At 35.8% G+C, this 144,179-nt stretch overlaps 1 protein-coding gene across 2 annotated transcripts; it reads right to left on the reverse strand.

Moving 5' to 3' along the window:
• Positions 1-20,085: 20,085 nt before the first annotated feature.
• Positions 20,086-105,930, reverse strand: GLRA3 (glycine receptor alpha 3). Of its 2 annotated transcripts, XM_059470959.1 has the most exons (10): positions 105,812-105,930; positions 84,601-84,728; positions 79,322-79,389; positions 61,081-61,304; positions 58,250-58,332; positions 48,089-48,226; positions 35,711-35,925; positions 34,014-34,160; positions 28,911-29,030; positions 20,086-25,341 (listed from the first exon to the last, which is right to left on the reverse strand). In XM_059470959.1, exons 1-10 carry the CDS (start codon positions 105,928-105,930, stop codon positions 25,072-25,074), a joined length of 1,512 nt encoding a protein of 503 aa, XP_059326942.1. In that variant the 3' UTR covers positions 20,086-25,071. The 2 variants fall into 2 exon arrangements, with proteins under 2 accessions (XP_059326942.1, XP_059326943.1); XM_059470960.1 differs by lacking the exon at positions 28,911-29,030 and having other exon boundaries at positions 105,812-105,871.
• Positions 105,931-144,179: the final 38,249 nt, after the last annotated feature.

Raw genomic sequence — 144,179 nt, forward strand, 5'->3', positions numbered from 1 at the left:
AATTGAGAGTAGAAACATGGGTAACTGCAATCCTTTGGGAGGATTTGGTATAGCTTTATTAAAGGGAAGTCCTGCATTGTAAACCTTTTGAAGATTTTCAAAGGGACCAACAGACATGTGGCTAAAGGTAGTCTGACTGCTAGTTTACCTTTCCAAAGACTTGTTGGGTATTTGTTCAAAGACTTTTAAGGAGACTAAATTATCATGAAATTAGAGAGAAGGTCCCATTGATAAAACTCTGGTTAACAAAGATAACCAAAACAGAATTTATACGATTTCATTACAAGAGAGAGAGAGAGAGAGATTACCACTGTAGTTCCATTGCATTCCCCAGCATCTTGGATAAGAATCTTGGCTTATCAACATATTTATAAATTATTGGAAAATTATATTCTCAGTGGGTGAAACAGTTTTCACATAATATTATTCATTAGAGCACTTAAAGACAGCTAAAGGATCTTAGAAATTGATGTGACTATGTAATGAAGAGGAAGCTAATATTTATTTTAGATATATATAACAAGACGCACATGAGGAAAGAAAATCCTAGCTTTACATGAGACCTGGCAATCTGCAACTTTGCTCCTCATAAGTGAACCGGTGCTATGATAAATAGCTCTGTCAAAACACTGACTTAACATTCAGCAGTGGACAAAAAGGAATGTTAAGAATTGTTACAAAAGGAAGCAAGAGCACATGCCAAATAAATGTTTATGCCACTTTGTAAATATATGCTTCATGTTCTCCTAGAATTCTGTGAGTTTTTCCTTATCTCAGTTCAGCAGAATATAGGCCTACAGCAGAAATCAAAAAAGTTCAAGGAGTAACAAGGATGATCAAAGACATAAAACAGCTTCAGAATGAATAATGACTAAACTGAATGATGCTCAGCTGAGAGATTACTGGATAGGTATATGGTAAAGCTCTTCAGAATTATAAGTATCTGGAGGTAGTTGTGTAGAAGCCAGAGAGATCTCTTCACTGTCTTTTACAGGACAGGAGCTGGGAGCTAATGAATAAAGCTGTGGTTTAAAACAGAAAGAGGTGGTTGATCATACAGTGGTATTGTATATATTTTGAACTTTTTGCTAAATAACATTTTTATTAGAAAATAAACACATGCTCAAGCAAACAACTGGAAAGACACTTGGAAATGTGATGCAAGTACTTGAGAGGGGTTATTAAATAGATGAACTACATGAAGTTCAAGAAATTTGATAAACTGAAAACAACTGAGACTGGGAAACTATTAGAGAAAATAATAATAGAAAAATATAATAATTAAAAAAATAATCTGTGCTTGCCCTGCACTAACTTTTTCTTTGTTACTTCCTTTGTCTTTTAGAATCAGGGTACTGGGATACTAATTCTTCTCAGAGCCCATGGTCTCATAGCTTTCTGTACTTCAGTTATGGTTCATTATTTATTTACATTTTCTATTTATTACTTTTTAATATTTATTCTTGTCTATTAAATCAGTCTCTGCATTAGTGAATTTCAGAAATCACTTCATCAAAACAGATTCATTTGCCCTGGTATTCTTAACAAATTTGTCCATATTTGGTTCTCTGTTAAATACAAGCAGGCTGCCAGCCTCTGCAATAAACACATTCAAAAAATAAAACCATCAAAGAAAGATATTAATGTGATTAATGAGGAGTATAAATAAGAAAATATATGAATTTACTGGAAATTACTGGATGAACTTTGTCATTTAGCTAAGTTAATTAAATTAGTATTAACTCAATTTAATAATTATTGCATATGAGTTTTTATGTGTAGTTGTTTCTTCTAGGTTTATACTAACTTTGCTTGCTTGTTCAGGAGCCATGGTACAGGATAAAGTGCAGAATTGCTTTAAACTTTTCCTCAGAATGTATCTAGAGACATTATTTCAGAAAAAAAAATCTGAAAGCAAGACAGGAATAAGCTTGGTTCCATGTAGATTCTCTTCGAAGGGAAAAGTGAACTTCCTAATATTTAATAAACAGTAATAATTTCAGAGTACTACCAAGCAGGCACCAGGCTTCACACTCTTACCAACTGCATGCAACCAACCTTCCAAACCCACAATTATAAAAACCTCACTTTGCCTTTGATTATTAAGTAAGCCTTTACCTCAGGGTAATTACTACAAGCAAAATGCATGCAGTGACAAGGAACCTCAGCTTTTCTACCAGGTAAATAAATATGAAACAAAAAGAGACACCTGAAGGCATACTGCTAACCCAATCTATTTTACCTAAAAGCAAAACTGAAGAATCTTGCCTCTACTAAACTGTGAATTCAGCATAGGTCTGCAACTGGATGTAAAAATGAAACAAAGCAAAACAACAATAAAAAACAACTCCTCTCAAATTACCATTTTCTAAAGCAATAAAGCAGGTAATTATCTCCACTGAAAAACCCCAAAGCATAATAAACAGGATTCTAGGAACATTACATGTGTATGTTTCATTTGGAAAATCAAGCAAATCACCAGAACCCTGGCTAGGATTTTTAAAAGAATGTTAACCTTATGATTGCTTGCCAAGAAAAAAAATATTTTGTTTAAAACCTTCTACATGGTTCAGTCTAATTAGCAAATTTTGCCAAGAAGGCCCTTAACAAGGGACCAATATCTGTCCCAACACATAGTCAACTCCCCTCCTCCCTGTGGTTCTTATGAGTTATTTTGCATCCTAATAGCTCAGGAAACTTCCTTCTTTTGTAACACCAAGATGATAAAGATCACCAGACTATTCTCAGTGTATTCATTAGACTTTGTTTTCAGATGAGTCGTAATTTAGATGTCAAGTAAACAGATGAATTCTCACACATCTTGTTTTCTCAAAAAAAAAAATCATTAGTCAGTTTAGCTAGCACATGATAAATAAGATTACTACTATGAGGTAAAGTCCTTATGAAGACAAATCTGTTCAGAATTTCAACATGAATTTAGAGACCAAGCTGGACCTTTGCTGCAGCACAGTCTGCTGTGGTGAATTGCTACTCTATGAAAGCCACACATCGCCTGTCTTTATTAGAAATTTATTAGGCATTTGTTACCTTATGTGATAGCACACCTGCTTTCCCACTGAAGACACATCTCCATGAGAATGGCTTCCATGCTTGGAAAAGATTTTGCTAGCTGCAGGCAGGTAAGTAAGTAAGTAAACAGGCAGACACAGGCACACAGAGCTTACAGTCATTTGGACTACTTGTCTGCTTCAAATTAAACAGCAGTTAAATGTTTTGTGGCTCATAGCCTAAATTTTGGAATTTGAGGCCCTTCCCATTCCCCCATCGGTTTGAGAGAGCCTGCTGTCAAGACCTTTGAAGATGGTCTTATGCAGGCTTTAAAAGATTTGCTTAGAGAACTCTATAGGGTAAGGTTTTGATAAATGTTCTTTTCAGCAAGAAGTTCCTCATTTTTGTTTGTTTCAGTGTTTTCTTCCCTTTTTTTGTGTATGTTTGTTTACTTGAGAATACATTCATGTTGAGGTAGGAAGGTTGTGGATCCTAAAGAGCAAATACTGATGATGCTATATGGATAAATAACAGCTAAGATTGATAAGAAAACTGATAGTAAAAAGTATCTAAACAAAATGAGTGGACTTCTACTTGTTTTCAAGAAAGTTAAAAGAAAATAAATTTGGCAAATGGCAAGATTCCAAAAGCTGTAGCTAGAGCATGCCATAATTAATTTCATATTTTTTCTGATGTATGTCAGATAATGATTCATTTTGCAATAACTGTTTAATACAATTCATGACTTCTTCGTCTTTGTTTTTGTTATGGGAGACTGAAAACAAAACAAAGTAGGAAAACATTGTCTCTCTATGCCAGTTATGGCTACAAAAAGGCAGGGGATGCAGGAATGGACTGATGATGCAGAAAGGTTCTTTTGCAGTTAGGGCAGAGAATCTTACAGAAATTCTTCTTTCAAGTGAACCTTTTGTATGTCAGTCATATACTGGTAATCTACCTTTAGCACCACATATGTTTCCAGTCTCCTAATAATACAGAGTAAAATTCTTGCCTTCTTGCTAAGTAATTATTGTCTTCTGCAGGCTTGTTGGAGTACCAAATATTTCAGGTAGCTAATATACAAGGTACTCTTTACATGCATTATATAAGCACACATATATAAACATATATGTACACAGGTGTATGTAAACAATACAATTCAAAATAATCAGGTGATATTCAGCCATAACACATGGTCCTACCTGTTTTCACCTAAGTGATCTACTTACTGTGCCTAGTGGACAGCAAATGACACACTTGGGAGTGAAAGCTCCAACAGTAATTGTCAGAGACAGAGTTTTGCTGTGATACCTGAACACCTGGTGACACTGGACTTTTGCAGGAAAATGATGAGTACATCCAAGATCAGAGGCCTGTAAATTGATATGATACTGTATCTGGCTCAAAGATTTTATTGTCCTACATACCTCTCTTTAAGCAAGACACAGTTAGTTATGCATATCGGTAATTCATCAATTTCAGGTGCATTTTAACCAGAACACACTGTGAATTGAAACACATGGTCACTATCACCATGTGACTGTTCAAGGAAGGCTTCTCTCCTCAATTTTTTTTCCAGAGGAAACAAAATTATCAACAAGCATTTTAATATCCTCTTTTCCACAGCAATAGCTTGACATTTTTATAAGTCAACTGGAAGCACTCTTGGCCGGTTTGCTGAGTGCAAATTTAACATGTAACAGTGAACTTCTTGTTTTCATAACATCCCCAAGAATATGTACACAACTGAGAGTTCTAAATTTAGGAGATTGCTTTAGGCTTAAAAGATGTTTATTTTAACTGAGCAGAAGACCACAAGAAACAAGTCTGTTTTGGAGAATAGATTGTACAACATTTTCCTCCTTGATCACATCATCAGGTGAATTTTCAGGGTGAAAGAATTCTCAATCTTCTTTTTCCTAGACTATGTGAAATGAGCTATTGACAGGTACAAAAACCCTTCAGTGGTACCAAAACCTGCCTTTTATGTATTTTTGAGTTAACAAGATCAAGCGAGAGACAGTAGTGCATCAACATTCTCATAACGAGCTGACATTCAAAGGAGTGGATGAAACTGGTGAGATAATGATAAAACAGAAGGAAACCATTCAGGATAAGTGATCTCACTCTGGTTTGTATTTTATTAGTCTTAAACAGACAACAACCATCCCCCACCCTCCTATGAAGACATAAAGTAAAATTCTTTTACACTAGCTTCCTGGACTATGTATTGCCTTAAAAAAATGCTCCTTGAGGCAACTCATTCAGACTTTTCAGGGAAAAATGAGAAGCAAGCAACACAAAATAGGGAAACAACTAATGAATGAAATCTTTCTCCATCTTCAAGAAAAAATTCTGAATTACTCAACAACAATAGCTTATTTCAGGTTTTAAAAACGTCCACATTGAGAGGGCATTTAGCCATACATTGGGTGTCCAATTTTTCTCACCTTTCACAGCAGTCCCCTTTCCAATATTGTTTTTTTCTGCAGAGCAATTGCCATGACTGTGCGAAAGCAAAGTTTAGAGTTCTGTGTCGTACAAAAATCTGGCTTTCTAAAACTGTGCAGGTACTTTCATTCAGGCTTTTTTTGGAAAGTGAATTTCATCCTTCTCTTTTTGTCATAAAACATTCCAAAACATCTCCTATCATGCAGATATGAAAAGGGATGGTATTCGGGGGACAAATTCACATTTTAATGTTACAGTTTGAGGAAGCTGCATCAAATGGAGGGTGTAACTAAAGATGCCAGAAGAGAAAGAAGAGCGCATGTCAGTGGCTTTAATTACAGTGACAGAGAAGCTCATGTCTGTAACTTGATTTTTAGACTTTGTGTAGTGTGGGATAAAGCTTTCAGAAGTTGCATGAAGACATGAAACTTACCACTGATGCCGTGGGAAAGAGGAACCAAAAGAAAGTATTCTGACTAGGCATCATAATTTCTACACTGATATTAATTTCCAGATTTTTCTATAAAACCTCAGGGTTAAAAAATCATATATTTGTAGTTTAGAGTAGATCCAACAAAGAAAAGAAAAGAGAAGAATATTTATCACTTTCAATTGGACGATGGAAGAATTTCAGTCCAGATGTGATATATTCTGTAAAAGCAGATGTATATCTGTGATTTTGATTATTTTTCAGCCAGTGTTTCTTAAGACCAACTAATATGTTTTGACTCCATCCAGTCTGACTCATAACAAAGCACAACAATATTTCCTCAGAACAACTGCAGCACTTGTGCTTTTCGCGCAATTCCCTTCACAATGGGGAACCTTTCAAATAACTAAGGAATTGAAAGAGAGTTTAAGGGAAATGGGAAGGTATGATACTCATAAAAATTTGATTGCAATTTGTTTTCTGCTGAGGCACAAACCCAGAGCTTAATCTGTAATCTGTGGGTCTGATGATAACTAGTTATTGTAGCATTTCAGAAAACGAAAGCATTTTTTTTCTTTGACAAAGAACTCTTATGAAAGATACTAAAAAGGAAAGCAGAAGAAAGAAACCATTGGAATTGCTTTTGCATAAAGTCATTCAGAGCTATATATGCATAATATGTTGTAGGATTTGTTCTATCAGTTAGGTAGAAAAAAAATGCAAATAAATCAGCACAACCTTACAATGTTCTGTTGAAAAACTATGTTATTCAAATGCACAGGAACTGGATGCTGATTCTTTAGGAAGAGAAAGAAAGGTTGTCCCAACTTGGTTGTTCCTGGGTTTTTCTGTTGGGAGTGGCTGAGAGCAGGCTGCACTGCTCCTGCTAATACCACTGAGCATAAAGAAGATGGATGAAGGCAGTAAAATAAAAACATTAAGTGTATCCCACTTTTTTTTGTTAATGTTACATCACTAAAGAACTTAAGGATGGGACATGATGCTGCTATTGGCTTAGTATTAAGTAATTTGTGAATTGTGTTTTTGCAATTAAAATTTTAAAATAATTTCTTGTGGTACTTATTCATAATTTCTGTATTCATATATAGAAAAAAAAATCCTTTTTTTTCCACCCAAAGTGGTAGTGTAAAATAAAAATGGAGCTGTTAGATAACATGGTGATCAGTATTATGGAAAATACACTGTATCTGTAAAAAAAATAAGATACAATTAAAAATGGCAGAATTTAGTGCAGAAGAACTTCAGCATTTTAGTGATGATTTCCAGATTCTGCCTTGCAGTAGTAGTGATTGAGTGGCTCAGGTTTAACTAGCTGGATGTGCTGGAGATAGCAGGCCAGGAGTCTTTTTTTCCTGTGTCTCATGAGGGACTTAAGGCATAGATCCACATCACAAAAGAAGTAAGCTGGCTGGAATTGTCCAAACCTGGAAGCACATTATGAAATTTCCACAGAGACCACACTTCCATCAGCTCTGTTAGCTGAACTACTCATGTTTTATTTCCTGGGATCATTTCAGTCACAGTGCACAGGTCAATGTCCGGTTGCTCAAACTAATCCAGCTCCATTTGAGGACTGCTTAGGACTTCAGCAGCTGAACCTAACAGATTGCAACCTGAGAAGAGCCTTGGGCAGGGCCTTTGCCAGCTCCTTCAAGAAACACTACAATTTCTTTTGCTCCTTTAGAAATATCCAAGAAATCCTTCAGTACTGTGGAGCAAATAATGTTGCCTCTTTAGATAGTTTGGGTTGCTATTGGTATTCTAATCACCAATACCAGAGGTGTTTTTGACTACAAATTTTAATAATGAGTTTTTAAACATGAAATGGGTAACTGGGTTATTCTTTATTTATATACCTACAGTACACTCACAAATACATGCAAATTTTTACCCATCCAGAAGTAATTTAGAGTTAAAGATTAGTGCTAGATGTAAATGAGGATATTTTTTGGTAAAATCATTGAAAAATTAGGCCTCCTTCCTGTTCCTCAATGTTTTGCTAGAATGATTGCCTAGAAGACATTTGTGGAAAAGGCATTATTGCTCTTCAAAAATAGGGTTTTGTCATCCCTTTTGTGAATGCAGTTTCACATGACTCAATCAACTGAAGAATATTTTATACTAAAAAGCACAGCCTTGTCTCCCGTGGTCCTGACTTAGACCACCTAGAATTGACTCTTCCTTCCCTGTTTTTATTGATAAAAGAGAAATAGTGAGCTTAAAGACGTGAACTGTATTTCTGAGGGGCAGCCACAGAGCTGGTACGAGGGAGAGGGCAGGGCTGTGTATCTGGCTATCAGGGAGGAGGCTGGAGGGGATGACATCACCTCTCTCACTGTCAGTAGGTTGCTGGACTGCCTTAATTTTTATCACACCTTCTTGAAGACCGTGCTGCACTCAATACAGTGAGCGACTTAGTCCCAGTTTCAGTAATTCCATCAACACTGTGGTTGAACTAACAATAGTAAAAATAGGCCCCACTTGGCTTTCTTCTGACTAATTGTAAGTCTATGATAGAGCAGGAATTGAACAATCCTCCAAAGCTGGTGCCCAAATGAGTCACTCTTAAATTATACACTGTTTTTTCAGGGCATACTAAGGTACACTCGATCCTAAATAGTTCCTGGAAAAATATGTTTGTTCTTACTTTGTCATTGTGTTTATCTAAAATAAAAATGTTGTATAACAATTTAATGTCAATAAAAACACTGACTCAGGGCTATACACCCAAAGTACATAGTTTGCTTTTCAGTGGCAAAAGGTTATGACATTTAATTCCAAGCCAACCTTCCACATATCTCTATTTACTCTTCACATGCATGCAGTCAGATAAAATACTGCCATGGGTAAAAACATACTGCCGTGGGTAAAAACATCCTGCCATGAGTAAAATGCATTGTACAATAACATGTATTTTCTACACATTGCAAATTTTGTCTGCATGCAAATGTATGTGTATGTATGTGCACAAGTACATATTCACACAGTAATGGAAACAGTGATCTAGAAGGAAATAAGTCACTGAGAGAAATCCCACTCTGTTGTAGGAAAGCACATTATATTCCTTCAAAGTTCTCTGTTTGAAGGCTTGTGCTTCTACTGATTTCATTAGAAGTGTATTCCAAATACTGAAAGGTCTACAGGTTAGGACTCTTTCTTCTATAAGAAGAAAGTCTAAAATACTAATGACCTCTTTATTTCCTGCTGACATCCTTTCTTAGCTTAAAAGAGTTCTTTTTTTTTTCTTCTTGATGTTTTTCTCTCATCAGGATCACAAGGATATGTTCACTTTCTTCAAATCAGTCATATATGCTTGCTATTTCTATTACCAGATTAAGAAAATTAAGTTTATCTGAAAGACAAATGTAGTAATTTTTTTGTAATCTAAGTAGTACTCTTCTGGATCTGCCTTAGGTGTTTGAATATATTCATTCAGAACAGTCCCAGGATTGTTGAAAGGGATATTTTTGCAACAAAAATGTATCTGATTATGCTTCTTATGATTCCTTTTGCCTTTTTCTCTCCTGCAACGCATGACAGTTTAGTGCCATTCTGTAGTCATCTCTAAATCCCTTTTTCTTGTTTACTGAATAATTTGAAGACTTTCTCTTTTATGCTATTGAATGAGAGTTGGCTCCTCCTTTCTTCTCGGGCATTGAGGTCATTGAGAAGTTTATGGAAACTGTTTTACACATTTCCAAACAGCTGCGTTTGGAAGTTGTGAAACTGAATTTCAAGTCACACGTTGTTGGGGAGCTACAGAGCTTGCTGTGATGGATCACGTGCGCTGCTCGTGTTGATGTGGCATTGTACCATGTGCTTCTAAGCAGTCACAGGATTGACCGAGCAGCAGCTAGTAAATGTAACTTAATCTACTGCAGCTAGCTCTTGGAAGAAGGTTTTGTGACCAGGAAAAATATATGCCTATGACTTCATAATGGCCCTGGTGTGGCAGGAGTGCAGAACCACCCAGAGAATTTCTATGTTCAGTGTCATGTGTTTTACTGAATCTCCATAATAACATGTAAATTTTATCCAGTTATCCCTTTTTCTCTTTTCATGGTCTCCTTTCATTTATGGCTAAAAAAAAAAAAAAAAAAAAGTGAAGGGAGTCACTGTAAAGTTACAATTAATTTTTAGATAACTATTTTTTTCCTTAACTGTGGTCACAACCAGCCCTTCTTCTCTATCAGCCTGTATTTTTTGTAGAAATTTACGCCATTGCAAGCATGGAAAAGAGCAAAGTCAAGGTGTCATGGATGAGCTGTAAGTAAAAACAATAATGCCAGGATCCTAGGGAAAACAAGCAAACAAATAAACAAACCAAGGAGAAAAAAGGGGTGGGAATTCTTCCTACTATGCTACGTAATGAATTCTGACTTCATTCCTGTTTCGATAGAACCCATTTCTCTCCATTACAGATATAGCACCCCTGAAATAGCATTCTGTCACTTTTTAAAATATATTTAGTAAACCATGACAGCCATTAAGTATGAAGCACAAGATAAGAACCTTATCAGAAAAATAAATTAAGGTGAAGAAAAAGACTCTTTTTGAAACATTGAAATTCTCAGTGTCTTACTACACATTACTACTTACTTTGTTTCCCAGGGGGCACATAACCTTATGTTCCCTTTCTCACAAAGAAATCAGAGATGCAACTGATATGGAAGAGGGAAGCAAAAGGACAGTTCACCATTCCAAATTAATGGTTATTGTCTTTTCTTTAGATTGTGCTTAAGAGGACAAATATTTGACAGTGGATCTGAGACACCTGATATAAAATCAGTTTACAGTTTATATCAAAAAGCTTACTTTTGATAGAGTAAATACTTCACCATCTTCCCTCTAAATTTTAAAATTAGTGTCTTCTTCCGTACATGTTTTGCACAGATAATAACTATATGAGACAAAATGTACTAAGAATTAGATCTCTTTTCTTATTTCTTTAATAACTCAGGACAAATCCTTAGCATTGGATTACTAATGTTTTTTCAGATGTTTGAAATTACATCAAGGGAAGCATTTGGATTTGCTGACATTTCTGGATTTTGGAAGGGTATCTAGGTCTTTTTTCCCCATGTTCTCTCTGAAATAACTGGCAGTCCCATTTAATAATTCTTGACATGCAGAACAGTTTGGCAGATTCAGAGAAAAATAAAAATAAGTATTGATTCTGAACACATTTCCCTTAGCAACGGGAAGGAGGAAATAGAGGTGTGGGTGTATTCTTTGAAATATTGGAAACCCAAATGTAAGAATATTAAATTGTTTTGCTGCATTTTATTGCACTTTGGATCATTGCAATTATAAAACTCTAAATATTGAATTACATACCTCTAGGTGGAAAAGACAACTTTAAAAACAGTTTTCCACAGAGGTACTACAAATTTCTGAATTCACCTTCTTCAAAGGCTTTTCTTCTCACTGCATCCAGATGTCTTTCTGTAAATAACACTGTGATGACCTAAATGGGTCAGTGTTTTAATCAGCAATTTCAGATTTTTGTTTTCTCTCTCTAAAAATGTATTATCATGCAGCCAACACACTTTGAGGAATTGCACCTAAGATGTTCTAACATTTATCACAAAAATTTTCCATTCAATAACAGAAACTCCCCCTCTTTAGGTGCCAACTGTAAGCTGAGAACATTTAATAGCTCTCTAACACTGACAGAATCCTCCATAAAAAATTGGTTTGTGCCTGTGAGCATATATGTATGAAAAGGGAAGGATGGAAAATCTGGTTTTTATTTTCTGAAAGCAAGAAATGGCCTGAGATGAATATTTGCTCAAAATTTCATGCTTTCTTCCTTAGAAACACTCTTATTACAGCATGTGAATAATATGTATCTTGGCTATGATAGGGAAATTTTGTTATAATTGAGTGGTGAGGGCAGCTCTACTGACAAAGTCTTAAAACCTTTGAAGAGTTTTGAAGCTGGGGAAGGAATTTTAAAAGGAAGGTTCGCAAGAAGTGAGAAAAATATTTTGCTCAAATAAGCGAAGTAGGAGGTTTACTAGTATTTCTGCACAAAAGAAAATCTATGGATTAGTATGGCTCAGCATGAATTAGCAGAGGCATGCGGCTGTGAAAAGGAAAACATATAAACAGAACTGTGTAACCAAAACATGCAAAGTAATCCCTCTCCTCTGCACCTCACTAGAATAATTTGTTCAGTTCTTTTTTTCCTCTCCAAAACATGCTGAGGGTTGGCTGAAATGCCCATGGAAGAGAGAAGCAGCAATGATTTCAACTCTGGAAACCATGGTCTACGAGGAAAGAATAAGTGATTTTGATTGGTTTTTTTTCTTCAGCAGCAAAAGAGAAAAAGAAAGGAATATGGTGTGGAGAAGGAATGTAATAAATAAGCCATTAGTAAAGAGGAAGAGAGTAATGCTTTCCCTGTTTGTTGTAGATAAAATGAGAAATAATAACCTAAGTTGCAAAAAGAAGGAGTTATATAAGATATTTAGAAAAAACTTCTAAGAGTAAGAATAATGAGCTGCTGAGAAGCTGGGAGGTTCTTTTAAAATAGATTTAACAAGTGTCTGTCCACACACACATATCTGATTCTACATTAACTCAGAAATTCTTTTACTTCTATGATTTTATGTTCACTTAAAATGCACATTTTAGCTACACTGAACACACAAACTTGCATCACATAACTGGTACTAGACCTTTTTTCCTTAACCAAAACATTTCGTGATGGAATATTTCAAGTGCACCCCTCAGCCTGGGGCATGGATTCATGCTGGAGAAGCTGATGGAGAACTTGCTCCCGTGGGAGGGACCCCACATGGGAGAAGATGAAGAGTTTGAGGAGTCTTCCTCCTGAGGAGGAAGGAGTGGCAGAGATGATGTGAGATGAGCTGATTGCAGGCCCCCATTCCCCTCGTTTTTCACCGAGAGGGCGGAGGCAGAGAAAATCAGAGTGAAGTTGAGCTTGGGAAGAAGGGAGGAGTAGTGGGGAGGTGTTTTCAAGATCTGGGTTTATTTCTCACTACCCTACTTTGGTTTGATTGATAATAAGTTCAGTTTATTTCTCCAAGTTAACTCTGAGATTTGCCTGTTGCAGTAACAGCTGAGTGACCTCTCTGTCCTTATATGAAACCGTGAACCTTTCCTTACATTTTCTCTCCCCAGTCTATCTGAGGAGAAGAGTGCCAGAGTAGCATTGGTGGGCATCTGACATTCACAATGGGTCAGCCCACTGCAAAATATCTGAAAATATTATGTTATAATTTTGAATTTTACTCAATATATTTTATCACCTACTTATGTTTCCAATAAAATTGTTGATTTCACATAAAAATGAATTTTATTTTGATTAAAAATAAACATTGGACTGAATTTTTTTTTCAAATTTTTCTTTGTGCAGTTATAGGAAAACTAATTATTTAGACAGATCTGTTTCATAAGTAATCTACAATATCTAGGGATGATTCCTCTGCAGGTAAAACAGTAGTAAAATCTGTTTCATCAACTGTGCATCACCCTGCTTCTGATGACCAAAGGGAAGTTCTTGCCAGCACAGAAACTCCAAGGAGGCAGTTTATATGTTGGGACTTCAAGCAGTGTCAGAAATATCTCTGTTCAGTGGTATCTCTGTTTGGAGGGTACATGCAGAATCTGAACTCCACTTCCTTGCACTAAAGATTTGCTCTGTTTTAATAAGATTACTGTCTGGGGAAAGACAAGAGTTATTGTTTAAGGTATTTAAAATGTTGATACAGAAAATTTCAATTTGGTTTTTCAAGTGGGAAAGGAATAAAAGCATGACCCATTTGGGATAGGTATGAATATTCTTTAAAATTTGAAATAAAAAGAAAAAAACAATCTTTTTCTAAATCTGAACTCAAATATGTTGTTTAGAGATAGGGGATTTAAGTGTTTCTTTCATTGTTCTGACCTCTGCTGACTATTTACTGTCTAGATAAAAATAGCACAAACAAAAATATTTACTTTGTTTCCATAGGTTTTTATTCCTAGAATTAAAAAAAAATAAACAAACAACAAAACTAACAACAACAACAAAAAATACATGGGAGGATAAAAGAAGTGTCAAAAAGTGGTATGATGAAAATAATTTTTTGGGATGTTGGGATGTTGGGATGAAAATAATGTTTCTGGATGTTGCATGATTATTATGTTACCATCTCTGACAATATTTTCCATGTTTATTTTACTAGTTAAAATATTATAGTATAATTGAAACCAGCCACGCTTGAGGTCTGTAGAAATATTTTTGCTTAAGGCAGAGCTAGATTTGATGGCAGTAGAATTAAGAAAGGCATGATGGCAAGTATATTTTACAGATGTTCAAGTTTGGTTCAGATGCTTGAGTTTCAATTTAGATTCTGCTGCACTTTATTTTTATGGAGAGAATAAATAGCTCATTAACTTGCAGCGCACAACAATTAAGCACTGGAAAGGACTCGCAGTTTGCCCAACTCCCTGAGTTCAGAACATCTGTTTAGGGTCTGAAGTAAGCTGAAGTGTTTCAGAAAGACTATGTCAAAGATGGTGATTCAATTTCCTTTGAAAAAACAATGATTAAAATTCCAGCTACAATGAAATATATTACCACTGCCTTTTTGTAAGCAGGTAGACCATCCTGATCAAATTTCTCAGACATTTTTGCATTTGCTTCAGAGCCACAAAACAGAGCTATTGGTAACTTCCCAAACAGGCTTGACTACAAATTCTAGTTCAAAACACATTCACAGAAATTCCAGCCACTAAAATTCTGTCAAGGATATTAAGCTCAGAAAATTGCAACCGCAGAATTAACTGACTCAGCCACTGATTTAAAGTATTAACTATGCAATTTGAATTACCTTTTCATTGAGTTTTGTATCAGGCAATACGGATGAGCTTGCATAATTTGTAACATTCCCATGGAGGTGATATTGTTTCTTCCCAGGAAGCTCAGAGTGGTCTGGTAGCCTGGTTAGTCACGATGTAAAAAATTTGTTTTGGGTGGTTTTGCACATGCCCCAAGAGGCATGCAGGTTATTTTGCACTGGTGGTTACAAGTAAAGTATTATGCTTTAATTTAAAAAAGGTTAAGCAACCCTACAAAAGTCACAGATCCGCTAACGCTGGTTGTACCCTGAAATGACCCTGTGGATATCTCCTAAGTATTAGGGAGTGGGATATGGTTGGATGAGAGCTAGTACAGCCTCAGGAGAGATTATGAGGGTAGACAGGAAAAGAGAATGTGTAGGATTTTCTGTGTATTTACAGTAATTGTCCCGCAGCCCCTTTGGACATCCCAAAAGATTTGTGCCCCCCAGGCGAATACAAGGAAGGAAAAAAAAAAAAAAAAGGTATGATTTAGATCTAGGTTTGACACTTTGAAAATGAGTAGTGAAAAAGATACTTATAGAAGACTTAAGACAACTTGGACTTGCTAATACTGAAAAACTTTTCCTGGATCAGGTAGTAAATGAAGGAAAGCGATGAGGAAGGGATCTAAGTACCTAAATTTTCTAGTAACACTTATGCCAAGAGAATGCTTGGGATTTTCATGTTAGTCTGAGTCCATACCTTCCCTTGCAGGGGAAGCCAGAGTAGGAACATAAGCATGAGTACTGTCAAGTGAGAATAAAGCATTAGAGGTTTAATAATCTGAAAGACAATGTAACTGTTCTGCAAGTGGAGTAGCTGTGTGTAATGTTGATGCCAGTCACAGGGCAGAGATCATTAGAAGGTGAGCAGGGATAACAAACCAGTTTAATGCACTTGCCCTGTGTCACAGGGTGGTGTTGGAATGTACTGCCTTTTAAATGACAACAGTGTTCTGGAGGTGTCATTAAGAAATGAAGGAATTACCTCGGGGTGAAATCAGAATGTAAGAACCTCTCAGAAAGGGGCCTTCGTATACCAAGATTTTGCCTGAACACAGAATTGTCACCACAACCTCCCTGTTTCACCTCCTCCCTGTTCCCTCATCTAGCAGCTGCTGGATACTGCTTCAGAGCTCTTCAGGAATTTACTTGGTCTCATATATTTGCAATAACAAAATTCAAGGGGTTTTTTGTACTTATAAACCTTAATTAAATCTGAGGCTATTGGAAAGGGGACAGATTATTTTTGAAAGTGCTTTTACATTTTTTTTTCCTCAAAATTGTGTGTAGCATAAAATTGTTTCTGTATTATGTCTGACCACAGTCATATACAATTCAAAAGTTTCCTATTGAGGTGTGATATTCCTTTCTTGACTTATTTTTACTGACCTTCTTTTATTATCAATGAAGTTAAATGCAAAGTGTAAAGTATTTCATTGAATAATCATTGGGGAGAGCCTGCAAAGCCTATGGGGAAAAGAAACAACTTCAATATTCATTGATTTTAAGTAATAAATAATTATGTGAACCTTAAACATACAATTCATCAATTATTGACTAGTACTAAATTAAAAATTAGTAATCTTCATAATGGTCCTATTTAATTACCATCTAAATCATGAAAGAAACTGTATGCTGTACTTCCTTGAGAAGGACAAACAACAAAAGTATGTTAGTATCTATTCTAGTCTGCAACTATTCTGTAGTTCCTATCTATAATAACATTCTCAGTATCATTTCAGATCAAAGTTCAGGGTTCTTACTGCTGTTTCCATATTTGTTCAGTGAATGTGTGAAGAGGTGAAGTCTGCTAGGAAAGCAAGAGGGTGATGATACAGCAAGCTATTACAAGACAAAATGAATTACAGATTTGCATCATTAATGTTGCTGAAGTGTATGGGCTCACCTCATCTTAGTTATGAGATAATATGAAGTTATCTATTCCTCGATGAAACATGTATGTTATATAATCATAGAATAGCTTAGGTTGGAAGGGACTTTAAAGATCATCTCGTTCCAACCCCTCTGTTGTGGACAGGGACAATTTCCAGCAGACCAGATTGCCCAGAGCTCCGTCCAACTGCCCTTGGGCACTTCCATGGGTGGGGCATCCACAGCTTCTTTGTGAAACCCGTTCCAGTGCCTCATCACCCTCACAGGGAAGAATTTCTTCCTAATATCTCATCTAGACCTGATGTCTTTTAGTTTCTAGTTCCTATCCACTTCCCCTTGACCTACGTAAAAAGTTTTCATGCTCTTGCAAAAAGTCTTTATCTTTCTGGAATGTTCCCTTCAGCTACTGGAAAGCCTCAATTAAGTCACCCTGAAACTTTCTTATACTTCCTTCTTTGTGTTTATGACAGCATGACAACACGTGTTGGAATAAGTGGAGTGGCTGTTTTGCATATCTAATAAGTGAGGCATTTGTACTTGTAGCTGCAGCTGTACTCTGAAGGCATCCTTACCATGAGGAACCTACTCCAAAGACCTTCAATGTTTAATTTTGTTTCTGGGGCATCATCACCTCAAAATGTTTCCATCACTTTCAAAATGAATTGTGATCTGTAGCATGAATAGCAATTATATTTTATAAATTTCTTTCTTGATAATGACTGTCAGTGGGTGAAATATCTTCAGGAAGAATGCATTTTGCTAAGTATTTGTCCTTGAACAAAACGCGCGTTCCCAAAACGCGCCGCAATCCGTATGAGGGGGCGCCATCTTGTGGTGTGATTTATGCTGTCCTGAGAAACCGCGGTTCACTCCTCATCCAGAATCGCAGCGGCCCATTTGGTCTAATCCCTCTGCTTAAACAGGGTCATCCTAAAGCAAATAGCACAGGATTGTGTCCAGACAGCTCTCGAATATGTCTGGGAGGGAGATTCCATAATCTCTCTGGAAAATCTGTTACCCTGCACACTCACCCACACAGTAAAATTCTTCCTCATATTCAGGTGGAAAATCAGCTCTATCATGCACTTTTAAAAACAACTGTTTAATGTCTTCTAAACATGCCTAATGAGAATAACCAAAAACATCTAAAGTAACACTGAGAAGTTTTCAAGGCAGGTCAGTGTGTTATTTGGCTTGTTACGAGAGGAAATAAAACATAAGTGGGTTTGAGGCTGAACTCAATACCTCAGTAGAAATTTTAAATGCAGATTCTTTCAATGGGAACTAATACTACAAGTGTTTTCAGCCTTGTGAGGCGAAGTGCAAAGCTCTGACCCAGGGCAGTGACAGCCCCCAGGCCCCAGTGCATGCTGAGGGTGAGCAGCTGCACAGGGGGTGCTCAGAGCGGGACCATGAGCCAGAAATGTGCCCTTGTGACAAGGACCCCTAATGCCAGCTTGGATGCCCTAACAGTGTTGCCAGCAGCTTCAGGAAGGTGATTGCTCCCTTCTGCTCAGCTCTGGTGGAGCCACACCTGCACTACAGCGTCGAGTTTTGGGGGCTTCATCAACTCGTGTAAGAATTTGTGTGCAGTATGTAAAGATGATGGAGTCAGGCTCTTTTAAACAGTGCTCGGTGGCAAGATCAGAAGCAGTGAGCACATACCAAAACACAGGATGCTCCCTTTGAATATCAGGAAACTTTTTACTCTGAGGGGGCTGAGCACTGGCACAGGCTGCCTGCAGAGGCTGTGGAGTCCTCATTGTTGGAGATATTCAAAAGCTCTCCAAACACGGGCAACGGGCTGTAAGTGGCCCTTCTTGAGCAGGGGTTTGAGCAAGAGGACTTCCAGAGGCCCCTCACAACCTCAGCCTGTCTGTGACTTCATAACTCTGTGAAATAAATGTTTAAATATTTCATTTTTGGAACTATTAATAAATTTTTGAGAAAGTGTGATTCATTTCCAAAAGGAAAATTGCTCTGTAACTCTAGGTCTGTGACTTTTGAGGATTGTTGTCCTGGGTTTTAAATTCATGAGCTTGTGTCTTATTCAGAAAAAAAAGTATGTTCTCAGATCTGATAATGTATAGATAATACAGAATAAAATCCACTGTATGGATCATGGGAAAATAAATATTTTAAAATTTTTTAAATATCTAGGTATTTCTAAAATTAATAGGTCACTATATATGCAATAGTGAAAAGAAGATATTTGATATGTTTTTCCAGAACGTTGTCTTGAAAGAGCCATATAATTTATGCCATAAATCACATATTGATCTCTTTAAGATCTGTTACTTCTTTTTCCTATGATTCTTAGGTCACATTGCCTGGCTGTAACTTTCCTTTTTAATTGCTTCTTTCACACCTGGTATGGTGCATTTGCAGTTTTCATGCTCTGGGAACTGCGTACCTCATCATGGAAGCATTTGCTACTGCAGTAGTTTCATGACATTGTTGCTTGTGAATATATCTGAACAAGGGCAGAGGTACCAGCTGTGCTGCGCTTCAGGGAAGACAAGATGCTACAGATCTGCTGGAGCAACAGCTGTCACAAACAGCAAAGATCTGACAGTTCTGCAGGTTCTGTGAAGGCTCACTCAAGATTTCTGCTAAGGCTTCTCTGGTGCTCTTGTTTCATTTGACTGTTCCTTTGAGACATTTCCATTCTATAAAGCTCCAAGCTACAGGTTTACTGTACTGAATTACTTGCAACTGATAATGGGAACACTTCATTTGTATGTCAAAGTTGTTGTTTGGCGTCCCATGGACACGATAAGCAAATTGAGAGGCATGAACTGATGCCACCTTTTGTGGGCAGGGAGTGACAAACATCTGAGCTGTCTCCTAAAGACAGGGCTGTTACTGACTGTGCTCTTTATAAGAGCATTAACACTGCTCTAATCAGATTAGAAGAACTCAGAGTGTTCTCAAATGACTTCTTATCTGCTAACTTCAAGTTTTCTATCAAGGAGTACATAGGAGGTGATCAGAGACCTATAAAATTTTCATAAGGCTATTTTGCTGCAAGTGAAACTCTTTGCCTTTTTGATAATAAGTTCAGCAGGACTATTTTGGAGTGGCTGTACTTATTTCAATAGGCATTTATCAAGATAACATTCCCTGAGTTTCAGAACAAGGGGTTTTTTTCAGAGCTAGAGCCCATATAACAATCAAAGGCACTCTGCTCAAAGGCACTCTACTCCTTTTCTCTCTTGCTTTCACTCCTGAAATACTCAATGGTAGTGCATGGTAACTACTGCTTCGGGTTTAATCCTTTTTCCCAACGGTGTTGTCTGTTCCTCTTTTGACTTTGAATTAATTTAAATTCAAAAATATAATAAAAATTACTTCACAGTTTCTGAAAAAAGATAAGTTTATTTTCTTTTTTGAACAAAATATCTACAATGACATGGGTGACACCATAAATTTCACATTTTAAACACTTCTGACTGCAGAGAATGTCAGTTTAAGTGCAATATGATACTGTAATACAATAAAAAGGAATCTAATAAAATCCATGCACAACACATTTATAGATTTTTACAAAAAAGGAAGTACTTTGAGATGAAATTGCTGTCAGAGAGAACTCACAGGAGAATATTTTGAAAACTCACAGACAAGTTATTAATACACTATCATATAAATTTTTATTTTTTTCTCACTGTAGCCTTTAAAAAGCCAGGATCACTAACACACAAAATACCATATATTATGTTAAACCTTTATGTCAAAAGCTTATGGCACAATTTCTTTTTATACAGCTCACAATTCCACATTCATGGAACATCAGTAGCTACTTGAGTCCATTTCATCTGTTAATATCACTCTGACGTACATTAAAATACAAACATGAGAAATGTTTCTTGCATATTTCACAAGGATGAAAGTGAAGAAGTGCAGTCATATTCAAGAATGTCAAGAAGACAGGATGAGCCAACACTTTTTCTGGCATTAATCTACTGCTTCTAGCCATCTAACCTGCTTCCACAAGCCTTCTAAACTGATAGTACTTCAGTAATTACTGGAGGTTATTGTTGCCTGAAGACACCTTTTCTGTAACCACTCCAAAACAGAACACCCCTTCGATTACTAACAAGTAGTCTGCTTTGAGATTTATGTTTTTCTTCTTAGAAAAGGAAAAGGTAAAAAGCTTTGAAATCTGATATTGTACTCATCTAAATAACCACATGATTGTGCAGTAAGATGTGGATAAATTGATTTTACTACCTCACAGGGGTACTGTATGTATTATTAGCTCATTCAGCAGTTTCACATTTTAAGACCAAATTCTATTCTGTTGGATTAGATTAATTTCTATGGTAGTTCAAATGAGAGTAGAAGCTGGAAGAAAAGTGGATCTTTTGCAACCAATCACGTCAGCTTGGGCTGGGAATGGTATAAATATATTCATTTCCTTCTACTATAAAATTATTGCTGAAAATAGTACTTTTTCTTTTTCTAAGGTTAAGGAAGACTTTTTATCTTTCCCTACTGTTAAAAAATATAAGGTTTTGTACAGTTTATTATATTCTCTCTTTATCTACATTATCAGTCTACAGTTCTGTAAGGGGTTATACACAAAGTTGAAGAAATATCTCACTCCTTAAATATAAAGTGCACATTTAATCACCTAAATATTTCTGTCTAGTGATTAAACAGAATCATCTCTCACACATCACAAATGATTCTTTATAAAGCAGATTTTGGAATGAACGATAAGAAAAGGAATCCGAAGAAACCTAATGTATGAAAAATAATTAAAACTTAAGTAAATGCTCTATTCGTCCTGAATTACACTAACCTGTTTAAACAATATTGCTTGCTGTCTAAAGTCCTCGAAAGTATAATGTACTTTATTTTGGTGTTAAAATAGCTGAGTTCTAAGTAGTACAATATTAATATTCCTAATTCCCTTACATCTTCACATAGTTTATCAGCATTACAGAGAAAAAAACATCCCTCTAACCATGCAAGCCTATTGTGTTGATATTTGAATCTAGTTTTAAAAATAAAATGCATTTTGCTGTTTGCAATTTAAGTAGGGGTTTGGCACAGTGATAGTGGAATATTTCTACTGCACCTCTAAGGGGCTTCTCCTCTCTCAAGGTACTGAAGTTTTTTGCCTTCTGATGACACGGTGACATGGATTTGGCCATATCTCTTTTTAGTGCAGAATGAAAAGACAGTCATGTCAGAGGTTCCAGGCTCTGCTTTGGGCTTTCTCACTCCCTGTGGCTCCTGTTCTGCTATGCACAGCCCAGACTTTTCATTCTGTACATTCCTGTTTTGCTTTTCCTTCTATCAAGAAAGAGGGTGGTGTGGAAGTCAATCTGCACAGGTAGAAATCACTATCACAAAACAACATAAACTTTGCAGCAGATGATACAAATTCTTTCTCCCTGCAGTTACGGCTTCCACCTAAGCAAGTGTTCGTATGGAGACGTGGCATGGAAAAATCCTAAGAGTGCTTGATCCCTTTTTTCCCCTCATGGTAACTGTGTCAGCTCCTCAGTAGCTCTGTTACTGGCCTATTCTTCCAGGTCCTACAGTGTCTCTGTTCTCACTGTCTTACAATGTCCTTCTAGTGCCAGTATTTAATTTTCAAAGAATAGGGCTGGTCCACAAAAACATGACCTGAGAAGTACAGGGTCTGCACCTATGTTGAATGATGACTTGGGACAAAGCTGCATTATCCTGTCTCACAGGGACTGTGCTTATGAGAAGCTTTCTTGTGTGACTTGCCAAGGACTTGTTCTCAGCAGAGCCCAGGTCCAGTGATAGTTAAGCGAGGTAGCTATTACTTCTGCCTAATGAATGGGGTCTTTTTTATGTGTAGGAGGAAGCCTGCTAAGTACCATTTACCTCAAGCATTATCTCTGTGATGAGTGTTTTTCTGCATTTCCCATCTCTTTGATGGGAGGGCAACAAAAATGCTGCAGTCTGGTAAGTACCGCAGAGTACCTTTCAATTCTTGCACCTTAACATCATTTCCTGCTGCTTCATTATACAGTTGCAAAAATATCATCCCACAGTAATCTTAGCTGATGCCAGTAGCTGCTGATTCCAGCTTTGCACAGAGGGCTGGCATGCCTGCTGGCAGTTTTGGACTATTCCTGTTGTCAGTGGTGAATAGCAGGCATTTGTGCCTTGAAGTTTCTTATCATCTCAGATGACATTTCTCTCTTTCTGTACCATGTGACTTTATACTAAGTAATTTAGGAAAAATCTAAATGAAGCTTAAATTTAAAGTTATTATTTCTTTTGAAAAACATGTTAGTGGACTACAGAGGCTTATGTTACCTTGGTAAATGTTATTATTCCATTAAAAAAGTCTACAAAACTATCAGCTCCAGAGAGATCAGATCTTGGTTCCATTGCATTAAAATAGAATCACATGCCAAATGTTATGTGGATTTGAAAACAGCCCTTAAACAACATACAGTCGATTTTGCTGTTAACAGAAACATGATTACAAACCTTTCCATACAATATAACTAACCCTGACTTTAAGAGAGGTGAATATCAGTCATAAATTTGTGATACCCCCTCACACCTTCATAAGCGAACGAGATTTTTGGGACATGCACATAAAGAAACCAATAAAAAAGCAGACACAATATCAGAAAAAAAGAAAGCAAAAAGTGAACTGAAATAATTTTAGATTATTAAATGAAGCAAAATATAAAACCATAATAGTTTTTAAAAAAAGGTGGAATATATATATATATATATATATATATATATATATATATATATATATATATACACGTTCTTTCTGACACAATTTAACAAAATATGAGAGCTACTATTATAGAATCTCTCCTGGGAGGAAAACAACAACAAACCAAACCAAACCCAAGGTTGCCATGTCACAACCCCAGAACAGAGTTACATTGCTTCTGTTACTTCATATGCACCATGCCTTTGGCAGTGCACCAGATGTTTGCCTCCAGCCCATTCTGCTTTTGTATACACATTCTGATCATCAAAGAAGCACAAATTTTAAACATGTCCAAAATAAAAATATTTTGCAATGAGAAGCAGCCTCACTGACTGGACTTAGAGTATCTAATAACTAAATGTTATATTTCCACATCATAACATGGTTTTGTTTTGCCAATAGATTGACAAAAGTAAATAATCTTGCCTGGACACTATGCCATATGTGTTCTATGGTGTTACAATTCAAAGAAGCAACTAACATGGCTTATTTAAACCCAAACAGGGAAGATCTAAGAGTTTTAATAGTTGTTCTCCTATTTATTAATGTGAAATCCAGTAAAGGAGAAGACCATCCAGGTCTTTTTTTTGTTTGTTTTAGAAGAGCTGCGTGTTTTTCCAAAGCTGTGAAGTGCTTCTTAACCAGTATCTAAGTCACATTAACAATCTTCAAGGAATGAGTCAGAAAATTTGACACATTCATAAATCAAACTTCCTGGAATTATGTAATATGTAGGAGATGAATGTGCATAAACATAACTGCATTCATCCTCCAAATGCTTCAGTGAAATGGTTGACTCTTTGCTTTCAATTTCGGTCCAAGATCTCTTTGCATTGAATCAAAATGAAACATTGCAAAATTTTGATGTAATTTGTCTATTTCACAAGCTGTATGAGTTTTATGAATTGAGGAAAGAAAAACTCCTTAAAATATAAAAAAAAGATTAAAGACTATGCTTCAATTATCAAAGTATAGGAAATCAAAAGAAAAAATCCTTTGCAGGAATTAATACTTTAGAAATTTTAGTATATTTCTCATATGAAATGTAGACTTTTTAGCTGTATACCTTGTGCTGAGATCATTTCAATGTACGCCTTCCAGGGGAACAGTAATATGAACTACATTGAATGAATTAAATGACTTAAAACTGTTAAATATGTTCACTGTAAAACCACCAGTACTGTCCTTAAGACTACATCAAGTCCTTTAAGCTGTTTTCTCCAATCCGTAATTTGTCATTATATTGTAAAATTAAAAGAAAACCTACAAATGCTAGTCTATTCTATAATACTGTGGGATTTACCTAGGGTATTTGGGAAACATTTTTAAAATTAAAAATACACCAGAATTAAAAAAATTTAAGGACCATTCAAAGAGTACTGTACAATTATACCACTATGTAACAATATGTATAAATACTTGGCAGTAAAGCTTCAGTAGAGAGTGATTTTCAATGAAAAAGTTGTTAATATTTAGTTTGACAAGGAAAGTTTGCAATAGCAGATGTATCTTCTCTGGGTTTCATTCTTCCATCCCACTGTAGCTGATCATTGCAGGCCATGCAGGATCCTCTTTCTTCCCCTCATTGTTTTTAACTCTTCCAAACACTCGTCTGATGTGCATTTCTAACAAAAACCTCCTGCTGAGTGTGACAGCCAGATCTTTATGTACTGCAAGCCTCAATCTTGTTACTGGTGAATGTCCTCATGCCGGATGATTTTGTAGATTACCCAATAAAAAATGTTGAAAATCAGAAAGGCTAATGGGAAACAAGCTCTGGATATTGTGTCTATCTTCTTGGCCCGGTCAATGAATACCTTTCTCATCTCATCAGGGCTTTTTGGTACAGGTTGAACAGGATTATTTGGCCCCTTTTGTGTTATTCCGTCTTTTGCTGGCACACACGGGCCCACTCCGTATGCTGTAATGCTGAACTGACTGTCACGTGTATCATCATCCTGTTGGAAAAAAAAGAAGAGAAGAAAGAAAAAGAACAAGAAGTGGGTTTTTTTCAACTATTGTTTACAGAAATCTCACCTGCTGCTAAATACCAGTTGCACCATTACCTCATTGACTTCTTGAATCCACGCCTTATCTTAACTTGTTGAAATTTCATCCCTATCAGTCTGCCAAAAATATTGTTGGATTGTTAACAAGCACTGAATTTTTCTGCTTGTTTAGATTCTGTAATCTATTTAGAGAAATGAGAAAGCCTAGTAAACTAGTGGCAATTGGGCACACAACTTCTGATTTGGTTTAAGTTTCCCTATTTACAGTAAATATGTGCAGTCTTCAAAAGGACAAATTTCACACTGCTCTTTTAGAAAACATCTATTAAGTCTGTACATTGCCTTATAACCCAGGATCCTGGCCTCTAGGGATGCTCATCATAAAATCACTAATGATATGCACGTTCATTATATTTGTGAGAATTCTGCCTATTTGGCCACTGTATATTCAATTAATCTTATCTATATGCCTAATTTCTGCTGTTCCCTGTGAATGCATCAATTAAAAAGAACAGTAGGCAAAGTGTCTTCGTTTAAAATAAAGGAAATGGAAGCTAAAGGCCAGATTTTTCTTCTGACTCATTCTTTTGTCAATTCAGGGGAAAACTGGCAAAGACATTCAGGGTTAGGGAACTGTAAAAGAAAGTGATTCTTAATCACATGGCACAGAAATGGTAGATGTTTTGAAGGTACACATATTTTCATAGCATACAATTTAAAAATGTATCTTGTGCCTGAAGACATCTTTTTTTACTTCTCCTTATCTAGGTGTCCTCAAGTAATAAAAAGGCACATATGCAGACAAATAAAGGATACATAATCTGTGAAGTCAGGGCTAGATTTGCTTCTGAAATTTATTCCAGTGTACTCCTTCTTTATGTATGCTATTCAAGAATAATTATGTGATTTTGATGGCATTTACCATTTTTCAATATTAATTTTACATTCAGGAATCTCTATTTTTCATGTCTAATTTCGCCTCTTTGCTTTAGGATTTTACACTTTTATGAAATACAGAAATTATTACATTAATTCTTAAATAAGTATTTTGAAAATGGTTTTTATAACTATTATAAAAACAGTTGAGCAGCTGTCAATTTTTCTTTTGTAGGAGAATTTTTCATATTTTAAAGCTTTTCCTAGCTGAAATTAAAATAAGTCTAAAAAATATTTACTTGCCCAAGCAAGTCAAATAATTACTATCTCAATTCAATAGTTAGAACGTTTTTGTTTTACTTTAATCTCTTACTTTATAAAAATGCAATTTCTCAGTGAGCGCAAATTAAATCCAAAGTTGCAAATTTTTTATTTTGAAATGTCTGACATTTTGAAAATCTGAAAAAACTTTTCAATGAAGAGTTAATTTTAAAAATTTAAAAGTTCCATTAAATATTTGCTAATTACTTTGTTTAAAAAAATCCGAGTTTTATTATCAATATTAACTGAATATGTTAGCTACAAAAGAATGCAAATAAATTACCACATTTAAAGTAAAATACTTGGCCATCAGCATGACCATCCAGCAGAGCTGTAGATACCAACCTACTGAAATATTTCATATATGTAAATTGAATAAATAGTGAGAGTGATAAAGGTCACTGAAATTGCTATATCTAAAATCTATATTAGAATTTGCCTTTAAAAAAGAAAAAAAAGAAAAATTAACATGAAAGAAAAGGAGGAGAAAAAAATCACTGACTGACTTTACTATGAAAATGAAAAACAGAAATACAAAATGATAGGATCATTATTTGATGACGTGATAAAACAGAGATTTAATTACTGCAATAGTGTTCCCCTCCTGTCAGCTAAGAATGGAAAAGAACATCTTTAATATAGCTGTGTTTTATAATTGTTGTAGTTGTGTGTTGCGGTTAAGAGAAATATTAAGTTAGAAATGCATGTACTGTGAGAATTTACTGTCAACTTGCCATTTAAATATCTTCACATGTACTGCTCAGGCTGAGTAAGACAAAATAATGATGCTTTTGAGTAGCAGATTTCAGCTGTGCATATTTTCAGGATCAGGCACTATATATTAAGACTTTCCTGTCTTTGTTTCAGGTTTACCTGAATGGAATGATCCCCTAGAATGTTTTAAAGGCCAGGTCTCTCCTTACTTTTGTGCTTGCAGACCTCCTGTAATTCATCTGTAAGCAGTCTGGCTGGAAATGCTCTTTGTGCTTGAACTGGTGTGAAGCTCCTTATAGGAGTCCAGGACAGGCAGGATGGCTGGAGCCATCCAAATCATGCCCAAGTGCTGGGGCTGGTGGATGTGCAGGAAAGGACCTTCTGGAGCATACCAAGAGCCACCAGAATTCCTTTTAGGGCCGGCAGCTTGAATATTCAAAGTAGGGTTCTGCAAGTTTTCCAGCAGATCCATAATGCAAAAAGATCTCTAGGTTGGCTTCGGATTCGTATCTGAGGGTACTTGTGCGCAGCAGGAAAGATGCAGTGGCTGTTGTTATCAATACTAGCTTTTTATGTCAGTGACACCCCTGCTTTTTACTATTGATTGACTTGGCTAAAATCCCTCTTTTTGACCAGAAATATGTCTCAGAATGCATGTGTCTGAGTCTACAGATGTAGAAATCATCTGAAGGACAATACCCTGTATGACCCAGTTGAGAGCCTTTACAGTGAATCTTCCTGAAAAAGTCCTGCATATTGGCTGAAGAGAATTATTTTTTAAGTGATAAGGAAGCTTTTGTTTCTTTTGTGACATTTTTAGTGCCTTATCACTAAGAAAGCTATTTATTATAGATTTTTGATAAAACTTTAAAAATCTTATTATGAATGAACTTTGATTTGAATACATTTTTCACTGATTCAGCTATAGAATTAGCAACTTGAAAGTTGTTCTGCATGCAGTTACATTTAAATATTTTATAATTTCTATTAAAATTAATGTAATTAAGGAATGGAAAAAAATTAGATAAGTTTTATTTGGAAAGCTGGAATTCTTTGGTGGTCTGACAAAAATAATTTCAATCCATTTACTTCAGTATCAGTGTTGTTGTAAAAAATACTTAGCTATAAATTAAAAGAAAACTGTGAGTCTTGTGGTCTTTTGACTATGGTGTTTTCAGTTAGTGTGCTTAGTAATACATTTATCTTGAGAAATAATATGTGTATAAGGGCTGAAAATAACTCCATAGCTGTTTGATTGGAAGGTGTCATAACAACTCAAAAACTTAACTTGAAGCCTTGACTTTGGTATTTGAACACTCTCTTTTTTATTGCTCGGTTTTGCGAAGACAAGTGGTATTAAGTTGTTTTGCACTACAAAGAGTGCAGAATTTTAGCACTATGTTTTGATCCAGATTTAAACAGATCAAAATGGATTATGACATTAACAAGACAGTACCTTTACTAACATTTCACGTCATCACATACAGGTAGCAATGAAGGCATATGACGTTCACATGGGAAGATGTTATTGTAGACAAAAGGACAGGGCCTCTGTTAATGGTTGGATAGCACATTGTGACAAATGGGACATCTTCTCAATAGTTTACCCTTAAATTTGTACTGTAGATTTGAGGCAAAGTCCCGTCTATACGTCCTGCACATCTCAAGCCATTGCTATGCTGTAATGATTCACTGATTTCATTTCCATCAAGAACTCCCTCAAAATACTTTCATCAAAATGGATGGTTGACCAAAAAGAAAACAAAAGAAAAAAGGTGTGATTACCATTAAAGACAATTTAGTTTGCATGTCTATTTTCCTCTCTAAAGATATAGTGATCTTTAGATTTTGAAAATAGAACTAATAGACTGAATATTCCCAAAAGCTAAATAAATTAACAGCTAACCTAAAATCAAATTATTATTCAGTATATGTACACAGTTAATATTTTGCTCATACAATGTAAATGCAACTAAGAAAAAACAATGATCACAGGTGTGTTTCAGTATCCCAGTAAGACTTCTTTTTCTGCCTTTTTTTTCTTTTGTCTTTTAAGAAGGAAATGAATACTTAGCATTCATTCTGAAGGAGTGGTAATATAATATTTCTGAATACTTCTTTTCACTGGCCAGTTTTTTTTTTTTTGTCAAAGAACTTTGTCTCTTATACTAAGTATCAGATGTAGTCTCAAACTGGGAACCAAAATTCCCTTGTTCTCAGGATTCGTTATGCCATTTGTAGAATCATAAAGACATTATATCCTTTAAAAAAAATCTCCTATACCTACTGTGATGCTTGTTGGAAAAAAGCATTGGGTAGGTTGCACATTATGTTGCAACAACAGCTTTCATCTGTAAATGAATTTATAACACAACCCCAGACACTTCAAAATTTTTGCTAGTTCTGTGCAAACTGGGTTGGGCCTCTGAAAAGAAATTTGTCTTTAAGTAATTTGGAATCACTGAATGAAGTCCATACTTAGAATCATAAAAACGGTGGCCAGACGGTGCAGTGGTACCTAAGAATTGCCTTTGATTATGCTGCTATTGTTGTCTGGGAAGGGAGGCCCAAATGAACCAGATGGTGTGTAAAAAAGGCAGTGACTGTAAGTGGAAAAAGCATAAGGAAATGGCAAAGATAGATGAACTCTAGATGCCCAAATGTCTTGTTGCAGTTCTGTACAGAACTGTAATTTGTATAACAATAGAATTTACTGCAGGGGTCTTATCTGAGTTCAAACATATGCTTCTTAATAGAGAGATTCCAGCTCTTCTGTGTTTTCAGAAGGATATAACCCATAGTTTAAATTAATTTAAAAAATATTCCAAACTATGAAAACCTGAAAATTTGTTTGAATGTATGTTTAGAAATAAAATTGAATGCAACGAGTCGAACAAAGCATTTGAAAAATACAGGACAATCAGTATGACATTTAGCCAGAAATACCCAGCTTTGTATTAGTTGGAAAGCCAATGTCCCTGCAGGGTGTTTCTCTGGAAAAAGACCCAGAAGATATGGAAGATCACAATCATGATATGGGTCAATAATATGATCTTATTTAAAAGCAAATGGTAAACCAGCTTGGATAAACAACTGTATAACTTGATCACTTGATCCTTTGGCTGCTTTCAAATGTTATGCTACAGATTTCCTGTTGTTCATGCTGCAAACATAGTTTTGAGGAATTATATGGACTAATTAGGAGAATTTCCAGCGAAGGTGAATGAGAAAAAAACAAAACAAAACAAAACACCCAAACCCAATGCAAACCAAAACCAAAAATTTTATCCACTGGGAATATTTATAGAAAAGACTGAATGGAAATGTGCAAATGGTGACATGAAGGAATGAAGCAATCTGGTTTCTGTGTCTTTTCTAGACAAGATATGACAGGCCAAAAAAACACATTAGGAAAAAATCTTTTTAAACAATTGGAATAGATTTCAAGGGACCTTGTGGAATTTTTTTTGGCTGGGATGAATTAGGTATGAATGATTTTTACTTAAGTCAGCAAAATGGATCCACTTACCTCCCAAAGACACTGAAATTCAATCATAGGGCTTTTGCCTTTTTTACTTGGTAAAAGTAAATATTACTTGCAACAAGCATATCTTACTAATTACAAGGAAAATAGATTTTGGAAATTCTTCAGCTGCCCTACACATACCTGAAATGAAACATTTCCAAACTGATCTATGTTTTGCACTTTTGCAACATGTCAAATCACTAGAAGTTTTGCTGTACCCTTGTAGATAAAATACCAACAGAAAAAAAAAATCTGTATTCAACACTTAGACTTCACCTGGTAAAAAAACTGATCTTAGGAAAATGTTCCAAGATGGTAAGCGTACAGAATGAAAAAGTCTAATAAGTTATCCTATCTGCTTTATTTCTCTAATAGTTTTGGACATAAATACTGAATAGAATATTGTTTTTCTCTTTGCCAAGGAAGAACATGTAATGTTCAAGGAAGCCCCTGAAGTTTACTTTAAATGGAGCCTTTTTACATAAACTCTTTTCACCTCTTGACTTTATGGTCAAATGAACATTTCTTAATACATGGCATTTTTTAAAGTCAATAAAATCTAATCCCTAAGAGCCAGTGGCTGTTTGACCTAGTCCAAAGGAATAACAAGCATACAAAACTTTGTAAGTTTGAACTCTAGTAACTGACTTTGAAAAAGACAAAGGAAGGAAAACCAAGTTACTTTGAGTAATGATCCTAGGGCCTCCATTTCATGTTATAAATTGTGGTGAATAAATAATAACATTTGTGGTAAGGAAGGCAAGTTATTAACTGCAGTTTTTAATTTGAAAAACTCATGTATTATTTGTATAACAGAGGGTTTAGATGTGATCCAAATTTCTTTTTAAGAGATAAAATCTCCATGTTTCAAGTCCTGTATACTTGTTGTGCAAGGAAAGGTTTCATGAAACATTGAGAAAGAGAGAAACAATTAGCTGAGCTGTCTCTAGAGTTTGAGAAGCTGCATTCTCAATGGTTAACTCTGTTCAGGAGCTCTAACTCTACATGGAATTAGAGTGAGTTAAAAAATATTTAATTAAATTAATATTTTCTGAAAAATTACTATTTTCCTAAAATCGTAACCTTGTACAGGAACAAAGAATTTTGAAGTAAATTTAGCCTGAGAAGCTTGTCTCATGGTGAAACATATAGGTACAGGGAGAAGGGAAAGCCCTATACTCCTGAATATTTAATAACCTCATCTGAAGTACATTATGAAGAAAAACATTAAAATTAACATCTCCATCCCTCAGAATCAAAGTAAAGTACTTGATACTTTATTGTGCACTCTAAAGTCTCTAATTCTAACTCTGTAATTTTATGAGAATTTAGCAGACAATCTACCTGAAGCTGTAGCAAAGTCCAGCAAAGACTGCCTAACGAAGTGTAAAATTAGAATAAGGATTTTTAAGTGTGAATTCAAGAATACCATGATCCAGAAAAACACTTAAGCCAATGTGGTTATTCACGCACAAACCTTTTTTCTTTAAAAGTCCTTTTACTCTTACAAGTCCTTTTTATATTGTGGTTCCTCTCTCACATACCTCGAGGCTGAAATGTAATTGACTGTGATTGCTGAACGAGTGTCTTTGGTGAATTTGGAGTCTTGCTTAGAGGGAGCTGAAAAGAAATTTGGTTTGATTCTGAGGAAGGAAGATACTACCTGTCAGTTCCTAATCCTGTAGTCATAATAATTGACCTGCATTTAAGAGAGATATCACTTAAACTGAAACTGGTAAATTTGCTTGAGATCCAGAAGAAAAATAATACATGGTGAGAAAGATGAATGGACTAAAAGTATAGTGACATAATACATCACTTACCACAGCTGTTTGGTACACAATTCACTTGTAATTTACCAACCCCTGTCCAGTAATTCCTGTCTGCCCCACCCCATTCTTCCCATTCCAAACATTAGGACAGCTTTCAGAGAGCTGCCATAGTCCAAGAACAAACACCTTGTAACAAAAGTAGCTTTTTCCTGCTACTGTCAGCAGGAAGAAAGAACATTTTTCACGGGATCAAACTCTGAACACAGGTACTTGCAGTCTGAATCATCCTCTAGTCCACAGTACTAGTTTCTCTGTGCAGCTGAAAAAGTCTGGGACTCAGCACACAGGGACAGGCAAATGTATGAAAATGTCATTTCCACCTGAGTCTCTGGCCTGCCTTTTAACACTGAGTCTTACTAACAGAGACTGCTTAGGTAGGCTTTGCAGCAGCGCAGATCTTCTAAGAGAGAAACTTGTAAAATATCTTCTCCTGCTGATGTAAGCAGTAGGCTAAGTCTTCAGCAATGAAAGATGGTTGAACTGAATCATTTAGCTATGGTCAGACTTTCATCCACTAGTAATATTCTGTAGTGACTGATCGTGACAGGCTCTGCATTACATCAGTGGCAGGGGGTGCTCATTTAATAAGTAGACTGGAGAACTACTTGCACTTTGTAAAATCTGAAGTAGGAGTTACACATTGTAAGAAATGTTCATTATTGCTTGATTTAACTACAGATTTCAGAATTCAAACTTGTAACCTTAGCTGTTTGGCTTTTGCATGCTGGTAGTGAGTTATTTTACTGGTAGTCTGTATAGCTCCAGCTCTAATATAAATACTAATAGCCATTATTATAATTAAGTTTCTTACCACTAATATGAACAACTAAAACAAAGTTTCTGGACAGAAGAAAAAAACCCCAAATTTACCAGTCTTTTAAAGTAAAATGTTTGTTCTTCTACCAATAATGTAATTTGAATAAGTACTTTGTGTATTAAAAATATTTGCATGAAACACAGCTGTTAAGGCTTTGAATTGAGTATTAGAATAAAATGGGGAAACAACATTTGTTGAATGTCACAGTAGTAAAAACTGCCACAAATACCAGTAACATTCATTCACGGAGGTACAATCTAACTCTTCCAACAGAGTGAAATTCATGATTGTGCAGATGGCTCCCACATGGCCCATGCCTCATTTAAATCCCTCTTAATCCCTCTTTCGAGAATTCAAGTTGGATTTATGCAATTCATAGTCCTTGTGGTGACCCTCTGCCTAAAGTGAATTTTATGCTGTGCTGCCATTTTATTTCTATTGCCACTTCAAGCTGCAATGTGCTGACCAAATTAACCCTGCATCCCAGCACAGCTCAGTCAGACCCTTTAAAAGCTGAGAACACTCTTACTTTTACCTTGCTCTTCTTCCTCTTGCGTCGGAACCGCAGGAGTTCTTTATGCTGCCTCGACACAAAGTTCACAGCTGCATACTCCAGAAGGGCAGAAAACACAAAAAGCAGACACACTGCCATCCAGATGTCAATGGCTTTGACGTATGACACCTATGAGAGGAGACAGGTGAAGCCTGAGTGTGGTAAAATGTTCCACAGATGTGAAGTTTAGTACTTCATGGCAGGAGGAAGTGCATTAATATCTCCATATCCCAACAATACTTTTATTGAAAAAAACTTTGCATGAAAGTTAGACAGTAATAAGAACAATTCAATCTATAAATAGTTTTTGTTAAAAAAATGTATTCTTTTACAAAATGTGCTTAAATCATTAACAGATCCTTATAGTGTATTACATCACAAGTGAAATAATCCTCAAACACATGCTCTTCCTTCATTTGTCCCACTGAGATCTGTGAATGACACTAAGGAAGCAAAAAATAGCTTGTAGTGGGACCAACTGGAATCCCTGTATTAAAATGGATGTGGCTGAAAGCTCCTGGAATAAAAATTAGGTAGAAGAAAGGATATAGGTAAAGGAGATAGGTCTGATGGGTTCATTCTTTGCTAATATAGGCACAGGAAATCAAATGTATAGTTTCAAATTAGTCCTGTAGATTTGTCACAGTGAAAGTACTAAAAATCAGAAACAGGTCAAAGCTCATTGCAATCCTGTATTGCCAAGAAAAGATGCAGGACATAATCTGAAACTACTCTGTCTTTGCAGAGTTATAAGAGTATTTTATACATGCAAACATAGCTAACTTCAGGCCTCAAAATGTGACAAAACTATCTGCAGCTCTCTGTTAGCCTCTTACATTGTTGTTTTTTGAGTTTTTAGAGCATTCTGTTTTATCTGTTGATGCTAACTTCAGATACGTCTAGTTCCATCTATTTGGGACACAAAGCATGCTCAAATCTGTTAGGGCTATCTGTTTTACTTTAAAAAAAGTTAATTTGACAAAAATATCATGTTAAAACTAATGAAGAGGTGAAATTTGTTTATTTTTATTGTATGAATTTTATTTCTATTAGCTGCAATGGCACACAAAGATGGCCAAGGAGTAGGCCTTAAAATGAAATGGAAAATATATAAAGCAATTACAACTAAGAAGACAAAAATAAATAATCATAGAAATAAACTTTAAGTGATTTTCATTGTGTTGAGAATAACTTTGTGCAATTGTTTGGAGCTGTTAAGGTTCACATTTTTCTACATCTTAATGTAAATGTGTTTGTAAGTAGGGAGCTAATTCATAATTTAGGAAGTTTTGAGAAAGGAATACAATTGAGAATCTGGGGTAAGAATCTATGGCCTTTAGAATTTCAGCCATATCTTCTAGCATGTCACCAGATACTGGGATGTGAAAAAGTATGAGCCTGTCAATTGTTAAGCAGGGTTTATATAAAACTGAGTAACATTTTCATTACTTGTTAAGGTTTATGGAATTGACTAGATACGTGGCTGGCTGTATAGTAGCGACAGGGGAGAAATAGGATATATTTGATTGGAGAATCAAAACACCTCTACATATTTCAAAATTATTTATCTGGTTTAGGAAATTATTGGATGTTAAAATTAAAACACATTAGGTTTAATGAAAGTGTTTGCCACATAACATTACGATTAATATAATACAAACAAAGGAAATTTAGCCTACCTTTGGAAGAGATGCTCGTGAACCTGAGCTTTGTGTCGTCATGGTCAGTACTGTAGTTATGCCTAAAGCCACTCTGGCTGGAGCTGCATCCATATTGATCCAAAATGACACCCAGGAGAGAATCACGATCAAGAGGCTGGGTATGTACATCTGGATGAGATAGTAACCCATCTGCCTCTCCAGGTGGAACCGGACTTCAATACACGTGAACTTCCCTTTTCACAACAAAGAAGAAATATTCAAGAGAAATATAATGCTTTTGCAGTCAACTTCTAGTGCACACTCCTAAAGAATGTATGCTATGTCAAATATATATATTCACTGGAAAAAGATTGATGTTTTCAATTACCTACAGTGACTCGTAATAAAGACAGTCCCCTTTATAACAGGAGTACCTATTGGAAAGAAAAGGGGCAAAATATCTGAAAAATTAAGACTTTGATAAGGTCTGAAATTCTTATTTTCTTATAAAAAACCCCCATTATTCATTTTAACAATAGGAAATTTCCTCTGTGAGACCACACTTTTTTTGTGACTTATGATTTGGAAATATTTCTGTGCACAAGGAAAATGCTTGCTTCTCCATTGTATAATATCTCCTTTGTGTTTGGTTCAATTTTAAACTTAATTTTATTTTTATTAAAAATTGGGAAAATGTAGTGGTATCAGCTTGGGCATTAGGTTATCAATAGGAGAATCTGCTAAATATCTCCCTGTGTCCCCATTCAAATGGTTTCAGCTCATGAGAGAAATTATCAAGATTCAAACACAGACTGAAGACTAGAAAGGCCAGAGATAAGGAAGTTTTACGAAGGAGATTCAATGACCTGGTTTTATCCAGGTGCTAAACATTAAGCAATTTCTACTGACTTATTCAAACCAGAAAAAAAAACCCTATTGGTAGCTCATAAAAATTTCATAAATCCATATTTTTAGATTAGCCAGATTGTTGTGGGGTTGGGTTTTTTTCCACCCTGCAAGCTGTAGATTATTTCACAGATCTTGATCCAGCCTCATTAGATTTTCTAATTCTGCCCAATGGCCATATCAGTCACATAAGGATGGTGCTGAAGGCAATGCTGTTACTGCAAGTGGTGTATACATAAAACTGTTTCTCACAGCAGCAAATACACGCAACTCAGATTTCTTCCTTATTTTGAGTGAAAACTTTTCCTAATTCTAAATTTAATAAGGAAGTCTATATTGTTATATATTTCTTAAGTGTTACGAAGCTCTTTGGTTATGTTTTCCACTCATTTTTGATAGATATTCTCCTAATCAATTTCTAGTCACCAAAATGCCATTTTATACAATTTTTTTCCATATTAATAGAGATTTGATACTTATCAGATTAAAAAAATTATATAATGGATTTATAAGCTTATACTATACTATGTTTTTTGCTGTGACAATAGTGTTAGGCATACAGAAATGAACTTCAGATAAAGTCAAACAAATATTTTTTATTCTAGGGATATTAAATGCTTCTAAACTTCATTATTTTCATAACAGTTCTTTTAACAGGGCACTAATTTTTCTATGATGCCATAATGAATGTAATTTTATGATAATTTTATTCTTCTGAGGCACCAAAAAAAATAGAAAAATATTAGTTATGATGTTTAATTTGAAGGTTACATCCTGTATCTCAGGAGTTTTATATCTGCAAGCTCAATTGTTAGTTCCATTCCTAATTGCCAGCGTTTTCTGAATCCTATCTACAGTCCCAAAATCTGTGTCCCAGATCCTGGCTCAACCATCTGCTACCACAGCTTCAGGACTGATTTCTGCCCCAGTCATGGGATGAAATCGCAGCTTTAAAAAGTGAATGGGATTTTGGTGTTTAGTTGAGGAAAGGCCAGGATATTGCCCTACGTTTCTCTTCCATCGTCTTCAAAAGGACACCAATGCAATCTCGTGTTTCACTCAGCAGCTCAGTACACCCCACATAACCAGAAGTTCTGCTCTGACTGGCCTTTGGAATCATATTCTTCAAACTGGTTTTTACCCTGAGGATTTCCTTTTTTGTGTCATTCATTCTGTTAATTCAGCAGCCTTGGACGGCAGCAGTCTCTGTCTCATGCATCACAGAAAGGTGAGGAGGGACAGAAATGCATCAGCCCAATCTAGGTCTAGGCAAAGCCATTTTATTTGGCATCATATCAGTAAGAATTGTTCAGAATGCAATATTTTCTTCTTATAGGGTCCTATAATCTCCTTTCAAAACAAACTAGGAAGGAAAATTAAGGAGCACCAGACTGCAGAATATATGCATATATGAAGTGTCAATAAACACTAGCTATTGTTTGTATGTTGGTTTTTTCCCATCCAGAGAAATGTGGGAGGAGAGATCTGAGTTTCTTTCCTGAGGACTCCAGTTGACTTGAACTATTACAGACCACTCAGCACAAAAATTCTGTGGTCCTAAACAGTGAACAGTAAATACTATAGTAGTTCTAATACGGATTATGTTATGCGTTTGCAAATTTGACAGATCCAATTGAACTAAGGAGGAAGAGAAGAATAATTGTAAGCAACATGATCCTAAGAAAAATAAAGAGATTTTTTAATGCAAGAAGTGCAAATGGAATATATTGTAACCGCGGGGAAGGAGGGAAAAAAGTGGGGTTAATGAAGAGGCCAGAACTAGAACTGAATGATGTGTTAGAGGAATTATAAAAAAGCATTTTTTGCTTGGTTTAGTATTTTTGTAAATATACTGGCCAAGGAAAAAAGCCCTCAAAATCTGTAACACCAAGACCAAACAAAAAATTGACAAAAAGATAAAAAAGAAAGTGAAATCTGTCTCAAAGTAGAAAAATACCATTGTTTAGTGCCACAACATGTGTGATCTAGAGTCCTGCCTTTGTCTTAGACCCAGAGAGTTATGGGCTTGCCAGGCATACTTCCAGTGTTTCCTAGTCAAGCCTACTGTGTTCCTCTGTTCCAGTACAGCACTGAAAAATTAATATATAGCATCTCCTCAGGAAGACTGGTGGCTGCCCAGCTACCCCTCTCTGCTCCACCACCGAGTGTTGGGGAAAGGCTGCACATGGCAGTCTCAGCACTGCACTTGCAACAGCTGCTGGTCTAAGTGTGAAAGAGTTGATGTTAGCTTTTGCCCTTCCTGACTGAAATAAGAAACACCTGCATAAACCTGGCTAATGAAGCTGAGTGAAAAAAGAAAACACTTGCACTAGCAGATGTGAGCTCCCGCCAGCAGAGGCTGTGCTGTTTTTTCCCACCTGAGGCATCATCCAGCTACGGGCCTCCTTTCTCTTCCTGTATTCCATTTCAAACTCAAAGCAGGTTATCTGTGGTTTGATCTATTTGATTGGATGCTTGAATGGATCAGAAGAGAGGTACCCATAAAGTCATCTCAGCTGGGGAATGAGATAGACAAGCAACTAAGAGCATTGCTCTAGTAATTCATTTGTAGTACATGAAAGGTAAGATCCAGTTTATTTTGATATGCACTGTGAATGTCCCAGAGAGTGCCTAGCAGGAGGACAGGAATCACAGAATCACAGAATCACAGAAATTCAAGGTTGGAAGAGACCTGTAAGATCATCAAGTCCAACCCATGTCCTAACAATTCAACTAGATCATGGCAGCAAGTGCCACATCCAGTCTTTTTTTGAACTCTTTGAGGGATGATGACTCCACCACTCCAATCCCTTCTGGTATTGTGGCTTTTCTGAGGCAGAGCAACAAATTAAGACTTGATGGTAGTTTCAGATTAAAGCTAATTATAAGTGTGCACACAATCCATAAAAGGGATTTTTGTAAAGTAAAGGAAAGAAAAACTATGCAGGGCTTCCCAAAATAAATATTTTTTCTTGAATTGAGGTTTCATTGTTTATAAGTCTAGCCTAAGCATGGACTTAAGTGCATGAAAGGCCCCAAAAGTGCTGACTTGAAGAGCATTGCACCTATGCATGTGAAGTGAATATAGTGGAGTATATGCATGTGATGGTGCATTTTTATCTTTTACCCATAGTCTTCGATAACAACGTTAGAGTTGCTGAACTGGCAAGAATTCCATGCAATGTTCATGCTGAAACCATTAGTGTGGTGGAAAAATAAAATTGTAGGCAGTCTATATGATTTTTCTTTTCCCCAGAAAGCATAAATTGCTTTTCTTTGGAGTCAGTATCTAGATCACACACTATTTTTGTTGTTTCTTCCATGCCAAACCAAGAAGACCATTTTTTTACTGCAGGTCATCTTCACACTACATAGCCTCCTCTGATTGTGGTACCTGCTGTTTAAAAAATGGGCTCTGCAGGCAGCACTATGCTTGTGTCATTAAAAGGTACTGTCAGTAGTGGGGGATGTGCAAGAAAAATCAAGCATAAGTTGTAAATTCAAGCCATAAAGAGTCCTCTTTTATAGTTTCATCTGTCACGAACTGTCCCAGAGGTAAGAGTTGGTAGGAGTTAAAAGTATTTGTCTCCTTTTAGCAGCCCTTAAGGTGTCTTTTGGGCAAAGATTTTCTTTCTGTACCCCTACGATGTCATAAACATGTTACGATTCCCAGGAAGGCTGAGTAGCTGTTTCTGAAGCTATTCAGAAAGTTTTAATAAGGGAGAACCACTTCAGAATTCTGAGTCAAGGAAATAGTGTGCCTGAAAAATAATTAAGTAGTAACAATTATTAAACTACTATAAAATTAAAAATTAATAGTATAATAAAATATTAAATGAATAAGGATAAGCAAATGAGAAAATAACTAAGCATGTGGAGTTCAACTGTTAATCCATGCAGAATGAAGAGTTATCTGCTGAAGATCCTTGATACTACTTTACATAGTGGTAAATGGTAGTCTGACTTTTGTAAGTCATTGATAATGCTAATAAATGATTTACTGTGGACTATCTTATGGATATAGAGAGGACTGTGGCTGGAAGACTATACAGCTTAATGAAATTACATGAATCTATTTACTTAAAATAAGAAACTTATGTTGGTAGAGAGGTTTTAAAGCTAAGCAAAATTGAACAGAGTTAAGTAAATCTGAATAAATATTTATTCTGCAGAATATGTGTCTTGGATCTGGAAAGTAAATTTTTCATATTCTGATTCCAACACATCTGTCAGTATGGATGTAGACTATACAATTCTGATTTTACCAGTGAATGATAGCCAATGAGCAGCCAGTCTAGCGACCAAAATATTGCCAGCTATGGAGATTTGCTAACAGAATCCTGGGGCAACTGAACTAGGATGATGTTCTGTCCTGGTTCTGTTCCTTTGCAACAACACTTCATTTTTCCTCTTGAAAAAACAGCTAGAGACAAGGCTTAGCATGAAATTAGAGAAAAACACTGAGAGACAGCAGGCAAGGGGAAGGGGAGAGTGAGACTACTTCAGTGGCTAAGATATGCTCAACCTAAATGGCTGACTTAGATTTACATCTCTTAATACAATAGAGAGCTTATCCCACTTGTCTGTCTTCTGAAAAGCCATTTCTTAAGCACCTCAATTCGTCTATTCCCTATATCCTGACAGAGATCCTAAATACAAAATGAGTTTGAAAATTGTGTTAGACAGAGGATTTTCTTCTTGGTGTTATTCTAAACCTCTACTGTGTTTCACATTTTTAGACATGTAAAAACCAGATTTTGTCATCTTATGTGGAAAAAATATATTGTAAAAGCCAGCTGACACTCTTTTCTCTATAGAGATAAAAGTAATGATAGTTCTTTCTTCTCAAGACAAAAGTTAAAGACTCTTCCTCCAAAATGAAACCATAGGTGGACTCGAGAAATTGATTTTGTATAGATCGATGCAACATGGCTACTGTATCTCTTGCCTGTGACTGCTTTCTAAAGTTTAATACCTTGGATTCACAGGTTCTTACTAAATGGTTGTCACTGCCATGCTTTCAGTATTCCTGTCTACTCTCTGTACAAGGACAAATATTTACTCAAAACAAATATTTGTTGCAGGACAACCCACACTGAGGATAGCTCATGACATATAATATATATTGCAAATATGATCTTACTGCAGGCCATCACAGACCGTCCCTTTGCTGATTTTTTCAGCCCTTCCTTAATACTGATTCTGGCTTTTGTCTCCTCCTGAGCTGGGGAACTTCAGTGTGCTAGGTAGTGGAAAGCCAGCCCTTTAAAGACCTCTGTGTTAAAGGCCCAGACAGATAAAGCGTGATCAGTATTGTCCTGAGACAAAATCATTCATCATATAATCAATCAACGCTTTTATTAAAGGCCCTGTATATATAAACCCTAATGTTTTATCTAGTAAACAGAATGGAATCACCTTGCCAAAGGTCACTGCCTTTAGTGAGAGTGTGGCTATTGGCTCCAGCTGTATTCAGACAAAATGGATTGGTGAAAAAAAAGATTTGTTTGAAGTTGTCAATGTTGAAATTCTGAGGACAATTTTACCTTCTAACTGAAAAAACCTCTTAGTTGAAAATAGACAGTCTTGGGAGAAAATAAACTGTATTGCCATAAGAGGGACCACATAGACCACCAACACTTTCCTTTTGCCTTTTGTTGAGTGTTTTCTTTTTTCTCTGCATCTGCTAAAATTAAGATTGCAATTATCATCTCTTGGCAACAACATGTTATGTTGCCAAGACTGCAGTCAGAATAGCAGATGATCTTCATAGAGAAGATAAAGGAGAACGATATATATAAACTGACTTTTCCATGAGGCAATACTGTCCCCTTTACTTTCTCTCCTGTTTGAGTCATTATCAGGATCACCACAAGAAAAGCAGTCCACTTGATTTGACCTTTTTCAGTAAAGACATTTCCTTTTTTATTCTTCCAAGAATGTGACACTTTTGTTTGAGACCAACTCTGCTTTACTTATTATGAAATACAGCTAAATGCTTTCTGTTCCTCTGCCTTCCAGTGATGAAATTTTTTAAACAAAAAATGAAATTCATAAATTATGTGTATGTAAAGCTCATTATTTCAAAATATTTTTACCTATAAAACTGATTGCATATAAGTAAACTTAGCTGAAATAATTTTCATACCTTTCTAAGAAGAAGTCAGGATAATAAAAAAAGCATTTGGTAAGTGTAGTCTCTAGAAACTTTCCAATTTGCACTTTAATATAAATTGCAATTTGAGTATATTTTGTTGATAAAAGCTGCTTATAAAAGTACTCATGTTTTCATCGTCATCAAATAGATAAAACACCATATCTATCTTCATGCAGCCAGAAAAGAAATTATGATTTTCCAGTGTCTAACACATAGAACTAGATAAATTTTCATTTACATGCACTTGTCTATGTATCTAAAGCCAAGATTCACTAAATGACTCTTGAAATATACTACTATTCAGTCTTTGTTTCAAGTCCCAGTCTGTTGATATCAGCAGTATATTGGGAGAAATCAGTGCTGAGGCTGTCACCTGTTTTGACTCCATAGATACCTGGACAGGAGGGAAGTATCTTTACATAGCTTTTTTTGGAAAAAAATACTGAGGCAGGTGGTAAACTTGACATTGGTGTAAGGGTGATAATGACTGCAGTACAAGAGTTGAAAATAAATATGGAAAAGAAAATCCATCTTGATAAATTTGCATTTGTGGTTCTCATGTCCCTCAGAAAGGAGAACCGAGCTGCATTGAGCAGGACATTCATAGGCTGGAGAAGCCAGCAGACAAATGCACAGATGGGTGATGAGGACAGGGTAAACCCCTGCCCTGATACAGGCTGGGGGTGGATTGGCAGCAGGTCTCCCAGGCTTGGGAGCCTGAGAGATATCAAGCTGAACAGAAGGTTTGTGATGTGAAAGACTTGTCATGTGCTGCACTGCGTTAGCCAGGACAGAGACGGAAGTATAAACTAAAGAGACATCTAGATGTAATGTTTCCACTTCAGGACAGATGATGAATTTTCATTCAATGAATCTTTCAAGTAGAATGCTCAAATTTTGAGCAGTGCAGGGTTGACAATTGTGGCCTCTTTGCCCTTGAGAAAAGAGCCTTGTTGGAGTCAGACAGCGCCATTTCGTGTGCCTAGGGATGGTCACATCCTCAGCCTGCCATGGGCTCTGATTTACAAAGTGTTTATAATTTCTGCTTTTTCAGTGAAGGAATGAGCAGCTTCAGAGATTTCACACCCATAGACTATCTCCTGGGTAAAAAGTACAAACTTCCTTTTTGTAGAGGAGAAATGCTCTAGGAAAAAAAACAAACCTGAGGGAGTTAAAAAGTCATGTCCTAAAAAGCACTCCTATAGTCTCAGAAAGAGTGGTTTAGGTGTTTGCCAACACAAGCAAGGTTTTAAGTTGTTGTCAGAGTAAGACACTGAAGTTATGTCTTCTTTAATCAATGTCATCCAGCTGGCAACAAGATGGCTGAATATAAGGCGCTATGTTGGTTGAAGGTGAGACTTAGAAAGGCCACAATCTACAGGTGTTAAGCACCTTTTTTGATGATGGGGAACAAATGGGATCATGAGAAAGAATTGTGGTTGGGATGTGCATATTAGGAAGTCAGATGGGAAGTGTGGAGCTAAGGAAACATGCTGCTCATCAAGATTGCAATTATCAGAAATGGTTACACACAGAATCTATCAGATCTGGTGGTGAGTGCAACTATCGTAGCTCCCCTGTTTCCAGGACCACTACATCCAATTCTTTGATGCAAAAGGCATTATTAGACCTATGCCAGTTCTGAGCAGCATCCCTCAAGTGTGGGTGTAAAGCATTATCCATGATGCAGGAGTAAAGCCAAGACTTATTTATGCCTGTTAGCCAATGCCATTATGTATCAATTCACGCTAATGTATATTGGGCTTTTTGCAGCTGTGTCTGAAATAACATTTAGGTGTTGCATAACAGCCCAGGGAAGCAATTAATGTCACATAGGAATGTGGCAAAGCAAGACTATCCTTGTAATGAAAGTGGTTCATGTGTGATTTTTCTGGTTGTTATGATTCTACTTCACTTTCCAAATTGGTCACTGAGGATATGCCTGTGGATGCAAAACATGAAAATTGTCAGAAATATTGCTGTGTCACTTCAGAACACAAGATTTGATGAACCATTTTGCTGGACTGTTGTTGAAACTGGTATGTCTCTATATTTAGACATATATTTAGTTTATTTTTTGAACTCTGGTTACAGTGAACCATTTTCAACTGAGCATGAAACACCGATGGGACATACACTGATGAGTTTCCACATACTGTCCTGAAGCTTCATGCTAATTTGCTTCATAGGGAGAATTTTGGGATTTTTTTCTTTTTTACAGGATGTCTCAGAAGAGCTTTCCATTCTGTGTTGTTACTAAATTTAATTTGAAAACTCTTCTTTGGTCACTTACTGCATACCAGCTGCAATTGCTTAGCATTATTTTAAGAATTCATTTTATCTAATCTGTCATAGGCCAGAGAAACAGACTTCACATCATGTTTTAAATCTGCTTTTTGTAAATTTTGGTTCTTGTGGAGTATCCTAAGGTCATATCTGCCCACAGTATCTCATTGCAGAAGCCTTAAGAAAGCACAGTACTGGTCATGTATCCAAGTGACATAGTGAAAATAGTTGTTAATATAATGTTTATGGGGTTTTAGCCTACAAATAGTAGTTAATAATACTGATTGTAACAAAGAAAGAAAATAAATTCTTATTCTTCTAGAAACCAAACCCCTCTAATCTGATTAAATTTGCTTCATACTGAAGATTTGAATTAAAAAAAATAATATTTTGAACAAAATACTGTTATCTTGAAGAGGAGACTCTCACAATAAATTTAGTCCTTTTTGGGTAAAACCACCTTTTCTTTCTGATTTGCCCTGACAAAGTCCTGTACCTGTAATTTTGATGCTGTAACTCAGAGCAGGTCACTCAGCTGCTTCCTCTGTTGAGGACATATCTTTCCACCTGCTGCTCAGCATCAGCATCATATTTTTTCCCCCTGCCCATCACAGGCAGGTCCCACAGCTGTGCAATTGCTTTATCTTTTGCTGACATCTTTTAACATTCCCATCCTCTAACTGCATCCAGGCTTCCAAGGTTTCTGTGTTATCAAATGCCTTGATTTTTTTTTGTGGACAAGTTAAATGTTCAAATTACTTTCTCAGTACAGGCATGAGCTTCATCTTTCCAGGCCTGTGGGTTGCACTCACATCTTAGAGCATGTTTGGCCACAGAAATGCAGTTTGGCCAAAGCAATACAGAGTACAACAGGCTGCTGATTGGCCACAGTGTCCCCCAGACTTATTGCAGTAAAATCCTCCTCTCATCTAAATGTGGCAGAATTGCAGACACAAGCACACTTGTAGCCACATCTTCAGAATCGTGAGGCTCACATGCAGTTAATGACACCTGTTGCTCCTGCTTCTGTACTCAGCTTAGGGCCACAGTGAAAAACAGTACATACAAGTTGAACCCACATAACCTAACATAAAGTACCTAGGCATAGCATATTTTCCTACTTTTCCTTAGATAAAAATTGATACTAAGTTAATAGGCTTGAAACATAGGTTGTGAAGAAAAATGTAGTGCCTTCAAAATATTGAAAAAAATGAAATTTTAGTCAAAATCACAAGGTTTAAACTCGGATGATTATAATGTAAGTTCTCAGACAAATGAGTAAGAGTACAACTCAGCTTTGCACGGAGAGTTCAGAAATCATTGGAAATTCTGAGATTTCAAACCAGGTTTCCATTCAGTATGAGGTTAAGCATCACAGTAATGTCTTAATTTCTCAGAGATTTTTGATGCATCATGTTATGCAAATGAACTTTAGAAAGAAGAGAAGAATACTCTATACCATGATGTCTCATTAGTTAATATCATAAACAGGGTATAGAATGCAATTACAGACCCTGATTAAAATGGTACAAAAGCAGGAGAATCCTAAAAAGAAGGGCTAAATTACTTGTATATCTCAAAGGAGACTAGAAAATAATGAAAATAAAACCTTCTTATTTTCATAAGCATTATAGTAGAAAGGCAAAAAGGAATAATATCATTAACAAAGAAATGTCTGAGTGAAAAAATTACTCTGCTATGGGATACGTATCACAAATTTTAGAAGGTTTTCAAGGATCATCCAGATATTACTATTTGTACAAAAAAGTGCATATTAAGTATTTCCAATTTATTTTAGAGAACACTTCAAAATATCTCTATCAGTATCTTCCTCCTCTGAATGGAAATTGAGAGAACCTTCCTTTCTCTTAGGGCAGCACTGCAGTTGTGATAAAACTCAGTGCTGGAAAGCACTCCTCCTTAATTTTGATCATAGCAGGACTTTCCTTATAAACACCACTTATTCAATTTTTCTCTCCCTGACATTTCAGCAGAATCCAAATGAATCATTCTAATCTTAAATTTTAAGACAAGTTTAATCATACTGGAGAGTAAAAATTAAAAGATATATGGATTAGAATGGAGGAGTTTTAGCTTCTTTTTTTTAAGAGAATACACAAACTGCGCATTCTTAGGTTTTGCGCTTCAGGATTATTGTACTTGTGATTGTTCAGTAATTAAAATAGTTTTTCATAATTAAGATAAAAACATAATAACTATATTTTTTATGTTCATCTCCCCCTTTTTTCAAATAATCCCAGAGATGAGCTAAATATCTCAGCTCAACAAAGGCCTCAATTCAGTATCATAGATTTAGAGAATTATACAATGGCTGGAGTTGAGACACCCTTTAGGTGTCTTTAGATCACCTAGCTCCAGCTCCCCTGCCATGGGCAGGGACACCTTTCACTAGACCAGATTGCTCAGAGCCCCATCCAACCTGGCCTTGAACACTTTCAGGGATGAGGCAGCCACAGCTTCTCTGGGCACCATGTTCCAGTGCCTCCCTGCCCTCACGATAAAGAATTTCTTCCTGATATCAACACCAACTCTCTTTCAGTTTGGATCCATTCACCCTTGTCCTGTCACTGCATGCTCATGAATAGTTTGTACACCTGGCCATTGCACACCAAGAATCCTTTCAGCTCATTCACATTGCCCCTTTGCTCTGTGAACTAGGGCAGGGATAACTTGGCTGGGCAGCCCTGTGTCCCTTTTTCCTGACTGAGCCAGGCTGTGATTAGTGCACTGCATGGATTTCAGTAGTTCTTCAGACCCTACATTGTAAATATGGTCACGGCACCTACTGAACAAGTAAAGCCCCTGAATGAACAGTTTCTGCATTATTTCAACTCTGTATTTTCTTAAGGTACCTAAAATTAAAGTTTGTTCAGTCTTCAGTCTTTCAGTTTATTTGCCAGTTATTAACGCTGCATTACCTTGCACAAAGCACCTGTATATTTTAACCCTCTTCTGAATTCTGCGAGAACATTTAAAATATACCCCAACTGTGACATTTATTATAACAAAAATGTTAAATATCTTTTCAGTTGTAATCACTTTATTACCTGTGTTGTAATGCTTGGTGCAGTAACATAAATCCTTTTCTTCTTTCAGCAGAAACTGTGGCAGAGTGAGACCTTCTGCTACTTGAACCGCTCCCTTTTCTTGCCACTCAAAAATGAGATCATTCATTGTGTATCCAACTAAAATGAAGAAAAAACCCAAATAAACTCTAAGTCTGCTGCAAGCTTTGAAAAGCAGTAACATATCAAATTAAAATATTTTAATAAATGTTATTCAAAGGAGGTAATACACAGAGTCTGCTTGTACCTGTTAATCACAAATTTTTATCTGCCATTTTATACCACATTGAATTGGAAGAGATAAAACAGATGTCTTATGAAACTCTTTTAAATCCTTATAATTATATGGTCTATTAATGGATACAACAAAAGCATTTAAATTAGCTAAACATCTAAAATATCTTTGGTGCTTGGGAACATCTTTTTCTCCTCAACCCATGAAGGATAAAATAGACATTCAAATCTCTTCCTCCTTGAGGTGAAATGTGGATTGTCAAAGTTATGCTTATGGATTTATGTCAGTTTGAATGGTTAAGTGCAAATTGTTCAAAGACAACAATGAATTCAAAATTCTGCAGTAGTATTAGTTGAATTGAAAAATTGCTTTTCTCTCAAACTGGAACAAGACATGGGAAAGCAATTGATTATAATCCTCTCATATTAACTGAGTGTGACATATAATGATATTAATAAGCATTCAGCTTTAATATTCAGACTCCTGCACTTGTCCATACCTCATGTATGTGTATATGATTAGCTATAACAGCAAAAGACTGAGACTAATCAAGGCCCAGTCTTTGCAACAGACAAGTACTTTTTCCTTCTATTTCCCTCTCCAGATAAATGTTCACATAGGATATCATTGGGGAAAATACCCCTATTTCTTCTGAATATGTGATCTGTTAACTTTCTCAGGCATTTCATTCAAATTTTATTTCTAAATAAGAAAAGGCTTCATATTTTCATTCAATTTTAAAGCACATGTGCTAGAAGGAACCAGAAGGTAAAAGAATTTTTTCATCTGATTTATATAGCTTTCAGTTTCATTGCAATATTTCCTTTCTGCTTTAGTCCAGTATTAATAAGCTGTTGAAAATAATCTGTTGAGAACAAGAAATTCTTTTAAACTTTAAGTAACAAATTACTGTTTAAACTATATTGTTCAGAACTTTCTTAGAATAACGGTCTGGACAAAATTACTGACATTTTGAGTTTCAGCAAAAAAAGAACCTCTTTGCTGTGTGGGCACAAATCTTACTCCATTATATTCAATGACTTTGTTACTCTTTTAATACACCTATAAATCGCATTCAGTGACCTGATCTGCTGACCTCAAAACTGAGATAATTTCCTCTTTTCTGATCTATGTTGAATGAAACTAGGAGCTAAGAATTAGTGTTTATAAATGAAAAAATATCTTCAGCACTTCTTCTTCCTTCTAAGTTCTTGATGTTTCTTTTGGGGAGAATCTTTATGCAGTGTATTCACAGGAACTCAGCCTGACTGTTGATTTACTCAGCAATTTTTTTGAGGCTGGATTAACATGATAAAAATGAGACCACCATATCTTTTTAAATAAGTAATTAAGTTCAGACATTGCTCAAGCCACTACAAGCATATATCAATAAAATACTTGCTTTTTTATCAATTGCATAATATTCCATAACACAGTTAAAATTCACTATTAAATGCCATAAACTGTGAAAAATCAGAAGTATATATCTTATCAAACTTTGCATGAATTCAGACAAAAAGCAGTTGTGTGTAAAGCAGATTACCACTTGAAGCATATAGATTATGGCCAGAAGTGATATTCCCTGAGTAAAACTCATTGAACTGGCAAGAAACAACTGCAGTGTCAAAATTTATTTTTCTAAATCAGGTTCATTCATCTCTAATGCATGCTTTTAATTTTTATTTTCTACTCTGCCCACTAATTCTTCTATAATGCAATACAATACAAATAATAGCAGCATATTGAAAATGCTGCTGTAGTAATTAGTTTTTGTCACGTTTACATTTTAAATGCCCAAATACAGTGTTAGCATTCAAAACTGTAACTTCAGTTTTGTAACTCAAGGTCCTAGGCATAAATTAAGTGTCTTAAAATATAGAGAACTGAATGGAGATGTGAGTCTCTGTTATACCAATTAAATTTAAAATATTATAATATTTCCACTAGTATGTTAAATTAAATCAGATTGAATGAAATCAAAAGAAAATGTATTTTTCAATTGATTTTATGAAGAGGATCTGCTGAATAGTACACTGCTTAACACTCAGAATGCTCATGGTGCTGTATGCATAAGGGGAAAAACACATTTTCATAGAAATCGCTCCTTAAAACACCCAGTGGTTACCATAGTGTAGTATTTATACTATTAGAGTTTAGTTATGTGGTGCTATGTATGCAATGAGCCTAAAATACAGTCTCCTGGCACACTAATTTTGAGACCTCTGCTGATTAATTGTGATAACTGTCCCTGTCCTGTTCTAGAAATACTAAACCTGAAGTCCACCTGAGCTTTTGTTTCTTGCCTACTTGCTACCTGATTAACAAATGTGCATTATCTTTAAAACAATTTTTAAAAAATGTCATTCAGTAATATAAATTTAACTAAAAGTCTAAATGCCTGTTGCTGATACTGGTCTGCTTTTGAAGATTAGAAATACACTGTGTGTATTTTCCAAATGGTCTATGAGATAAAAAATATGGGAAGTTGTGTTTCATTACATGGTTATCACTGTGCAAAAGGAGCAGTAAAGTGTGTCTTGAAATATGAGGGCTTTATTCTGAATGATGTGTGGCCACCTGTACAAGCTTGTGCTATATGTGTCAGTTATATTGTTAGAGATATTATGCAACTTGTAGGAACTACGCTGAAATATGTAGCAGTTATAAAGAAAAAGAGATTTCTCTTTAGGGCCTATAAGGGATTGACTGCAACCCAAAATGATATTTAGCCTCTCATTAAACCAGAAGCTTTTCTTTTCTGACTATGAGGTGGTATTGGTGACTATTTTAGATTGCTACCAGATATTTTTATTACCAGTGGCTGGGAAGTACAATGTTTATCCACCAGGGAGTTCCTAGTGGATAAATTTTATTGTTGAAAAAAGGACAGTCAGTCACTAGACTAGGTAGTATATGAGGATGCAGCTCACAGGTGCAAAAAAGTGAAATTTTTATTCTACCTGAAATTCTGAAAGCAATGGAGGCTATAATCTAGCATGTTCTTCAGGACCAGCCCAACCTAAACTAAACCAAGTAGACTACAAAAGGTTTCTATCACTGAAACACAGTGCACCAGGGTTTGGGTTTGCAGGGCATGAAAGAATGAAGGCTGGGAAGGCAAGAAGCTGTTAAATTGTGTTTTAAAGGACAAACATCAGCTTCTGTGGCTGAAGAGGAGGGCAGTTAGCAATGTATTTCATTTTGTCTGGCTACTGTGCAGTACTCACTCTTACTTGATTTTATAAAGATATTACTAATTATACAAAATCTAAATGGCATCCTCATGGAACTCCAAAGAAAGGATAGAAAAAACAATCTTGTTATGTTTGAAAAGTGGTTCTCAGGAGTTATAGCGCTGGTGAGGTTACATTACTACTCTATTAACCCAAAGTCTGAGGTCTTGCACATTTAAAATGCAAAAGCAGGCAGTAAATTGTTGGTAATTATATGAAAAAGACATAATCCCAGGAAGAGAACGTTTCCAGGGGGAGTATTTCTCAGGAAAACTCAAGAACTTTGTGAATGCATGGCACTGTAGCCTTTGTGTACAGTTCTCTTAGAGAGACAAGTAATTTTCAGGAGCCTGAAGTCATTCCAGGTAATTAGCTAATGAAGCATATAATAGCAGACTAAGAGCTCTGCCTGGGAAGAATATGACAAACTAGGGAACATTTATAATTTACTAGAAGGGAAGAAGGCCTGGAACAATTGGGAAACTTGGATTTGGTCTGCAGAAATATTATTTTAGAAAACTATGTTTTCTGAAACAGGTGATAAGTGTGACAAAATGCAAGTAAAATTCTGTCACACTAACAGAGGGAGAAGGTGGAAGAGACAGGGCATTGATGAAAAGTAGTTCTCAGGACTTGTGTTTGGAATAGTTGATGAAAGATTTTGAATAACTGGACATCAACTAAAATTTAATTTAAGTGATATTTTATTTAGTTGATGTAATCCATAAACAAACTGGCAGATGGTTGACAAGACAGACATAGTAACTTTAGCCTTTAGACAGCACAGAAAATTGTTTAGCTAGAGTGAAAATTTTCAGCATTTTCAATTACAGGTTCCAGAAAAATTTCAGGAAAAAACAATGTGATCCTACTGAAATATTTCTAAATATCAAGGGCATCTAAAGTGTCTTGAAAGAAAAACCAAACTTTTCTCTTGGTCTGACTCATCTTTCCCAGAAAAAGATATCTTTTCAGAAACAGTGTTAACAAGTTGTTTTCAACACTCATATGAGATTTCTGAAAGAAAGAATTAGACTGTATCTTTGTATTTTTTGCACTACCATTAATAACAAATATCAACTTTTCATTCATTCAATTTTGAAAGTATAGTAACAAAGCCTGCCTTAAATACATAGTGTCCCATTTAAGCCACATCAGTCCACATTACTCTATAGAACTTACTGGAACCAAGATGTTTATATCAGTTGCACGCTAAAAGTAGGAGGATTTTATTTTAGCTAATACAGTATCAGTGGTAGGCATTAAAAGCCCATTGTCTCATAGACAAAACAGTGAATAATGAACAAGTTTGTTTTGAAGAAGTGTTGAAGTGTTAAATTGTTAAATCTCTTCTCCTGCTTCCAAGGACTCCAAGGACTACACCATTACAGAAAGATGTTCTTCAAAGCAAGCATCTCCCCTGTACCTTTAGAGACTCCTCACCTTTGAACTGTCATTGTCTTGGCAATCCCAACATAATTCCTTTATCATATCTGCTGACACAGTCTTATTTCTTTTATTTGCTTTTATTTGCATCCTCCTTTAGCACACCTTTCCAAGCCATGAGCAAACTTCTGATCCAGCTGAATATTAATATATCCAGTAAATTTTTCTATTCATTCTTTTTCATTACAAGAAGGCTGTGCTTCCCTTGTGTAATTTTAAAATACCTACAGGTGTATTAAAACCCAACTCTTTTCCTCATGTTCAATAAACAGACCCATGTTCAGCATGTGAAAAAACTGAGCAGAGTATCTGGCTTTTTTGCAAAAGAGTTTAGTTCAACTACATTTTTTAAAATATCCCAGTGATTTATCTAAATTCCATTCTCATTTCTTTAATTTTTAGTAAGGTGCAGGTCCAAACCCATCAGTTCTTTAGGTCCCCAGTTGAAGCAAGGACTACAGTCATGTTGACTAGGGTTATTCCACTGCTCTTCTGTCGGGCATCCCATCAGCTTGCCTCCAGGACAGGCTGCCTGCACATTGCTGTTCCTAAGAGCATGGCACAATTTGAATTGTGCCCTAAATTCCCAGCAACGTAGCAGGGGGAAGATATGACAGAGCTAAGGAATCTGCCTTTGCCTTGAGGTTAGAACAAATTCTTCTACATTATGCACTAAATATATTAGCTTCAGAAATGAGCTGTGATTCATTTCAAGGCTAAATTTTTGTTGGAGCTCCAAGAAGGCAGGATTTTATTTAATGTACTTCTGAGCTGCTTTGAAAAGTGTCTGCCCCTTGCATTGCCCTCTAAGTCATTCTGAAGGAATGTCTCCCTGGGCAGTTATAGGGTTATTCTTCTTAGCCTGGATTTTGGAAAAACATAACATTTCAGCTCAGCACTCTAGCACATCTCTCAAACCTACTATTTTTGCTGAAGCCTATAGGTGTTCAGCTATCACTTTTATTCTAGTTTCTGTATGTCAGCAGCAGTTGTGCAGTTCCTACTGCCCTTTTATCCTGCATTGGGCAGGAGCTGATGACAAGTATGCTGATCTTTGTTGTGGTGTCTCTTGTCTCGCTTCAGATAGACACAATAGTTGGAGTCACCCACCTGCAGAATAACAATCACAGCCTCAGCAGCTGATAATTTTTGTGCTGCTAAAGTGGCAAGGAGAGAAGCAGTATGATTCTACACCTTCTGCGCAGACAGGCATTGGCCTAGTGTGTCCATAATTTCTGTTGTTCAGGTAGAGACCTGAGAATTCCCTGGCAGATTAGAAATATGCTCCAGTTATTTTAACTTTCCTATGTTGTCTTTGTGCTGTTGTGGGAAAAGGAAAAATGTACACATTACACTTTTCTGTAATGCATTAACTTGTACTGCTGCAGCCTGCATAACCATTTTTCCACTTGTACAATCTCCAAATTAGAGACTGGGGGGAGAGAAATTGTGCAAATAATAATGTAGTACAGAGGGAGTTTTCTTTAACAATCCAGAAGACAGGAGCATGATTGCTTAGAAAGACTAAAAAGCCCCCATAAATCAGAAGGGGGAAAAAAAGGGTCACTGTTTAATTTAAAAATCAACATCAAATTAAAATTATGAGGTAAGAAAGTGTTCTATACCTTACCTATGCTGCTTTTCATAATCTTTTTTCTTTTGTAACTTAGTATTTTCAATATTCTTTGAAAATTCAGGGATATTAAATGTCACATAAAATTATAATTGTAATTTATGAGTAAAGGAATGCTGTGAGGTAAAAGAGAGACTTAAAGAAAGACAACAAGCTCTAGTATATGAAAGAAAAAAAAATCTTTGTGGGGAGACAGGCCACAGAAATAAATACATATCTGGTTGACATTTCTTTGTATCTTATTCAAGCAGAATAAAACTAAAATTATCCCACATGCCTATAGGCTTCCCTGGTGTAAGGCATAGAATTGTAGAAGGGATTATTTCATATGTGCATTTTCATTTGTTCCCTTTCTAAGATAAAAAAGCAGCTATTGTAGCTGCTGAGAAATGATTTGGTAAAATAAATCCTTTAAAAATAGAAGACATTTCTAATGAAATATTTTTCAGACACTTCATGATCTAATGAAGTACTTTTACCAGGGGCAAATCCAGCTGCTCAGACTGACCTTGGAGAAAACGTTGCATGAGCCAGATAAAAATAAAGATATCATTTGGGAATAAAAGCTATACAGGATTTTTTCTGTCAGACTTTTCTATGATGGAAAAACCATATCAATACTGAAGGAAAGTATCTAGTACTAAAAGAAATTACTACTTAAAGGAGAAACAAAGCCCATAATCTGTCTGTTATAATTGTCAGTCTTTGCAACCCACTGGTAACCTGAGTAAAAAAAAAAAAAAAAGATAGGTGATTGATTCTAATTTTCTCAGTGACACCTTCTGAAGCACGTCTTGCAAGATCAGACACAGTTTACAGAAACTGTGAGACAAATGTGCCTTGTAAATTCATAATGTACAATGTCCTACACAACTTGGAAAAAACAGCAGTGATCCCCACTTCAAAAAGAAACATCTGGAAGCACAGCTACTGCTGATTTGCTCATGCAAACCAAGCTATAACACAGCCTGGTGGTCAGATCATTCACTCAGGACATGAGAGGACTGTGTTTTCTGTTTTGAAACCAAATGTCTTCCACTTCCCCAGACAAGGCATTAACCACTAGGGTTACTGCTTTGATCCCCCTGTTTACATTGTCTCACTGTGCACCAAAAAATGCAAGGCAGACAGCCAGAGCAGAGTATGACACTGTGGCCTAGAAATTAGAGATGCTTGGATGGAATCAGGCTCTCAGGGTTATGTCAGTTCTTACCTCGGGAGATTTGATGTGAAGCCTGGGAAAATGCCAAATGCATCATCCTCCTTTTATCTTCTATAATTTTAAATAGAACTAGATGTCTTTTCTTAGCCAGAGAGTCTGGAATTTGAGTGTTTCTGCTCATCCTTTCCTAAGTTTTGGAAATTGATCAGAGTTCACTCTCATATAAACTTTTTTTTTTTTTTTTTTTTTTTACCTGATCACTCTTCTTCCTGGCATGTAGATATTTTTTGTAACACTTCTAAGTTGTTTATTTCCTTTCCTGTCCTTCCTGTACAGAGAAACTGGCTATGGACAGGTGAATTCCTGCTCTGAAAGGTCTTGGATCTTGGGACTTAGGTCACTGTATGTAACAGTTTTGGATCTGTCCCAAAATAATCTCAGGGAACTGCTGCCTTGGTCTTGCAAACCTAACTGGTTATTCTGCTATCAGACATGTAAGCATATCCAGAGCTCCCACATGCTGCAAAATTTTCTGCCTCAGGCCATCATCTTTTCCCATAGTTGTTTTTTGATGTCTGAAGTTACAGGTAAAATAGAATTAGACAAGGCAATATGGGAAAAGCTTTATTACTTGCAACTTCCTTATGAAATCAAATTTGATCTTTCTTTGTGAATAAAGAATTTGAAGCACTCATCTGTATTTTCTTCAGCTCTTCTTTTGTGAGAACCTCTCCTTACCATGTGAATGTGCAGCTGGGAATTTACGCCCACTGAACTCAATGATTAAAAACAAGACTTCAGTGAAAAATGTTCTGCTGGAAAATACAGTAGAACATCCACAGTGCCATGTAACTAATAAATGTTGGTTCCCTGTGGTGTAGTTTGTGGGAACTGTGGCCTCCTGCAAGGTTTCTCTAAAGCAAACCAGATGCCTGCTTGTTCAAGAATGCTCAGTTGTTGTGTGACCTGTCCTCACAACAGCTGAAAGAGAGGAAAAATTGCAGCTGAGCTTATGAAGCTGTTAAAGCAAAAGCTTCAAAACATCTCAAAGCATTTTTAATGATACATTTTGCTTGCTCAGTCAAACACTATGATACTCCCTCTTTGAAGCATAACTGTATTTAGTGAGTAGACCTGCCATCTGCATGTACTCTGATGCAACTGCCTCCTGGTAACCTTTTATTTAGTCACATTAATTATACAGGTTATCAGTAGGATTGTCTGCTCAGGTTGGCTGTGGAGTTTTGCTCAGATACTGGGTATATTATATTGTCCTAAATTCCTTGACATTTGCAGCAAATAATTATCTCTCCATTTTAGTCAAGAAAATTTCTGCTGTCAGATTCAGCTGTTGCCCTCATATTGAAAGGCTGCTTCATAATGTTACCATCTGTCCATTGTAATAAAAGATAGATCTGGCTTTTGTACTCACCCTGCAATAGTCTATAAATAGCACACCATACAACAAACAGTTCTGACATACTGACTGATAGATAATTACCTCCCCTTCGCCTAGGTGCTGCTTTGTTCCAGTAAAAGAAAAAAACTCAAAAAAATGTTAATAAAATTATATTTGTTGTGTTTCTGATGTATGATATATTTAAAATAATCCAATATGTTCATTCTATAAGCATAATTCTTTTATTTTTTTGAAATATTTTACTTGTTGGCCCTAAAACTGTAAATCTAGATATTTTAGATGAATACTTTTTACTCCTGTCATTTATTTTCACTAACTTCAAATTGCTGGAAGCTTTCAAAGAATGCTTTACTTTATTTTATTTTTGTTCTTTGCATCATTAGGAGGGTTTTTCAGCTACAGGTCTCTTTCAAAGTCTTCTCAATTTAAGGGAAACAGCAATTCCCATATACTTCATATCACAAGGAAAATGAGAATATCATGCATCAGACAGAACAGTTGATTTCTCCTTTTGTGAGTGTGTTTGTGCCTTGAAATGGCATAGCTGCTTTACACTTTTCATCCTCTTTTAAGTAACAAGATATCAAGGTAGATGATAAGTAAAATATTTTATATGTTAGAATATAATTATTTTATTTCACATAAAGCCCCATCCATCACTTCTCTAAGTTATTCTTATGTTCCCTTTATGCTCTCCCTATTATTTATCTCCTGCATGTGTGAACACAGAAAGACTTATGGTGAAACCTTATGTGCAGAAATATTTGCATAAACTGTCATTGAGTTTAATGGTAACTTCAGATTTACACAAAACAAAACTCTATTTTCAGTTCAAATAGGTATGAAAGAACCTCTTCCTCAAAATCATGTATACTTCACAGATTCCATTGATAAAATAGAAGATTCATTTTGAAAATTTGTTCTTGTACCACCACAAGGGGTTTTCCTACCTCCTGTATAGCTGTTGTAATCTCTGCAAAAGTATGTATAGGATAATACATTACGCAAACTTACAGCTTTCCAGCTGCATTATACATGTTTGCACATCCATTGGAAAATTTTTGAGATCCATCGGACAGGAAAGTATTAAAGTCAATCTGAAAGGACAAAAAAAAGCCATTAAAAACATACCCCCAAAAAAGCCATAGAACTGTGCGGGAAAAATGCGCGAATACAATGGAAGCAATTAGAAATAGAATACATGTTTCAGTAGAAAGCTCTCAAAAAAGGTCTCTATTAGCTGAATCCATCCAACTCAGCCTAGTATGACAGCATGGAAAATAAATTTACAGACTTCCAGAAAACTAAATTTTTCAGTAGCGTTGCCTAACTTAATGAGAAGTCTAAAGAAATGCAGCAGCAGTGTGCCTTTTTGTGCTACAGCAGAATTATTTCACAGTTTCAGTATTTCAAAGCCTTTGCATAAAACTTACCCAAATTTGCAAGAATTTCATAACATATGCCAGCAGTCATGGTGGAAAAGTAGTTTTATGTGTTGCCGTCCTAAAATAAAGTGCTTAAAATGTCAACACAAAGGCTTAAAGAAACATTTGATGATATTGATGGTAAACCAAAATATGGCTGCAATTTTGAACTGTAGCTGTGTAACAGTGTTAGTCCTAATACTTCCTGTGAAATTCTTTGCAAATTATGAGCAAAGAGGTATTTTTAAATTTTAAGGTAAAAATTTATTTCTTATTTATTATAATAATTTATACATTATTTACAATAATTTATCTTTTGAGTAAAAGTTCTCTGAGGAATCAGAAAGAAGAATTTATAAGAGATAAAGGCACAAGTTTTCCCTCCCTGGATATACCTATGTATCCATTGACGTTTTTGGCACTGGGGCTAAAGGGAAGTGGGCAGTAGCTGGCAAGTGTGGCTGTATATTTCTTTTACCTAATTTTTTGTTGGTGACCAAACCTTCTTGATTCATTGTTGCTATAATTTATGTTTAGCCAAACAGTGATAGAGCTGCATGGGGAGAGTCTGAAGAGGGAAGTCAGACCCATCCCCTATTCCCATGCTGTTGAAAATAGTTCCAAAGGCAAATTCTGGCTAGTAGGTAATACAGCAAGTCATTTCAGAGGCACCTGGACTTTAATTTGTGCTTCAGTAAATATTTTAGTATTTTATATTAAGCTTTCATTGAGCTGGGAACTGTTACCCTCCATTATTTTTTTGTCTGTATTGTCCCAATGCAATTAGAGATGAGGAGAAGTTAGGGAATGAAAGAAAGAAGCAAATTTAGAAACTTTTTTTTTTCCTTTTAATATCAGCATAATAGCAATTAGCATATCTCCCCTTACCAGAAGGTCAGCTTACTCAAATGCACATAACTAAACTAGATGCCAGTGATATGACTTTAAATTTGTTTTAGAAACTGTTATAGCTCTTAATTAAATCAAGGCAACATAAACTTTCTGGCTTCATAAGAAATGGAGGAACTATCTGGTGTCTGCTTTCAGCAGAGTTGATGTTTGCCTTTATAATTTAATATGATACTATTTCTCACATTTGGGGTTTTTCACCCCATTTCATGTGGCTATGAACTTGCTCTAAATTGTATTGAATTTGCAATACAAACGTGTTTCAGCTGAATGGTGGGGTCTATACTGTGTGCAGTGCGTACTAGGAAGGAGTAGGGCAAGGCAGGGAGTTATTTGATTGGAGTGGAACAACACCCAGTGCCTCTTGAGGTGACTCAGACAGTCTGCAGATAATTGATTTAGATCTATTTCTACTTGAATTCAGGGAAGGAATCCTTTCGATCTACTCTGAATCTGTTTCTAGTGACAGAATACATGCTGTGACACTGAAGATTGATTGTGTTCCCAGAGTGGCAGACTAACCTCCTTTTGGATATGAAATCCTCATAAGAATTTTAACCCAACCTTTTCTCCTTGTGTAACTTTGAGAAGTGCTGCCTAATGACACTGGAAGGAGGGAAGGAGGAAGGAGATTCTTGCCACTGATACAATTAAGGAAATTCATAAAGTTTTCTTTTTCTCCAGAATTCAGAGCGTTTAGAGATTCCCGATGCCTCTTCAAAGAGTCTAATTACCATTAATTCAGTGTCATAAAAGCATGCAAAGCAAAACACTGAGTGGACAATAGTATATTTATTTTGAAAAGAGTAACATTTTTCACACATGACGTGAGTCACTGCTTCAATACCAAATCTAGTGGGGTATTAGCACACTTACATCTAATGTGTTTCTGATTAGATTCGCTTTTTGAAGACAGTGGTAAAATACCTACTGATGTCTCTATTAAAATGAAAGTGGTGGGAAGTGGGATAATTACATTTTGTCAATACTTAAGATTACTGCTTTCAGCTTCTTAAAACCTTTTCAAAAATTACTTTCCAGTTTTCTCTCCATCTTCAGAGTTGAGTAAATGACTATGCTATAAATGTCATACTTCCTCAAACAGGACATGTTTTCAGGTTGAAGAGCAACTGCAGTATTGAGAAAGGGGGAAAAGAAGTAACATTGGATTGTCATGACATTGGAGGCCACAGACTTTGAAACTTGTATATAGGCCAACTCAAATTATAATACTACAGGATTATTTGTTCTGTGCAGTGCCCTAGTCCCTCTAGGCTCAGTACCTGTACTTTAAAATTAGAAAGAAATTTTTCTTATTACTTTTACTATGTGCATGACTAATGAGTGATCATTTTCTATTTTAATATAAACAATGAATGCTGACAAAATTCTGCATACAAAACTCACAAATAATAGTTCTGCATGACTAGCAACTGAATATACGTTTTAGAAAATCCTAATTATACTTTTGAGCTTCTATCTGACAAAACCCCCATTAGATTAAAGACTCACCTGATGGAATAAAGTACATTTCCATTCTTGAAAATCCGCAACAACTTATTATCTGTTGTTACTTCATGAAAGTTGGCACCTTTTTCATTAGCAAAGAACAGATCAGGTTTCCAAATGGAATCCAGCATGGATGGATCTAAATCTAAAGAGTCATCTGGATATTCACTGTATGCAAGGCGTGGATCATTCCAATTCTGACGGAGAAAGATGTTCACTCGGTAATCCTGAATAAAAGAGAAAACAAGCAAAGCTTTATCAAGCATAGGGATTTAGCTTTTATTTCATTTCTTAGCCATGTAATCCCCTGTCCATCTGTGGATGACAAAAGAATTACTTAGCTGAATGCCAGAATGATACCTATTTATATTAGTGGCACACAATGGATAAGAATAAAGATGCATTTCAGGGCAATTGAAAAAAGTCCTAAGATAAGGAAATCCAACCTCCATGTACAGTTCATATAATTCCATATAACTCTACCTTATCTATCTACCTACTCTATCACAAATTTGTCTTGAATTTGAAATAAGAAGCATAAAAAGAGATTTATGGTGTTACCTTTTTCTGCCCAAACCCTGGCAGGGGTATTCCCATTCCCTCTCTATCTGTCAGTGAGAATCTGTCCCACTGTAAGGGAAATTAAATTATTTTTTTTCTCTCTCTCTTTAATCCTTACTAGTTTTAGACTCATCACACAGGCTTTCTGTGCCTCAGTTTCCTATGGGATATTGTGTGAGCAGTAGCTTGCCATACAGCAGTCTGAGGAGGGCACATGTTCCTCCTCTCTTCAAATAGGGTAGAGACCCTATAAGTCTTTATAATAAATTAGATTAGCCACTGGTGTAGTCACCTGAATTTCTACAGAAATTCCTGTCTTAATCAAGAGGACTTTTATAGAAAAGATGACTTCAAACTTCTGGAAGTCATTTTGCACATACATCCTGTCAGAAATGTATTTATGGCTCCACTTTCTTACAACTTTGCCACTCTGAAAATACTTGGTTTTAAATAAAGGTGAATAATAGCTTCTCATTACATTGCATTTAGAACTGAGACTGAACATAAGGGCATAGGAACTATAGTTTTATTGGTCATAATAAGATTTTCCTCATTATTTGAACTGCATTAATGAAAAAGATCAAAATAAAATAGAGAAAAAGATAGGTTAGCTGCAGGGAGAAAATGGCAACTGGATGTCAGACCTTACAGGACACTTCTGAATATAACAGAAGTAAAAATGAATCACTTTTTTATGGTTAAAAAGATTATGAAAATTAATTTCAACAAGAAGGCTTTTTTAGTCAGAATGGGAAATTAGGTGTCCAGGGTTGAGAAATAAAATTTAGCCAAAAACTATGGACACTAGTTTTAATAGGTTAGACTAACTAGTTAAAACCCCATTGGTGTAGAAATTGTTGGTTAAAAATGCAGCATTTTATTAATATTTCTCTTAGGAAACTTGGGGCATGTAATGGGGAAGAATCATGCCAACAGACATAATAAAGGACAACAGGAACCTCAATATGCAACATTTATCCATGAGAAAGTTTTTCATATCTTCAGCATCCTGCTGTTTTGGTCAATTTAATTACTCAGCTTGACTGAGTAAGTAAGTGTAGCCAAATATGCTAAAAACATGCTTACCAAGTATTGCCAATACTTGCCAATATTTGTGAATCATATAGAGAAAGTTCCACTAAAGAATTTTATATTAACATAACTTTAACAATTTTTAGCACAAAGAAGGTAAGTAGAAAACTACACTTGAAAAATGAAATTAATTCAGATTACTCTTTCCAGTGCAGGAAAAGGGCTCTCTGACCAAATGGAAGCATGCAACATTAAATGCATTAGAATTGTTAATCAACTGCTTTATTTAAAGAAATAAACTGTTAATTAATTTGTTAAAAACACACACACAAACACACCCCAACTCCTTTCAGGAAAGGACTGAAAGACATTTTCTTTTTCATCATGGGTAGGAACAGCCTCAAAAGTCATAAAAAGTTCTTACGAGAACTCATTGGTGTTTTTATAATTAGTACCATGATGTGGTAAAACCAGAGCCAGGGATTTGTACTATACAGATGTAAAAACAAGCCTGTATTTTCTGTGTGTTTCCAAAGTAAGACAAAACTCTTAGACGAGTTTGTGCCTCAGTGCTCACAGAACTGTATTTTGGTGTCTTCTAATAAAAGGGAATAATAACCCCCGAAATATTCTTATTTCTTTGCATGAAATATGATCCCAATATCATCCCAAATATCATGTAGTACCAGAGTCCATTCCAGCTTGCTGTACAAAATCAAAAGGACAGGAGGAAGAAGGATGTGGGAGCAATGAGGGCTCCACTGCCTTTCCCAGCATGCGCGATCCTTGCACTGAAGGAAACAGCTCTAAACCTGGGGCAGTGGGGTGGGAGCACTACAGCTCTCAGGACTTTGTATTTCTGCCCAATCCAAACTTTATATTTTAAATTACATAACCTGAGGTATGTCTATTTACTTTACTTTTCTCAGTAGAATATGAAGACTTTATGGACAGGATCATTTTTATAGTAAAGGTCTTCTCACATGTGTGAGACAGAACAGGTGAAAAATGCATAGCATGAAGGCCAAATGAAAAAGGAAAATGAAGAATAACAAATGATGTGATCCTTTCAAAATTATATTAAGCTATTCTGTATGTCAGTATGAGTAAAGTTTATTGGTTTAAATTGTTTCCAGCTTTTAAGATGAAAAAAGTCCGGGTTAAACTTCTCACTGAAGCAACTGGAAATATTTTTCATTGTTATCTCCCTTGAAAATGCTGCCATTGGCACTCATTACTCACTTAAATACATATCCTAATCTATCAAAGGAAAGAGGCTGCTATTTGACTGCTATTTTATGAAGGACAAGTATTCATCATCTCAGTTTATAATTACACATTATGAGCACAAGGCCTAACTACTTTAAACAAGTAGGGTTGTTTGATGCAAACACAGACACCAGAATCAAACTGCCTGAATTGATTTGTTATCCTACAAGAGGCTCAGTGTTCTCATGTGCTATGAGAACATATCCTTTATATCCTTTTGCCTGAAAGGATGACTCCTAATTCAAACAACTGTGACAGAACAGTCCCTTGAGGGGAGGGAGAAATCATTATTTCAGTTGTGGTGGCGTCCACAGCCTCATCTGTAACCTCAAGGCTGCCATTTTCTGAACAGCTGCTGTACCCTGGTCGTACAGAACAAGAGTGAGACGTGGGTCTGCACGTGTTTCACCATGCTTCAAAACCTTAGCACAAGGTGAACCTTCTTAGAGGGTCAGAATACTGTTCACCTGCTTCATAAGGCTCAATAAAATAAAAATTGGAGATCAGGTAATTGCTCTTTGTTGTCCATGCCAAGGCTCGGGCCACTATGGACCTTGGTATTAACATTTTGATTAATAACTTCCAGCACACAGTAAAATCTGAAACACTTACAGGATATTTTGATTTCTACCTCATTATACTTGTACAGATAGAGCTATATCACCACAACATACAGCTTGTAGCTTTTTTGAGATTTTTCCACAAATCTTCAAGATACTAATTTCCTAATTATCACTATTTCTTTAAAGCATTTTTCATATGCACTTCATGTGGAATCTTTCTAGATCTGAGAGATTCCAAAATATGCCCCTCATTTAAACATTGAATATCACCCGTTCTCATAAGAACATATGCTGTTATTTGAACCAAGTCCTCAGAATTTCATGCATAAATTACAGAACTCTCTCTGTTGCTATTCCAAATAGAATAATTTTGCCTAATATATACTTCTAAGTGAAATCTAGACTTGTCTTTTGTATGATGTAGTCAAAGGATTCTTCCTTCCCTTCTTTTAACTCACTGTAAAATTTTAATATGAAAAAGTTCTTACAGATTTTGGAAGAACACTGTTAAGAGTAAACATAAGACACTATAAAAAATTTTGTTCTTGTAGAAATTTTTTTTTTTTGTGAATTAACTATGACACTTGTAATGAAAGCTCATTTTCACTGCCATAGAAGAAAACATTGATAATTTTAATTTTTACTTCTGATATTTTCCATAATAACTGTCTTGGTATCTGAAAAACATGCAATTTGACATGCTTTTTATTGCTGCCTTGATTGGTATAATTAGATAGGATGGCCTTATTTGTGGTAATAACATCTTTCCATTTTAAATTTATTCACTGTTTTTAAGTACAGTGGCTGCATATTAGGTAATCAATTACTTTGTCCAAATTTTCTAGAACCACATGATTCCTCCCTCAGACATCAATGTCTTCATGGATGTGCCTTAGGAAAATGACTTCTTGCAATTTTTGTTCCTAATCTTCCTGTGACTCTTCTGTATAAGGAAAATTATTCGGTTCCACATGCAAACACATGGAAAGCTTTCCTTTCTGGTCCTGCCCGAAGTTACTTGGCTAAACACACTATGGGTAATTAGGATGTCTAGATTTCAGCCGATGAAGGCTGAGGATGAGCAATAAGGCCTGCTCAGTTCCTCTAATCCTAGTCTATATTGCAAATTGTGGGTGCTCCTGCTCCCTCCATTAAGTAGGATGACCCAGATGGATGGGAGGTTTAGGTGACAACTAAGTTGACTCTGATCTCACGAAGATTTAAGAATTAATTGAGCTATTCAGAAAATCTGTTGATGGATTCAAGTGAACAGCTCCTCTGAGCAGTAGATTTTAAGGTGTGTATTAATGTTTTTAATATTTCTAGGGTTTGGGATTCTTTTTGGTAAGTTAAGTTTTAGTGGTTTAGCTTGGTTTTGTTTGTTTCTCATACATTTCAGAACTAGTAGATATCCCAATAGGGGTCCTGTGAAAGGTTTGGTTAAAACTTTATTTTAATTTTACCTAATTCCTTTCAGAGTTTGACTCCAATAACCATCCATCAATATTCATATTGAAGTCAATAGAACTAGAAGTCACTTGGCAAAGAGTTGGCTAAAACTAGTACTTCAACATTGCTACCTGCAATATCAGACCTCTCAGACTTCTTATACACTTAAAATTTACCGTTCAGCAAATACGGTTATACACCACTTCTGCATGTAGCGCTCTCCCTAGGTGTGCCACCTGCTTTCATTCCCTTGGATTCTGAAGTGGTATGGTTTTTGTTAGCATTCTGGCTGGCACAGATGAACATTCCTTGCTTTATTTTCTCCGGGATAAGTCATACCTCATTTGCCACCATTACAAATGATGAAGGATGAGAAGCTACTGCAACTACTTCAGTTCTGTCTTTCCCTTAGATAGAGCATTGGGTCATTTATGGGATGCTTGTTAGCACAGAGCTATCAGACCATCATTCAATCCACAGCTAAAAAAATAATATAGGCAGTAGTTTCTGAGAGAGCTCCTTAATTTTTTCTTTACTTACTCCCTTGTCTTTTTCACAAAGCATTCAAAATGAGTTGAATTCAACAACGTGCTACAATATCTACTTACTTTCCATACCTTTTAGGGATAAAACATTGCAAATGGATGGGTTTGGTTTATTTTAGCATTGATTTATTTTGTTGAGTTTATTATTGGTAGAAATACTGGATTTTACATTCTGTGCTCACTATAATCATCAGAAGTCAAAGGTAGTTAATATCTAGGATGCTTATTCTTAAAAAGATTAATTTACTACTCACATACTGTATAATATTATTTGTCATAGCTCCTACTGCATGTCCTAGAATATTTATTAATTAAAGATTCTATATACTACTCCCATATTTAATGGAAGCTGTGTGTTCCTAATGCATTACACTAAAATCACATTTTGAAACTTGTTCAGTGTAATTGCTTTTTTAAGCTTTAGCTCAGGGGCTTTTAAAATGTTTGCACTTTTAAGCAGTAAGATAAGGGATTAGATGATAAAGGACATGACAATTACGTGAACAAACAACATACACTAAGCCTCTATCTTCATTTGGTGTTTGGCATGTTCTCAGTTGACCAAAGATTCTGGTTTTTTTTCTGCAAGCAAATGATGTGTCCCTGAAGAAGTTTTTGCTCTACAGCAGAAAGTACTTCTTGCTAAGTGAAAAGTTAAGTTTTTCTGAGATTTTTCATTTATTCAAATGAATTTTTGGTACTATATATTCCATTTTGTCATTAATTAATTTTATGTTAGCCCTTTGAAAATGACTGGTTTCAATGAGTGACTGAATGGGCTAATTTTATAATTTTTTACTGAAAATATGCATTTGAAATCACCCTCTGTTTCATCTCCTCAGAGAAATGTAACCAAATTAGATCAAATACAATTTTGAGAATTCCATATTAAATTTCTCTGATGCCTTCCTTTATTTGGTAGACAAATATGACATTGTCTATGATAGGGTAAATAAGGTAAAATAAAAGGTAAAGTTAAACTAGCCCAGAAGCAGAGCCTGCTAACTCCTGTAGTCTAAACACCTGCTCAAGTGGGCCATGAGAAGGAATATATTTGTAACTTAAGCAAACTCAATCAGATATGAGTTGACCTTAAATTTATTGATATGCATGAAATGCACCAAGAGCTCTGTTAGGAATATCCGGTTGATTTAGTGGTTTTACAACGATACCATGGCAACCCATAAAATTTTATGTGTGTTTGTACTGTACCAGTACTGAGGAGAAGGGGAACTATTTGTTTGTCTACCCAAAGGCATCATCTGGTGGCATTTGAAAAGCCCTAAGGTATTTTGCCTTTTGGCTGCTGGTTCAAAAAGATGCATGTCTTCTGCAATCCTGTGATATGTTTCCCTTCCCAGATAACTCAGGGAGTCTTAGGGATTATCAAGGCCACACTAAATACACTTGGACAACTAAATAAAACTTCAACAGACACAAACTCCATTCAGTATCGATTTGCTAACCTGTTCCTTACATGAAGAAATCAACTTTGTGAACAAGTACATGTGGGTCTAGATGAGTAGAAAGGGAGAAAGAAGAAATATACAACTTATGGCCTTCCACTAGGTCCATGATGAACTTCTACCAAAGGGTAGAAATAAAGGTAACTTATTGAAAAGTGAATCCCTATTTTAAAAGATCTCAGAGACTGTAATCTGTAATACTACAGTAATACCGAAACAGTAGTCACAGGCACAAATCTAAAACATTTTCCCTGCATTTTGCTAAGCTTCAAAATTAATTAACCAGTGTAAAATATCAATATATGCAGTAAAAACTTTGTAATATTTATATTTAGTATATATTTTATATACATATATGATATACATTAACAAGACATGCAAATTATGTATTTAGTATAGTCAGTTTTCTGAAACTGTAGAGCAGCCACATTAACAAAAAAAAAAGGAAAAATGTACTGCAAACAAAGGACCTAATAATGGTTGACTAGAAACATCAAATTTTCAGTGTTCTATCCCTTCAATCCTACCAGGAGTTAAGTAGCTAAACCTTCATTCAATTTAAATCTTTTAAAAGAAGATAGAGGAACTAAAAAGAAGATTGTGAGAGATCTGGCATATTGTAGTTTACAATGTTTGTAGATAGAAATCAGGCTAGAAATCTTCTTTAACTAATCCTGTTATGCCAATAAATTAGCTTGCATATGTTCTTATACATTTACATTTTGAAATCCATTAACTGAAAGAGAAACCTAGCGACTGAAAGATCTGGCACTGCTTATTTTTTAAAGCAAGAGAATAAATTCAGATTCTCCAAGAGTGCTTTCGAAGATTATTGTTTTATCATCAAAAACAGATAAACAAGAAATAATGTATACCTACTTTTTTCAGTTATGTGTGTTCAATACATTTGTTTATCATTCACCTTCAATATCTTAATGGTTGTAAGAAAGTTTTAGGTTAGTATTTATTCAGACTGCCTCAGTTTCCAATGAGAAATGCCTTGAGGAGGTGGCTGCCTGGTTTGTTTTTGTTTTTTTTTTTTTTTTATGGGAAAGAAGTATATGGGACTAAATTTCCTCATAGGAAAAAATTAGATTTTAAGCCTAGAGGCTTGCAAGTTGGGATCTTTCTGAACTCTGGAGAAGTCTGCAGCTTGTTTGAGCTGAGGTAAAGTTAATTTACTTCACAGTGGCTGTTACTGGGCTATGTTTTGATATGTGCTCAGCACAAGGTTGATAATATAGACGTCTTCTGTTATTGCTGAGAAATGCTCTAACAGAGCCGAAGCTTTTTTTGGTGTTTTTGTTGTTTTGTTTTGTTTTGTTTTGTTTTGTTTTTTGTTTGTGTTTGTTTTATTTTGGGGTTTTTGTTTTGTTTTGTTTTATTTTGGGTTTTTCCAACTGCTGTGCTGGTGAAGAGACTGGGAATGTGTTGGAAATAGGGAAGAGACAGAGCTGGCACAGCTAACACCCACTGACTGAGGCAATATACCCAACAGGACCATATGGCGCCGTGCTCAGTATATATTGGGGGTGAGAAATGGGTAGAGGGGCAAGAAGGAGGAGGGGCATATTTGGAGTGATTGTGTTTGTCTTGACAAGTAACTGCTATGTGTGATGGAGCTCTGCTTTCCTGGGAATGGCTGAACACCTGCTTGCCCATGGGAAGCAGTAAATTCATTCCTTGTTTTTCTTTCCTTGTGTGTGCAGCTTTTGCTTTCCCTATTAAACTGTACTTATCTCAGCCCACGAGTCCTCTGACTTTTACCCTCCCAATTAATTCTCTCCCTGATCCCATTGGTGGAGGAATAAGAGAGAGGCTGTGTGGTTCTCATTTGCTGGCTGGGGTTAAATCATGACGAGGGATTTTTGTTGGCTTGGCAGTGCTTTTCAGCCCTGGATGAAATTGCTGAGAATTTGAAAGCCTCAGCAAGCTGGAGCACTAGAGGCATAGGAGCAGAGAAGCCTGTGAGTTGGGATTACCTGCAATTTGGAGAGAGGGAGGAAAGTGTTAATCATCTGTAGATCTCTGCCTAGAGACACTTGTCTGATGAATCTAAACAGCAGAGTAGCACTCCCTGGGTTAATTAGAAAAAGGGTCAAAGGAAGTGCTTAGGAGTGAGAGAAGACAGAAACCAATTTCTGTGCTGAAGGAGATGGCTACTGCTGCTGCTGAGGCCCACATAGTATGTCTGAGATTCTGAAGTCATAAGGGTTACTTTGTGCAAAAAGAAATCAAACTACTTGAGAGATCATGAAGTTTTTTTATTTTTTAAAATTGGTATTAGGCTTTAGAAGGATTTGGAGGGGGGAGGAAGAGGTCTAACACTACTGATGTAATGGCAGCAATGACATAGGGAGTGGCATGTCAGTAGAAAATGCATATCATACCACACCTTGCTGTGATCATATTGACTTTTAAAGAAAATTAAAGTCTCATTCACAGACTCATAATACTTCTTCTGCTAGATTTTAACAGCCATAATTAATAGCATGCTGTGTATTGTCTATAGAAAAAAAAGAATCTGGTACATAAAAACCAGATTCTTAAAAGCACTTTTGATGAATTGTATAATTTTACTGTTTAATTTTAAAATATTATAAAATGGTTTCAACTTTGTTTTTAATATATGGTTTACAATATATCTTTGCAGTATAGGTATGGTGCATAGAAGTCTGAGCATACAGATCTTTTATGTTGAGTGATTACTTTGGCTGCTGTAATTAAAAAATCACACCCAGCATACACACACCCAGAGTGCAGAAAGTACCAAGTGTTCAGAGTAGAATAAAGACAGGGTGAGAGAATAGAGTTTTTAACTGATGCTAAAATGAGGCTTTGAAATTTGTTCAAATCAAGAATTTCAAGGTCATGTAGAATGTTAGTACTGAGAACTTTTCCAGGGCATATTTATTAGACTCAAGAACAGAAATTAGGGACAAAGGTGACAGTCTGAAAATCCTTTACTTTCTTAATTCAGGTTCATTCAACAAATATTCTAAAGTCCACTGCAGCTCTTGTTACTATAAACAGAGTTAGTAAATTGCAAGTTCATGCAAAACTGAGGGAGACAGGCTACAGTCATACAGTGATGGATGGGGATTTATGGACTTAACTCCTATTAGCATTATTGGGAGTTAAGGATAAAATCCACATATATCATGATGAGATTAATATCCATTGCTTAAATGCACATAAGGACGCCGCTACACTAAAGATATTTTTAAAACTATTACTTTTGACCTATTCCTTTGATTTAACTATTTTAAATAATGTTTTTACACTGATATCTGTGTTCTGATTTTAGAAATCATCACAAATGTTGCATAATCATAAGCCCAAGGGAGTTAATCTTTCGTGATTACAACAAAATAAGAAACTTCATTAAGAGCATACCTCATATGATGTGAACAGAGCTATGTAGTGATGCCACAATCTTACTTTCACAGATGCTAAGATTTTCTACAATAGTGACTGAGTAGAACTCAGCTTGCAAATTAGATATTTTCACATCTTTTTCTGGATAATGCTGCAATTGCTGTATCAGGATGTAGATTTTTAGGAACAGCCTATCTGACTACAGCCTTCAAACAGATTGAAAAGACTAATATAATAATGTGGAAGACTAATATAATAATCTGGAAGTAGTAAGAAGATACTGGGAGGGAAGGGAGTAATGCCACATGATTTCATAGTGCATAGTGCACAGTGCTGTACAAGTAATGGTTTTCCCTTTAAGTGAAAAAGAGCAGTCAGAGGAAGAGGAATCAGTGTAAACAAACATAGATAAGAGGAAATAAGAGGTGTGAACTGTTTCCCAGCTTTGCTAGAAGATTAAATCACTTTAGGTAAACAAAGGATATAAAAATTTAACCAAAGGCTGTCTCCCTTGGAATGAGAAGATAACGATTCTGGAAGAACCTTTGATAAGTTTGTAAAGAAACCATTTTGGTTTTAGGAAGCGTTAGAACAGGTGATGAGTAGTATTTAAAGCAGCACTGTATGCAGTAGCAGGGGCTTGAGCTGATGATGTAGGAGGTCACTTCAGGTCTTCTGTAGCTAATGATTGCACTAAGGGCTATGGGGTAGTAGAAAGCTTTGTGCCTATAAGCTGAGCTGTTCAGCTTTCTGTATTATACAGTGTTTTTCAAATTCTTTAGGAATGCTTATTAAAATGCATCAGAAAAGGATAGATTTGTATGTCTGGATGAGCTGATTATAACACCTGCACTGGTAAATATTTACCTATTTTAGATAAACCAGAACAATTACTTCCAGCTTAGAGTAGTAAGTCAACTGTAGGTTTGGATTCAGTTTTTTCTTCAAATGAGGCAAAAAATATTTGAGGCTAGGCTTCCATTAATGTAAACAAGAATTAAAAAACATGTGACCCAGTGCACAAGCAGCAAGGCTACTACTGCTACCATTTCCCTAGACCTAAGAAACAATCTCTGACTAATGGGTTTTGTTTTCAGAACTTGTTTATACCTGAAGTTGGTATAGGTAATTGTATACCTGATTTGACATTTCTTCCAGGACCAGGAAGTCAAAGCATGAGATATTGTATGCATTTGGTAGTAGTCTAGAGAGATTTTCTGGATATATCAGCAAATCAGATACTTGACTCTCACGGTTCTATGCACAGCTTCAAATGGAACTCATTCTTAACCAGCTTCTCTGAAAACAAGTCCTCAACACCTGTTAGTGATGTGCAATACAGCACATCAACCTTGATCCACTCTTGCAATGCAATGCCACGTCACACCTTGCAACTTGTTGAGACATTTGGAACACGGCTCTGATACCTTTGCCTCATATTTTCTTGTCCCTCTTCACTTTGTTATACTGTTGTAAAGCCGGCCAGTGTTTTACATGATATCTTCCACTACAATTTCCAGGGAATTCAAAAATTCCCAGCTAAAAAGTTATCCTAAACTAAAAGTTCCAGAGCAGAAGTGTACATAAAAATGCTTTCCATTTCTGCTTGGAAAATCAGTGGGTATAGGTGTTGGGGAGGATGTAACAGAAAAGCCTTATAAATGTGATTGCCTGGCAAAAGATTTTGAGAATATAGAAACTATAAGCGAGATTGAAATGAAAGCAAGTTTTGAGATCCCTCAGTTACTGAACAACTGGAAAACAATGGTGTGGCCAGCTGAAGGTAATCCCCTCTTGATGAAACAACACCCTCTGCTTGCAGGCAGGTCCAAGGGTCAGAGCAGACCCTGCAGCTTGGCAGAAGGGGCCCAAAGAGTAACATTTAGGGTTTAAAATGTAACACAGTATGGTAATGTAGTGACTCTTATAGGTTGTATGGAAATGTTATAGGGTATGCATGCTGTAGTAGATCGGTTCATGAGAATCTGAATATTCAACACTGAAGATGATTTATTGTATTGTAATGGGAACGTTGCTTTTTTTTCACTCTTTTCTCGCTCACTTCTTCGTCTTCTCCTCTGCACTTCTTCACCCCCTCCTTTCTACATGCTCTCCGCTCTTAAACCTTTGTCTTTAACTCTCTTATGCTTTAAGCCTCTCATCTCTCGAGCCGCTCCGAGCTGGGGCTGCAGCTCCCAGCAGGGCCCTGCACCCACGCCCTTTGCAATAAACTGATAGTTCCACGACCTGGCTGCAGAGATTTCTCGTCTCCGTCCGTGCCAACCATGCATGACCCCCGTCACTCCTACAGATGCTCTTACATATAGGAATTCCTTTTTACATTTGAAAAAAAAAATATGCTATTTGTTTGCTAACATGGAATAGTTGCTGAATCTCAGAAGGGTGATATGATCTCTCTGCTTAGAATCCAGGTTCAGCAGCAGGATTTGCCTGGATTACTCTGGACATGTAACAAACTGGACAGCTGTAGACCCACTAGAATTTGTAAAATCTGTCTACTTGTGACTCTGTAAGCCAGGATCAGGGTGGCAGTGGCCAGTGTATGAAAAAAACTAAAGGATGTTATATAATCTGATGCCCAAACTTGCACAAGAACAATCCATTTTTCTGTGCCATGATAGAAGAGAGTTGATTGTCAAACAGAGACCTTTTTTATTTTTTTAAATTCTGGAACTGTAAAGTGGCCATTATTGAGAGGCCTTGCTTTCACTCATCTGAGATACAAAGCATAGGTGTTTCTTCTTCACACTTCAGTATTAACTCATTGCTATAAATACTGGACAGATTTTTCAGTGTATTTTCAGTAAAGAAAGGCATCTATTTCTTTGTGTTTGAGATATCAGCCTAAATTATTCATTTGAGGAAAAATGTTTGATGAAGCTCTTTAGCATTGAGGTTTGTAATGTGTACAAGGGCACTCTTCTTCCAAGCAATCTAGTGAAAGACAACCTAGAATAGGTATGATAGAACAAAATCAGGAATGCTTATCGAAGAAAGATGAAGCTACAGAAATTAAAGAGCTGTGGCACATGAAAGGACCATAATTATGTTGGCTTAAAAATGTGTTGGTGTGGTTTAAAAGCATATTTTATTTGCAAATGCAAGATGATCTCATTAGTGGGGGGAGTAGAGAAAGATCTATAACGTGCTTCCTATCAACATTAAATTCTTTTCAGACTGAATAAAAAAATACCCCTGAGCAAAAACATGGTAAGGACAAATAAGAGACATGACTTTCAATTGTTAATTGAGATTAATTACGAGTGTTAGACTATAATTAAATTAGTTAATTCAGCGTTAATTGTCTGCACTGTTGTTATTTTCCATCACATCTCTCTGTGAGCGTCCCCTACAATGCATTTTAAGCACATGCATTATGCTAAGCGTATTAACACACCCTGAGTCAAAATTGCTGTAAATCTGCATTAAGGTCAGTGTTGTACCTAACCTTTAAAACTCAGAAAACCTTGACCAAGTTTATCAGTCACATTTCCTAGAATTAAAGCAGATATTTTGGTATGGCCTACTATGTACCCAATAGACTAATTGTTTTGTGTATTCAGTATTCTGACTCTGAACATTTGCAGCTGAAAATGTTGGCACTGATATTATTTTGACCTTGTGTGACTGAATAATCTCTTTTCTTATGTTTTGGTAATTACCAACAATATATATGACTCTGCTCTTAATGATCACAAAAATCTTTTATCTTTAGGAGATACAGTGTGAATACAAGCTGAGTGCAGCTTGAGCTAGAAAAACTATCTAAGGAAATTTTTAGGGTATTGTGATAAAAGCTGAAATTTAAGTTCCACTGCACCAGTAAGAAAAGTATTGGCTTTCCTGTGGGAAATAGTTCCTGTACTGCCAATATATATTTAATTTACGTGATCAAGCAATCCAACCAATTTGTCAGATTTTTAATGTTATGTGTGCTTAGGTGTTTACTATTTATCTCCAATGAAAAACTTCACATGTTAATTTGTATTAAATATGTTACGTTAATTTCATTATAATGAAATAGTAGTTTTATTCTGTGTTTTCACAATTTTTTAATCTTTTACTCTTCCAGATTTCTAAATTCTTCTGTATAAAAAGCCCAGAATAACAGCAACATGTAAAATATGAAACACTGGTCCTAGGTTTTCCTTTATATGTGTGAAGAAATAGGAGATTTTCTTGACTAGAGGATGAGTGTGAAATTCTTACTTTGTGAATATCATTGAGACATGCACTGATCTAGTGCTACCATTCAGTTTGATAACACAGAAAAATTGGTGAGGCTGGATCCTAAATGGTGCCAATGATAAAAGTTTGTTTTAGGGTGTTTTCAATTATGCAATTTATTTTTTTTTGCCTGCCTCAGAGCATACATGACATAAATGAAACTTCTCATATGATCACTTAAAATCACTTAGGTCCAACTCAGCTTGCTAGAAACAGGTGGCATTCTTTTCCCTCCTCTGAACCATCTGATCTGTATTTTGAGACAAAGAAATGGAATGGAATATGAAAAAACAAGGAAGTGGTGGAAGGAAGTGGCAGAAGGAAGTGGCGGAAGGAAGGAAGTGGTGGAAGGAAGGGAGGAAGTGGCGGAAGGAAGGAAGGAAGTGGCAGAAGGAAGGAAGTGGCGGAAGGAAGTGGCGGAAGTGGCGGAAGGGAAAGAAAGAAAGAAAGAAAGAAAGAAAGAAAGAAAGAAAGAAAGAAAGAAAGAAAGAAAGAAAGAAAGAAAGAAAGAAAGAAAGAAAGAAAGAAAGAAAGAAAGAAAGAAAGAAAGAAAGAAAGAAAGAAAGAAAGAAAGAAAGAAAGAAAGAAAGAAAGAAAGAAAGAAGAAGAAAGAAAGAAAGAAAGAAAGAAAGAAAGAAAGAGAAAGAAAGAAAGAAAGAAAGAAAAAGAAAGAAAGAAAGAAAAGAAAGAAAGAAAGAAAGAAAGAAAGAAAGAAAGAAAGAAAGAAAGAAAGAAAGAAAGAAAGAAAGAAAGAAAGAAAGAAAGAAAGAAAGAAAGCAAAGAAAGAAAGAAAGAAAGAAAGAAAGAAAGAAAGAAAGAAAGAAAGAAAGAAAGAAAGAAAGAAAGAACAAGAAAGAAAGAAAGAAAGAAAGAAAGAAAGAAAGAAAGAAAGAAAGAAAGAAAGAAAGAAGAAAGAAAGAAAGAAAGAAAGAAAGAAAGAAAGAAAGAAAGAAAGAAAGAAAGAAAGAAAGAAAGAAAGAAAGAAAGAAGACCAGCTTGCAGAGTTGACAATCTGTAAGCCAAATAAAGCTACTTTTTCGGTTTGTCTGCGTCTCCTGAGCTGTTAGAGCAGGTGTAGGTGCGTCAAAGGGAATGTGCTTGCCCGAGAGCCACACACTGCCCTTCCCATTGCCCACTGCCACATCCTGGTCCTTACTGAGAGCTGTTCAGCCCAGCAGTGTGAAATTGGCACCGGGCTACTTTGCAGGTGACGCGGGCTTTCTTAACCCCTTGTTTCTCTGCCTGTTTCCTCTGTTATGCACAGCCGAGGCAGCAGAGGGAGCTCAAAGATTTTGGACATCAGCAAGAGACCCTGGGAGGCCCGGACAGAGAAGCACACTTCCAGGGGTAACCGCAGCGACAGGGAAGGACAGGGCTGGATGTGTTTGGACTCCTTTAAAGCTAGTATGCAACTTTATGTACCCCATTATCAGCTAGTAGTTTTAAATAAAAGGTATCAGTGGCCAGTTTTTATTTTGCACTTGTTGCTTACTTAAGCGGTTCCGTTTGCAGTTTGGAAAAAGAGGTATTTCTGAACAATTTAAAAGTCCTTTTTGAGTCTAAGAATTTGTTCTAATAAGTTAAGACATAGGTACCTGAATTTTAAGGGATACAATAAATTCAATTGATAAAATAGTGAAAATTGAAGACATACTGAACTGCAGTGAATCAACTATAGTTAAAAATTCAGTTTGTGAAATGCAAGATTGCTTTCATTGTCATTTAAAGGCAGAAAGATTTTCCTGTTTTTTAAAAGTTCACCATCAGTATTAGGGAGAAGAAAAGCTAATAAACCACACAATTGAAAGTCCTATCTAGACAAAAGCATTTTTTCTGCAAAGAAATGTTTGAGTCTCTGAGAGGTCATCAGCTGCTGACAATAAGTAGAAGTCTGTTTTGAGCTATGTCAGTGAGTACATTATTAACACAACACAAGCATCACGAAGGTCAAGGTTATACTTAAATGTCCAGTTTCTGAATGCATGAAAATAAGAGAATGAAAAACCTTGTGGTTCTGACCAGGTTTGGTATTTTCTGTAACGCATTACATTACCTGGAACTGTTTGTTACAGACCAGGTCATTGTCTACCTTGACTGTTTCAATGTGCTTTGGAGGTAACACAGAGCAGATTGTAGTTTGATTATAAAATAGAAATATTGTACTAACTTAACTAAGTTGCACTGAAAGGAAATGTTTAAAATTCTCTGGTTTTGGAGAGAAAATCCAATTGAGATGTGAACTTGGTCGTCCTCTTCCCAAACTCAGGACAATTTTTGTGTGTTAACAACTCTAGCTTTGTATATATCCTTTATATAGCAGTTGAGTGGCTAGGTCTTTGAACTTTACTGACCTTGTGGTCTGTCTCCTCTTTTGGACCAGATCCACTCGTCCAGACATTAGGAAGTAGCTATGGAACGCTATTCTAATCATGTGGGTATTGCTTAATCCTCTGATTGAACCTGAATAAATCTCTCTAGATGCCCTGTCAATCTGTTTGGGATTTGCAATCTGGAAATGCCCCCAAATACAAATTAAAGTAATTTTCTATCTGAAAAAAAAAAATCATCTACCTCTCTCAATAACATCCACTACTATGTTCCAAGGTAGGTAAAGAACAGGCAGTTGTTAATACCACTTGAAGATAGGGGGTATAAATATTAGACTATATGAATTTTTCTTTTTGTTTTCCTAACTACAGGCCCTTGGTTCTTGGTTACAGCAGGGTTTTTTGGTAGGTTTTTGTTTGTTTGTGTTGGATTCTTCTTTTTCTTTTCTTGCTATAAGAATTCAATTCTGTCATTCTAAATACATATCCTGACTCCTGAAATTGTTAGGATTTCAGAGTATTTTATATATTTAGATCTTACAAACTCCCACAGTTGTTCTGTCATCTCTCTGTATTTTAACCCACTCTGCCCCAAAATTACTATGAAACTGTTTTTAAAGAGGTGTTTTTAACTTTCTTCAAACAAATGTGAAATGCTTGTAGGGAGAAGGATTGCCAATATCTCCCCACACTGAATTTTAGTGATTATATACTCTAATTTACAAGCATATGTCTCACCTTTTAGTGAGATTATCCTGAGGGTTCTCATCAATTCACAGTTCAATATCTTGTTTTGTTACCTTTACACTCTGACCTCTTCTCCTCATTTTGTTAAAATCTCATCTTTTTGTATTGTATCATCTTTCTTTAGTGGACAAATTTTAAGTATGTACAAAAATATGCAACCATCTTCTTTTTATTCCAAATTTTATATACCAGTTCAAAGTTTTAGTCATTTCTCTTATTTCACTGCAATAACCCTATGGAAGAAGGATTTTAAAAATAAACTATTCATCTCAGTATACACTGTACATGATGAAATTAAAAAATATTATTAACAAAGTTGCTTAATGAATTAGCTCTTTTTGAGGTTAGGAAGGTGGAACATTATTGAAACTAATATCTATCTAATAATTATTTCATTGAAATTGTCAAATAAAACTTCGGTAGAAATCATTAAAAAAAACCTTCTAGCCTTGGCTTTACTTTTACTTGTGTGTGATGGGATAATGATGAAATTTTTGTTAGGAACAAAAATCAATTGCCAAGTTAGGAATTCTCACTTTCCATTCTCAGAAGTGGATTTCTTTCTTCCCTGATTTCCAGCTGAAGCCCTAGCTAGCTTTAGAGCTCATGGAACATATTTCGTTTGAACTTCAAACATTGACTTAGTTAAAATATCTTACCATGGTTGTCTCTGCAATGGATCCAAAGCTGTTTATAAATATATTGCATGTGACATTAACTGGAGGACCTGAAAAAGAGAAAAAAAAAATACCACCAGTCCCTGTTCCAGAATTATTGCTTATTGATTGTTTGTTCAATATGAACCATTGTAAACGATATTTACTGACTTTGGAAGAAATAATGCTACATTCATAAGTAATTTAACACACATTAAACACAATGGTTTCTAATAATTTTCTTTTGAATTTTGTCAAAGGCACACTACCTATCTGACCACGTTTAGCAATTTAAAAAAACCCGCAGAAACAAAGTTCAGTATAGACCTGCACACATGCTTCTATACAAAAAATGAAAAAAAAAACAACAACATCCCATTTGAAATATATATTCAAAATATTTTATGTGTATTTCAGTGAGAATGCATATCACTTCTCACGACAATTAGAGGGGAAAGTGACTTTCTTCACTCAAGGCAGCTTCTACCTTCAATGTTATCTGTCATCACTGGGAAAAGAAATGCATTATTGCTGCTCTTATCTCTACTGCTTACAGGAAAGTAATTTAGATTTTATTCCCATTTCTCTTAAATTCACAAAATGTTTGAGTCAATTTATAACTGAATTCTTTGTTACCATGGGCCCTCAGTCAACTGTTGTTTTGTCTTAAGAATCAATAGTGGCAGAGCAGTCATTATGATAACTGAACAAGGAATTGCCTCTTCATGGAAAAGGGTTTAAAATATTTTCCAGAAGTCACTTTAAAAATGTCATTGTGGAAAAGCATGCTAATTTTTCCAGTATTCCTTATCAATTTCAGTCCGTGTCCAAACCAAGCAAGGTTTTTCCATCTCCAGGTTTTTTTTTGTTACCTTTCTACAATGCAGTATTCTTATATCAATAAACCACTTCAGCGTGGGAGAACCTGGATTCTTTTTGTAGTTGCAAGCAGTCTAACAATGAGAGATCTGTATCTGGAATATGAAGACTGGTCTTATAAACTTTTATGTAATATCTCTTTTTTAGTATCACCAAAGAAAAAAATTCCTCTGCCACTACTGGTGGATTGCAACTAGCAAAATCTAACATCACCAATAAAATTCACATTAAATACTTGAAGAATCAGAATGTCCATTAAAATTTCTCCCAATAGGACAGAACTTGGAACATCCAGCTTTCTTTTCTGAGAGCAAAATTGTTTTGAAGTCCTTTACAACAATTTTAACAAAACACTTAAACACATACTTCAGTCTTTGCAATACACAAGACTACACCTATGGAGCAGAATTCTCAGGTAAGGAGGTAGCACTTGCAGTCACTTTGATACACAGTTAATTATTTAGAGTTGTGGAGTATATCCAGTAGTTCTGAGAATTCAGTAAAAGCTTTACATGCTCAACTCCTGAAAAGAATCAAGGGGAACAGGAAAAGTAGGGACCATGAATGAAGGCAATCACTAAAAACTGTCAGGGAGAAAATTGTATTTCTTGCCCATATTAGTCATTTGTTTGCAAGGCAGCTTTTCTTTCAAACACTTCCATGTTGTAGTACCTGCCATCCTTTCAAATTTGATGTGATACTATCTTGTTTAAAATAGCACTATACTTTAAAATATGCTTGCTTTATCAACATAGTTGCTTTTATTAAGAAAAAGCTCTAAATCACTACAGTGCTGATGCCTAATTTCAAATTACAATAAAACAGTTAATAGGTAGTTAAAAGGGACACAAAAGTAGAAGCTAAAAGTAGCCTCCAAGTGCTTTAGAGTTAACTCAAAGACATTGTGCTGAGAGTAAAAATGAACTTCCCAGAATATGGTCACAAAGAATCACGAATGAGAAGCTGTAAAAGCTGGAAGTCATGTTCCAGCACAGGAATTCAGGCAACTTGAACATAGATTAAAGAGAGACAGAAAAGAAATAGAGCTAAAACTCACTAGAGACAGAAAAGCTAACAATGATCGCTATTCACAAGGCATTAAAAATAGAATCCTGCTAAGATCTGAAAGCTGAAAGAAGATGATTAAGGTATAAAAGTATCCATGGAAGTGAAGAAGGTCAGAGCAGAAAAGCCAAATGAAGTCTTTGTAGCAGCATTTGTCTCCAATTGCTGGCTGTGTCAAATACTAGAGCCATTCTGCTGGAATTTTGTATGAAGACTGTAGAAGACATTTCAGACCAAGTGAACAGGAACAAACTGACTGGCTGAGGTGATATAAATCCAGACACTATAAAAATCTTTGCAGAATTGTGGAAATACAATTCACTGTGAGTCAGTTGTCACCTGTGTCAATTTTGTAATCAGTGGAAATGTCTACCATGTTCTGCAAGCATAGCTTGAACCAAACCCCTCAGATTTCAGAAATGATGGTGGGGGACATGAACTTTAACCCTGCAAATCTTACCTCTGTACCAGCCAAACTAGTAGAAATAATGAGAACTTTTATAAATAAGAGATACAGATTAATATTATATGTAAATACATCACATGAATGAATATATATATATATATATATATATATATATATATTAGGAAGAAAGATGTCAAAAAGTCAAAAAGGATCAAAAATTCTCTGAAAAGCTGCCAGACAAAACCAGCTTAACTAGAAAACACTGGAAAAGGTACACAGTAGGCAGTAAAATGCAAATACACAACTTTGCAAAGATCAAAAGGAGGTAATATTTCTCCATATCTTAGTATGTCACATGGCAATAAAATCAGTAAAATAATCAGCAAATTTAAAGCAAACAAAAAAAAATCTTTTTAATCTTCCAAAAAACAAAGGTTTTATTGCCAGAAGATAATGAAAAGGCCAAATATATAAAAGTTTCCAGAAGGGATCAGGAAACCATATGTAACAAATTTTTTTTTTTTAATTAAGTCCTGGTTTTCAAAGCTTCTAAACTAATGATTGCTGAAAGAATCTTGCCAATATCAGAGCAAGTAATACTTTGCATTTTATATATAATATAAATGCCCAAATTTTTACTTTGATATTTAAATTTTTTACATCTAGGATACATAATTGTTTTCAAATTTAAAAAGCAATTAAGTGTTTTCCATACTTTCCATCTGCAATGGGACACTGAGTCAGAGAAGCACTTTGCTATAGGTTTAATGTAACATTAAAAAAAAAAAATGCAACTGGAACAAAGCTTTTACAATGATGCTGAATTTCCTGGTGTATTCCATAGCTGAATAAACACCATGTCTTCTCTATGATATTTTTTGAACAAGAACTCATATGCAGTATTCCATATCCAAAAGCAGACCACAGAGACAAAATATATAATTTTGTCTTCTTGACCAAGATTAATTATGAATAAAATGGGTAATTAAAAATCTTGTCTGCATAGGAATTTTACTGGAACAAAAAAAGATTTAAAATTAATGTCTGAGTTATCTTTTTAGTACTTACCCTCTTTCTTTGAAGCTATCACTAATTAAAAACCTTTAAAAAGGCATTAAGCCCCAGCACTTGTTGTAGGAGTAATAAAACTAACCAAAAAGTGGGAAAGTCACTTAAGGAGATACTTATTCTTAGTGATAGGTCTGAATCATTCTGGGCAGATCTGTTCAAACTGCATAGCTGTCCAGAAGATTTAGAATGTGCAGTTTTTGAAAAGGAACAACGTCAAATTAGGTTTTGTCTCTTTAAGTCTCAATAGTTACAAAACAAAGCTCTAAATCCTTTGAATTATACTTTCAAGAATTACTGCATTTAATTTTGTAATCTTTAAACTATCTGCCTATTCTTCACTGTTGCCCCATCAGAAGATTGTGATTGGATGCCATCCATGACAAACTATAAAATTCAATCCCCAAATCATATAGAGGTGTGTTTAAAATTCCAGTGCATGTTTATAATTTCCTGAGAAATATCGGCACCACTAACTTAAAAAAGAGCAAAGCATTTCCAGCTGCAGTAAATCCTGGGTAACAAGTTTATATATACACAAGCAACTGTTTATGGTTTGCTGATGAGGAAGTAATCTGACAATCTCTTACATGGTCCTTATGAATCAGACTGAGCAAATTCTGGTAAAACCAGCACATGGCAGTGGCTTTAGAGTCAAAACCACTTAAGTTTCTGGAACTTGGAGATGTCAAAAAATCATAACATTTCTTGCTGAGTGAGAATTAAGATGGAAAGGCAGTGACAGATGACTTAGAGGAGAAAGCACAGCCAGCTTGAAGGAAAGTTTTTGTAGTAAACATGGAGTAAAGCCTTATATGAGGCTTATGTGAAATGTTAGAGCTAAGAGAATCTCTTGGACTCAAGAAGATAGGCATAGAACAAAGCAACTAAGGCAAAGTAAGAATAATATAATTTTTAATCACAATAGGTTTGTTCTTTCAAAACTTTATTTATATTCTGGGTAATTTAAAGACTGATACCTTGTTTAAAAATTCAGTAATATAGTTAAATATGGTCCCACTATAACACTGGATCTCCTTTGTTTTCAGAAAGAAGGATAGTCAAATTTACCCAGACTTCCAAGACTAGAATGGATGGCCTTTGTATGTATGACACTTTCCACATTCATATAAAAATATAGTTTGTGTAATCCTTCATTAAATATTTTAATGTGCCTGGGTCTAGATAATATGCTAAGACTGTCAGGAGAGTGCAGTCATTCCATTTGCAAACTGTTTCAGCCTTTGAAACTGCTTGGTTTTAATTGAATCTCCTTTGTGATAAGTGCATAAAAGGCACATGCCAGGACAAAATTCCATGTATTGAGAACTTAAAATTTCAGTGGAGAACTGGGAACAGAGAAAAGAACAAGAGGAAAGATGGTCCTTTTGGCATTTCAAGGCACAAATGGGGCCCAAGAAAGAGGAATATAATTTCGTGGTAGAATTGGTAACTAAGATAAGCTGTCTTGAGTTTGATGGTCAATGTCATTAACACACTCTTGAGAACCAGACAGATATGAAGATTTGGCCAATCTTTCAAAGAGCTTGCTTTCTGTAGTGTTTCATGCTATGGCAATCCAAGCTGGGAATCTGAATCCATCAGTAAGCATTTCAGGAAATGCAAGAAACTAACAAATTATATCAGATAACTCAAATCTAAGGATATGGTATAGTTACTGAAGGATAAGGTATAGCTACTGAAATGAGCTGCCACACATACAAAAGAAATGCAAAAGAAGGCACTATTTTTTTTTTTTTTGAGGGAATGTACCTCTTAGTTTTCATATTTGTTTCAGAAATTGCATTTTTGTGAGCAGTAATACTGACATACTGAAAACCTGAAAGTTTAGTTGTGAAATTACCTTTGAAATTTGGTCTGATCCTCGCATCATAGCCTGACATCCTCCCCATTAGCTTATCCAGGAAATCGGATGGTGACATTGGCATGCTACGAGATCTTGCACTGTCTGTTTCCTTTGTGGCTACCAAGCTAGCAGTGAGGAAAAACAAACAAATAAACAAAAATTTGTTAGAAGTTTTGTTAGCAAAACTTTGATTTTATTTAGTCAATCATAGTTCATTTTTGTAGCAATTGGAAAACAGGAAAGCTAAGACAGTCTTTCAAGCTAGATAATACTTCAAAAACAGTAGTAGTAAAGAAAGTAAAACAGTAAGTTCTTTCTATATCTGTCATTTCATACATGCATTTTATTATGCTATGCTGCAGTTATAGGTTACTTCTTCCTCAGAACTTCTGAAGATTAATAATACTTTCAGTCAGCAATAATCAATATCATTATGACAGAGTTAAATAATGTCAGCAGCATATGTAGGATGTCCTATTGTGGAGCTTATTCTGAGACTGATCTATTTGAACTGTGTGTGCTGTGAGAGAAGCCTGGATCAGAAGAAAAAAAAAGTACTAAGGAATTTATTAGAATAGGACTACTATCACCAAGTTTTGCTTTATGTTGATAGGTAACTGTAATAAAACAAATCAGTCTCTTGGCAGGTGGTATTTAACATTGTCTTCAAGTGGGTAAAAAACAAAAAACAATAACAAAACAAACAAACAAAAAACCAAAAAACCGAAAAAAACCCAAACCAACCAAAAAAAAAAAAAAAAAAAACAAAACAAACAAAAAACCAAACCCAAAAAAAAATGCAAAACCCTAACAACTTACTGAAGAAACTGTTTTAGGGCAAACTTTTCTTCTCAGGGCCACATGTCAAATGTCATCTCCTATAGCTCCCTCTTCATATGCATGCACAACTCCCACTGACATTCTAAAGTGTGTTCTGCACATGTTAAGAGAGTGCAGTGGTCAGCCATGGGACCCAAAGGAAAAGTTTATGTTTTGTGGAACAACTCTTGAGTGCTGTCCAACACACTGGAAAAATAACAGTCAGAAAATACATAAATTTTGAGTAATATTTGATACACGGTACAATTGAAACTATTTGTGGCTTTTGGAGTCTCAAAAAAGATCAAGACCTTTGAACGGTTGCGCTGAATTCAGGTAAAAAACCCATTACAGAAGGACTTAAACCTCTTTTACTTACCCAATTCATTATCTCCATATCAAATCACTCTTTTAGAACCGCTTAAATATGTTTTTGTTTAGATGTAAACACAGGGAATAATGTAAAGACTTTAGGAATTTTCTGGCTCATAAGAAAACCATGCTAAATTTTGCTTCTAAACAATGGATGGAATATCAAAATGGAAAAATTTCATGCAAGTATGTGTGCATGCATAGGCCATGTGGAGCACAGACTGAGAATGTAATTTCTTTCTTTCGAAGGCTCTTTTACCCAGGATGTTAAAAGTTACAGTTTTATAGACACTTCCATTTAGAAAGTCTGCTAATATTTTTGTCTTCAAGTTTGAAATTTGGATTTATTATCTTAAATAAAAAAAGATTTCATATTAGTGCTTGAGAGTTACAAATTTGGGCACACAGAGTGTGAATACAGAAATCTCTAGAATGCTATTGTTTGCTCATATTTTAATTAAAAATGGAAATTAAGTATTTTGGTTGTAATATTAAAGCAGAAGGTTTAAATTTTATCCTTGATTTAATTGCTTAGCAAGTGTTTATTCCATGCTATGTGTAAGTTGATTGGTATATTCTTAAATTGTTCAAAAATTGTTAAACTATTGGATATTTCTAAATGGTTTTCAATATTTTGGTGTCTCTTTCAGTAAGAAATGTTTCTTTACTCTCTTTCAATAGCTTAGTTTTTTATTTCTTCCCATAGCTGCAGAATGTATTTCCATTTCTGAGAAAGTATTCAACATATTCCTTTTGTAGTTCAGTTTGAAATTATCCTATTGCCACAATTTTCATTATCTATCATTCTGAATGGACCTGATTCCTCACATTATTACAACTTGTAATGATTACTGTTTCTGTAAAACATCACTAATGTCTATAAAGCAAATAAAATACAAGAGCCAGATTACCCTTTGTTGGGTGTTATCTACTTGGAAGGCAGGAGAAGCAAGTTACTGCGTGAATACACTTAGTATATACACTTAAACACTTAGATTTCTTTCTAGTAGTCCTCTGTAAGGAATTTATATTTCTATTCTTTAGGTATATGAAATTTCTATACTATGGCATATGCAATCCTATATTTTTATTCTTAATATACATAAATTATCCAGAACTCAAATATAGAAAGGCCCATTGTTTGCTTGAATGTCATTTGCTGGAAAGGAAGAATTTGTTTCTTTGCTCTTTTTTTACTTCACTGGAATTTTTGTAAACCTTTCTTTGTTGTACTTGTAGCTCTTGCTTTGCCATGGAATAAAGTAATTTGAAATTAGGGTAACTAATGCTAACTGGGAAAAATAGAAATTGCTGTGACTATGGATTTTCTCAAAGTGACATTTATTGTTTCATATGATGGCATCATTAATATTTGCTTTCATAAGTCAGTTTTAAGTCTCAGAGTACCTTGAATAATTCAATGCCTGCTTATGAAAAGAATACATTCAGCATAATTAATACCTTTTGTATAAACAAGCTTTATCTCAAAAGTAATTTGTAATTTGTAGCTAAATATTTCTTCAAGGAATATTTTCCCTTTTACTAAGCTTGGGGTGTAATGAGAAAAAGCTATTTGAATTCTGCAGAATTCTGCCCTTTTGATTTAACTTTTACTGAAAATATGTATTACAAGAATACTATTGGAAAAATAAAACTTTCATCAGTCCAAGCTGCCATGTGGAATATTCATCCAGCTAAAAAAGAGCTAGACTTGATAATGTAGTAAAAGCCAAGTAAAGCGCTGGATTTTAGGAAGGGATTTTCTGTTTCCAGATTAATATAAAAATTTACTCTGCATGGTAAGGGCTCTTCAGTTGTATTGCACGGTGCCTCTGAAAGCTAGGCCTCTGGCTAAGGGGTTAGAGGAGGGTAGACTCCTTTCATGAACCAAGAATTGAGCTCCTTTTAGTGTTAATCATGCACATAACTTTGTCCTCGATACACAACTATTGCATAAGTCCAGGAATGGCTTTGCGTGCCTCCAGAGGGAATTCATTCTGACCTGTCACAGTTCTTTAAAGAATTTGTACATGCATTTTCTAACAGAAAGAATTATAGGAATTTAATATCAGCAAGAATTTTAATATCAGCAAGGTAAAATGGACTTGTGTTTAACATAAAGTCATAATGCAACTTTAAATTACTGGAAAACAAAGCTGTACAGTTTTTTGGAGGTAGAAGCTTCCCATTGCTGAAGTCTTTTATTGGAGAGAGATTATAACCTGACAGTCTTCTGGTCTGTTCATATTTTATGAGGAAAAGTTCCCAACAAGAATGGTCTCCCTGGCAGTGATTCTGAGCTGTTCCTGTGAGCTATTCGCAAATATTACTATCAGTTATAAGGACTTATGCTATTTTCCAATTTCAGACTTAGAAGAGTACTTGACTTCAATTTCCTGGATGCCTCCTGAAAATCTTTAAAATGAAAATTAAGCCTTCAAAAACAATGGAAAAGAAATTTGATAACTGAAGTTGTGGAAAAGAATCAAGAAAAAAATTGAAAATGTCAAGAGATATATTAAAAAATTATTTCTGGCCAGACAAATTCACACCATTAAAACTTACAGTTTTTGTTTCAAATGAGCTGTCACACAACACCAGACAAGATCAGAAAATGAGAATCACAAGGACTATAATTACTCCTGTCTCTGTCTGTTCTGTCCATTAACCTTTTTTTTGACAAAAATCTGAGAACAGATGAGTTTTGCATCAAATGAGTTTTGTCAAGTTGGAATTTCAATCACTGACATAGTAAACTCTCCTAAATCACAGGTGCTTTACCTACAAAGAGTCATATTTGAATCAGAAACTGTTAGGTCAAGCTGAAGATATTTCAAGTGGGATATAAATGTTAGAGAGAAGAAGCAGCCTGACACAAGCTAGAGGCAGCTTCTCTAGATCAGCTACCACATCCTAAATTTGAGAAAGCAAGCTGCTGATAAGAATGTCATTCAGCAATGCCATCTACAATCTGAAAAGAAAATGCAAAGCAATTGATGGTTTAAAACTAAGAAATGCAAGAAGAATTGACAGAGACATAAATTCTGATGATGTGAAGAAAACAACCCCTTTCCTGAAGTCAGCCCCTTTAAGTAGGAGTTTAAAACAATTAGAGCGAGGATATTAAGAGATGTGTGAACTGTGAACATGAGAAAGCAATGAAGAAAGATTCAGAATTCCTGAAACAACTCAGCACTGTTGTGGTGAAGTTCTCACTGTGCTGCTGTGTTATCCAAGGGTGTGGAAAGATTGAAAGAGTGAGTAGAAGCATGAAGGTCACTTATTATTTTATGCGATATTAATGAGACCAGTTCTGGGATGTTGCATCAAATTCCACATCTGAGTTTTAAAAGGACATTAAAGCAGTTGGAAAGGTACTGAAAAGCCATGACCTGAGAGTTAGGGAAATTTGCTTCAAGTAAGAGACTTTAGAAGCTTAATCTTCTGTGTTTATCAAAAAAGAAGAGTGAAAAAAAAATAGCTTGATTGAAGTGCATAAATATCTCAAGACAGCAGAAAATGCTGGACATTTATCTAAAGAATAAAAGCAGAAGAAAAATCAATGAGAGTTGGACAAATTCAAATGGGAATTTGGACACACAATTTAATAACAGAAGATCTGATTGAACCAACTAAGACAATACATCTTTCTGGATGAAAAAAATTAATAAAATATAAGGTATTGTTCTTCATATATGGCTAGGTTGGTGAAAAGGAATAATGTATAGAAAAGCAGGCTAAATTAAAATTAAACATTACAAATCTCATGCAGAAATCTTCAGACTGTCAAAAGGCATTTGATTGATTTGACTGAAGGAAGGGAAGCAATGGGCATTGTTCCAAGTGTGAAATGATGTCTTCTCAGGGTCCTTCTACACAAGGGCTGGGTGGCAGGCTTGCAGTTGCTGTAATGAGGTCTGAAAGTTACAGCTGTAATGTTGGCTCATCTTGCTCAATTCCTTTCACAGCTGGGTATTTGACTTACTAAGCAGTTGTATGAGCATCAGCTCCTTGCACAGTAGGAACTTGAGCTCTGGAATGGAAAGTGCACTTGAGCTGCCCATAAGCAGCAAGCAGTTTAAAGAATCAGAGGTTGACCACAACTAGGAAAAAGGGAGGCAAATATTCTGTCTATGACATGCACCTGCAAGGAATAAAGAATTGTAAGCTAAATGACAACGTTGTCATGAAAGCAAATGGATGTGAAGTTGCCAGGAATAAATTTAGATCAAAATTAAAAGACTTTCAACCACTGAAACATTTTAGTTATGGAATAGTATAACACTTTGAGCAGAGATAGATAGCCTTGTGTGTTTCAAGATGGAGCTAGACCTTAGGATAGTGTGACATGTATGACTGTGATTGCAGGTGATGGGATTCAGCTATTTTTAATCCTCTCCTGAGAATATGTTTGCATTATGATTGATTCTTTTATGTTTTTAAATTATTTGCTGATACAGAAGTCTGAAAAAAGTATGGTTAACACAGCTATACAGCCAGAGCACCAAAATCTACAGAATTTAAATGGGAGGTCTCATCTATCAGCTTGCAATTTACCTACCAAGATAAGGCATGGGTCATGATAAGATAAAGCATGGGTCATGAATCTGTGCTCCTGAATTGTCTATTTAAAGTAGGAATGTTTGTGAGAGAACATCTTTCTCTTCTCTTCCTCCAAAAGAAAACTATAGGAAAAAACTCTTCAAAGGGCATGTACAATTCCCACAAATGTTTCCTTCTCGAAAACATTTAAGGCTGAAAAGCATCAGATAATCAGATTGCTTTCCCATGTCTTTTTTTTTCCTGAAGAACTACTGTGTTCTACCTGTAAGTTGTGTCTATCTATCCTAACCCTCTGCACATTTTTACAAAAGCACAAACAAGGAAAAGAAACTTTACATATGAAAGTGCTTTATACAAGCTTTATTTTAAAAGGCATATTTTCAAATGTGATTTCAGGCCTACTACCTTTGAGACTTATCATTCTTGTACTGCAGAAAGTGCTGGTTTTTACTGATTTCCTTCATTTAAACATTCATCTTCAAGGTAGGGTATTAAAAATTGTTTTCAGTGTGTGGTTTCAGCCTTAAAAATACATATATTTTTTGTGAAAATACTGAAGAAAAATGGTGATGGAGTACTATCAGCATTTCTATAAAAAAGATTGTGTCACTCCAGAGGGGCTTAATAAGACAAAAGGGAAGGAAGAAATTACATCTTACACCATTTGCTGAGTCTTCTCATTTTGCTGCTGCTACAAGGAGGTGACAGGCAGAGAAAGAATATGGTGTGCTGTAATTATACCTTCCTGGAAACTTCCTAGAGAGGTGTTTCCAAGTCCAATTTAGGACAATCTGCTCATTTATCCAAATTAGCTCTGAGTAGTGTCCAGAGTCTCACAGACTTTCTTTTGAACTCAATTGATACAAATTATCTTTGAATTATTTGGTAAGTTCATTTTCTCCCTTCCATAGGTAAACTACTGATGCATTTTTTCTTGAAAAAATGTTTTCTCACATTAACACTAAGTTACTGTCACATTTGTCCTGGGAATTCATTTAATCTCATCATAAATTACTAATTTTGTCTCAAACACAATCCATTTAAGTCTTTCAGAGAGGCTGAAGTTTTGCATTTCATTTTGCAATGTGTACTACAGTGCCACTACGTGCATTGTGATGGTCCAGTAGGTCTTTCATTTCATTATTTAACTTATTCTCTCAGACAGCAAGTGTGGCCAAACCCCTGGAGCAACTGGATGTTGTGTTTGTGGTCCATTCTCTCCAGCTGATGTTTGAATGTTTTAATGCACTTCATATGAAAATACTTTCCAGAGAAGTTCAAAGAAATTAATTACACCCTTAGAAGGAAAGCAAAAACTGCAGCCAATATGCATTTAATTGCATCTCACATACATTGCTACACAAAAGCATTTCAGTAAATTATTCTAGTGGTACTTATTCCCTGATTCACCAGCAATGGTTAGGAGAATTAACCTCATGACTAGTGTCCTTGCTTCTATAGCTGTAAGCAATGGTGATAGAATTCATCAGCTTTTAAAACAAAAAAATATTCAGTGTAACCATGAAATTTAAGAGGTCTGCTAGGAAGGAAATGATCCTCTAATTGGTGGTGTTGGATCATCTGATGGTGTCTTGCATTTTGAAAACTGTAGCAATAAGATTTTGTGATATGAAGAAAGCATTCAAAGTCTCTTCTGAATGATACAGAACTTCATCAAATACATTTGGTAGAATTAATGGGGAAAGCAAGCTTTTAACTTGATGAGGTCAGAAGCATTTTTGTAATGGTACAAAAATATGGCTTTTTTTTGTAATGGTAATGTCTAACTATCTGATCTACTAATTAAGTAGGTGAAGGACTAACAAGATCAGAGTTTATAGTAAGCATAATTTGCACACATTAGTCAAGAGGTGCATAAACCTGAACAAAAATACCTTTTTGACAGTAGAATGTTCCAGTATGTTATATCTTAAAATAAAAAAATAAAATATAACAGGAATGATTACTGAAGGCCTCAAGCTGATCCAAATTAGTGTTTTCCTTGTTTTTACAGAAATAAACTCTGCTCTCTTTAGAAAGACAAAAACTGCTTTCAATTTTACACCAAAAAATGTAATCCATTACTGTAAAACATAAACAATACTAATTTTTTTTTTTTATTTTTTGGGATAAAGCTAAGGTTTTTCTAAACTTTTGCATCATTTATCACTGAAATGCATTTGTTCAGTTAAGTGGCACGACACAGATATTCTTTTGAGGTGTAACGTGTTTAAACTGACTGAGATAGCTGTGCAGGAGAGAAGGACAAGTCTCGATGGTTTACTGCAATAAAGAAGTTTAAATTTCGAAACCTTAAAGATTAGCAAATATTGTGGTGTGGGAGTTCAGAAGACAGGATAAAAATTTTTAAGCAATTATTTTTAAAATTTAAACAAATTGAAATGCTTCATAAAAAATAAAAGACAAACAGACTTTTCTGATTGGAGGCCATTCATCAGCAATATTTATTTATGAAAATCCAGGGCCATTCTGGAAGGGCAGGAGCTATGTCAGGGGGTCACAGCTGCATGGACCCAGTACTGAAAGTGGCATAGTAAATAATCTGTCACTGCTGCTCCATTCTAGCTCACACAGAGATACTTTTTTCTGAGAAACAAAACAAAATACAAAATTCATCTCCTTCTCTGAATTATCCTTGGAAGACAAGCTCTTTACATTATCTGTACTGTGAACTCAGGGAACCTGAACTCTTAGTTCAGATGCCTGAATTAGACAATGTTAACATCTACTATTCAAGGTTAATACAAGGAGATAATTTTCTTCCAACTCCTTTGTATTCCATTATGAAAATAACTCTATTTGAATAATGATTTATTGGTGAATAAATTAATTTAATTCTGGGGGACAAAAAAAAGTTTCCTGTGGTGAAAGAATAGTGGAAGAGGGTGGCATATAATGAAGCCAGTGATAGTAAATGACAGAGAAAGAATTAAATTTGCAATGGGTTAACAAAGACTGAGATTGTAAGTGCATTTCATTGTACTTCTGCTAAAACTGACAATAATGTGTTTCTTGCTAATTAAAGATGCAATCTCTTTTACTTGTTGTAGGTCATAAAATTGACAGTTCCTTGTGCAAAGAAAATGCAGATTTTCATGTCCTGCAATGTTTTAGATAATGATAATTTTATCAGAACAAACACAGAATTCTTAACTCATGTTTGCCAGAGTGTCATCAACTAAGAGGAGCAGAAGCATTGTATTACCAAGACTTAAAAAAGGTATTTTCTAAGAAAAGCCCTCAAAAAAATTTAAAATATTTTGTGTAAAATTTAGATTTTCTACTGATTTTTCACAGCTGCGGAGATAAGTAGAGTTGCATCAGGACACATTTTCAGCCAAAGTAACAGTACTTAGGTGCAACAAAAAAACCCTTTCTATTTTAAGTGTACTAAATATTTATTCGTTATTATTTTAGTGGCTATAAATAAAAGCTACATTAAATATATAGGGGATTGAATTTCAATGCAACTATTAGAAAAGTATTTTTCTTTTAGATTTGAATTTTTTTTTCTGTTTCAGCTACAGAATTAACATTAAATTTTAGTGCTCCTGTAGCTTAGGCAATAGTTACATGCATTTTTTCATGTTCCTGATACCTTTAAGGTGCCATATTTTTTTGCATTTATTAATACAGTTCTACAATCTTCCTCTAGTCATGTTTGCGATGGAAGTAAAATAGCATGCTGAAGTAAACACATGTTTAACACATGTCAACATGAAGTACATAAATTATGGACTATAGTTTCAAAAAACTTTAGATTGATGTGGAATGTTTCAGCTCAACAGAGAGAAAAGAAACAGAATAATGTGATTTAAAGTCTTCTGAATAAGTTGATCTGTCATGATCATCATTCTAGTATATTATAGTCTAGATAAAGTTAGATTTATATAATTTTTTTTGTTTGTGACTTAGTTCATATATATAAGCACAATGCTTTAGACTTTCCTTAGGAAAAATAATCTCTTAGGGTAAAAGAAGAAAACTAATTTATCGGCATTCTTCATAATCCTATGGGCAAGGCTTTCTATCTTCATTAAAATATGAATAAAACAAACTACAGGATGTCTCTGTGATTTTGCCTTGTTTTATAAGACAAGTTTATTGTTGCCAGTTTCAGCAATGCAGCATATGAATTAATATATTTTATAAATTTGGACTCCGTTCTGAATATTTTTCATTTATCTCCCAGAAGAACCTATTTAATATTCTTTTAGTCTGTTGTATAGCCTATTTTTATAAATTATCTAAACTCAGGTCTTAGTTTCTTGCCATTTTTTATTTTATTCAGCCTACTTTTGGGGGAGGAAAAAGCTAACTCAAAGAGGAGCAGAGAATATTTCAAATATTCAAATTCTGACAAATCTCTCACTCTTCCAAGGATCTAAAGAATGGGTTTAGGTTTTGACAACTTTATTTGTTGATTAAAAATAGTTAAATCTTCAAATTCAGTTAACTTTGTTTTGGTTTGGTTTGGGTTTTTTTGATAGATTGTACTTGGCTAAAAAGAATGGAATATTTTAAAAAATATTACATAATCTGTAGACCACTTATTTCTAGAATTCTGAACTTGCATTATTATCTCACTATAAAGAGTAATTCATGTATTCACTAAATAATGCAGAAAAGTTATAGGCATAATGGATAGATGGCAAAATGACCAAGTGAAATAATTTCTCGAATATTCTGTTATTACACCAGATATTCTTCTATAAAAGCTGTCAGGGTTGAATAATTACATTTATTGTCATGGTTAAGGCATGGTTCCCCTAACCAAGTGACCTTGCACAGCCCCTGGCTGGTGTCTTTCGCCACCATAATGGCTGCTAATGCGGCTGGTGGCAATGAGGCAACGCAAGGCTGAAAGGCAAATGAATGCAAGGGAGACTTTTGACTGTAAGCTGCTGTTTCTCAAGGCAATTCTTCCTAGATCGAGGAAGAACCTGTGAATTCTGCAAACAAAATTCTACAGAGTATAGCTGCTTTGCTCATTCTGCATTTAGAACACATTCCAAAATGTCATTTAAATTGTAGAGATGTTTATCACTGAGTTTCTCAGTGATTTTTAACTATTATGGGAGTGCCCCATCAGCTTTGCATTTGTTAGGTTGCTGTACTCTTAACAGTATAACCAGAACAGTGTTCACTGAAGTGCACCTCTGCAGAAGAGACATCTTTCTTGCAATCATAATTAATGGCCAATTAGAATGTCATATGTATTCTGATCCTTTTTTATATTTTGTTTTAAAAATTGACTTTTATGGGTTGTAAACCCTAAACAAAACCAAAAATGGGTTCTTTGCTGCTCTTCTTCTTAATTTTTTGTATACATAAAAATTTTCTCAGAAAATCTTACATTAGAATAAAACAATTGAGGTTTATCAAAACTAGATAAAAAATTGATTTTGAATTAAAACTCCAGATTTGTAAAGACTGAACCACAATTCAATGACACAATATTCTGTTTGCCTTAGGGAAGCTCTATATCAGTCCTGGATCTTGAGTGAACATGTGAGATGGCTGTTTAAAATGTTTTTTGTTTTCTCTAAAATAAATTTGATAAAATTTCTGTTAGAGAAGAGCTGAATATAGCCTGAAAACTCACTATACAAAGTATTTTTTCCCAAAATACTTCTCATGAAATTGTTTATTCTGACTAGTCAGCTAATTATAGTGTAGATCTGTGTTCTTACTAATAATTTAGAGTTTTCAAATAAGACAAAATATTTCTAGTTGAAAAAATACTGTTTTCATGAAATGGAGTTTAAAGGAAACATATATGTTTCAATGTAGCTCTATGAAATGTTGACAGCCTTGGATGGACTATTGTTCAGTGTCCTTTCTGTTTTGTCAGTAACAATCAGTTTTCCAATGTCAATGGAAACTGAAGTTGGAGTCTCAGGTTCTAATTTTCAAAGACTCTGAACATCTTCCTCAAAGAATTAGGAGATTTTTTTCTTGCTTTCTGCAACTTAGAATTATTTTAATGCATTAAAAAGTGAGAAAATATTTTCAGAGCTTCGGAATTTTTTGTGAGACAGGAATGGTGATGTTTAACCAACCATGTTAATTTACAGGAGATATGTGGATTAAGTAATTTTTTCCTTTCTATTAATTCTATCCAGGATCAACACTGTAATAAATCAGTATAAGACTTTCTTTAACAAGAACAGAGTTGAGCTTCAGGGTGATGATGAGAGTGACAGAATTCATGCCACATAATGACAGAACCCAGTATTCCTAATGCATGCATTGAAGCATATTCCTTACGGAATAAGTCAGAGAAAATAATGTGAAGGTTAAAAAAAAGTGCTGCTAGCCTTTCATGCTTCCTCCAAAATTATCCTGGTCCACTACACTCATTCTCTTTCACACACAGAAAGTGGCATTCAAACTTCCCCTCAGATACATATTTAGTCTTTGCTTTTCTAGTCTTCATTATGGCAGCACTTAAATTATCATCCCAGTATTAGGAACTTTGTGTAAAAACTTCCAAATAAGCTGAGAGAAGGAAGGCTCATGACCTGAGCTGATCCCCCACTGTCCTCACAAATCCTTCCCCAGATGAGCAAGGGGTCCAGACAGAGCACCCTCTCCCCTTCCCTGGCCCATCATGAAAGCATTGAGGACACTGCCTCCTTCCCAAAGAGTGTTAAAGGCTTTATTATGTGCAAGATCCATTTTTTCCTGAAGGAGTCATCCCTGATGAAAAGGAGGAAAAAGAGCATTCTGTTAACCATTATTTAGGGAATCTGAACAAGTGCCTTTGTGCTCACATTTTGATCACAGGTGAAAATTTGAGCACTTTTGGATCCAAAGACACGTGTAGAGAAACAACAGAAAGAGGTAAAGAGAGAGGGATATTCTGAGAGCTCATTTGCAGAGTGTTAGAATTTGGGTATAAGTTTTGAAGACAAAAGGTAAAATTTTAACACCTATATGGAGAAACTTCCAAATAGTATTTTTTATTCCAGTTCCCTGCTATATTGTAGTTTTTGTAATCACATATTTCTGTCTCAAGTGGGGACATTTCATATTCATTTTGTGTGGTAAAAACTTGTAATACTATGCTCAAAACATTTGACTATCAGTTCTTATTGCACAAGAACTGCGGGAAGTGACAAGATATATTATTGTACTGTAAGTCTTGCAAATTAAGAGTTTAGGCAAACTCTTATAAATCTGCTTCTTAAAAAAAAATAAAAAAGGAAAGAAAAGAAACAATCCACAAAGAATTCTTCTAGTGGAATAAAGCACTGTGGAATAAATCCACTACGGATTTTAAAAAAAGTCTTTTGGGTGATATATTCCAGATATGATGCTGAAATCTGGCCACTTTGAATTTAGTTCTAATACTGCTGAGTCAGAGGTAACGGATCTAACCCAACAGCATCAGGGAAAACATCCCACAGATGCACATCCCTTCCAAAAATTCTATGTATGTACTTAGGCACAGAATGGACATTTACTCTCAAACACAGGAGTTAGGCACAACTTCGCTGTGTGAAGTCAGCACTTTATTCATGATTGATTTCAAGGTATTTATTCTATTTTTGCCAGCAATTTACCACTTTGTGATGTTTATTTTATCTAGTAGGGCAACTCTTACTCAGCACATATATTGCTCACAAACCTGCAAGTTCACTTGGTCCCTGAAGATGTCTTAGCCTACCTAGCCCAGAGGATGGACTCCTGTGCATTTCTGAATCTCATAAAGGACACTGCGGTTTTGAGCCCTTTATGAAACTACAAGACTTAGCAGGACAAAAACTCAAGATCTTTTTAGAAATTGAGTCCCACTCTATGCCAGAACATTTTAAACCAGCTTTTCACAAAATAGTCCCTAAGATCAGTCCTGAAATAGTCCCTAAGCGCAGTCTCCCACTAAGATGTAATATCATAATAGTTTTAAAGAGAAAAGAAAAAGAAAAAGAAAAAGAAAAAGAAAAGAAAAGAAAAGAAAAGAAAAGAAAAGAAAAGAAAAGAAAAGAAAAGAAAAGAAAAGAAAAGAAAAGAAAAGAAAAGAAAAGAAAAGAAAAGAAAAGAAAAGAAAAGAAAAGAAAAGAAAAGAAAAGAAAAGAAAAGAAAAGAAAAGAAAAGAAAAGAAAAGAAAAACCAATGAGAACCATGCTGATATAATTGTATTAGCCAGGTATTTCTGCTGAGTTATTACTTGTGAAATTAAAATTAATTAAAGTGTTGCTAAAAATCATACAAAATTGTTAACAGCCAATTTTGTAGAAAAATAATCTGTAAAATTGCATGTTCTGGTACTTGTGGGTCTTCAGAGATACTAGGATTATATTAGGTTCACATTTTACCTTTCAAAATTCAGAAAGGGAGAAGGTATTTGGAATGTTTTTTATAAGGAACTCGACCTTTAGACATAGTGGAGTCTTAATGTAAACTGTACATCGTATATGAAGCCTTGAGCAATGCTGTGATGGGCAGCATAAGCCAATACCTTTTTTAGATTAAATGTTTTTAAAAATCTATCTTATATCAAAGAGAGAATGCAAAACAGAGAAAAATATTAAGACAGTAGGTGATGTAGTTATTACTACATCTTGAATTTTATTAGAGGAAAAAAATTAGTTTGTTTCTTTAAATTTTACAGCTGGTTTGATTTTGCTTATGATACTTTTCCTAAATTAGTTTTAACTCTAAGAATCCCATGCAGGTTATTAGCAATTAACTGAGCCTAAGGAACTGTTTGAGAAAATTTAGTACTCCTGTATTCTACTCTATTGTTTCACCAGAAGAGCCTTGGGATAACCTGCTGCCATTCTTTCTCCTCTAACCATTGATTTGTATTAGTCATAGCCCCACGACTTGTGCAGCTCCACTATTTCAATGCCCCATCAGTGACCATGATCATGTCAGACCAGAGTATTCTTGAAATTTTCTACCTTTTCTGTGGTCTTAAACTGTTTCCCTTGAAAACTGCATTTTGCTTATATTTTGTGTCACCAGAAAGAAACTTCAGTAATAATGATATTGAAGAGGACTGATCTTCCTTAGGGAAGTTCCTACCTAGAAATAGCCCTGACTCTCCCTGCTGTCCCCACTCATTTTGTGCACCAGAGGTAAGCCCAGAGAAGTAACAGGGTGGTATGTGGTATGGAAAAATTGTATAAAAATTTGGAGTGTGGAGTCACTGTCCCTGCAGATGTTTAATCAAAGACTGGATGCGGAACTTAATGCCATGGTCTAGTTAACATGAGGATGTTCATTCAAAGGATGTGATGATCTTAGAGGTCTTTTCCAACCTAATTCTGTGATTCTGTGATCTGTGATTCTATGGTTCTGTGATTCTGTTCATTATGTGGAAAGTCCAGTTAAGTGTAGATCAGGTGTTGTTACCCTGTTTGCTGTTGTATTCAATAATGTGTTGGAGCAATTCGTTAGACATCTGGCTGGAAATGTAATAATGAAATGCATTATTTTATACTTATATAAATACATACCACCTATGGTTTTTTCTCATTTTTTCTTTTTATTGTCACTTCTTACACTTCCATTGCCATACCATCTAAAGGCAGAAAGGACAGCCAGAAAGGATAATATTGCCTCAAAAGCCATAAAAAAGAAGAAATTATGCTAGGAAAAAGTGTTGTCTTTAAGATTCTCATCCTTTTTTCTTGACTTTACCGTGCAAACTATTCTGCTTTCTGATGCTCTTATTCTTCTGTTTTGGTCCTGCATCCTTGTTAAACATAGTTTTTTACAGTGTATTTTCCTGCTCTCTGAGATGTTCCCTTTTTGCTGGTAGTTGATATCCTCAAACAGGTGCCTTTTATGTGACCTATTCATGATGCCTATTTATCAGTGAAAGTGATATCTTCTATTTCCTGTCTTCCTTCACTGATTCTTTCACTAAACATCATGAACTTTAGTAGGAAAAGCAGTAAAGAGGACAAGAAGCAACACCACAGAAAAGGGCTCTTCATCATTCATTACTTGAGAAAAGCTGATTTGCAGGAATAATTCCCTATAGGTATTATTACATAATACTCAGTAAGGTCATTTGAAGCCTGTATTCTGAATCTGTTAAAATAAGAAGCTCTAATCTTGTAAAAATTTTTATTTTCTCTGATTGTCATGATTTCTAGGATGCCTGGACAAAACTAATATTATAGAGGAGCTATTACATTTATCATCATACAGAAGCACAGCACTTATCTCACAGTATTACTTGCTTTCTGTTGTTGTTACCATCAGTTGGCTAGGAATGAATTAAAATAAGTTGAAAAGTAAGAAAATGTCACTAGCACTGTAAGAATTGAAAAATTCATAGTTTTAACTGAAATTTCTGTATTGTTTAATTTTCTTAAAGGTTATAGTACTGTAAACACAAAAATATATACATAATATATATTATCCTTTACTGAAATTATAAAGATGATAATCACTTAGAAAAATCACCACATTTTTATAGAAGTAAAGAATGGATAGCTAAAGCACTAATCAAATTTTTACTCATGTAAAGTAAAAATTGTACCTGTTTGGTACAAAAGGATTTCAGTGTCTTCAGTGGTATAGTTGAAATAGAAGAGAAATTGGTAGAGCTAATATACAGGAGCATTTAAATTACATATTCAAATAAGGGGTCACAAAACCCCTTTTTGTCAGTTTTGTCTGAGTTTAGGAAAATGCAATGCTTTCCTAACGGTACTGATGCTGTCCTCTTAGACTTTTGGAAGGACCCTTCATCACAGGAATTTGACTGGGCTCAGTGTGAGCTCTGGTAACTCAGCTTTGAAACAGAGAGGTTTGTTTTGAAGAACCCTCAGCAGGGGTTCACCTCTCTTCTCTGAGGACTTGTGTTTGCTTTTCCTTTTATTTTCACCCTCAGAAATGCTGGGGAGATTCTTGTGGTCTCTGCACGAGCTAGTGTGCAAGCATGCTTTCACCCAGTCTTGTACCTTCATCATTTCCATCGTGAGCCTGACCTGCTGACCTGACCCTTTGGCTTTGACCTTGGGCATACCTCTTCAGTACCACCTTTGCCCATCAGTTTGAACTTTTGAACTGTTCTCCTGCACAAGTGCTGTGGGATTGCAAACTTTTATGGCAGAATCCTGTTCCTTCCTGTGCTGCTGTGAGTCTGAGCTCCCAGCTTGCCTACCCTTCCTGTGCTACTCCCTGAGATGTGCTAAGTGCTTTTCATGGGACCTGGAGTCTGTCACCTGATTTATTCCACAGAAACTAACGTTCATATTAAGTCTGGGCTGCCAAGGAAAAGCATTGTGCCTCAGTGCTGTCATCTCGTTTTAGCAGATTTTCTTTTACAAACTTTTATTCACATCTTGATTTGGACACTTTTATTTCTTGAGTAGCATTGTAGGTCTAATTATTAACATATTAATAAGCTACTGAAGCTTCATTAGAGCACCTGAAAATCTCTATTTTCAAAGGTGTTTGTGATGCTATGTCAGAATTAATAGTTTTTAGTTGTTGTATTTTTTCTCTTTCATTATTTGAAGGAACTAATACTGACCTAAAGGATAATGACTTCTGCCTCTTATAGCTATTCACCTGGAATCAATTTGCAATGAAATGCAGGAACAATTTCAAAATCAGTTAACCTTAAACTCAGATATGCCCCAAAGTTAGGTTGCATGGAGGTTTTCCCCACCAAAATCTGTTTTTTAAGAGCAATTATCTGTGTCTGCAATACTGTTTTCTTTAATGTAGGTTCAATGGAGTAGTGAAAAGAACAAGGAAAGAGGCAAGAGTCTAATTGTAGCACAGTTCTTAGTCTATGCTAATGTAGACAAATAAAGAAATACCACATAGGGAGAATCTATTTTGCATTTCCCCAGTGCAGTCTACCTTTTCATCCTGTTCTTTCCTCATACACAGGTCTACATATAAAATAGATAGATTACATCCTCCAAGGAAAAAGCAAGTGCCTTCAATTCCCCTACGACATAGCTCTAACAGATCAGTGCTGGTGTCCGTGAAAGTTCCTGAGCTGTTATGAAACTGCTTTTGACTCACAAATCTGATCTTTGCATTTACTCTACAAATATGATCTTGCTTTCATCATGACCTTTTGGAATTCAGGCAAATCCAGAGGAATTTTTGTTAACACTATTACTTTATTGAAAACTCAGGAGAATACTCAGTCTTAGACATTATTTTAACTTCAAACTATATCTCAGAATTTTTTTTCTTTCTTTGATAGTAAATTACAGTTATTTCAAGGCTACATTACATTATTTTCCCTAGATTTTGCCTCTTTTTTACACCCAGACCCTCTTAGTATCACACTCAGGCTCAGACTGGCAGTAATATTAATAAGAAAGAGTTTTTTTTATTTTTGGTCTGATAATAGATTTTCTCTCTATCCCCATATATATTGCATAAACAAGAGTGTTATGTGCTTTAACCATTGTTTTTCAGGTTTAAAATGTATTAATACATTATCAATATGTGTGGTAATCTATGGTATAACAGTACAAACATGCACAGTACTATGAAAGACTACAGATAATCATGAAATCATTAAGGTTGGAGAAGAACTCAAGATCAAGTACAATCTTTGACTGAACACCTTCTCAACCACAGCTCTAAGTGCCATATCCAGTCATTTCTTGAGCACCTCCAGGGATGGTGACTCCACCACCCACCTGGGCAGCCCATTCTAATGCTTGACCACTCTCTCCATGAACAAATTCTTCCTGATAACCAATCTGGATCTTCCCTGGCACAGTTTGAGGCCGTTTCCCCTTGTCCTGTCATTTGTTGCCTGGGAGAACAGGCTGATCCCCACCTGGCTGCACCCTCCTTTCTGGGAGTTGTGGAGAGCAATAAGGTCCCCCCTGAGCCTCCTCTTCTCCAGATTAAACAACCCCACTCTCTCAGCTGCTCCTCACAAGACTTGCTCTCTAGACCCTTTCCCAGCTTCATTGCTCTTCTAATTTTTTTCCCTACATCTTTCAGAGACCAAATAATTAGACCAAATAATGACCAATAGACATCTTGTTTCAGTCACTGCAATTTGAAGGATCTTTTGATGTGGAATGAAGAATGAGTTATTAAAAAAAAATAAATCAGGTGAAGTTTCTTCTTGTTAAGCATGCATCTCGAGACTTTGCTCATTAAAATAGCCAGTCCAAATTTACACTGAAAACCATCTCTTTTCCTATCTTCACAGGCATGCAATTTAAACATTAATTTTAAATAGCCTCAGGGCTGTTGGACAAGTAATGAAGGCTTTTCTTGTTAGTTTCATTCAGTTTTCTCACACAGCCTTTAGTTTCTTAATGAAGAGCAGAAAAGTTTCAAAGTTGCACAATGTAAAAGAAGATAACATAATTTCTTCCAAAGTGTTTGAGTAAATAAACCACTTTGACTGTTCCTAGAAATCCATAGCACACCCACCTTCCCATCAAGTGTTACACAGGTTCTAAAGCTGGAGTCTGTGTCTAACAGAGAGTAGGAGCAGCATTCTACTATTCCCTGCTCCCTTTGCTCCAATGGGAATCATTTCACAAGGCTTAAGTTGGAAAAGAAATAGAATTAATGGCTCTAGGAAAGTTGAGAATTTTACAGGTTTTCATATTTTACATTTTTTTTCATTTTTTTCCCATTTTCAAAGTGTGGAGAAGACTCCTATGTGTTTTGAACCGGCTCAGGTTTCTCATGTATTATTTCTAGACCTAAAGTCATCAGCAGTCTCTATCTTGAGATTGATATGGAAGATAAACATGGACTTTGAGCAGCTTTCTGAACTCTTTCTCCAACTATATAGCCCATGTGCACGGTAACCATGTTCATTATCATAAAGTGACTATTTATAAGCAAAATGTTATTACAATACAACAGTTATCTGGATGTTGAAGAGAATAGTTTGAATTTATGCTACATAAGATATCTGCATATGTTTGGAAACAATTCAGATTATTGGTACAGATTTATGTGATGAAAAATACCTCTATGACTTTCATAACTGACTTTATAGCTTTTTTCCCCCTTTGGAATAAATGTTTTTATGTTGTTAAAATAAAGGATGAACAATTCAACCATTTGAATGGAATGATATGCAGAGGAGAAATAAGTTCCATAAGTACATTGAAATAGAAAAAAATAGCATAGTACTGCTTTTATTGCTTACACTACACAAGTGTTTGGTCACCTACACTGAACATTAAATACTCACTGCAAGATTTAAAGTGTAATATACATGCATTGACTCTTTCCTCACAGTGTCAATCTCATACCATGTGACCAAGTTTCTTAAAATCTCTTTCTTTTGGCACAATTACAATAAAATTGCATTATAAAATATTTATGTTACATATGTTGACATCATTAAATTAACTTCAAAATTGAAAGATTTGCTATAAACCTGTGAGCACTTGTGAAGTGTGCCATCATTGTGGGGAATACATGCTGCTGGCTTAACTTCATGTTTATAAAACCCTTACATGTATAATCCCCAAACTCTCTTTTCAAATTTAAGTTTTGATTTTTGTCTGTTAAATAACAATGTGATTCTTAAAATAGTCTGGCACTGTCATGTTATATGCCATAGTTTGTTTATTGTGATACAGGGCTAGAATGTTTGTTGATAACAAGCATGGTTAACTGCATCAGCAGTGAATATAAGACATTGAAGTCTCTTTCTCTGGAAGTGTGGTGATACTGGTTCTAAAATGAACTTTCTAAGTTCATTTTAGCCTGGTATCACCACACTTCCAGAGCTACGTGTTAAAAGAATGCTTACATTGATATAGTAACATCACTTTACCTAAAAAGAGTGTGCTGGGCTGAGAAAGCCGTACGAACCTCAGTCTTCTACTCAGGTCATAATTTATGGATATGTTGCCATCTTTCATAATACAAATCATAGACTGTCAGTAGCACAGCAAATGCTTTCCCTCTTAAGGGAACTTCTGTAGACCATATCCTCTCAGAAACACTCAGCTAGTGTTTCTCTGTTTCTGCACAAGACTTCTGACCTAAGGCAATCTGTGATTTTCATTTTGCTGAAAAGAACTGACAGTAATAAAGAAGTCTTTATATTCCCAACTCAGATCATCTTCCGTAACTTTTACATATAGACACTTTGCACCTTAAGAATTTTCAGTATCATTGATGCTACAATTCCTGCTAAAAGCAATTATAAAATTCACAGATCTTACAGGGAAACTCCATCTGCGAGCAAGTGAAGAAAGTACACAATTTTTACACAATGTAAAATTCAAAATGGGATTCGGGACAGTGCAGTGTTATGAAGCCGTTCAGGAAGCGTGGAGCTCACGCATTAGTTTCTGTGCCCACAGCCTGGCTGCCGAAGGTAGCCGGGCGTCCGTGGTGAGGAAAGGCGGTGACCGACGCGGCCGCCCGCACCCGTCCCAGGCACTTCAGCTGCCCGACACCCGGGAAGGGGGACGCCTCTAGTTCCCCAAAGAAAGCAACTCACCTGAGCAGGACCGCAGCTTCCCACAGATAAAACCCCGAGACAGCGGCGCGGAGGTACCGAATCCGGGCCATGCTGCTCGCAGACGCGGCGGAGCCCGGGAGCGGCGGTGTCGGAGGCATCGGAGGGGCTCCGCGGGCGGGCAGCAGCCCAGCACCCTGGAGAGCTCCGGCGGCTCCTCGCCCGCCTCAGCGCCTGGGCGCCCTCCCGCTGGGCCCCGCCGCGCCCGCCCCGCCGCTCCGCATCGCAGCCCAGCGGGAGCTGATCCCAGCCGCGGCGGCGGCGGGAGCCCCGCTGGCCGCCCGGCTGCCCCCGGCTCCTGGCAGCAGCCGGCTCCCGGCCGCCGGACGCATCCCGGGCACGGGGCGCGGCGCGGCCGGCGGCGGGGCGGGCGGGAGGCTGGGCCGGGCCGGCTGAGGCCGCCCCCGAGAGCGCGGCCGGCGCGGGGGCGCGGGGCGGGACCGGGCGCGGGGGACGCTCCGCCGGGGCTGGCGGGGCCCAGAACGGCTCCTGCCCCAGCGCCGTCCCTGCCGCGGGGACCGGGCCGCCGAGTCGATGCCTACACGGGGTAGCTGCCGTCAGAGAGGCCGGGTGAACTCACTGAACCTCGGGTCTCGGACAAGACTGGGCAAAGAGGGGCGCTTCTGCTTTGCCTGTAGGTCTGGGGGTAGGATTTTACTTAGGAAATGGCTGAGGGGGTGTGAAAAACCCATCTCTGTATTTCAGACTCTTTTAAAATACAGCGCTGATTGACACAGAAAAAGTATATCCTGTTCTGTTTGACTTTTCAGAAAAGAGAGAAGATCTAGAACTATAGGGTGGGCTAATGGGGAAACCCAAAGAGTCTGAAAGTTTGACTGGGAAGGAGAGTGGAAGGGATTATGGGAAAGAACATCTTAATAGGGAAACCAGAAAGTTATTTATGAGAACAGGGGGGACAGAGAACAATGTTACGAGTACAGGTGGCAGTAGGGAAGTGACATGATTACATTTATTGTCAGAGAAACCAAACATTTCAGGCAAACCAGGTTCAGCTTTCCTTAGCAAGGGGAAGGCTTTATGAGTTGATATGGAGAAATATTGTTTAAGAAATTCTTTTAGTAATCTGTATGGTTTGTCAACAAAGTAATATGAAGGATTTGTCATGAAGGACTACACCTGGAGAAAGGCAGAAGGGGAGAATATGTATGAGATTGTAAAGTAGGGCTGCTCTGTGAATCTAAAAGACAATGTCCTTTGAACAGCCACGTCATGCCAGGGAGACCCAGTGGAAAGAGAAATCTGGCAGGTCCAGTTCAGGACACAGCTCTGCATTTGTGAACAGCATCTGACTGGGCCTATCTCCCTCTCCTCGACTGCCTCAGAATGATGTGCCCGCTATTTTTCCCTGTAGCCACTAAACAGGAAACACTAACAGTCAGATGGCAGCCCCAATACTTGTGCAGCTCCAACAAATGCACAGCCCACAGGATTATCTCATGTCAGACTCTTATTAAAACTATTAAAAAGCCATAGAAAACTTGAAGGCCAAAGATGGAAGCAGATGTGGAAAAAGGCAAAGGTTCAACAAAATAAAGCACGTGAAGCAAACAAAAAGAAACTGAAATTTGAGGGAAGTATAATACATTCATTACAGAAAAAGGAAGATTGAAAGAGAGAAAGTGAAAAAGAGAAAAACTTTTAACACAGAAAAACCCCCAATTATAAGGTCATCAAGTAGAGGAGATGAAGGAAAGAAATAAGAAACAGGGATTTTATGCATTCCTTATATCCAAAGATAGGTGTGAGTTAGAAAGAAGGCATTTCATTAGAAACCTTGAAAGTAATCACGTGTTCCACCTGCTGGTATATTGTCTTTTCTTTTTTTTTTTTTTTTATTTCAAAAAATACCCCACATGTAACTTTCATCACAGTTCTTAATTTACATTGTCCATTTTTACAATATTGCTGTTCTTTTTTTTAGCTCCTCTTCAAGGTTGTTCCAAGCAGGCATCACTAAATATTAATGCCTACCACACATTTCAGAGCCAGTTGGGATTTCTTTGTTGATACCTATCAAGAGTATGGCAAAGAATGTACCAGAACATCACTAACAAATTTTCCTCCATTCCCTGAACATTTTTAATTAGTAGGGGTTACATAAACGAAGGGATACTCTAGGTTTCTAGGTCCACTTTGCAAAAAGTTGATCCTTTTGGGCTTTTTTTCTCTCTGTAGCCCTAAATGTCAACAATGATAATGAAAGAAACTTGTTTACACCTTCAACTGAAAACACAATGGCAAACAAACTAACAAACCCTCTATTTGCTCAGGGACACTCTGTCAATGCAGGTGCTCTGCAGAATCAGTGGAGTACTTTCTGTATTTAGAAGAATTGATTCCTCTCTTTTCTCTTAAAATGAGTATGCAGCGAGGCTGCTCCTCCAGGAGCTATTTATTTTTGTGCATTATGTACTTCAACAGTGAATTGTTCTAATTTCATTTATTTGCACTGAGGCATATGCATTTTTTTTAAGGTGCTATTAGTTGAAACTGCCATCACGAACTCTCCATGTCTCCAATAGGAGCAGTTCTATTAATTATAAATGCAGGCTATACTTTAGATATGCAGAGTTCAAGCTTCTCAAAATCCTTGTGGGAAATATATATGCTCGCTTATGCTTTAGGTAGCCAGTTTACCATTGCAATATTTTATTCTGCTAAATGAGACTGTTTTCAAACTTTTCTGCTGGTAGTGTTGAATATTAAAATATTTTCTTCTGAGTGAATTAAAACAACGCACCTTGATATATAAAAGGTTCCAATTCAACAAAACACTACTGTAGACTTCAAACTTTGATTAAATATTTCCTATTCTTTTAATTTTACTATATTGTTTTAATTACCACCTTTTTAGTCTTTCCATATCGTTACTGGTAGACTTACCTGCTTATTATATAGAGCTAAACTAATGGCTATGTCCCATCTTTAGAAGATCTTTATGGTATCTTTTGATACTTATGGCAGTTACAGTAGATTGAAAAATGAGATTTGTTTGAACATCTATTTTAAAACCAGAATCCAGGAATCAGAGCTTCCGTCTCAAATATTAATGTTGTTTATTTATATTAAAAAAATAAAGTAATATTTCTCATAATTCATAACATGGTAGCTGGTGTGTGTCACACGCATACAAAACTCAGCATACTTACTGAAAATAAATGAGCTGCTTCATTTATTTTCAGTAGTATTAGAAGTGAATTGAAGTACATTCTTTACAAATGGAAAACATCAGTATGTTGGAAAAAAGTTTTTACCAAAATATTCTAAAGTCAGTATCTAATTCTCCTTATAACCAGCAGGCTGGATAGCTACTCTATCCCTGGTTCAACCATGATTTAGGTACATATGAAAGTAAATCACTTGTGTTTATAAGCTTGAGAAGTGTTCACCAGGAGTGAACTTCAAGTGTTCACAGTAGCCTGTGAGGCAAAAGTGGTTTAAGACTACTGGAAGAAGATGCTCCTAATGAGAATCATTAAAATATTTTTTATTGTTGTTGTTCCAAAAATGGGGATGCTTGAAAAACTTTGTATATTAGGACAACAAGAAATAGGATGGGTCAATATTATAGTCTACCTCAGTTTATTAACACACAATTTATACAACTGAATGCAAGATAATGTAGCTACTTCAAGTTATTCACACAGAGGAACGGAGGTGCATATATGGGTAGAAGGAATAATTAATGTGCTTTTTGGTTTGATAGCATTATTCTGGATTGTTAAGACAATTTAATCATAGTTGTAGTCATGAGAAGTTATTATTATTGTTTTAGTATGCCCAATCATAAACACAATATGGTTCAGTATGTTTAATCATCCTGTAAAAAGGCTGCCAACAAAATTCAAAGGTTTATGAAAAGAACTACAAGAATGTTACAGCTTGGAATACTTTTTTAAATATAAGATTAAACTTCATCTTGTAAAAAACTGAAAGGTCTTCAGACACCTGCATGAAGCAAATGAAATTGTGAAGTCAAGGAAAAAATTTAAAATCTGAAATAATCAGAGGTAGTAAATTGGCAAGACTGGAACCAGATAAAAGATGAATACACAATACAAGAATAATAATCTTATTTTGAAGCAATTAAATTATTGAAATACATAAAAAGGGAGCAAAACCGATCACCTTTCTTGAAAGATGATGAAGTCTTTAGAGCTTGGTCAGTTGTATATTCTGGGTTTGGTCCAGAAGCCACTGGGTAAAGTCTGATGATCCTTGAGATTCAGTTCAAGTCAGCCATGGCTCCAATACTAAAACATGTGAACCTATAAACCCCAAATGCTTTATAATGATATATTCAGCTACAGAGTTAGAGTTCATTACTTTCTTATAAGGTTGGCTTCCAAACTAACAGCTGAAAACCACACATATCATAATGGTAAGGAGTAAAGACCTCAAGTATGTGTTCCTTACCACACTTGCATTGTCAGTTTGTACATTCTAGCATTTAAAGGGGGTGTTTGATGGGATATGACATCACTGTACTTTTAGATACTGGTTTTACTGAGACATGTTTGATTATGTTAATTACTCTGGCTTTCTCAGTACACAGGATTCCCCAGGATGTAATTCATTCAAGTGTGAAACCCCAGAGGCTTTGACCTATTACTAAACACAAAACTACAAATAGAATGTATATGTTTTTCAATGAACGCAGTCCTAAAATAGAAGGCCATTTTAAAAATATGAGAGTAACTTCACTAAAAAGAAAAATGTAGTTGTTCAGTGTAGCTCACAAGAAAGAAAAGGCTTAGAAATGTATTTTAGTCTCTAAAAACAAAGTGGAGTCTGTATGAAAGCAATTGCCAGAAAGTTTTCTCTAAAAAATTAAATGTGTGTGTGTTCACCACAAGGCTGAAACAGCATTCTGAGAATGTATTGGCTCGAAAGCAAGACTTGGGATAACTAAAATAAATAGGATTTTTGGACATTGCATTTAATTTTGGGGTGCATACAAATAAATTGTTTCTAATTCATGGTTGAATAAACTTTCAATCTTTTATCAAACTATGAAACACCAGATTGCATGTATTTTTCTTCAGATATTTTTTCTTAAACACATTCTACCTTTAACCTTAATTCTCATAAGTCTGATGGATTTTCTGACTTCCAGTGGCAGCATTTTTATCCATCATGATCTTTAGATCTGTGCTAATCTATATGAGACACCAGTATCTGGAGAGGTGTGTTATGGTAGTAACAGAAATTAAAATGCAGATAAGTGGTCTATATTTTACTCTTAATGTAAGATCCCAGTCAATGCTAAGAGTTATTTCAGCGTAATATGTAAATTTTATTTCAGAGTAATAACATGTCACATGAAAACACTCCTCATCCGGTAAATAACAGGTATAAACATAAAAATACGACCAAATTTTCTGCTTTCGAAATATAAAATTATTGTTAAATATTAGTAATTTACAAAGAGTTACAAAAAGTGTCTCTATGTATTCACTTTATAGAAAGACAAGTAAGAAAGGGCATAAATGCAGTATAAGTGTGTACTCCAAAAGTAGTCATCACTGAAAAGAAGCTCTGAGGTGTAGCTGATCTGTTGTCTGTGGTGTATTGACTGCCTTGGAGCAAGACCTGATCTTCTCTTTATGTTCTTATAATTTCTCTTAGAAAATAAGAATCAGTGGGAACTTAGTATTTTCTCTCAGATATCAGAACAGTCTATAAAGAGGGTAGAGATGCCTATGAACCATTGTGTTCACAGTTCAATCAAAAGCAGAAAGATTTCCAAGTTAATTTCATAATTTGTATAAAATGCTCCATTAATTAATCAAGGGTTCAATCCGTTTAACTCTGCTTAGCTCAAAGCAAGTGAGCTGTTCTGCTGGAGTCAGCTGCCCTTGAGTGTTTCGCTGGCTCAAGCCCCAAGGGAAACCATTCCTGCTAGCTAGTGAGTGCTCCTTTTTTTAAAATTTAATTACTCCATGTAATCATATCAGAACAATTCTTAAATATCCAGAGCCTGCCATTTTCCCAGTGTGCAACTTTCAGTTTCTTCTTTTTGTTTGAGTGGGGCTTTTTTTAATTCACCCATGGGATGGTTTTGCATGCAAAAAAATAACAAAGGAGCATATTGTACCTGTGCAAATTAACTCCCATGGATTTTGATGCTAGCAATATGATTCCTTGCATGTGTGAAACATAGTAGAGGTTTTACTATTGAGACTATATTTTAATATAGTTGAAAATCTGTGGGTCTTGTGGTGAGTACACTTATAATGAGGATGTCTCAATGCTTTATATTTTAGGTTGTGTTGATTTTTGTGCCTAAAGAAGGGGTTTAGATAGATATTTTTGAAATCTGTTTGGGCTGGACTACCTTTTTTTCCATTGAAGTATTATAAATGAAAATGTAAAAAAACTCTACCAAAACCCCAAACCAAACTACCTTCTAAAAGCATTTCTCAGTGGCCATGAAGAGATGGAGCAAAGCCATAGTGACAGCAGGTGTACGTAAAAAGAGAGGAATGAAAGCTGAATACTCAAATTTTCTTATCCTGCCCTACTTTACAGCATTTTCCTTGTTCATCTTGAGGGTACACAGATTTTGCAGTATGTCCTGGGAGTAAGAAACACAAATATGAACTTAGGGAGAGAGTAAATACTAAAGACATAAAATAGTGGAAAATCTCCCAGTGATTGTTCTCTTCCTCTTGCTATGGTTTGTGCTCAGCTCCTTTCTACTGACTGTACAGAACACATGCATCATAAGGACAAAGAAAGGACACAAATCTAGTAAGGATATTATGAGCTGTGTAAACATTCAATAACTTTTGGATTCCTGTATGACATAAATAGGTTGCAGAAGATCCTTTTTTCCAGGACATCTGGAAAGTGATTCCAAATTGTAAGGCCTGGACAAGTTGAGTTTGGTATTTGGCTGTTTCTTTATAAACATTGTTACTCAAAATTGATTCTCAGAGTTGTGAATGAAAACCAAACTATTTTTTCCCACTTTTTCCTCAGTAGCTTTTCTTAAAAAATTTTTTACATCTATTGACCTATTATTCCAGCCAATTAATTTACTGTAAAATGTATTATTTTTGTGATAATCAATTACATTACATTGGCTTTATATGGAATGAGTGCTTGATAACATATTTTGACTTGTTTATAAGGGCTTGGATCACTGGATCGTTTGGATTGAGGTGTAATAATGCCTACTATTAGGGAAAAGACAGATGTTTATTGGACTTCTCATGTTGCTATTATTTTACTGTTTGTTTCATTTGCATTCTATTAATTCTCAAGTCAATCTGCCTCCTAACATACTGTCTTGTTCCTTATTTCATGTTTGCAGTATCTGTCATGCCTTTGAAAAGGATCATGTTTAATCATTTGAATTTTTTCCCCTGAAACAAACTGATAGTGTTTGGTTTTGCTCTTATCTAATGCTTCCTACTTATACATCTCTAGCTAATGCTGTTCATCACTGAAACACAGATGTGAGAGGAAGCCCATATGGGAAGGGCTTGTAACATGACTATCAGTTGATGTTAGTATAGTATTTCCTAAGTCAGTATTGTATTTGTGCCTGTGTTTTGGAATTATTTCTAGGAGCTGTTTGACATTTTCTTTCTTTCTGATTTTTGCTCTAGATGAAAACTATTTTGATAACTCTAGTTCTAAGCCAAGTACAAAAACTTTTCCATGAGCACTCATAATGTCCTTTAAAATTTGACTGTACAACTAAAGCTATGGATTGTGCAGAGATGTGCTCTAATTTTTTGCCTAACAGTACCTTGACAGTGAGAGAAGATGGTTTCAGTAATTGACCACTGGGGTTTTTTTGAAGGTGTGCTACTCTCAACTCACTGTCCAGCTTTTGTTTGTACGTGGCAAACTGCTTTACATGCTCTAGGGAAGCTTTGAGAGATGTAATTCTAAACAGTTACTCCTGTTTTGTTGATTCACTTAATGCAACTATTTGGACATCCTTTTAATGAGGTTTTTTTATTAGCTTCATTCTTCTGGAAAGGAGGAAGGGGTGAGTCGATCATGTATTCATAACTTAAAGGGATGTAGCTTGAAAATATCATGCAAGTTGAAAGCATAAAGTTTCAGTAATGATAAAGCTGTGCCAGGCACTTTGCACCCAGAGAGTTCTTCAATATTAGAAAATGGGAACAAATGAAAATCATTTCATTTTCTAGGTACCCTGTTTAATTTAAGTTTTAGGAAAAGTCTGTCTGCCTTTTGAGGCTCACTTCTGTAGAAATGGCAAGTGCAGCTTGCAGGGCTGTTCTTCAGCATGTGTGCTTTAAAGAAAAATGCATATGGAACATCATTTTGAGAATATTATACACTGGATTGCACTAGATGGTGTGGCCAGCAGGACCAGGCAGTGATTTTCCCCCTGCAAATGGCACTGGTGAGGCCACAGCTCAAATCCTGTGTTCAGTGGGCCCCTCACTACTAGAAACATGTGGAGGTGCTGTCCACAAAAGGGCAGCAAAGCTGGTGAAGGTCTGATGAGGACTGGCTGAGAGAGATGGGGGTATTTAGTCTGGGGAAAAGGAGATTCAGGGGGACCTTCTTTCTCTCTTATTATCCCACTAGTGGCAAGGTGGAGGTCAGTCTCTTCACCCAAGTAACTATTGATAGGACAAGAGGAAAAGGCTTCAAATTGTGTTAGGGCAGTTTTAGCTTGGATATTTGGAAAAAATTTCACCTCTGAAAGGGTTGTCAAGCATTGGAACAGGGATGGTGGAGACACCATCCCTGCAGGTATTTAAAAGTTGCGTAGATGTGAAGTTGTGCACTTGGGGTACACAAGTGGTTCAGTGGTGTCAGTACTGGCTTGTGGTCAGATTCTTAAGGGTGATTTTGCTCTAAATGATGCTATGAAATACTTAGAGTTTCAACTTGGTTGAGCATGTATTTATAATGACTTATATAAAATGTGGAATGTAAATTAAATTTGGTGTGCAAGTGATCATTTGCATGTACATATTGAATTTAAAATCCTCTTATCTACTGACAAAAACTATATAACTGGATATGATTTGAAGTCAACAGCTGTCTTTGTAGAGCTGTGATGATGATTGTCCTGACCTGATCTGTGAATCCAATATCTGTGCCAATCGGTCTTCAAGTATCCATATCCCATAACTCATCTTTGGTTTCATCAGATATACACTTCATTGTAATCCTTTAAGAGGAAGGTCAGAGGAAAGAAAAGGTGGATTTTTTTTTTAAAGACAGAATATGTCAGTGTCACAGTGAACAAGTTATTTCAGTAATAGCTCTCTATCAGATATTGACTGCAAAGTAGCACTTAATTAAATACATGTTGTTTCATCCCTTAAGATGTGGCTTCATACATATTCTTTCTGGTAGGAGTTTTAGCTGTTGTAGGTTAGGCTGTTAACAAAAAACCACAATTAGATATACTTTTTTGCTTTTAATTTGTCTCAAAAATTCTCAGATTTAAATATTAACTGCTGCTTCTGTAACTTGTATGCGCTGGAATATAAAGTGCTACAGAAACCTTTTCTTCTCCAAACGTGCTGTAATCTAAGGGTTTTGCCTCAGAGCTACTCATTGAGTTCCCAGTGTATTCTTCATTTTTATGAAATAAATGTTAATCTATATCTACTAAATTTTGTTTTAAAATCTTTGTTCAATGCTCAGTATTTTCTAAATGTATGTGCTGATCATTCACATGATGCATCTTACCTTTAAAGTGTCTATAACAAACTGAATCACATTGAACTGACTTGTAACATTATTTAAATGAATAATAAAAGTCTGAAACAGCAAGCTTGTTTTTATTTCAGCTTATTTTTGCCAGCTTTCTGGTCCAGCATGGCAATTATTTTGTTCCTGGATGATCCAATTACAGAAATTTCTAACTCTACACTCCTAGATGCTTCGACAGTGGGAGGTTAGAGTGATGGCCAAACACTTAAAGGCGGCTGGAGTGATGATTCTGCTCTGGTTATCGTCAAGTTGTAGGTGGGGGACAGATGTGACAGACAGCTTGTACTACTTAGCTGTAGATAATGTTTTGGTTTTTTTCTGTTTTATTAACTATTACATGGTCTGAATCACGTGTATTTGTGACTTGTGTGCACATGCATAAATACAGTACAGCATATGCTTAAATATAACACAACACTAGGTTTTATCTTAAATATGGTTCAAAAGAAATATTAAAGCCTTATCTTGAATTAATGATGGGCAATGTTTATACCTTTATTTCAAATATTTATTTTTTATTATCTGCGTTATCATTGAGTGGAGACAATGTTAGAATTTTAAGTGCCTTCTTTTACATAACTAAGTCATAACTACAAACTAACATAATCAAAAACTGAAGACTCTTGAGAAGTATAAAGTAATAATGAATCATAAAACCATTCTGTTTTAGTCATATATATGTTTCACATATTAAATGTAACATCCTTGTCTGCATTTTTAGTTCAATATAAGATTAATTTTACTTCAGGTGAAGCTATAAAGTTGATATGGAACTTATGGCTTTATTTTATTTATTAATAAAGAAAACATATGAACTAAGATAAAGAATTTCAGAAAAGAGCATGCTCTGCATACAAAATTTACAGATGTGCATTTTTTTCCTCACTTGTAGTAAAGTCGTCAAGCAATATAAAATTGCAGAAGAATTGAGATTTTTATTTCAAGGCTTTACTTAAACAAATGTTTTCTTAATGAGAAGAAAGGTATTGTCCTCATACAGGTTTTCCATAAATAGATGCAGAAAACTATTTTGGGGACTTAATGTAAGCACTTGAAGAGGATAGGTGTTGGAAAATGGAAGAGGCACATGTACAGAGACTCCCACTCACTTAGATCATGCATGTATTGTGCACTCAGAAATTATCTGCTTTGCCCTTAGGTGGGTGCTTGCAAAGCACAGGCACATGGATGATCCTGTAGTCCTGCCCCATGGAGAAAAAAAATGCATCCTGCTCTGTAAGCAAACAGGTGTTTGTTCTTTCTGAGTCATATTTCAGAGGATGCTTTTACAAAGCACAGTTACAACAGTGGGACTCCATAGGCTACATTTCACGGTAGCTTTAATGATTTAGCTAATGGATTGAAAGCTAAGATTTTCTAAACATTTCTAATTTTGGTAAATTTCTGAATCATAATATCCTTGAGGATGCTTTGAGACATGAAGATAAGGGGATAAAAGGAAGTGGAAATCTGTAGCTTTCCATGCTCAGGTTGCAGTATTAGTAGCATCAAAAAACCGAGTTAAAAAACCTTCCTAGGAAAAATCCTTTCTCCATTTACAAAACAATACCAGTGGAGTTCTGTGCTTGTTGGCAGGATGGCAAGTTCCCATGCATTTCACAGCTTTGGCCTTATCGAAGACTGGCAATCACAGAATTGTAGAATACTCTGTGTTGGAAGGGATGCATCAGGATCATCGACTCCAGCTCCTGGCCCTGCCCAGGACACTTTAAGAGTCACACCCTCCTGGCTGCCGGAGCACTGCTGACCCAGGTTCAACTTTCTGTCAGCCCAGACTCCCTTTCCATGTCCCTTTCCATGGCGCTGCTTTCCAGCCTCTCATTCTCCTGTCCGTCTGTACATCCAGGGCTGCCCCAACCCAGGCGCACTTTCCCTTGTTAAACATATGATTCTTGATTGCTCAGCCCTCTAATTTGTTGAGGTCCCTCTGCAGGACCCCTCTGCCTTCAAGGGAGTTGACAACTCCTCCCAGTTTAGTATCATCAGCAAACTTGCTTTGTGTTCCTTTGAGTCATTAATGAAGGAGAGTTTTTGCTGAATTAAGAAGCTTCTTTCATTGAAAAATATCTTGGTTCTGCTTATATGTTATCTTGCAATCAAACTTGGAGTATCAAGTTCCTTCATTCTGAATGATGCTTCTTGTATATTTTTGCACTTTAGTTTTTTTCTTGAGGAGAGGCAGAACTTGAAGCAAGTCTATTTCAGTCACAGATGTAGACAAGAAAATTCAGATTCACCTAAAATCATAAAACTGTGGTGAACGTGCCATGTACTCTTAGTATGTATTTAATACTAAAGTTTCAGTTTGGACCCTGAACAACTCCAGAAATACTGGAAGAATAAGCAAGGCAAATTTATCATCGCGGTTTCAATTGTGTATAAATTATGTTTTTCATTCTTAATTCTCAGTAAGGGTGCTTCTTGCTGGAATTGTTATCAAACTATGTTTTGGATTTTTTTTTAAGAAATGGCCCTGTAGGTCAGCTAAGGAGATGAGACACAGAAGAAAAATATGCCAGTTATATTGAGTGTGAATTTTTTGAACAGATGAGGCCCTGGTGGATCAAATTTAAATTCATTCATATTTCCTGATAGAGAGCTGGGGTCTATATGCAGAAATGATGTAGAAGAGTGATTCATACTTTCAATCTGGAGACATAAATGTGCAAAACTCAAATTGTCTCTGGCTGATGAGTAATCCTATAGTGAATTTTTGCGACCTCTTCCTTGGAAGAAAGGAAGTTGGATGAAAAACTGCAATACAAATGGAAATAGCCTTGCATTACAAATGCAGTGTGTCAGTTCAGCAATTAGGATATCTAACAATATGAGGCCTATTACCAAGGGAGGAGGAATGCAGTAATGGCAAAAAGCAAATTAAACTGCTGTGCATTTTCTGAGCCTCAGTAGGGTTAGGATGCAGTCTTCAGGACTGCAGAGAGAAACTGATGCTGTCAACTGTTCTGTTCTTGTCCCTGTGGCCCTGCCTTATACCAGTTTTAAGAATACAGAACTGTGTTTTTAACTCTCTGACAAACTGAAGTGTCTCCAAATGCTTTGGAGATTGTAATGTTGTCTGACCTTGAGAATGTGCATAGTTATTATCAAAATCTGATCCATAGTATTCCTATTTTTCCAAATAGCTTGCTTTCCAGATTCTAAAATGGGAGTAAAAATTCTTTCTTATCTGCTTCATGGCATAGCTGAATGTAGATGTGAGATCCATCCAGCTCATTGAGTACCACCCTGATGATGGAGGCAAAGAAGAAATCCCATGTCTGAGATGTTACTAATATATAGGATTTTCAAGCAGCCCTGATCTGCTGGAACTATTACTAATTTTTTTCATTAGTATCAAGATACTTCAGCCAGAGGAAAGTTCAAAATATTTTTGCTGTATAAAAATGTCTTCACAAAAATATCTTGTTCATCAAAAGCTTTTAACAGAAGTGGAAGGGTTGAAGCTTTTATGACATCCTTGACAACAGATAAGTCAACAAATCAAAACACGCTGAGGAAAAAGATGACTGCCACCTCCACTTAGTTTGAATGGGATTCAGCAACAATAGTTACAGACAAATTTTTACATAGTTCAGAAGCTCTGTTTGCACTAAAAAACCCCAAGCTATGTCCTGCATTCATGAAAAAGCAGTAATACAAAATCTGTATAAAGGAAATGCAAGCTAATTCATATTGATTCTTGAAAGCATCTCAATTCTTTATTTGCTCAGGCAATAGTAATTGTTTACTTGTTCCACAATCTGTTTCAGTATTTCACAAAGATTAGCAGTGAATGGAGTGAACCTTGATGTCGGTAAAAAAAAAGATAGAACATTGCGTTTCAAATATCTGAGCAGTGTTTATCAAGAGTCCAGACTTCAACTATGGTGTTTATTTTCCTTTCAATATTAAAATGAGACAGATTATTTTTATTACAATGATGTAGTCCATGGAGCATGAGGAGGAAGGGTTTAGAAATGTATTTAGACTTATCTCAGCAGTTATGTTTTATGGTTATGTTTCATTTAAATGGTTGTATTTAAAACTGAGATTAAGGAGTATGCTCTGAAAAAAACTTCAGTATAAACAGCATGACCCTTCTTTCACAGTGCTTTTTCTTGAAGGTAGTATATTATGGACTATTACTTCAGAAAAATGTTTTTTCATTATTATGAATGCCTGAATACCAGTGGGAATCACTTTGAATAAGTGAAGGCCATTAGGTGAAACAAATGTAAAATGGAAAAACTGTTGAGTTGCCAGAGCTAATAACAATGCTATTTCATGCATATTGGCAGTTGTGAGGTATAATATCCTTTATGATAAGGTTACACATATAAATGAATTTCTGAATTTCTAAATACGGTGCAGGCATCTTGCAAAACCAGTGGGCAGGAAACACATGGGCAACCATGAGACATTTGGAGCCTGGCATTACAGTGAACCAGAATTTCTTTCCAGCTACAAGAAAGGCAAAATTCAGTTCATTGAAACATTTTCTCCAAAAATGAGTTAAGCGCAAGGAGCTTATCTCAACAGACATTAGAATGCAGTAAGGAAGATGGCTTAGTCTACCCCAGTTTTCCTCTTAGCATTCAGAAAATTTTTAAGGCACAACTATTGTGTGTTAACGTGTTACAAAATGTGAATTGTTTTTTAAATCTATTTTTTATTGAATGAAGGCAAATAGGAGGAGTTTCAGAATGCTACAAATGTCTCATAAAATGCTAGGATACTGGGGGCAGCCTTATCAGGGATGTGATCATCACCTGTCCTCATAACTGAAGATTTTCAGGATGTAATTGGACATGGCTAAATAATCTCATCTAGGCTTCCTTTCCCATGGCAGTTTGGACCAGATGATCTATCAAGGTCCCTTCCAACCTGGGCTGTTTTTACTCCTATGGAATAGACATCTTTTACAAGATTTGTGTGGGACTGGATCTCATCCTGGCCATTTTCAGATGTAGATGCTTGTCTGAGGCTTCTGAAGGGTTTGTGTTTACTGCTAGGGGGAAGGAATTTTTCTTTGTCTTAAGATAATAATTTTGAAATATGACTTTTTCTTTTTTCACTGACAGCTTGTCAAAGTCAACAGTAATTTATGACCAGTAGTGATTGATATGCCTCATCTGACATAATTTGCTTTCCAGATAGTGAAACAAACAACAAACTACCCACTGTGAGTTGGATCTATTTTTTTATGGAAAAGTTTGTACTATTAACCTTAACTGATTAGCTCCAAGACAAGGCCATTCTGCCAAGATAATGTTGTCTAGACCTTGCCAGATCATCAAAATAACTGAGATTTTAACAAACTTTTTGTGATTTGAAGTGCCTACAGATAAAGCCTGAAAGTGGCATACAAAAACAGCCTGTGAAATTAAGAAAACACTTAAGCATGGACTCAGTTTAGCCCTCAGTACCAGATTTTTTTTTTCCAGATAATTTTCCAGATATCTTTCACCAAACTCTGAAGGACACTAAATAGACACATAACAATTGTCACTGCATTTGCCAAGGTGAACTGACCAGGAAAATATCTGGCTTTTTCTGTAGTTTTTCCTCATCTAAGTTGACTTTTTTCCAGTAGAAACCAGAAGTTGAACATGTAATGACTTTTTTTCACCTTCCTATTTTAAGGGATGGGTATATACATATTTCTGTTAAACATGAAGATAGTACCACCTAGTCTGTTGAAGAAACATAACTATTTGTAAATGTTTCTAATGAAATGTTCTGAAAGAAGAGATATGTCTGGGCTTTACATAAATGTAGGCCAGGTCCCTTCTTAGCTCTACCTAGCATCCAGTTAAACAATAGAAAAAAGTCTAATGGAAAAGCTGAAGAGCAACTGAAAGCTGCTGAATGGTCGTTATTTAATCTGGGAAAACTGCTTTTTAATGGACTAAGTTATTTTCTTTGTTGATATACCCTCTCACTACTGGAATTTGTCAAAATAATAAAAAATCTACCAGATTCACACAATGGTCTTACCTGAAGAGGAAACAATGCTGCAATTTTTCATGGCTTATAAGATCTTATGAAGACAGTTCCCAGTTACATTGGGTTTTAGTGGAGGAATAGAGGTATGGAAATGCAAGCAACACTGAATGCCCTCACTTTTTTTTCATGGATACTATAATTGAATTTTAATGCATTATTTCACCAAGGCCTTGCAGATTCTTTTTCACAGCCTGTAAAAATTCATGTGTACTGACGCTCCTTGCGTGCTCAGGAGCATGTGCATGTTGGAGATTGTGTTTATCTGTTATTGTTAATTCTAACAGATCTGACATATGGTGTTGCACTGGAGATTACTGACACTGTGTTGCCTAACTGCCAATTTCCAAGTAGTATGTAACAGGGAAAGCTGTTAATGTGCTGTGAATTTGTAAAATCCTTTTAAAAAGATAGGGTGTTAAGTGACTTCCCTGATGCGTTTAACAGGATGCCTGGTCAAGGGTGTTGGTTGACCAGCTATGAGTAAAAGCAGGAGCTTTGTAGCATTAACATCTGGATGAGATCACAGCTTATCACTGACAAATGGTGTCTGACTCAAAAAAATCACCAAGAGTGGCAGGTCTTCACCTGCCGGGTGGTTCTGCAGTTCCCAGTCCTGAGACTGTAAAAATCACAAAGCAAAATCTCATCTGGGTGGCTAAAATCTCTGCCTTCCTGCTTCCAGAATTGGAGCACTGCTCTGCAGCCTTAGCAAAAAACAGCTAATTATGTGAAGGAGGCTGTGAAGCATATTGAAAATGTTAGTGGGATTCAGCATTATTTGATTTAATTGTAACAATAAAGTGTACAGTAAAATATTGGTCTGATTTGTAGCAGTGTCCTTTGGTTTCCTGTGTTTATGAAAAAAAATTTCTTTGCACTTTTTTAATACAATATACAAAAGTAGGTTTTAATTTGGTTGGACAGGCCAGATAGAAACTGTCTGACCACTACTTCAAGAATGAATACCCTCATGTTTGTCACACAGTTCAGAGCGTCGCAGAATGGTTTGGGTTGAAAAGGACCCTAAAGATCATCTAGGTCCAGCTGGCTTGCCCTAGGCAGGAGCTCTGCTACACGAGTGGCTTTTAGGTACTCCTGGGCAGAACAGGTGCTGAAAGGCACGCAGCTCCATGTAGAGATGACTTCTGTGGGTTGCCTAGAATAACATTTCATCGAAGATTCTACTTGCCCAGTAACAACTTTGATTAGAACCGAGAGAAGCCAGGAGTTTTTGTTTCTCCTTTCCCTAACATGGGTCTGTTTTACAGTGTACTTTAGATTTGCCTTTATAGCACATCTGAGCAATGAAACAAAAGAGGGAAAGCTGTGTCTCCAAAATGCAAACGGCCACAATTTACATTTCAATTAAAAAAAAAAAAAGGAGTTTGATGTACAATATACTATTTTAAAATTTGAAAAAATTATTATCTGGTGTTTTCATGTACTGAAACTTAATGTAATCCATTTATACATGATGAGACGACTGCTGAAAATATCAGACTGCTTTTAAGCCCTATTTCTGCCCCCTCCTAAAAGAAATAAAAATATATGGTGAAAACAGATATATCAAAAAAAAAAAAAAATAATATCAAACAATACTAAGGACTGAAATGTTTACTTAGAAGACTGTCCAAAGAGGAGAACTGTATCCAAGAGATAATTCAAATTTATTATTTTTCCTGAAATCACCAAGAGAATGCTTTTTTTAAATTCATGAATTTTTCTGTTGTAATGAGCAGATTTCCAAACAGGCGTATTTAGCAAAAAGTTGCTTGCTAACCTTTAAACTCTATTCTATCCCCTCAGACTGTTTTTCTTTTTAAATTTCTTTTTTCTCTGAAATAATCTTTCTGGAAAACTGTCTTTGTATATGGAATAATTAAGATATACATGCTGATATTTTCTTTGTATTTATAATTTTTTTAATATGCAGTGCATATTTTGTTGTTTTCATATTTTTAACAGTCTTGCACATTCAGTAGAATGTGAATCTTAAACATGTGATACTAAGATATTCTGTAATAATAACCTCTAATGTTGCTCTCTAAGCAACATTCTCTGCCTTCTTGTGTTACCTTGTGTTTTAATAGAGTGAACAATACATGGTTTATCCAGGTGTCATTCCAATGCCAATAGAGTTTCCCCAATGCTTGACCAGATCTTGCAGATCTAAGCATAGTAACTTTAATTTTAGAGGAAAAGCATTGAGTTGATGACCGTACCTATGTGTTAGAAAAGTGTGTGACTCTGGGGTATGAAAACCTCAGCTGTGAATGCTTGACATCCTGTGGAAGTGGACAGACTGTTGACTACTATGATTGTGCCTGATGACCTTAGAGATCTTTTCTAATCAAAAAATGCTAAGATTCTATATGGTGAGGTTTTTGGGGCAGATACCTTTGTGGAATTTTCTTCTGACTCCCCATTCTGGTTGAAGTTAATTTGAGGTACAGATGGCTTTGTTGACATTTGTAGCTTCATGGCTAGGAGAATGCTGTTGGAGGCAAAGTTTAAACAAAAAATGAGGGATATACAGTGATTGCTTTCAGACACAGGAGGTTTGAAATACAGCCACAACCATTTCTGACTTTACTCTGTAAGCGTTATTTAGTATCTCAACAGTATTGCACTTTATACTGATCTGGGAACAATTCAGTTAGGAAAAGTAAATGTGAAGTTTCTGTCCTAAAATGATTGCTTATATTCTATTAATAGTTTATTAATACCTAAATAGCACCAAATGTGAGGAGGAGGAGAGAGTTGGACGTGATGATGCTTATAGGTCCCTACCAACTCGAGATATTCTATAAATTTATGAAGAGAAGATGTAACTTCTGATCAGGCAATGAGAAGTCTCAAATTTGGAGATTTATAATTCTAGTCTTGGATGAAAAGCAAGAGAAAAATGAAGGTCTGTATTCCCAAATTTAGCAGAGTTCTGAAAGAAAGTCCATCTGATGCAATAGATGTCTGGTTTTTAAATTTTATTTTTATTCATGCATAAATGGGATAGCTTCTTAAGTGTTTGTAATATCTTAAGAAAATATTAAATACTTAAATATTCCTATACTGCTTTGTTTTGTGCTTTGTTCTTGACTATTTTTCTTTAGTCTCTTTAGTGTGCTGGCATTTTCCTTACAACCTTCTGTCTACCCTACAGCACTTCTAGCAGCAGATCTGTTTTCATAAATCACTTTGAGAGAAGCCAACACTCATAAAGAAAATATATGTTGATTTTTGCATAGTCCTGACATCTAACGGAAAGTTAAAATAAAGGCCACAATAAAATTCCACTGCAATTCATACCCTGCTTGGTTTGTGTTCTGTGGATACGCAGTTTTTCCTTTAAATTAGAATATCATTCTGATCTTAATGGGGTTTTTGTTTGTGAAATAAGATGGTAATGAAATGAAACACAACTAGGTTCCAGTTCTGAAATCCATTCTTGCTTTTTCATAAAGGCAAAGCTTTCAGTGATGTCAATGACAGTTTTGCCTGAATCAGAATTGCAGGATTGGGCTGATAGTGTCTGACTTAATGAATTTCAAAGAGGAAATTTCATTCCATGACCAGACAGATCATTTTGGAGTGTCTTTCACAGCCAGTGAAAATGCATCTTGTGACTATCTTTTTGCTTTCCCTTTGTTTTCATGCTTTAAAGCTTTTTGTTTTTTCCCTGAAAGATGCTAGTCTAACAAGTAAACAGAGTGTTTAACTTGCAAGGATATTAATGAAATTAATGGAAGAGCATTTTAGAATTTTACTAAAGGAAGATGCATGGAATTTTTTTTATTATTTTGCTCTTTTTGGAAGTAAGACTGAAAAAGGTTTTGCTGCAACATTATTTTTTTTTTCCTGTGGAAGTTTTCTTTGCTGCTTGGCAACTGCAAGGCTTATTTAATTAAAAAAGACAAACTCCCACACACATTTGAGTCATGTTAAGGTTGGTTAACAATCACAGATATTTAACAAGCAGTAGGTTCTGAAGAAAGAAGTCCATAGTAAACAAGGGAAGAAGTGTGTATGGAAGAGGGGGTTGGCATTGAGTTTTTTCTTTTCCATTTGCTTTGGTAACAGAACCTGCTACCTGTTCTGACTAATATGCACTACCTTGCAACTGATGGGATTTTGGAGTAATAAATGCAACCCAAAACAAGTTCTAACCCAAAACAAGGGCTGTGGGGATTGATAAAGGTAAATAACTTATTTTTAGTACATCTGCTTTGAAGAACTTATAGTACTATGTATGGTTTAGGGATTTGTTTGTTTGGGTTTTTTAAGCTACAGACAGTCTTTGTGTACAAAGCTCTCCACCAAGATTTGCAAGTGACCTTAACCTGAGGTTGGTTATTACTGAAGAGAGGTAACTCAGCCACAGGCAGGTTCATAGATGATACTGCCTACTGCTATGCAATTTATTGCTGATTTTAGATTTGAACTGTAATGACCAGAACTCCCTCTTGGCCACACACAAAATTATGTGAACAGCACAATATAAAAGAGATATTTAGTCTTTATTTGAACAGATGTAAATACTAATTTTTTTCTCCCACATACTTGCTTAACATGTGAATATTTTAAATGGTACTGGATCAGAACTATGGTGTCTTGCCTTTGTAAATATTTATGAGAAAACATGCATTAATAGTTATTTCTCAAAAGATGTTGTGAGGTGTTTAAGTTGCTCTGTTTAACAAACCACATAAAGGGAGAGGTTTATAACAGCAAACCTACTGAACTGAATTCTGTCTTGTGTCAGACTTCTTTTCTCACGTTTTCCCTCCTATTTGAAGCTTATGACAAAAAGGCAGGGCACTAAGGAGCTGAAACTACATTTTCAAAAAGGTTGAGAAATAGGTGATATAGGAGAAGTGGATCAGGACTGAGGAAAATATGCCTCAGGATGGTCTGGTCTGTATTAAGGAAAATAGGCTAAATACATGCAAGTTTTAACTATACTATGGATCTTTTTTCCCCTATGGGAGTCAGTGCAGTAGTGTTGCTTCCTGTGCCTCTTTGCCATGAAGGGGAATTATCTTTGATATGCTGTCATAATTTGAGCAATGCTTTTCTCTGTGGCAGCTGGAAGAGGAACATGATATGTCCTTCTCCTCAGCCTAGCCTACTCTATGGCTAAGTGGTGGTGATGTGTCCCTTCGGTCTGGAAAGGGGAGCAGGGAGACAATAGTACCTACACTATCTGCATTAGGTCAAACTTTGGGAAGACTTCCTCTTCTTTATGAAGACACCTTTGTCTTCAATACTGACCTAACTATTTAAAAACAAAAATAAAAATTGAAAAAAATCCCAAAACCAAGGGGACAACAAATCTCAGGAAAAAAGAATAACAGCAATCCATAGAGCTAGATGAGCTGTCTCACCTCATAGCCTCCTTTTATCTCGTTTGATATTGTATCAAGGAGGTGATATCTAAAATATTTAGTCTGCTAAAATGCAGCAGACTGGAGCAATGGTAACACACTTTTCCTGCAGCAAGATAAGGGATGTAATCTGAACACTAGTATTGAGGATTATATGTAATCAGGGACCATGGGCTTCAGATAAGAGTAATCAAGCAGTAGGGCATACAATTGAAACCAATTAATTTCATGTTTTAGATGGCAGAACCAACAAGGGGTGCCCGGAGCTTGTTGAGGTTGCACAGGTCATTAGGACCACACCAAGGAATTCTGGTCAGTTCAGTCAGAAAGCCAGCTTCACTGGTGTCCCAGCTTAAATGCCTCTGTGCTATCACATGCAGCATGGGGAATAAAGAGGAGAAATGAGATATGCCCATGCCTGCAGGGCTAAAACCTTATTGGCATCATTGAAACACTGTGGAATGGCCCCTATGACTGGAGTGCTGAAATGAAAGGAAGCAGGATCTTTAGGAAGGACAGGCAAAGGCGAGCCCAAGGGATCTGCATGATACTCCAGGGTTGTATCCTCCAGGCTCAATTAAAATGCAATCCCTACAAAGGGTAAATCAGTGAGAAACACTAGGATGCCTGCATGGATGAACAAGGAGATCCTGCACAAATTTAAACACAATTTAGGTAGTTTAGAGTGTGGGATCAGTGGAACGTAGCCTGGAAGGAATACAGAGAAATTGTCCAAACAGCCAGGGATCTTGTTAGCAAAGCTAAAGTACTGACAGAAGTAAATCTGGCCAAGGACATCCAAGGTACAAAAAAAAGCTTCTTTAGGTATACCAGCAATAAGAGAAATACTAGGGAAAATAAAAATTGTCTCAGGAAGGACACAGAAGTCCTGGTCACCAGGACATGGAGGAGGCCAAGGACGTGAATTAGCTTTTTGCCTTGGTCTCCACCAGCAAGTGTTCAAGCTGCAGCACCCAAGATGCAGAAGGTGAAAGCAGGAATTGGGAGAATGAAGAACTGCTCACTGAGACCATCTAAGGAACTTGAAGGTGCATGTGTCCATGGGACCAGATGGAATACATAAGGTTCAGGAAAATATAGGTCTCACCTCAGTGTTTGGCAAGAGCATGATGTGGGGATCCTCCTGGAAGTTATGCTAGGGCATGGTCAGAAATAAGGAGGTGATTGGTGAGAGCCAAAATGGCTTGTCTAAGGGCAAATCACTCCTGACAAATTGGTGGCCTTCTATAATGGAATTATAGCAGTGGTGGATAAGGGAAGGGCAACAGATGTCATCTATCTGAACTTGTGGAAAGCATTTGACACTGTCCCCCATGCCATCCTTGTCTCTAGACTGGGGAGACATGGATTTGATGGACAGACCGCTCAGTGGATAAGGGATTGGCTGGAGGGTTGTGCTCAGACTTGTGGTCAACAGCTCAATGTCCAAGTGAAAAGCAGTGACAAGTGGCATTCCTCAGAGATACTGTGTGAGTCGACACAGGCAGGCAGCCAGAGCAACCCCAAAGCCACAGCCAGAATGCCAAGAGTAAATTTATTTCATTACCTCACTACCCAGAGGATCCCAGAGCAACACCCAGGCAGAGGCACACAGGCAGGAACAGAGACCCTGTCAGGCTCAGTTCACCCCAGAACATGGTGGGGCTGCTGTCTGCACCCATTTATCAAGGTTCCACACACATGGGGTTTCTCACCATGCTGTGATCCTCCTGTGCTTTTTATAAGCTCTCAGCTTTGGTCTCTCTTCCAAGACAGGGAGCTCAAGCTCATCTGTGAGAGTGCCTCCCAGCCTCTGCAAGCACCTATGTTATCTCTAGACAGATATTCCACTTCTCAAAACACACAGATCATAACAAGCAGTAGGCATAATATATGGTTTATACATGAGGTTTTCCACACTCTTATTCTCCAGGCCTCAACATTCACAGCTGCTAGGTGACTTGAGCAAATCTACCATTCTCTTCTCCACTTTTCCAGTTTTAACCCTTTCCTCACAGCAGATGGGAGCTGTTTAACATTTTGGTGACATGGGCAGTGGGACTGAGTGCACCCTCAGCACATTTGCTGATGACACAGAGCTCTGTGGTGCCATCAGCATGTTGGAAGAAAGGGATGGCACCCAGAGGGACCTATACAGGCTTGAGAGGTAAGTCTGTGTGGACCTCTTGAAGTTCCACAAGACCAAGTGCAAGGGGTGGGTGCTTTTTTTAATGAAAAATTCAATATTACTAGGCAATGTGCAGTCACATCTCAGAAGGCCAACCACATCCTGGGTGTCACAACAAAGTGTCATATTCAGGGAAGGTGATTCTCCCCCTCTGTTCTTTTGGGCATCTGAATTTACTCATTTGACATAAAATACTGTTATTGTGACTACCATTATCTGTGCACATAAAGAGAAATATGCAAAACCCACTTTTTTCTTGTAGGCACATTAAACATAAGAGGCTGATATTAAGTGAACTAACATTCCAGGCTTCCAATGTCAGGGGAATTTGTGTTGGTTTAGCTGGAGGAAATAGTCCAATAAACTCACTTTGTCAGGGACTATTAATATTTTCCTGGTTTAATTCAGGCATAAACTCTGACGTAGTATATTTGTACCAGCTACAAGATTATGGCTGAAGTCCCCTTTGTGTAAGGAAAGACTGGGGAGGAGGGGAGATAAGAGAGCTGGGAATGCACTTTAAGAAAAATTCAGAGTGGTGGAAAATATACCTGTAAAAGCAATGTGATTCCAGAACGCCCAGAGTTTTCAGAAATCTGTGAGTTCAATACAATCTGTGTTCAGTCTAGTGGAGCTTAAGTATAATTCATGTTCTGCTCCTTGTTTGAAAACTGAACCCCTTCTGTGTTGGCAGCAGTGAAATATTTCATGTCATTAGTGGTTTTGCTTTGCAACACTTATTTCTAGGTAGCTGGAATAGTTTGAATTTCTACTGTTAAACTTTTCCAAGCTCTTGAGAATTGTTAAGTGCACAGTGACAAATAACTTACCAACACAAGTATGTTAAGAACTTACTGAGTTGTTAAGTTTTTACGCAGCTGTTTGTTTGAATTATGTTTTTATTGCTCCGTAAGGGGTCTCTGGAAAATCCTTTTATATTTGAGAAACATTAACATTCAGTTAATGTTTCTCAGCAAATATTCACCTTATTCTGAGTGTTTTATATTGGAGTAATTTTTCATTTGCATGTCAATTTGCACACACATAAATGGTCTTTGATAGCTGTATTTGTCAATGTTTGTGGGTATTTCTACTGCTGGTAGGTATGAACATTTGGCTTTAGTAAGAAAGATTACTAAATCCACAATTGGATAATAAAAAAAAATACCAACTATTTTAATACCTAACTTTGCTAAACAAAAAAGTAGGTACTGTTAATTTTTATATACTTTGGTAACAGGTCTAGACAGAGATAAGATTTAGATGATACCACAAGCCTATTACTGTTTTCGGATATTTATATGTTATGTTGGTATCCAACCGAGTTACAGCAGCAAGTGGACCTACAAGGGGCACGACATGGAACCTTCTTGGACTTTATTTGAAACACTGATTTTTAGAATCTTTCAAACTTGTTTTATGTTTCTAAAAATAAACATCCAGGCTGTTATAAATGATACAAGTGTCTTTGGATTTATGAAGAGCTAAGTGGTTTTGTCATAGTGAATATGCTTCTACAGTTTGTTCCTAAATTGATGACAATTCTTGCCTCAAACAAAAGTGCTAGAAATAATTGGAGGGAGTACAATGACAAGGGTAAAATCTTTATTTTCTTCTCCCCCTTTTATGTTGCCAGAGGAAAGTCAGCTTCATTTTCACTGTCTTTTTATGGCCTTGAGTTGTCTTTTAAAAATATAAAAATTTTCTTTAGAGGAAGCTTTGAAATAGGAGATAGCTGCATGTACTGATTTCCTTAAACTGCTCCTCATGGCAGCCTTCCACATAGATTCTATTCTATTTTATGTTTTTGTATAAATGTGAAGTATACTGAGTACTTCTCTGTTATCTTCTTTTCCCAAGATAGTCCTAGCTAAATGTAGTTCTGCCAGAGAGCGATTTGCCAAGACAAATTTCCAAAAGTGAATCCAGACATTGCAAAATAAATGTATCAGTATTGCTGAATGAAATACTTCTACTTTCAGAGTAATTGAAATACATGCTTTGGGAAACAGTGAATTTTTTGTCAATCAAAGGAGGGTGGGTAATCGACCAAGTAATTTGGTGGGATTGGTGCTTATGCACAAGGGAGCATGCATGGGTATTTGCAAACACACACTTTTTTTTAGACAAAAAACCTCCACAACAATTGAATAGATGAGATCAATATCTTAGTGTAAATGAGGTGTTTGTTTATACCACTGTCTTGATAGAGAATTCTGTCAGCTGTACAATTAAATGCTTGTTGCCAAGACACCTGTAATCAACTTCCACTTAGAATAAAATGCCTTTAATAAAAAAAGCAAACAAACAAAACCAACAAACAACAAATCATTTAAACACTTCTTTTTGAATCATGTGGAATTCAAGTAGAGATCTTACTTGTGACTTCATGTGTTTGTGAGGTGATAATGTGTGCTGTCCCCATGGGCTCAAGATCTAGACAAGGCTGGCATCACAGCTCAGTCTATGAGATATCCCAAAGAGAGCCAAAGCATAAGATATTGTGGATGTAGCCAATAAGGGAATCATAAAATGAGCCTGCAGATAGAAAAGTTCATAAAACATTTTAACTTTCAGGGTGTTTTAACATTATGAATGGAACTAAAAAGAACTGAAAAGAGAATAATATCTATTTTGCAACCTGGATGTAAGATCTATTACTTTAAATTAAACAGAATAAATTTCTAAATAAATTAATAAGGAAGTTAAGGGATATTTATTCCCTTAATAAAAGTTTAAAAAAAGTTTAATAATACCAAAGTTTACTCTGCCAGTGGACATGGACAGGCAACTTTATTCATGCTGAAAATCTTCAGGCTGCCATTGCCTGCAGCAGTGATCATGCGAGACTAATTCTTGTGGCTACTGTATATTGAATGTTAGTAAGGTTGAGAGAACTTCTTGCCAACTGCAATCTGACCTTTTGAGGGGCACTTTTTAGTTTTGTTTGTTTGTCCTGGGTGTTTTTTTGGGTTTTTTCTTCCAAGTAAGTGATATTTATTGCAATGCAATGTTTGGTGTTGAACTGCGTTAGGAAAGTAAAGTACAGAAATACAATTAATCACATATTTTCTCCTATTAAATGTTAATAGAGCATTCAAAGTACTTATTATTAGTTATTTATCTCAACAGAACCTTCAGGTGTATTATTTAAGAACTCTATAAAAACAGTTCCTCATTGTTACATGGTTTCAGGGTAGCAGTTAACTCATTGTGGGAGCAAATATCTGCCTAGAAACCTCATCATGCATTGCCAATTGCTGGCCCTGAAACTATTCATAAAATAAGAAAGATATGCCTTACAGTAAAGGGGAGAACTATGACTTTATTTGTATTTAATTTTATCCATATTTGTCAAAATAACCTCAAGTGGCTAACAGCAGCCCAGTAAACTTCTGTAGTATGGATTATTAAGAGTAATATGCACGCCAGTCTGACATTGTCATCTTCTGAGTTGTCTATGACTTGATCTGTTACTAGGCTGGTACAAATCTCTTTCTAAGAGATAAACTTCTACTAAATCATTTGTGTTTTCTACAAAAAGACCCCAGAAGATTCATTTTTTTTCCTTACTCTCTTATACTTCAGGAAACTACATGTGGGCTCTAAACTACACTTCCTGAAAAGGAATTCTCGAGCTTGATCTTGCTCCTGACAAAGTTTTAGTATGATTACATTTTAAGACAGATACATTGCACCAAGGTATTTCTGGGTTCAAGGCCTGAATATTAACATTATGTAGGCAGTTCGACAGCATTGTAAGATCCTGTGCTGAGCAGCAGTGTCCTGCAAATAATTAGGATTTCAAACTTCTGTTTCCAAAAGGCATTTTTGTGCAGAATTTTTGAAGTGTTTTTTTTATTCAAGGGAGAATTAAACATTCTGGCCAAATATTTGGCTTATATTTGCTTTTATTGAATTCCATGTATCATCTAATACATTTTGGAATAAATGTTGGATTAGGTGAATTTTTACTTAGCTAGTTTTGGTCCTGTGTCCTGAATGTTGCAGTGCAGAAGTATACTAGATGCTGAAAACAATTGATTGCTTTTCAGTTTTCTGCTTTCAGTAGAGTCCACTAGGCTAAAAGCTAGACTGAACAATAAAAATGTGCATGGATCAGAAAAATTTATTGTTATAAGCAGTCATGGTTTACCCATATCTCAATGGCTGATGTTAAATTTGTTGACACTTAGTGCTCTCAAATTTCAAAACTTTATTATGAAAAATAATCAAGATTCTACAGTAAAATGTGATTTTAATGCACTTTTATGATTGCACCATCAATCCTTGCTCAGTCTTCTCAATGTTCAGTGACTGGTGAAGCATTTGAGAAGCTATCAGTTGGAAGTGTGAGCCTATTAAGGCAGATGACTCATGAGGGGCTTAATAACAGACAGGACAAACAATTTCTGTGTATAGACTTTATGAACAGGGAGAAAATAGTCTTCAGGCTAATACTTCTACCAATGTTATTATACAGGAATTATGGCTCATTAAAAATGGCTCAAATTAAGCCTTGAAACAACCAAGGAAAACCTCCCTTTCCCCAAGTAGTCAAAGAAAAACTACCTACATTGTTCCTTAATGCTGGGTACAATGGTAAGAATTTATGATAACATGGATAGATGAATATTTGGCTTTCTTTGGTGTTGAAGACTGGAATGTATATAAGAGCAATCAATCACATATTTTGACTTACATACCTGGTGCACAGTTCTCTCTCCCCTTCCTTAAGTGAGACTTTTTCCTTCCCACTGCAAGATTCTGACCCTAGACTTTAAGGAACTGATGGGAAAGGGAGAACACAGCATTTCTGAAAATATTTTTCCAGATTTTTTTCAGTATCCAGGTAACCTTTTATAAAAATTCATAAGCAGATGTATAGAGTTTCATAAATTTATTACAGTCTGCCCTTTTTCTTAGTGCTAATAAAATCTTTCACTGTTTTCCAGTTAATCTCTCCTAGCATTGTAAACACTGATAAATCATTAGCCACTCTTTTTTGTTTACTAGAATTTACAAACTGAAATTTACACTTGCAGATATATGCAAACTCTGTATATTTTCTGCTGAGATATAAAAATCTTGAATTTATCTGTGCTTGAAAGATTTTAGTGCAATCACTTCAGAGCTTTGACTTGCAGTATTACATAAAATATAACAGCCTTTTACAATGCAGTTGCAGCATCTGTCATATTTTATTGCTACTTGTGCTACAATAATTCAGAATGATTTAGGTTTATTCACTGTTCTCCTGAGTGATATTAGATGCAATTGAAATTAATATGATACTCTGTATTGTTTGTGAATCCATCACTGTGTTTTTAAATGACAGTGTTGAAACTCTTTATAAGCCTTTTGCTGTTTTTCACCAAGCACAATAATCTTAATTAGAGAGTTTAATAGTAAACACCAGTACTTTGTTGGGGTTGTGGGAGGATGTCTACTTTCAGGAGATTGGGAGTACAAGAGATGAGATCCAGAAAAGTTTTAGGGTCTGGAGTTTCTCTTCAGGTCAAGTTTTGACTTGAAAAATTCCCCTGATGATATTGGCATCTATCAATAAAACTATCCTATGATTTTCTAAAAATACCCAGAAATACTTCATTTCTGCTTAGATAAGCAGCATGCTGTGGGCTTTTTGGAATTTTTGTTTGTTATTCGAGGTTTCTTTGGTTTTTAGTGATAGGAGTTTCCTCCACCTAAGTCTTTGTCCAGTGATTACAAACAACAGGGGATATAGGGAATTTGCTTTAATCCTGCCTTATTCTATTTATTGTGTCAACATTTATTTGATATCAGTCAGTTAATTTAGAATGAGACAAGTGGAAGCAAGTATGACAGCAGTAAAGGAAACATTAGGTTTTCAGGTGCACATGATTTCTAAATCATTTTTGCCTGTTGACATTCGGTTGCAGACGCAGGTGACAGCTGGAAACTGGAATATTACTATTGTGGAATGTAGAGGAGTCTTCTGACACTTCTCTCCATCCCAGCCTCCTGACTTACTAGTTATTGCATGAAATAAAGTTACTCTGAAAATTATAGATGTTTTGGATGTTGGGTGATGAAAGGAGAATACAAAAGGAAATTTCTGATGAACTTGCATTGGCAAAAGAAAACGAAAAACAACAGAGCACAAGAAATTGTGTATGACATATATAGATGTGTTTCTAGGTCTTTTTTAAAAAATCTGTGTTACCTCTCAGGACAGAAAAATATTTTAGAATACAAAGCTACCAACACAGTCTTCTAAAAGTATATTTTTCAAAAGTAAGGATATAAATAATAAGTGAACTTCATATTTCTAGCATCAGTTTACATAAACATTTGCATCTGGTAGAGACTTGCATTATGAGTGACTGTGTTAGTTGTAAGAGTCTTTCAAGGCAAAACTGAAATTTAACAATGTAATGTGTTGGTTTTTATGGAATAGTGCAGAAGTCTGGCATTGTGTGTCAAGAAAATAATTCAAAAATGGTGTGTTTTCTGTTAAGTTAGTTAACTAACTCTGTATGTATCGAGTATTAGTGTTGAAATAGTGAAATCAGAAAGAAATATAAAGCTTACATACTGCCTGAGTTATATTCTGTTATTTTAGTAGTTAATAAGGGGAAAGAGAAGCAGATAAAAATTTGATTGACTTTATGCTAGGTTTTTATGCTGAAAATGTAGTTATTTGGAAAATGTGTAGTCTAATATAGTAACTGAAGGGCTTAAAATTCGTGTAAAGGATTAGTACATCTTTTTTGTGCTACAAAGTCTGCTCTGATCTTTACATTCCTTTTTTTCAAGGCAGCTACAAATAGAAAACTTTATGGAATTTGGTCCTTAGTTAATGAAAACTACACTGCAACAAAAACACAATATATTGTTTGTTTTGGCTTGTTTTCGGCATGAATGATTTGAGATTTCAAAATAACTTCCTTTTAATCTTGTTCTTGGGAGTGGTGTTTGGAAGAAATTGGGCCTAATTTCTTAGCATAAAATTAATAAAAAAGATGTCTCCAAGAAAAATCTTACAATGCAGAACAAATGTGTATTTAATATCTGATGAAAAGTATGCATGTGTGTATCATATCTAAAAATCAATTTATATGTGAAACAGGAGAGGGAAAGGAATCTAGATGGGTAAAGAGGCAGATTTTTGGTCTTGCCAATCCTGTTACCTGGCAAGAATTCCTTGTAAACTTTTCTGAAATTTCTTCTCACTGACAGTTTGGAACTTGCACAGCCGATGATGTGCATTGTCTCAGGTGTAGGATTATGGTGTTTCTTTTTGCCATGTCTTTTCTCAATCCACCTTTTCTGCTATGGAGTGCACCCTTTTGTGCTTATACACTGTGAGAGGGATTATTTTGGGAAATGACTACATGTGACAGCAATATGAGGAACCTGAAATAACACTTATGAGAGGTTCTGCATCCCGGCAGCTTGTGAAGGAAGATGCAATATTGAGGGCTGGGTGCTCCAATGCCTGCAGACAGTGCGACAGAGCTTTGTAACTTTGCTCACAGGTAATACTAAATCCCAAAATTTGACTCTAGCTTAACTGAATTCCCTGGATTTTTGTTGTTGCTGTTGTTATTTTCAAATATGTGTGCACTTGGAAACTTGATCTGATTTCCAGTTACTTGAGCTCAGAATCTTTTGAACTGAGGGTGAGATCACAAGGTTAGTGTCAGTGTGCACTAGCTAAGATTCTTCTAGAAGGCTTTGAAAGATCTGACATCTTAAGATTAATGTTGCCATTCTCCTGTTTCTGTGAAGATTTTTTTTTCTCCAGACATTCTTGGATAACAATCTTCAGGTCTATACATTTGTAAATGGAAGAATATCTTAAATATTTTTTTAACCCTCCATCTTTTACTTTACATGCCTGTGCTGATTGTGATAGCAGAACTGAAGAAATAACTGCATAGACCTCAGAAAGACATTATGAACTTTGCAACTATACATATGGTTTGACTGTTCAAGAAGAGAAAAGTTTGCTTCCTTCCCCATCTTGGGCTTTTATCTTGCTCACTCTGGGCCGTCAGTTGGCTCACTTCAGGTATGATATTCTCTGGATGGTCACACTTGTCTTTGTTTTTCCTTCCCACTGGCTTGAAGCTTCAGTTGGCATAGTCTCTCTCTCAGTAAACCATGAGACAAAATAGTCTGAAGTATAAGTAAAAGCTAAGTTAAAGTTGAAAGACTTCAGTTATACATGTGATACAATGAAAATCCATGATCTGTATTAAAAATATATATGATCAGTATTCTTCAGCTTTTGAATGTTCTACTTCTAAACCAACCTTTTGTTTCATAAATCCTGTCTATACAAATCCTAAATGAAAATTAAAGAATCATTTAAAGGTAAATTATGCTCCCTTCCTAGTCTAATTTATTTTTGTGCTTTTGAAGGCAAAGGAGCTGTAGATTTTGTGCAAGCAACACTGCCTTGCCCTATCTGGAACATGCCTGGAGCAAAGATGGCCCAGCATTCCTGGCCTTGCTGTTAGCTAATCTGAGTGTGAGTACATCTGTGTCTGGGTCCCACAGTGCAAAGCTAAAAGCAAAGTCCTTTTTTCCTTGTCTCTCTGAAATATTTGAGAACATTAATTCTGATGAATTTTGTTGACACAGATATAATTGACAGATACTATTATACTGCGTTGTTTTTGTAACAGGTCCTTAAATCCTATAATGCACTTGTAAATAGGTTTTCTTCAATATACTTTCAGAAATTTTGAACATAAAAGAAGTATTCTAGAAAATAGACAAGCATTCTATCACATTATATTCTAACAAGAAAAAACCCTGTGCTGGTATGACTGTTTACAAAGATGTGAAATTAACAAATGGCTTTTTGTTTTCTGCAACACCTTGTTAATAAGGCACTGACATATCAACATAAATGTAAAGTGTGATCAGAATTATTGAGTATATAAGGGAGTATACCCCATTAAACATCCATCTATCTCCTAAAGCCAAACTGCTGGCTGTTGTACTCTTAAAGACGAGTTTCAATCCAAGCTCACTCAAATATGCAGATTTGTCAAAGGCAAATGCTGTCTTTGTTTAGTTGCAACATCAGACAGATGCAGACAGATCCCTTCCTCTTTGTCTCTTAAATCATTTCGGTTTTTCTTATTTCATAACTTTTTTTTTTTTCAGTGTCCATGTTTTAGTTAAAAAAATTCTGAAAGAGAATGTTTGAATATAAAAATTCCCATTGATACCACACTTGCATAAAATGAGAGTTTGCCTAAGGTGTTTCTCTTTCACTGTCAGTAACCAGATAAATACTTCAAAACCTTTAATACCTAATGTAATCTTACGTTTTACAAAGTAAATGTGCAATTATTCTTAATTCCTGGGGTATTCAGAAATGAATTTTCATGCCACCAAATTGGAGACAAATATTGTTATAGTGAAATGTGAGAGTGGTTTTGTCCTCTTTTTGCACATTACTTTAGTAGAAGCGCCACACTTCATTTTGCTAGTTCACATTTCTGCCTTAGCCATTAGTGTTGAAAAATTATATTCTATGGGGAAAGAGAACTAATTTACATCCCAGGTTGTTTAGGTACAGCTGTCTAGATCTGAAAATGCAAACCTGAATAGCCGCGACTTGATTTTTAATTTTTAAATATTTTTTAAACAAAAAAAAAAATCAAGGAGTGATGTACATATTTCAGAAATCAAAATATTGCCTTGATTCAGTGGAAATAAATTTTCTCTAATTCTGGAACACTTCCTAGTGGAAAAAACTGTGACTTTTATGGTGGTATTTCCACTTTTAAAATAAATTAGTGTTCAAGTTGGAATAATTGCTTCAATGCACTTCAAATGTTTTTTGTTTTTTGTAAGTACTTTAGAAGTGAATTAATATTGCTAGGTAAATTTAAATATTTTATTATGGTCTTTGACAACCTATTTATTTATACCTCAGCATTCCTATAGGTTTCAACTGACCTGCATTCAAATAGAGTCTTACATTTGATCCATGGTATATAAAAATAAAGATGACTTGAGCAGGATGATGGCTGTTACCCAGCCTCCCTGTCCAACATTTTTGTCCACAAAATAATTGCCTTCCAACATCGGTGAATGGGGGGTGACCATTTGGCCTATGATAAATTATCATATTTGAATTTTAGGTGTAAGCAGTGTAATGTGTTTAATGGATTTTTTGGCTCTGCTTTGGGTAAGTGAAGGTCTCTGCAAGTAATAGCATATATTCTATGTGGAAGTCCTATGCTTGCATGTCCTCATCTCTATTACTTGCTTATTTTAAGATTAGCTTGCATGTCCTCATCTCTATTACTTGCTTATTTTAAGATTAAGTACTCGAGCTGGAAGAGATTCCCGCTTTCCACCAGTGGGCACTGGTGAACTTTTGTTGCTTTGATTTTCTGGTGCTTTCCAGGGTTCTTGGACAGGAAACCATTGGGCTGCTTATAATGGAAACCTGTCTGTTTAATCAAAAGTTTGTTAAAATCAAATTTTCTTGTTTCAGAAAGCTAATATTTTCGAGAATTCTTGAGCAAGAACTTTCCAGTTGATTTCTACTCTGATATTTAAATTAATGGACATTGCCAAAACAAAATTTCAGTTTATGTAAATAACAAGATTAAATGCTACAAGACACAACATAAGTTTTATTTCTTTTATTAAAGAAACAGTCACAAATGAAGAGACTGCACTGAAACAGTGAACAACTGAAATTGGTTCTCCTGAACAATAGGAGTTTTAGACATTGATCTGATCTGTAAACCAAATTAAAAGTAGAAAAATTTATGGAAAATCTTAAAAAAAAAAAGGAAATTCTCTATGTCTGTCAATGATTTGGTTGTATTACTAACATTGTTGGCTTGGAGTGAAAATTGCTGATATTTCTATGGGAATGATATAATTCCATATTTTCTGAGAAATTTGAATTTATTTAATGTATGTAGAAAGTCTCATTTCGGAGCTGTACATGGATTAAAAAGTCTGGAATGGAGAATCTCTTACAGCAGTACAAAATTACTCAAGTACATGTTAGAGTCAAGATGACTACTTGCATTATTTTCATTGATAATGTATTTCTCAGGGGCTGGAGGGTAAGTGAGACAATGATACAAATATTCTTTTGTTTTCTATGTCTTGATTTTTTTTTTAAAGGTAATTGCCTGTGTTTTAGCATCTTTCGCTGAATGTTTTAAGTTTTGGAAAGCAGTAAGAGTTCAAGATTGGACAGTCCTTTTCCATGAGATTTCTCTTTTAACTAAAATCACAGTCATGAAACTTAGTGTGACAAAAAGACTGTGCCCCATCTCTGGGACTGTTTAAGGCCAGTTTGGATAAGACTTTGAGCCTGGATGATGTCTCTGTCCCTGGCAGGACTGTTGGAACTAGATGATCTTTAAGGTCCTTCCCAAGAAAAATCATTCTATGAATCTATAATTAGATGTTGAATCTAAACCAAATAAAAAAACTCTAGCCCTGTACCAGAATTTTAAAGGAATTCTTTCTTTTGCCCAGAACTGTATCATATGAAGATCAAAATGATGACCAAGTTTTTTTGTTAAATTCAGTTGCAGCTATTATGTTTTCAGGATGCCTTTAAATACTTGACTCTTGGGTGTAAGTTTCAATGGCCTACAATTTAAAATCTTTGTATTGAATAAATAAACTTTGTCCAGTTTTGTAAGGAATTGTCATAATTTTCATGCTGTCAGGCCTTCCAAGATTCATCTCTTCCAATCTTGTTTGTTTGTTTGTTTGTTTGTTTTGTCTGGGATTCTGCTCTAGGTTTCAGTACACCATAGCCTTCCAGTGAGTTCTTTAAAATTGGAAAACTCTGAAGAGAGAATGAAGTTCTAGGCTGTGACATTTTGAGCCACTTGTGGGAAAGATTACTCCTAGGCTCTGGACCTTTTCAGTTTTGAATTGTGGCCTCTACCCCTGCTTCAGTAGCGCACAAGAGAGTCTTCCCCTCTTATATTTGTTCAAGAAAGGAAAAATAAATTTATAATTGTGTTCTCTTTCAAGAAAACTAAAGAACATTTAAAAAAATTTTTCCAGCTCTATTGTAAGTGTAGAGAAGAATTCCTTCATCTATGATCCAAATGGGGTTTTCACTATCAAGGATGAGACAAAATGATATTTTATCCCTTAACATCACAGAAAGCTCTGAGAAAGAAATTAGTTGCTTGCACACAGGACAAAAAGCAAGAAAATGTTGCTGTCCTGAATGCTATGGGGAGCTTCAGAATGTGAAGGTAGCTCCAGAAGTACATTTGTGAGAGAATTATTTAGGTCTGCATTTTGTCAGGACTGGAGCAAATGCAGAGCAGTTGTGATCCTGACAAGTTGGTGGGATAGCATCACCTGGCAAAAAAGACAAAGACCTTTAGGATTTACATGAGCACTCAGAGCCTCAGTGGGACAGTGAAAGGACTCCTGCTCTGCTGACCAGGAAAGTCATGAACATTGCAAAGGTTTGAGAGAGGAGTCTGGGCTCTCTAGGCTGTTTCAGAACTCAAGTGATTCACTATCCATGGTACTGTGCTGCACTCACAGGCCACGTTTTCATTCTTCCTGTGTTTACTGCATTCAGGGCTGATTGCAAAATGTTACTTTTGTTTTTCCAATGCAAGTAGCTGTGTCTTCCTAAAGTCAACACAGCTGTGAGAAATGGAGAGGGTCCTCTATATTTTGGCACCTGAGAGAAATGATCTCTGCTTATGCTCTTCCATTTTGTAGCAGTCCTACACAACAAATTTTCTATAAAGTTTTAATTCAGGAAGACTTGTTTTTTTTACTCAGGATTTACTGAACTTTACCATCTCTAAAGAACTTACTATTTGTACACCTTTCTTCCCTCTGCCTTCCTGTCTCCTTCCACCTCAAACCCAATGTTTTTAGCCCTTTACTTGGATTTTCCACACACTATTTCTCTGAAACTGCAGCAGCTCCTGGGCTTTTGAAAGAAATTACCTCACGGCTCTTGTTCATATGATCTGGTTGCAAAGATGTATTGCTCTGAAGTGTCATACATTTATCTTCCTATTACTGGGAGATAATACATTTGTATCACCTTAGGGTAGTATAGTCTTTCTCAACAGCATTTCAAGTGGAAATAATGCCTTAAAATAGGTGGATGGGATAAAAAGAGCATTTTCTATCATATGACAGCAGCTATTAAAAGAACATGCTGTTACCTTACACAAATGCCACTGAATCTTTTGATGAAATAGACCAGCCAAGCACCAACAAGATACTGCTCTGACATCCCACAAAGACTTTGGTCAAGGTGACATGACCGTGACATTAATAGTCCTAATTTGGTATCTGATAATGAGATCTCTCACTTGTGTTCAGAAAAGGTCAGATTAAAAGCTCTGTCTCATCTAGGTTTCCCTTTACATAGTAAGAACTGCTAATTTTTACTGCCCATTACAATGAAAAGTTTAAGATTTTAAGTGTTAGCAAAGGGAGCTCTATTAGAGTATCAGTTAGAAGGAATTCAATTTGGTTTCTGGTTTAATACTCTGGAAATGAAATTCAAAAGAAGAGCTTTTTTGCATCATGGTTAGGACCACTGTCAAGGGGTTAAATGAAAGGGCTAATGATGGATTGTAGATACAAACAGAACAATCACAGTCTAACAAGTCGTCGAGGCAAGCTCTGGTGTGCTTTGAATCATGTGTTTGCAATTCCTAGTGTATGGATGAACGACACCTTACAGGCACAAAAGTCCAATATATATTACAGTGTTTGAAGGAAAGAACCCCTTTTTTCCCCCTGCAATTCCTGATGCATAGGGCCCCATTCCCAGAGAGGTATGTGACTTGGGTGGGAATGGGGTTATGCAGTGGGTTTTTGCATAGTGCAGAATTGGTAAGGCTGCAGTTTATAAAGAAACTGAGACTTTTATCTGGTAAGGCTGGTGCCTTCTTGTCAATTTTCAGATAGTTGCCACCTCCTATCTGGGTAGATTAGATTTTGATTTTTTTTTTCTAATCAGGTACAAAAACAGTGTCTATATTTTGGTAAAGATTAAAATAATAGCTTTAGTTATACTGGTGTCTAAAGTTGAAGAGGTTTGTGGTAAAATGTTAAAATGTTTGTAATTTGTCACTAGGGGAGGAGAACAGCTTTGACAGATAAGAGCTGTGGCATTCAGTTTGGCGGGAAGGAAGTTGTGTTTTGTTTTGTTTTTTTTTTTAAATGAAAATTTACCATCTGTAAACATGCTTACCATCACAGTAAAAAGATTGGTCCCCTAATCAAAATAGGTGTGTAGTGCACCTAGCAATACTAATCAGTTTACCCTTTCTTAAAAACCTGCAAAAGAATGCTGTTAATGATTGGTGTTTTCACTGTTGTATCTCTCCTTTATGTAGCCCATAAATCCATAGTATTTATTTTTAAAGGGTTATTAGCAGAAGAGCTGGTATCATTAGAACGACTTTTTTTACAAAATTTTTTTACAAAATAAAAAGTGCTCAGCAATTCTGCAGAATCCAATTGCTACTAGATTAAATGAAATCTAACAACATTTATTTTCCTTGGTAAGCATTTCTTTTCAGTGTTGTCACAGGAAGTTTGGTTTGTTTTCACACTTAGCTACTTTGTACTGTCCTACTGATAAAGCTTTATAAAAAATTCTTGAAACTAAGAAGATAAAAAGTCCAATTTATTGCTTCAATTGTTAATTTCACAGTTCAGTGATTATTCCAAAACATACACTGGCTGACTGAGCTACAGCTGTGGCCAAATATTGATTTTTTTGGGGGAGGTTTTATTGGGTTTTTTCATGAAAAAATTACTTCACCTAATTCTCTATGATTTTTTTCTTTATAATTAATAAAGCAGTAAAATTTTCTCGTCTGTCAGAAAGATAACATGAAACTTTGAGTTAAAGTATTTTTAATGTTACTAAGGAGACAGTGAAAGCAATTTTCCTTTTATAAAATATCTACATTTAGTCCCTGATTGAAATAACTTCTTCCTGGTGCTAGGACGTCAAATTTTT

This window comes from Ammospiza nelsoni, chromosome 4, assembly GCF_027579445.1.
Source record: "Ammospiza nelsoni isolate bAmmNel1 chromosome 4, bAmmNel1.pri, whole genome shotgun sequence".
In the NCBI taxonomy this organism is placed as follows: domain Eukaryota; kingdom Metazoa; phylum Chordata; class Aves; order Passeriformes; family Passerellidae; genus Ammospiza; species Ammospiza nelsoni.

Coding starts and splice junctions, on each gene's coding strand:
- GLRA3 (XM_059470959.1), bottom strand. CDS start 105,930: ATGCCTCCGACACCGCCGCTCCCGGGCTCCGCCGCGTCTGCGAGCAGC. Junction 84,729..105,811: donor GAAGCTGCGGTCCTGCTCAG/GTGAGTTGCTTT, acceptor CCTCACTGCTAG/CTTGGTAGCCACAAAGGAAA. Junction 35,926..48,088: donor CACCAAGCATTACAACACAG/GTAATAAAGTGA, acceptor TGTTGTGAAAAG/GGAAGTTCACGTGTATTGAA.